Here is a 144,179-nt window from a genome sequence, read left to right on the forward strand (position 1 = left end):
GCTTGTTCCAGATGAAGGGACTAACGACAAGAAAAAGATGGTTTCCACGTGTTGAATTTTGATGGGAAGGAATGATGAAAATGGAGCGAGGAGATTAGCTGGGCTAAATAGTGTTTGACCAACCAAATCTATAAAGAAAAAGCATTCCCACGTAAATATAAAAATAGTGCTAAACATGTGAAAGATATTGTCGACAAAGGCATTGTATAAGGACCCATGTGGGGTGCTTGATAATATGCTATAAGTCTTGTTTCAAAGGAAGGAAATAAGGAAATGTTTTAGTACCCATTTCTTCTGGTCAGGTTTATGTATTAATTTACCAGAGGAACTCCATATAAGGTTTCATAGTCGCTCAAATGTCTCACATATAATTTCCCACCTCTTCTCCTTTGTTTCTTGTGAGACTATTTTTTTTGACCCAGAAACATGGAGTCCACAACTAATGTTCAATTGAACATCAATGAGAATGGTTGGGTTATTAAAATCAACGGAAGTTTTGATCGATGAGAATAAGAAGAAGTGAAGGAATGGTGAATCTGGTGCAGCTACCACAAGTTCCTCAACTACAAGGAAGAAACCTTGGTGTGGCTCGTGGTTCTCGATGTAGTCTTCCTTCTCAATTGTCTGATGTTTTATGTCAGACATGCCAACAAAAATTATGACACAAATGTCAAGAAGGTTGAATGAGTCCTAGATTCGAGTGGCACCAATACTACCCACAATTCCATTGTGAGAGATTTGATGATGCATGAAAACAATTTCCACTCTTTCTATTGCAAAAGATCTTGGAATTACAGTAGGGTTTTATATGTCGAGTAAAAAAGACTCGAAGAACCATGTATGAAGTGACTGACGAATGGTTTCCATGCATTGAATTATGATAAGACGGAATGATGAAAAGGGAGTGAGAAGATTGGCTGGGCTGAACAGTGTTTGCCCAACCAATTCCATAGAGAAAATGCTTTTCGACGTAAAAATGACACAAATCTAAGTTTTAAAATGTGAACATGTTTTTATGGCATAAGAATATTACTCTGTGAGCTCATGAGTGAACTACATATTATCACAATATATATATATATATATATACATATACATATACATATACATATTATTGGTTTTCTTATCAATGAAATTAGATAATATTATTAAAAATACAATTTAATTATTCCCTTATGGGGTGGATACATAAGTGAAAAATGGTTTCTGGGGAGGCTACCCATCACCCCATCAACTCTACATGGAATTAAAGAGGGCAGTAATGAGGCTTTCCAGCCTATGCACCAAGTGTGTGACTACAATTCTATCAAACACGTGGAATACCATATTACAAACGGTTCTCTTGCAGCTTTGATATAGTGGAGAGGGCTTATAATACACATCAATGAGAGTATTATATGTTACAAGATGAAACTGAAATCCCTCTTCCAAGTTACCTTCTCTGCGTAAAGAATGAATTATTATATTGAAAGTAAAAGCATTGTGAGGTGTTTGTCTCTTACCAATTTCAATATAGATTTCCCAACACAGAGTGATGCAACTCGACTTCAATAAACCATTTAGAATTCTATGGTAGGTAGAGATGTGAGTGTTGGGCATGGAATCCTCCCAAGCCATGTTTTGGAGCTTAAAGCCCAACTTTTGACTAAGTCCACTATAAAGACTCCACGATTTGTGGGCGCAGAGTGCGAAGCCGTAACAGAGTCATAGAGTTGTACGTCGTTGTTTTTGTAATGCAATGTACATTTGAAAGATATACCCATGGTCTGCGTACCATGGGATTGTATAAATAGAGCGACATTTTTTTGGACATTGAATTCCCCCAAGGCATGTTTTGGGGCTTAAAGCCCAATTTTTGACTAAGTCCATTGTAAAGACTCCGCGATTTGTGGGTGTGGAGCGTAAAGTTGTAACATAGTCAAAAGGTTGTCCACCCTTGTTTTTATAATGTAATGTAGGTTTGAAAGATCTACCCATCTACCCATGGTCTGCGGACTGTGGGATTGTATAAATAGAGTGAGGCTCTAAGTGTAGGAGATATCTAATAGAAGCATGATGGGTCTAAGAAATCGGTGAATCATTGATTCGAAGTGTAAGTCATGTCTTTGGGTTGTATAGTAGGAGAAGGCTCTGCAACTAAGTGTGCAAAGGCCTAGTAGTCTGCAGCTAAGTGTGCGGATCCCTGCAGCTGAGTGCACAGGGTAGGTCGACTCTGTAACCATTGGAAGAATTAATAAAAGAGATTTTTTACCATATTTCTATGTATCTTTCCCTGTTTTATGTATTATTGGGTATGAATTGCAAGTCTACTATTTATTTACTGTGTGAACTCATATGAATGTACTAAAAGAAGTAAATATCATATAAGGCATTTGTTTATGTCAAGATAACTAACTATGATAAGAGGATAAGTAAGATCTCAGGTGTGACTTAGGGAAATAGTACAGATCGCTGCTCCAACAGTGAAGAAACCCCACAACCCTTGGCTCGGGCTATGCGAAGGTGAATACATAATGGCATGAAGGCCAGGGAAATGCACGAAGTAACCTGTGTGAAGGGACTCACGGTTGGACCAAGTCCACCCCTCAGACATCTCAAGGGTGCAGAAACCTGGTTCCAGCACCCCCCCATACTACTTTGGGTGAGACCTCAGTCCGTGCTTCACAGATTGTTGCCGAAAGTTCTAGTAGTACAGGGATTTATTTGGCTAATTAACTCTAATCCTGGGTCAAGCCCCAAAAAGCCAACAAATGGTTTTATTGTCAGGACTAGGATCTGCATAGAGATGTCTGATGTCGTATCACTAGAATCCAAATAAGAAATAAATTGAATATTGTTTTTATAGGAAGATTCACAAGTTTGCAGAACATGAGAACAACAATCCATGACTATCAAAAGAAGAGTCGTTAGACTGCTACTTGTACACAAAGATCCAAGAAATTTTCTTCGCATCTTTCCCTACTGAGTTGTATGAGTGGATCGCGAAGCTAGCAGATAGCCAAGGAAGGTGCAAGCTCAATAGTCCTATTGTGTGGAGTCCAAAATTGGTGCGCAGATTGGAAGCATCGGAGGATAAGATCACATCTGTTGTTGATCACTGGCTCAATCGAAGGATAGTCGGATTCATTACTGAGTTTGCGGTAGATACTTCAGTCAGGTATAGCGAGGCAGAATGTTGTTTCCTTAAAGGACTGTGATGTAAGTAAGTTAAGTCTCTGAACACTTGGATTTAAATGCTACGATGTGAAAACTAGATTATGTGAATACTTTGATGTTTGGGGCTACACGAAGTGGGAGAATTTATAAAAATGAAGGTAGTGTAGAACTAGAAACTAGCCCCTTGATTTCACCTCTGCAAGGGAACAAGGAAGAGCTCGCGAAGGTCTCACCAAGAAGTGCGATCAATTTGATAAGGTGGAGGATTCCGTGCATACCACCCCCACCCACACCACTACTAGTTTTTCCATCTTCACCCCCATCTTTGCCCATACCACCTCGGACACCACTGCGAGTTAATGTGGCGAGCGCGATAAAGTTATCGATGTTCAAGGGAGTATGAAATGAAGATCTGGACCAGTTTTGGTTCGTGATAAAAGCTATATGGGAAGCATAGGGAGTTACAGATGACAACATAAATAAAGTGATGTTGGTCAATGCTCTGTAGGATCGTGCGTTGATCTGGTATATTAAGCATTCTAATGACAATCTAAATGCAGGGATCACAGACATCCAAACTGCATTGAATAGATAATTTAGTAGAACAAAGTCAGAGGCACAGTCGATCATTGGGTTCATGGAGATCACGATGCTACGAGGCAAGAATCCTTGCGAGTTGGATCAAATACTGAAGTGTATAATTCGTGAAGCTAATATGACTTTGATAGATGGACAACACCGTGGACAGTTTGTAGCATCGCTAACACCTCATTTAAGGAACACAGTGTCACAACAGAGGCTAACAACTTAGGCTAAGGCCTTGGAAGCCACGTTAAGGCTATATGAAACCCTGATACAGGATCCTAACCTGGGAGTTCAGTAGAACCATGCATAGTTGAAAAAATTGTGCCTTGAGATGGAGAGTCTGAAACAAGACGGGACAACTCGCCTAGAAGTGTGTCACAAGGTATGGTGTGTTAAATGTAAGGGTTAGGGTCATGACAAGGACCATTGCCCAGTGTTTGCGAATTACCTCACGGTAAGGGGACCAATTCCATTAAGATTAGAGGCATAAGTAGGACCTAGCACGGTGCCTACGTTGTGGTGCATGATTTGTCAAATAGAAGGAAAGCATGTTACGAACAATTTCCATTTATTGCAGAAGTACATAGAGAATTCGCAACAGTTGTTCTGTAATTTTTCTAGATCAGTGGGACATGATGAGCGCACCTGTAGAAGCTATGAACTAATGATTGATAGGACTCCCACATACAAAGTCTAGGCTGAAATGCGACGCCTTGACCAGAATGAAGGGATGGCATGAAACAGATTTCAGGGGCATAGACAAGGCTGAGGTGCAGGAGGACCTGGAAGAGGTCATGGAAAGTTGATATGTTATAATTGCGAAGGGCCAGGAAATTATGCCCATGATTGTACTAATCCAATGCTTCTGTCATGTCTATATTATACATTGCTTGATCATGAGAAGGAGGATTTCCCTACACTGATAGCGAGGTTGCACAAAAAGGGAGTGCTCCAACCTCCCCTGACTTAGAACTTGCAAATGATGAGGTCTAAGCTATGCAAGGAAGACCATAATGTGAACATTATGCTCCAAAGTGGAATTATGACAGTGGATGACAAAGGTAAGCAACCTGAAGATAGTACTTGGGTTTGTAAGGCTCTGACAAAAGAACCAGAGTTTGATTTGGAGCGTGCTAAGGAAACCTTCATGGAAGCTAGGAAGAGCTTCGCTGATGCCTCCACTTCAGGAAGCAAAGATAGACCAGAGTTGGAGATGGACCCCTCGATGCTCAAGATGTTCCTGGAAACATGCATGAAGCTGCTACGTGATAGCAAGGTTGTGAAGGGACTTTAGGAACTCATAAATAGATGCGCTGGGACCCTGCCAGGATGTAGGTTTTAACCCATACAGAAATTACCTTCATACGAACTCTAAAACATAGAAAATAAATAATGTGAGAGCATAACACATAAAACACATATAAATAGAAATTTTCTCCTGGATCCCAAAATTGGGACTACCAGATTGATTTTTCATTACATTCCTTTTAATGTTATAATACATATTTATACATGCTGAAACATCCAATGCCATGGACTGAAAACCATCGTGTCCAAAACCATGGACCGAAAACCATCGCATCGAAAACCATGGACCAAAAATCATCGTGTCCAAAACCATGTGCAAAAACATGCACAAAACCATAGGTAGGTCTACCCAACCTAACATAGGGTACAAAACCAAAATTTTCCAGGGTGTTGCCCTAGACCCCATAAAGTGGGTCACTTGTACCCCTCAAACCCCCTGTAACTCCCCTTGCTACGAAATCAACACAACGAAATGGGGGCTCTGCCCTGCCTCTAACCTTCTGGTTAACTATGTGGGCTAGTCATGGAAAGAATATAACACAACCCAACACAGGAGAACCACGCATAGTCCGAAAGGCTGGAAAGCACGCAACAAGGAGGGGAACAGAAATGAGGTTGGCTATGTAGATTGGGGAATATGAGATGGACCAAGTGATTCTGGATCTAGGATCGGACGTGAACGCGCTGCCAAAGTAGACATGGGAGTGCATGGGGAGGCCTATGTTGCAATGGTCTCCTATCCAACTGCGAATGGCGAACCATCAAAAGATCCTACCTATGGGAAAATCGTAGGGATTCACCGTAGATATTGAAGGGGCAAGTGCACTGGCAGATTTTGAACTGATAGAGATTGTTAATGATAGAAATCCCCACCCTGCGCTATTAGGAATAGATTGGGCCATTGACATGAACATGGTGATAAACCTAAAGAAGCGCAAGATGATTTTTGATCAAAATTCCCTGCACGGAGTTGTACATTTGGACCATGCAGAAGGATCACGCTACATGGAGCGAGTGTGTGACTATGAAAGTGATGATGGCTTGGATGACATCTACAAGATAACCATGCGACAGAAAGACTGGGTAAATTCCACTGCAGATGGATGGATCTCCTGGGAGTGTGAAAGCTCTTGTACATCGGATTTTGACGAGGAGATATAGTGATGGTAGAACCGGTTACACGAAGTAACCACATTGAACTATAACATGATGACAAGATCATTGCGCTGCGTATCGACAAAGGTAAGGGATCTGCCTACTTATGATGGGTTAAGTGAGGTTGATAATTTCTTGAAAATTATTGAAAGGGAGGTGTTAGAACAACAAGGTTCCGAGGCTTTGAAATGGGTACTGCGCATTATGCCCGTGAGGTGGTGGGGTGCGCACCAAGGAAGCTTTGAGGACTAGCATGAATGCAGGAGATTGATGTGCATACGGTTTGGGAAGCCTCAGATGCAATTAATAGACAAGTATGATGGACAAGATGATCCGCACGCGCACCTCGCCAAGTAGACAAAGGCCTATGGGGAAGAGCCACAACCTGAGTGGGTGTACCTATTCTACCATACCCTATGTGTTACACCCATGAACTAGTATATAGAGACTTAGCTCTGCCATGGGACGAGTGAATGGGAAATCTTGTGCGAAGGGTTGCTGTTAACATTCATGTTTGAGGATCGTTGGTGGGATACTGTTGATGACGCACTACAAGCAGTAAAATCAGCTATCTTTAAAATACCCTAGGAACCAATAGAATTGATTCAGCCTGAATGGGCGACTCAGCTGAGCTGCACGCTGGAGTGTTATAATGTAAAAACTAAAGAAGATGATGAGGATCCATGAAAAGTTAACATTCTAGAAACTGAAGGCCATCATGACGTTCAAGGACCACTGATCGAACACCCTGACATAACTGTGTCGGTAAAGACAAAGTAGGTAATCATTGGTACGGAATCCAAACCTAAGGATGCAAGGCTCAACGACTACTAGGATGATGCAATAGTGGATAAGGTTGCTGAGTTACTCTGTGAGTACCAGAACTTATTCCCGACCAGGATCACGGAATTAAACGGAATTGCTGGTGATTTAGGGATGATGAAGATCACATTAAAACCTGACGCAAAGCTAGTTAAGTAGAGGCCTTACTACTTGAATCTGAAATACAAGGGAAATGTCCATGTGGAACTAGACAAAATGATCATAGAAGGAATCATTGAGCCGGTGGAAGAATCCAATTGGGTAAGCCCTATGGTGGTGTAGGAAAAGAAGCAGAAGGGTGAGATAACAATATGCATGAATCTCAGAAATTTGAATGATGCATGTGTGCATGACCCATTCCCAACTTCGTTCATAGATGAAGTATTGGAAAATGTTGGTGAGAAAGAAGCATATTCTTTTCTGATGTGTTCTCAAGGTGCCGCCCAATCAAAATTGTGCCAGAAGATAGGAGCAAGACCACCTTCGTGACTAAGTGGGGCTATTTTGAATACACCGTTATGCCATTTGGGTTGAATAATGCGCCGACCATCTTTTCGCGCATAGTTGTTGTAGCTTTCAAGTAATATATCGACAAGTTCCTGGAGGTTTATCTGGATGATTAGACTGTATTTGGATTGGTTAAGCACCATGTAGCAAGCTTATGCTTGATGCTAGATACCTGTCGACGCCACCAAATCACGTTGAACCTCAAGAAGTGTATGTTCCTTGTTCCCTTTGGGAACCTGTTAGGACATGTGGTTTGCAAACAGGGACTGATGGTAGACCCCGTAAAGATTGTGGTCATTCTGAATTTGGAAGTGCCGCGAAGTGTCAAACAGCTATGCACTACCCTGGGACACACGAGGTATTACAGGAATTTCATAAAAAATTATTCCCAGATTACCACGCCGATGGAGAAGCTGCTGAAAAAGGATGTCATGTTCTACTTGAATGATGACTGCATGAAAAGCCTAGATGTCCTAAAAGAAAAATTGGCGTCTACGTCGATCCTGGTGATCCCGAAATGGGACAAGGAGTTTCATGTCCATGTTGACGCATCATGTATAGCACTGGGAGTAGTACTAACACAAAAGCGTAGAGAGGGCTTGGATCACCCTATCATGTTTTCAAGTCACACGTTGTCTAAAGAAGAAAAGAAATATTCCACAACTGAACATGAGGGATTGGCTATGTTAAACGCGGTCCAAAAATATCGGCACTATTTGCTAGGGGGACACTTCAAGATGTATACAGATCATTCCGCACTAAAATACTTGGCCAACAAGCCTATGGTGGGGGGGCGCATATGAAAATGGCTTCTATTGTTCCAAGAATATGATTTTGAGGTAGTTGTGAAGCCTGGAGACTTGAACGCGAGACCGGATCACTTGTCGCGCATTGAGACAAGAGAAGAACCTACTAGTCTGGAGGAAGTACCGCCTGATGCATAGATCTTTGATGTGCGCATAGCAAATGGACACTTTGAAGACATAATCCACTTTCTCACAACTGGAACTGCACCGAAAGAATACTCTATCCAGCAAAAGAAGGAATTGGTGGTATGCATGGTAGATTTTTCTGTCATTGTGGGGAACCTATATAAGATGGGCAACGATGAGATACTATGAAGGTATGTACTGAAATTTGGACGAAGTCAGATCCTCATGGACATAGATGGGGGCACTACAGGAGGACACTATGCAGGGCAAGCTACCGCGGAAAAGATTTTCCACGTAGGGTTGTGGTGGCCAACCCTTCATCAAGATTCAAAAGCACACTGGAAGGCCTATGATTTATGTCAAAGAAAAGGTAAACCATCACGGAGGGATGAGATGTCGTTGAATCCATAATGATGCTGCAACGCTTTGAAAAGTGGGTGATCAACTTTGTAGGACCTATCACACCTTAGGGAAAGACGAGCGTGAGATACATTATCACTGTGACAGAGTACCTGACTCATTAGGAAAAGGCGCAACTGGTAAAAGATTGCATGGCCACCACGGCTATGAAGTTTCTATTTGAACACGTATTAACATGATTTTGATATCTGAAGATCTTAATGAGTAATCGTAGTACACATTTACCGAATGAAACAATCAGTGCGCTAACAAAAGAGTTTTAGGTGTATCATCCAAAAAGCACACCGTATCACACCCAAGCCAATGGGACAGTAGAAGCATTTAACAAAATATTAGAAACTGCACTAACTAAAGTATACAACATGCAGCAAAGTGATTGGGACCTACAAGTACCTGCAGTATTATGGGCTTATAGGACAACCTACAAGGAGCTGATAGGACAAACACCTTTCCAGTTGGCCTATGGAGTGGAAGTCATAATGCTAATGGAATGTATTGTGCCTAGTCTGCGCATAGTAGCGCTCATAGGTATGACAGACCATGGAGCCTTGGAGGAGTAGCTCACGTGATTGGAGGAACTCGAGGAGGAACGGTTTTTGGCTGGATTCCATCAACAGGTACAAAAGAAGAACGTAAAGGCCTGGCATGATCAACATATTAAGTTGCGCATCTTCAAGGTAAACAATTTGGTGTTACTGTATGACAGTAAGTTTGAAAAATTCCTAGGAAACTTCAGAATTCATTGGCTCAGACCGTATGTTGTTAAGGAGGTCACAGGTGGAGGCGTGGTGTAGTTGGTAAAGTTAAATGGAGAACCTTTCCCAGGAAAAGTGAATGGCAATCGATTGAAGCCATACAGTGGTGGCCCAACAATCTGACTAGCTAAGAGGAGCATAGTATTCATTCTCTAAGTAGTTGGAAGAAGGTGTGGGACTACAAATAGATGAGGGGAAGTAGTTCGAACACCGCGGTCTCAGAACAATGTGTACAGGAGATTTAGCAGGTAGCCACTCAGTCCGTTGCCAACCTTGTAGCTATTTGAGTAGAGTTGGAGGGTCTCCATGCAAAGATGTCTGCACTGACAGAGTGACTCGAGGGCAAGTCACGATGTTTGTGTTAGGGGCTTGTTGGGTGTGGAATCCCTCCAAGGCATGTTTTGGGGATTAAAGCACAAGTTTTGACTAAGTCCATTGTAAAGACTCCGCAATTTGTGGGTGCGGAGCACAAAGCCATAACAGAGTCATAGGGTTGTCTACCCTTGTTTTTGTAATGTAATTTTGGTTTAAAAGATCTACCCATGGTCTGCGGACCATGGGATTGTATAAACAGAGTGAGGCTCTAAGTGTAGGTGATATCTAATAGAAGCAAGATGGGTCTAAGAAATTGGTGAAGCATTGAGTTGAAGTGTAAGTCGTGTCTTTGGGTCTTAGAGTAGGAGAAGGCTCTGCAGCTGAGTGTGCAGAGGCCTAGTAGTCCGCAACTGAGTGCATGGACCCCTGTAGCTGAGTGCGCAGGGCAGGTCAAGTCTCTAACCATTGGAAGAATTAATAAAAGAGAATTTTTACCATATTTCTGTGTATCTTTTCCTATTTTATGTATTATTGGGTATGAATTGCAATTCTACTATTTATTTACTATGCGGACTCATATTTAATTGTTAGAATAAATAAATATCATATAAGGCATCTGTTTATGCGAAGATAACTAACTATGATTAGAGGATAAGTAAGATCTCGGGTGTGACTTATGGAAATAGTACAGATCGGTGCTCCAGTAGTGCAGAAACCCCATAGCCCCTAGTTAGGGTTGCGCAAAGGTGAATACATTAGGGCACAAAGGCCAGGGAAGTGCGTGAAGTAACCTACATGAAGGTACTGACAGTTGGACCAAGTCCACCCTTTAGACATCTCAAGGGTGTAGAAAACTAGTTCCAACACCCCCCCCCATATGACTTCGGGTGAGACCTCAGTCCACTCTCCACTGACTGTTGTTGAAAGGGCCAGTAGTACTGGGATTTGTTTGGCTAATTAACTCCGAACCTAGGTGAGGCCCTAACAAGCCAACAGTGACGAACAAAATCAATAACTTCCATTAGCCTGAATATATGAGCAACATCCTGTGCCCTCTCACACTAGACATAAGCCTTGATGAGCATAGAAAACACCATAGGATTCTAATTGCACCAGTTTGAGGTCTCTAGAATTTGATCAAATACCTCATTGTAGGTCTCATGACCTGATATTGAGTGGCAATTTAGGGTCATTGCATCTAAAAACATTCTAGCAAAGATCAGAATATTGACCATGACGCACGAGACTTGTAAAACCATTGCTAGTTCTAATTGTGTCCTCGACAGAACCTATGCGATCGTCAATGGGGATAATGTGGAAGGCACTGAATCCTGCTGTAAGAGATCCCATCTACCCTACTTGATATCTTTGCAGATTTTATTAATGAAGTTATTGTTGTGGCAGGAAAAATGTCTTCTACCTAGCAGCTTCATTGTCTAGCAGGCTATAAAGAAATTTTGTACAAGGAATGCTTTTTCTAGTGTAAGTGATGAATTGAGCAGGGACCCAAAAGTGGCATAAGGTAATGTGGGACTGGATTTTGGGGGGTTTATATAACATCTGTTTTCATAACTAAAAATAGGTATCACTAGTGTAATTTATCTCAAGAATGTTATATGGAGGTGGCAGGAAAGAATTTGACCAGGTGTAACAATTGTGGAGGTCTTGGGGTTTTTTGAAAGAGTCCATGCATCGTCTCGGTCACTGCATTCTATGCCCTTCAAAAGCAACACATTTTGAAGGAAAATTTTATTTCGTGAGATAGTTTCAGGCAAGACATCAAGCAACTTGGATGAGTCCTAGATCCGGGTCACACTAGTGCTACTCACAATTCCATTATTCAAGATCTGATGATGCTTTAAAATCAATTGCCACTCCTTCTATTGAAAACACTTTTAAAATCAATTGCCACTCTTTTTGTTGCAAATGATTTTGAATTTGCAGTCAAGTTTTATATGTAGAGTAAACAGACTCGAAGAACCTTGTACAAAGTGATTGACGAATGGTTTCCACGTGTTAATTATGATAAGAGGGAACAAGTAAAAGCGAGCAAGGAGATTGGTTGGGTTGGACAGTGTTTGCCCAACCAATTCTATAGAGAAAATTCTGTAGGCATAATTATTATATATATAGCATTTAAAATAAAATATTAAATATGATAATAATATTTTAAAAAAATTATACATTTAATGTTTTAATAAAAATAAACACGCTATTAAGTTGTATATAATTTATTTAATATGTAAAATTTGTTGGAAATAATACTGAGAGGGGGGGTGAATCAGTATTATCAAGCAATTTACCAAATCTTCCTTATTTGATCTTTTGAATTATTCTTGCATATCAGTATCATAAAATAATGAGCATGAATAAAGAAAATAGACAGTCACACCAAAGAACACAAGATGTAAGGTGGAAACCCAATGCGGGAGAAAACCACCTGCTGCAATATGTCCCTATCTTCTTTCAAGAAATTCTTTTTACAATGATTTTGTACTGGTGCAGTCCTTTACCAGCACGCAGGCTGCAACCTGCAGAGAGCTACAACTCTCTCTCGTTTTCCAGTCTCTCCTGGAAGGGAGCTACAACCCCCTACTTCTTTTCATGAAGAATCAAATGATCAACAAGTATACAACAGATACAGTCCACTACAGATATCAGATCAGTAATTACAGAAATAACCCAGAACACCTTATGAACAGAAATATACAGTCAACAGATCATCTTAAGACAGGGACGCATATTTTCTTTCTGTGACCTCCGACTGGACGCAGTCTACCTTCCACTGTTCTGCGTGCCGACGCACTGTTCCTCTATGCTTTGCTGCGACCGGCGCACCCAGAAACACTATCGCGCCGCGTCTTTTGCTTCAGAGACGCACCCAATAACACAGTCGCGCCGCGTCCTTTGCCTCAGAGACGCACCTGAGCCTTTACTGTACTGCGTCCCGGCGCACTTTCCCTTCACTGAACCTGCGTCCCTTCAGATGTAAAAGATATGAGGACTTCAGAACCAACCCAAACACTCAGATCCACAGATCTGATCATGCGCCATAGAGATCACAGTCCATTAGAAGATTCGCCTTCATAGATCTGGACTAGATCTCACCAAAAGATATTCAACCAAGATGATACCTAATCCAAATGAACTCCTTTGCTTTATATAGGCAAGCTTCTCCCCAAAACATGGAACAAAACCACGAGCCGACACCATAGAAACACAAAAACCGTCGGCTAGATACCACACAAGAAACTCCCACGTGCTTTTCTCTGCCTTGAAATGTGTGCACTGGGCGGACGCACCTCCTGAACGGCTGGCCTGCGTCCCTGGACGCGGCCTCTGTATGGTATACCTGCGGGGACGCACTTGCTGAACATATGTCCTGCGTCCTTCTTGATTTATCACCTGAATGGGTTTGCCATCAAGGACAACACCTGAATCATAATGCCAACAAAATTTAAGTTTTAATCAATGTAATTAGTGGTTCTATGCAATGATATTTATGTGTGTCAAAGAGTATAAATTTTTTTATGCGGCCACTATTTTTCATGTATTGAGATAAATTACAAGACTCAACATTAAAATCATGTCAAGGTTTCTTCTGTTTCAACATAGACATAGAAATGTATGATAACATACCCCCTCCAAAAACTTTGACAATTATTATTTGTTTGAACTAAGCTTCCTCCTATTACAATGAGGCCAATTTCCCACATTTGACATTATGAAATGTTATGAACAATGAAGAAATTTCTATTGGGGCCTTTATCTTTACTAGTATTACCACATTTTACACACCACGAATAATTCTCAAGGCCTTTATCAATGGATGTGAAAAGGGCCTTAGACTAGGAATATGCGCATCATTACTATTCTTTCCATAATAAAAATTAGTATGGGGTAAGGAGAAAAAGGTGTTTTCTTTTAAAATGAAGCTTCTCATGCTCAAGGGCCATAAATTTGACATTGAACAACCACATAGATCTTCTTTAATGAATCTTTGGTCTTAAGTCAGTATATGGGCACCATAAGAGGTATTTATCACCACATATGGGAGTTAGTGTCTATGTTATGATTAGGAGAGGAAAGCAAGGGACTTGGTCACTAAATTAATCTTTCTCATGCTCAACTTCCATGAGTAAGACCTCTTGCTGGGAATATGGGCATTTAGTACGTTTTACATAATAAGAATAGGTCTCATGGCCTTTACTATGGCCAAGTAAGGAAATTTTATCAAAGGGACTTAAGTCCTAAATAATTAGTGGCCATTAAAAAAGCTTCAAACCACCACATTAATTATATTCTCTAAGGGATGTTCTTTGGCCTCTATGATGGATGTGTCTTCCATTAAAAGGCTTTATGCACCATGATTGGGTCTTGGACCCTCATCATTGGAAATTAACGAAATTAGGGGGTTTTTAAATCATATATGATGCTTACCAGTGTAGATTTGGTCAAAATAATAACATAAGGGGCTTAGGCCTTATTTGAATCTTTGATGATTAAGCTTTGTGAAGTAGCTCACAAAGAACCACACGCAACCTCTATAGGGGATATTAGGCCTCTATAGGGGATCTTTAGTGTGATTTGTATGTTTTACATAGTAAGAATTATGGGTCTTAGGCTTGTACCATAGCAAATGAATGGAAACAATGGCCTCAAGCCCAAAATGAAACTTCTTTAGCTTACATTACATCTAAAAGATCATATAGAATAATATAAATCATCTTTGAGGGATTTTAGGCCTGCATCTAGGATAAGGGCTCCATTATGAGGTTTTCCACATCATATATGGGAGCTAGGGCTTATATCTTGACCAAGGAATGAAAAAGGGCCTTAGGCCTAAAATAATTATTTCTAATGTTTAATGTCCATGAACAAAATATTATAATGGGAATATGAGCACAATTAGTATGTTTTGCATAATAAGAATGGGTTTTATGGCCTTTATGATGGATAGGGAAGGAAAATAAGATCCTTAGTCCCTAAACAAAATTTCTATAGTAGTTCAATGGATATCAATAAGGCCTCAAACCACCACACATATCTTGTCGAAGATATATCTAGCCTTCAAGTGTGTTATGGGTGTTATCTGAACTTTTTGCGTGCCATAGTTGGGTCTTGGGGCCTCTAAGTTTGGCCTCAATATCATTAGGAGATTTTTGCACCATGTATGGCACTTGGGGTCTTAACCATGGTAAAAGAAGAATCATACGATGGTTGGGTCATATTTGAAACTTCCCATGATCAATATTCTTGAACAAGTATTTAAGGATTATGTCTCTCTTTCTTGTCCATCCTTCCAAAGCGAGTATAAAACTATTATATATTGCAAAATTATACTCTAAATTGTATAAAATTTTTATAGTTTTAGCATTATAGATGGATTCATCAACCCCTTTAAGGGGGTTGTTGAATCCATCTACCTAAGTAATTTTAACATTGTAGACAGATTTAGAGACTATGTTAAAGGGGTCTCTAAATTTTAACACTATAGATGGAGTTAGAGACCCCTTTGTCTCTAAATTTAACACTACAGATTGATTCAAGGAAGGGGGTCTCTGAATCCATCTGTAGTGTTAAAATCTAGAGAAAAAAGGGTATTCATAATTTTATCATTGTAGATGGATTCAAAGACCCATTTGTTTGAAAATTTGACACTGCAGATGGATTCAAAGACCCCTGTAGTGAAATGTAACACTTCAGTATCAAAATTGAAATTTTCCATTTTTGGAGTGACATAATTAAAAATTACTAATATAAATGAGTAATTCATATACTTGTTGTACTTATTATTTGGTCATATTTTTATTCTTGGACTATAGTAGTAATTTACGTTAATCATTATTAATTTTATCACTCATTATCTAGTCATATATTTTCATCCTGAACTAAATTAGTCATTTAAGTTAGTCGATTTTAGTTTGGTCACTTAATATCTAGTCATATGTTTTATCACTATACTAAATTGGTCATTTAAGTTAGTCATTTTTAGTTTGATCACTTAAAATAGCTCAAATTTAGTAGTAATTCGCTTGAAATGATTCTGGTGACTAACCTTTTTAGTCACCTAGTCACCAATTTCATCATTTTATAGTAGTGGATGATGCATCATTGGTGATCTAAAGACAAGACAAAGAGAAAAGGAAAGGAGACAATTTTGAAATTTTGAAGTCTTTGTAGTCTTTGTGCACACAGCCAAAAAGTATCCTACAGAAACGTAGCAACTATTTTCTGCACCAACTTCAAGCTTGGATTTTTAACAAATTGGAAATTATTTTTTAAAAATGGAGGATTTTTGTGTTCAGAACATAACCAAAAACAATAACCTCTCTCAGGTTTTGAATATACGTTATGATTTGGGAGATATACCCAACATACAAGTTGCTATAGGAGAGTCACTGTGCTTTTGACTCTGTTTTTATCGTCATTTTCAAAAGATATTGATGACCAAATGGAGATGAAATTTGAAATCATGAAAGAGGTTTCTGTCACAAATGATATATATAACAAAAACCGCTCTCTGTTTCTGCATGGTTTTCATGGTTTGGGAAATATTAAATTATCTTTGGGGCTTATTTTCAAAAAATCAAATTCTGCATTTGTTTTCCTATTTTAGTCATGTTTTCTTGGCACCCTTTTCTAATATCTAGAAGGGAATTTTGAGAACCCCAAGGAGTTTGTTTTCACGCATGAGCCAGATAACAAAAAACTACTTCCATTTTTACACAGGTATTATGGTTAAAGAGATATCAGTTCGTCTTTCATCCCAATTGTTCACTATATTTATGGGTATAGTACATCCTATGATTTCCATCCATGTCCTTTTTAGAAAAAATCATCCTGGAAGGTCTCCAAATCATCTTGCAAAGAGTTTCTATGCTTCTGCTATACTTGCTGCGCTTCTGGTAAGTTTGTTGTGCTTCTATGAATTAAGTGGTTTTATTGCATGTAATGGTGAAAGTTCAATTAGGTTGATGTAAATGGTTGTATCATAATTTTATCTGATGTAAATGGGTTTGTTAGTGGTTACTATAGTAAATAATCTTGTAATTAATGTCTTGAGAGATAAGCTCAATCAATTAGCTAATTGGGGAAGGTTGTTTTTTATTCCCTTAGGGTTTGGTAGTAGTTAGAGAGGATCATGAAATCAGTTCTTATAGAGCAGGATTCGACCCCTTAGAGGGGAAATATTTTTTTCATCTATATGTATTCATAATCAATTCATTGAGAAGGGTTGGATACTTGAAGCTCATACATTCTGAATTAGTGTAGTTGATTTTGACAGAAATAATATAGGCAGTTGCAGCTATTTATATGGGATTCTTGTGATGTGATTAGTGACACTGTTTTCTTGAGCTTTCCTTATGCATTTGATGATTAAGTATTTCTAGCAGCCATCTATATTCTTCTTGTGTTAATCTACTAAGTTTTAAACAAAATACATTACCTCGTATGCTCTATTTTGTTTGACGTTGTCACATAAATGTTTTATCGTCTAAGCAAGTGAATTCATTATGCTCACTTAAATCCTTCTATATGATTTCCTCCTCGCCACACTATAATGAAAAAATCAATTTGTGTCACTAACTACACCTACCTTGCCTCATTTTATGACTACAACTGATCATTTGGAATAGATGGCCTAGTTCCTAAACCTTGTGCTTCTTATCCAACAAACCCTAATCAAAACCCTATTGATCTGATAACTATCCTAAAACCCTAATACTCTCCAGTCACTTTTATTGGATATGAGGTTGATTTTAGAGAGAGCCCTCTCTAATTTTGCAAGGCTAGCTTCCAAGTTAAAAGTTGGTATGTGATTACCTCCTTGGTTTCCTTTCTTAGCCTTGGGAAACTAAGGAGAACTAACACAAATATCACAAACCCTTTCCTACAACTCTGCCTAGCCTCCATAGTTGTGAGAAACCTCACTGATGTCAACTTCTTCTTTCCCTAGAAGATTCTCTTTTCCCCATTATCATCCAGGAACTCGATAGCCTTCTCATAAAAATCCACGATAGTCCTATGAAGATACAATCAATCAATACCAAAAATCCTACCATATGATCCCAGTGGTAGTACATTCAAATGTGGTGTTGTAGACATATCACTTAAATCAAATGCATGATCTCTTAGCAAATTATGAACTCTCTTCTTAGTACCTATAACCAACTGCACCAACCAAGACAATACATGCACTTCTTTTCTCTAACCACACTTATCCACTAGGTTAGGATTAACATAACTATAATTATATCTAGGGTCAATCAAAATATAAACAACTCAACCATAGACCCTACCATCGATCTAAATAATGGATGCTTGATGATCTTCCTTTTTATTTTTCACAACTGCATAAATCTGAGGAATGTTATGACCCACATCCCCAACTTTCTGCACCTCCTAATCACTATAGATATGAGTCATACCACCCTCGTACAATGGAAAAACCTTCTTACGATGATATTTTCTACATATCCAACACTACAATGGTCCCATATCATCACCTCTATTTTGCTTCTCTCCAATATGTTACCCATGTCCATTCTCCGCTGCATTGATCTTCTTGTAAGGAGAAACATTTTCTTTCTCATTTGCATCCTGAGGTCTTCCTAGCTTTGGTGGCCATTTCCATTTAACTTTCTCATTTCCATTCAAATCACACTTAGTCTAAGCTTTACGCTTTGACTTCTCATAACAATGCTTCAAATTCTGAATGGACTCCTCCAATGATCTAGGCTCATCGAACTCAATCTGGTCTCTATATTCTTCTAGCAACCCACTCTCTGAACATTAGCATTCTCATCCTTTAGGTAAGGTACATACCCCAACGGCTCTAGGAACTTGCTAGTATACTCATCATCTGTCATAGAACTCATCTACAGCTCATAAAACACCTTATCTTTGTCATGATAATATCTCTCAAATAAGCACTTCTTCTTGAAGAGTCTCTCAAACTGATTCTAAACCAACTCTTCTTCCCAAATTCCCTTGACATTATTCACATCTTCCCACCAAAATGTCTGCTTTCCCTTTGAGACTGAAGGTAGCTATATTGCTTTTATGTTCTCTAAATAGATATGCAATCTGAAGAATTTCTTCATCCAAAGCAACCATGCCTCTACATATTTTGACTTCTTCATCTCTCCATCAAATGTAGGAGGCTTGACTTTCTTGAACTCCTCTATAAATTACACACTCCTATAAGGATGATGACGATGATGACTATGTGTATGTCTCCTAGATAAGGAACTAGAATTATGTCCATACATACTAGTCCTCTTATTAGGTGTATCCAGTGATATGCCACCTCAGCTTGTGTCCCATCTATCCAACCTACATCTAAACCTAGACCTACTACCATAGGCTCCATTAGTCTTCTCTTCATGTTCTTGGTTGATCCTCAACTGTCCCTGTCTCTACAATTTTGAAAAGCTCTAAAGAATCATTTCATTGAATTCTATCTGCTTTTCCTTAGCCCTTTCAAGTCTTTCCCAGGCCTCAACCAACTTTTCATTGTCTTCTTTGCAACTTTTGTTCTATTCCTCCAAACTTCTCAATGTATCTGCTATACCAGGGGAATACTCATCTCCTTGCTGTAGGGAGAGTCATGCGAAATATAGTCTACCATTTTCCTTTTCATATTTGATTCTCTTCTTCATGCAAGTAGTCAATGTCAAATAAACCAAATAAATACCAAAATCAAAACCATACCTTATTGGCATTAATAGGAGGCTTATCTGATTTGCAAAATTAGTCCACATTAGCATGATACACATATAATCATAGTCATATTAATATAACCAAATTATACATGACCATACCAACTATATACCATGAACCCATTCATGACAACCATAACCTTGTCGACATCAGATTTTACCCATAGAGAGTGCAAACCGCTGTGATACCACCTTGTAATCACCTCCTCCCATGTTTACCCACTTTCACAAGTTTTCCCGAGCTAAACATGAACTAAGGGTAACTATGGTAAGACTAAACCTCCTAAATGAACTTAAGAAAATGGAATCGACAACTTAATACTTTACTAACCTTTCTCAGGTGCTACAGGACCTCAAGAGGCTATGAAACCCATCCATGTGTCAAACCCCTGAGTAATTTTCTCTTTCACTGAACTAAAGCCTCATTCACTCCCTTGGCAAGGTCTCCATGTGACTGTAGCCCTCGAGTTGCTCTCATAGGCATACTTCCCAACAACTATGAACTTTTCTAGTCAGTTTTATGCCAGCGAACCCAAATTTTGAGCCTTATTTTCAGGTCTATGACTTAGGCCTCTGTGAAAAGCTCAATGAAACTTCAACAAATGATGAATATCATAGAAACATATCTTCCAAAGCAAAACTTGAATAAGGAATTGACATAACCCCTCCCAACCAGGGCTCGAAATCCCTTAAACACATGATGAACATGCAACCTAGAGGTAATGAGTTCATATCTCAACATAGGTACCCAAAAACATATGTAAGGTTTAACAAGAAGGACTAATTCCCTCTTACAATAGTTGTCATAATAAGAATTATTTCATGCATTCATTAACCAATAATTTACAAGTAAGAACATCATAAGAGTCATAACTAAGATATGTGCTAAAACCATGCTTATAACCATAATATAACCAAATAGATAAGAATGACAGAACAACCGTTAAATCCACATAGTAACAAGCATAATTACTTATCAAGGACAACAAAAATTTACCTCTTATTAACCATATGCAAAATCCAACTAAGTCAGGGACTTCCACGTATCACCTGACCATAGATTGGGATGAACCAAATCTTTCTTTCAGCCAATCACTGTTATACCATATTCCAAGCATGAATGTGGGATATCATTGGATAAACCAATCCAGAGGTTAAACGCCCTCCACCCTCAACATATCGTGATCTCACCTAAACCGGCCCGGAGGTCACAAAACCAAACCGAGCTTGGATGCCTTAGAAATCCTTCACCATCCCTTGAGGAATTTTCCGGTCTCCACCAACACATTGAGGGCTTCTCGAGAAAACCATCTTTACCCCCAACCTTTGGTATTTTTCTTAGACCGCCTCACTTGGATCCAAAGCCTTCCAAGCGTCTAAAGCGCAACCAAGAATGAATACCATCACACCATGGATATCTATAAGTGGATAGGCAAGGCTAAAAACCACTTTCAAAATAGGTAAAACCCATGCCAACGACAAGAAATAGACCAAAAACACACATGCATATACCATGCATGTCAAAACCAGCTAGGAAATCATACATGCGACATGTAACCTACAATTATTCCCACTGAAGCTTCTTGATCCAACCTTTCCTTGCTTGATCCTTACTTTCCTTTACCTTCTGTATCCTTCCTTTTCTTTCCTTTCCTTCCTTTTATTTCTTTGCTTGCTTTCTTTTGCTGGTTCTGTTCTCCTCTCTCAAACCAATTCTAAAACTAATATGAAAAAAGGCTTTGAATTGATCCTCTAATGTATTTTTATTATTGATGCCTCTAATTTCTTCATTTTCCTCTACTTTCCCTTAATTTCCTCCTCACATACAATATGTGACCTTTCACCTTCCTTTTCTTCTAACTTCCTTTATTTTCATAAATAAATGCCAAAAATACCATTTTTCCTTTCAAATTCCATTTCCATTTCCTTTTCCAATTTCCCCTTAGCCATGATAAGCAACAAGTGATTCCCATTATGACGTTTTCTCCAACATTCAACTTGGAATATGTGTCCCATGCACTTGGTCTTCTTTTTCCTTTATTAACTTTATAACAAGAAATTTTAACCCATGTTTGTTACATGGTACCTGAATGTTGAGGGTATGACAATGGACATTAACCAAAAAATTCATCTCATTGGGAGAAGGAGGAGAAGGTGGCAAAGATTGGCAAGGAGAAGAAAGGAGCCTGCCTCTAGGAAAAAACAAAGAAACAATAATAGATTGAGTTACACTTTTCGAGATCAAGAGTTTGGTTGTGGTATCATACTCGGAAGTTGGGGATTTAGTGTTTTTGGGTCATCCTGTCTAAACTCCTCAAGTCATTTTCTTCTATTTGCAATGGTTAGTAGGAGTCTCATATGGTCTAAATCTAAGTGAGTTAATTTAGAGGTTGACCTAGTAATGCATTTTGGAGTATCCAGATTGGAGTCACTAATAGGTCTTAGATATTATATCATTTAATTAAAAAGAATGCAAAGGCATATGTTATGAGAGTACGTGGTTATACTAAGAATGTGTACAATCGTGAATAAGATCAGGGCCTCAAAATTTCTTGAGTTGCAGGGCGTTGGGGTTTGGTTATGCGTGCTCATATTCCTAGGCTAGGACCTCCTGGTTTCTATAGATTTCGCTAGAAGTATGGGATACCTATAGAGTCGGGTTATAAAGATTTTTTAGAATTTTGTGTTTATTAGCTAACCCAAAAATAATGTGATGTTTCAAAGGGTCTAAAATAGTCATGAAATAAAACTAAAAATTTCGCCCCTCACAACAACGCCAAATAATGTTGTTTCTTAAATTGTACCTAGACAAGAACTATTTAAGAAGATATCCATTGCGGATCTAATCTTTCTACTTTAAGTGAATAAACATTATCTCCCACACATCATGGGGGGTTTTCCCTGTATATACCTATATGAATTTTCAATCATTAAATTGATAAGGACTAGTTATTGATAGTAAGTAGAACATTGTGATAATAAATTGTCATAGACAGAAGGAATTCTAGTACATTAGAAAAAAACTTATCATCAACCAAATGACACTATTTATACATCCCAAATAAACATCAAACATAGAACAATACCTAAAGGGAGAGAATAAATATACAAAAACTGAAGAAAAGAAACAAATAGAATGAGTGTTTAAGATTCCATTGAATATTTCATCCATAAGGTAATTGTAGATAACGCTACAACAAGTGCAACTATTTCTACAATAACAAAGGAAGAATTAAGTGATGAACACCCATATCAATAATATCGATGTTTAAATAAAGGAATCACTAATGTACTACCACGAGCTATATTGACCAAGTCAAGATAATCTGATACAAATATTAAATCATAAAAATAGGAAATTAATGCAACTATAAGAAACAATAAACAACAAACATGGAACAATTAATGATTGGTCTGATAAACAAATGGGATGAAGTTTCAGAGTCTAGATAATGAAACCCCAACTTGTGAATTGTGAACAAAATTCCTTAAATACCTAACCTTTAATAATATAATATCAAAGAATAAGACAATTAGGTAAACTTGATGCTATATGAATCACGAATCAAGTCCACAATTCATAACACCATATTTTGCATAAATACACAATGCTACTAGAAAAGTAAGACATTCATTTAAAGTTTCATACAAGAGTCATTCAATCAAAATAATAGATCCGTGTAGCAAGTACATTTATATCATTCAATATCAAAATTCAATCCTTTTGTCAGCAAATCCATCAAAGTGAGAAAGAAATCCATTTATAAAAGTTACGATAATTATTGGAGATGTAACTGTCCTTTAAAATAAACAAACCTTTTAATTAAAATAACTAATCATAAGAAAGAGTTCATGGATTCTTTTTCATCTTCATGGACATATTGGTCACCTTGGCCTTTTTCGATGTGCTAATCAGTGATGGACTTTGAGCTCCTCAAATTTTGGGTTTAGGGAATTAATGAATATTAAAATGTGCTTTTGCCCATTCCCTGAGTTCATTGGTTACTGACTATATGGGTGTAATTACTTGCGTATTAGATGCAATGTGATCTAAAAAAATATTTTGGTTTAAATGCTTTTTAACTTTAGAAAGTTTTTCCTAGTCTACTCGTTGCAAGCTTGGTATCTTCTTGTATTTAGTCATTGTCACCATCAACTGAGATTTAAGATGATAGCAGGCTAGAGGGAGGGTTTTCCTTACTTTATCCAATATAGAAGATTTATTAAAATCCATGTATAAATCATTTATCACCAGCTGGGGAAAAATGGACTCTTTGTTGACTTTGGAAAGGCATCCAAGATCCTTTTGAGTGGCATTCAACTTATCTATAATCTCTTGATACGCTATTAACTAGTCATCATCCCCCCTAAAGGATAGAACCCCAAATATTCCTAAGTTGTTTTGTTCGACTCTAAATTTATCAATAACCTCCTTAGCCTTTTCAAACTCATCTTTCATCTGTAATATACACTTTTGTTTCTCCTTTATCATTAACAAAGAATACATGAAATCGTCTTGATTGGGAAATTTCATATCCATAAGTATCTCATCTTAAAGGGTGTTAGTAAAATCCATGATCTAGGCGACATATCTTAACCTTCCTTCAAGAACATGGGTGATATTTTTAGCATCTAAATTAGTGTTTTTCATCACTACCTTTTCCCATTCTGACAAAATCATGACATGCAAGTAGTATATTGAAATGTTTTGATTAATATTCCTCCACATTTCTTTTTTGGCTTGGATGGGAGCTTATATACTAGTTGAATTTTTCTTTGTAATATCTTGCAGATACATGATCTTGTATATGTTTGATAATTTCATCCTTGATTTTTGCCTATTAGACCCATCTTCTTTCAACTTGTTCTTTCTCAAGCCCTTCCTCACTCACCCTTTGTTCTAATTGAAAGGACTTAAGCTCGAAGAAATTTAGAACTTCTGCATTTGGAGTCTCTAGTGCAATTAGAGATTTAATTGTAGATGTTTTATACTCTTCAATTATATTAAGATATTTCTTTTCTTTAATGTCAAACTCCTTTCAAATTTTCATTTGATCTTCCGACCATTTAAATTCTCAATCCTTTGATTCAAGAGAACTCCACATTACGTTTAACTGGGGATTGATCTCTCCTCTTCATTCAAATATATCTAATCGAATGCTTGAATCATAGTATGGTATCTTTTCTATCATCTCAACACTCTTTATCTCGTTTTCATTTTCTTCCAACAATTTCCTAAAACAATTATTGTCTTTGCGCTATCTCGACTATTTGATTACTCTATCTCAATGTTCCTTAATCTTGTTAACTTTAGTATTCAAAGCAACCTGAGCGATGTATAAATGTTTAGAAATATTTTCGAGCATATCTTGCAATTTTTTGTTGTTGAGAGCTGAATCAAACAACCTTCTCACTAAAATCTCACCAATTTGTTTGTGCCAGTTTAACATGTTTGAATTAGCCAATTTACACATATTGATAGTTAAAGAGGATGCTTTAGAGCCTAACAAATTGTTATTCTCATCAATTTATGGCTCTACCATGGTGATATTTATGTTTTTGGTTTCAAAATTATTATATTAAATAAATATTGGCCCTATATTGGGGGCATATCATCCAATACAACCCTTTTTACCATTTGGTCTTATTTTGGAAACAACATAAACTCCTATCAAAAATTTTCTACAAATTTTTATTTAATGAAATTTTGCTTCAATAATCCTCTATTTTATCTCCTTGGTCAATTTCTCTACTACCTCCTCAAAGCCTTCAATATCAATGTCTTGGCATTTCCTTACCTTAACAATGTGCTCTGCTTCTTGTACCGATGATGAATCTAGTTTCCTTTTCATTACATTAATGCGTTATGTCACTAGAGGTGGGACAAATTCAGCACCAATAGCTTGAGTTGTTACAGGTACAATACCTTTATTTGTTCCTTCATTCCCACTTGCCTCTATTTCATCTTGTTGCGTGGTCACATGCATGATCATTTGTTTTTTTCTAGTGTGGAGTGGACACAGAATGTTAGCCATTTTTCAATCTCATTTTTTTTCATAAATGTGTGTAGATATTCCTACTTTCTTTCTTATACAAGAAATAATACCATTTGGGTCATATCCCCAATAGACACCAAACCAAGTGATAACATCTCTTTTTCAATAATGACAACTAAAATTTTATGTTTAGCAATGAGAGAAAGAATCACATATGGGAAATTAAGGAATGCGTTTTTCTTCTTTGAATCAAAATGAAATTGATTTACACTAATTCCATGCCTTAAAAAATCATAGAAAAATATTAAGGGAGTGATAAATTTGGGCAGTCAATAGGGTTCCTTATCAAAGCCATAAATCCTAATCACAGAGTAATTAGGGTAAAGGAACCAATGATATCCTCTTGGGTTAATCTTAAAATTATTCTTTGTTCTTTGAATATCCTATCTATAGCCTGCCTTATTAATTTGACTCTCAAGAAAAATGAGAAATGATCAATAAATTGAGTATATCCATATGGAATCTGACTAGGATATATAATATTCATCCATCGATAAGCTTCCAATTCCACTTAATTTTTGTCTTTAATGGTCTATAATATTTTTTTGGACATGAAAAAGGTGTGATAATTAAATAATATTATGTGTGCCAATTAAGTACAGTGTCAAGAGTATTTCCATGGACTTGTGGTACTAATATCCACAAATATAGCTTTTGATAGATATTTGGTAAAGCTAATGGCTACTTTTGTAGGATTGGCTATTATAAGACGAGTAGTTAAGAATATTCTCTTATCCATTTTAGAATCATCAACAAGGCCAAAGATCACAACAAGGAGGAAATTTAGGGTTTGAAGGAAAGGTTTTAATATGTTTCTAGACACATTAAACTCTAATTTTTAGTTTTGGATGGGGCTTTTAAACAAGTTTTGGAAGAATTGGAGTTTTTCCTCTACCCAGGTGTTGATAGTGTTGGACCCACCAACATTCAAGGTTCTCCCTGATATGTGGTCCCAATTATACCTCACATCATTTTGGATAGGAGACCCATTTGGAATATCACCTAGTTGCCAAATTCTTAAACATTTCCACTGTCAGCAAGAGAGAGAAGTGCAATTATGCCTTCGAAAAGAAGGAAGGTGTGCTTAGCGACTGTTGAGTTGTAGGCATGTCAAGGTTCTTTTACTGTGGATGGAAAGAGTAAATTGAGCCTCTAAGAGAGGTGTAATAGTATCACCATACTAGAGACACACAACTAAGAAGGATCCTTCTAACATCCAGCGGAATGGTCCACAAAACATCCGACAATCATAAGGTGAAAAACCCCTTTGCTCATACAATGAGGGTATATATATAACCAATGAGGAGGTGATGCTTCAACTTCCTTGTCACCCTTAAACTACCCTCATGATTGTTTTTCTTCCTATGAATCTTCATACTTTATACATGTCCTTTGGACTTCCACTTTATAGTACATTTTCTAAACACATATTACATAATCCACCATAATCATGTGGTATGTGAAAACCCATGACATGATACTTCTAACATGGGATTCTTGATGATGTGGCAATGTCAAGCCACTCTTTTTGTTGCTGGCTATGTGTTTTCTTGAGAATCCTCTTCTTTCCACCTCTACATGGATTAGTGGTGAGGAGTCTCCAATGAGGTCAAGTCTTGAGTTGTGGTCACAAATTTGTGTCCCTTTGCTTTATCTTAGTTGATAAATACACTTAATGAACTAAGAAGATGCATTTTCACAAGTTTCCCTTGTTTATCTCCTTCTTCATCATATTTCCATGGTATGATAATGTATCTGCATACACAATTCACTCATGATGAGACAAAGTTAGTCTGAAAACCCCTAGTCTTAGATAGTTCTTGTTCATCCATAGACTGAGCCAGAACTGGGTGACAGGTTGGGAGAGAGGCCCAGCAACTGCATAGTTGTGTAGCTCAGGTATTCAAGGGTGAATCTTTCACTTTGAGATTGCGTAATGCATAGTCCAGACTGGGATGAGGAAGAAAACTATGTAATATTGGAGTTTAGTGTGACAAGATGAGGGGATAGGCACTGGTTCAACCTATTGCGTAGTTCTGAGAGGTAGAGGAGGTTGGACCATTATAAAATTACATATCTCTAGTGCTCAAGGGTTGAGCTTGAGACTAGATATTTCATAATGTGTAGTTGAGGTTAGGATGGGGAGATGGATTGTGCAAATATGTTGGCCAAGGTATGAGCTAGAGCACTGGAACTACGCAGTGCAACAATCCTCGAAGGCACAAACTATGCATTGTGCAGTGCCGAGAGGAAATGGTCACAACTATAAGGTTGAGAGCATGCAATGCATAGTTTAGGAAGGTTGGATGAGGCTAAGTTTCTTGGTCAGGAAGTTTTTTTTCTTTGGAAATTGTCATTGCGGGATCAATGAGGTTGATGTGAACAATGATAATAATTTGAATGTGATCACAAACTTAGGATGCTTGGTGACACAACAACATAGATCATTTAGGACACATGAACAATGCATTTCCCTTAGCGTGGAAAGTTTACGACAACTTACGACAAGTGCACCACTTAATATACACTTTTCAATGACCATGACGACACTTGTTCAATAATATTTAAAACTTTGGAAATGAGTGCGACATATGTTTACATGGTTAGATAAAATAATTTACACAAATCTAACCCCTTGAAACCAACAAAATAAGCTTATACACATTTTGCAACAACAAACATGTGAAAAGACAACATTTTTTTATCTTGCAAAAGGGATGAAAACACTACAAGGAAACATGTGGAATAAGTTTCAATGTTTGTGATGACAATATAAAATACCAAGGGAGGCTTTGAAATTGAGCATAGGCCAAAGATTTGGAGGGTGTTGTAACTGTGAAAATATTTGGTGACACACTAGTAGAATTCTAGCTTCTCTACCTTGGTTAACTCTTTCATATGGTGTCTTAGTTCTTCAGGGAGTATTGATTCATCTTGTAAATTAATTTGGTATCCCCACTTACCCCATTAATAATCATGGTCCCCTTAATACCTTCCTGTTTGAACACAACATAATATTCATAATATCATAATATTTTGAATCGAAAAGGGTAGTGAAGTTCGTGAGAGTTAGATTTTCTGAGTATTATTTTCATATCTGGTGTTTCTCTATTGCCAGCACGCCTCTATAGTACCTCGATAATTCACTACAGGAAAATAAGTATTGCTCCACTACTAGCAATCCTGTTCAGTACCCAAATGGATTTGCCTACTTTACCTCTCTATGTACGAAGCCTTTCTCTTCTTTCGCCTTTATTTAGTTATTTTAAATAGGGCTTTGCATTGACACTTATTCATTTTATGGGCATCAGTGGGATTCCAGCTTATTGAGATCAGGAGAGGTTGTCCCTTTAGAGAAGAAACCTATAATTTAGGTTTCCTCACTTAAATTTTCCCCTTCTCCTCTTCCATTAATTGGATCAGTGTGAAAACACTGAACATAAAAGTTGAGTGTGGGCATAAGGTTTACTGAATACACACAAGTTCATGGTTTAACCAAAACTCTCCTCACGGGTGTATCGTATTATTTGTCAGAACTTCATTGACCGAAAGATGTAACCAACTCAAGGAAGATGAACCAAAGGTTAGCTAAATGTTGAAGTGTCAAAAAACTCTTTTCAATACATCCACACACAAAGAAGATCAAAAACATTTTTACCCACAACACTTATTTACATGACAAAAAGAAATCACAAAACCAAGAAAACAAGAAAATACTATGTACATAGCATAGGGCATAGCTCGAGATCATCATTGAAAATAATGTTTTTAAGTCTTGGCCATTAACAGGTGTTTGTTCGTTAATCTGTCATTATTATTACCACTCTTTAACACATATTTCATCTATTTCTACTCTTCTTTACCATGTCATTTATCGTGATTTATCATATAATTCCATCTTATAATGATTTATGCTCTTATGGATAAATATTATTTCTTCTCCTTTATTTTTTAATAAATTGATGATTATGCATGATTTTACTAATGATGGGGTATTAATAAATTGGTTGTAACATTACTCACAATTTTTAGCCTCCAAGATATTTTCAAGATTGAAGATTTCCTCATTAAATGTGCTAACTCAGAAATTCGCTAGAATAAGAAGCGATGATTTTGTATTGAATGTTTTGGGCAAATAGAGAAGAATTTGGAAAATTTGAAACATGGGTTTTGTCCAAAAGGGACCAAGTTAGTTTCTCAATGAGAAGTTTTCCTAATTTCGGCCCATATTAAGAGAAACAAAAGGTTCTCTGAAGACGTTTTTCTCAGATTCATTGTGTGGCTTTTTTCCAAATTATCCCAGTTGCAATGCCAAATTCGACCTATTCCTATTGAATGATTGATGGAAAGATATTTCATATATGATCTTGCTTATCAATTTGTTGAGAACAATCCAATTTTATAATAGAAATCATATTGTAATCATATCTGTTGTAACTTTTGTTTTCTCTTTGTGTATTTAATTAGAACAGAGATCAGAGAAGGGGATTTAGAAGGATGATTGATTATTCATCATGGAATAGATTATGAGAGATTAAGTCAGGGATTATTAGAGGTAGAATAGGATAGGATAGGAGGAAAGGGGGATTGCTACATTACCATTGTAATTCTCAAGGCTTTTGCTGTTGTAATGATTTCACAGTTTGATGATTAATAAGTAAAAGGGTTGTTGTTCATTCACCTTATCTGAAGTAGCCCAGTAGCATTCGCTGGTGGCTAAGGGCTTAGCCTTTGGTGGATTAAACTACTACTATGTATTATATCTTTATGATTTTTGCCGTGTGATGGTTTGATTTTATTTCTATTTATCGTAATCATATTACTTTACAGCTTGGTATTTCCAGACTGAATGAATTGATCTTTTTTATATACTGTACTTAAATTGTCTTGCTATTCATTTCCTTCTTAACAGAGATCACTACCTTTCACAAGCATATTGTTGTGCTGTTCATTTCATCTACAGAGCTTCGCTGTTCATTCCAGTAATTTAATAGTTTTCTATTCATTATAGCTATATAAGTTTGGCTATTCATTTCTAATACTTAGCACTGTTGTTCATTTACTTTTTGCAATTATTTAAGCTTGCCTTTCAGCATTCTTCTAGTTATCACAATTATATCATTTCGATTAAGTTGTAGTAGCACGATTGATTTAGTTCTTTGTAATTTCCAATTGGTTATTTAGCGTTATGTGTGAGGTCAACAACTGTAAAGAACACTGAATACTGTTGTCTAAGTTCTTAGATTGGGGATCTTATTTATGCTTGATTTAATTTATATCAATTAAACAAGGAATGAGTTATTGCTATTGTATCCTTGACTGATAATTGCTATTACTATGTCGAATAAATGGTTTAGTTTCAGAGCATTGAGTTTCCTTTAACTGCAAGCGAGTTTTATTTCAAGCATTCATTTACTTTTTCATTTTAAGCACTCCACAACAAAACATTACTCTTGAGTAAATAGCCACCTCAGACTGAGTACACTATTGAAATAAAAAATCATCCCTGGGTTGACACCTTTTATCGCTCAACATTTTGGCACCGATGCCAGGGAGAGTGTAGTCATTTCTAAGGAGTAGTGCACATCTGATGAGTGCCTGTTAGGAGAGAATTGGGTATTAAAAATGGAAGGTAAGAACCTATGTACGGAGCATGTAAAAGCTCTGCTCCCCCACCTGCTTTCCAACAGAATTGTTAAAGAACATAGGGTAGAAATAAATGTTTGAATTTCTATGTGAATGACTAAGAAAAAAATAGAAATTTTGAAAAGCAAATCTCATGATTTCACTCAAGTGGTGATGTAAGCACCACCCATTTCACTAACTGATTGACAGGAAAATTTGATGAAGGAGCCTCGAAGAAACACATGAAGAACATCTTCTATTATGGTAAGAAATGGCTCATATTTCTACTTTTGAATTCCCTATCAAAGATCTAGGAGGAGTGACACAAATGCACATAATTCCCCCATCTTCTCTACGAAATTTTCATGGTTTGAGAAATGAAGATCCAGATACATTCTTATTTGAGTTCGAAATACTTTGTAGAGGATATGATTATAGTACTAATGTTCAAAGGTTGAAAGTGTTTCCTCTTACTCTAAAAGGAACAACTCTCCGATGGTTCATGAGCCTAGGTGGGAACTACATCCAAACATGGGAGGACATGAAGAACATATTCTTGAAGAAGTACCAAGACTATTGCAAATCAAATGAAGATATTTTTGGTATGATACAAGGGGAAGATGAAACTTTGGAGGACTATGTAGAGCGATTTCAATATAACCTTCAAAAATCAAAACATAAGCATTCAGAAAAAGAGTTCTTAAAAACACTCCTTCTTAAAGGAATGAAAGATGAGTTTTTAGAACTCTTAAATCTGATAGGAAAAGGTGATGTTTTTCAATTTTCATATGATGATGTTTGTGAATTGTGCATAAGGTATTCAAGAGGAAGCTCTAAGGTTGGTAAGAATTCTAGAGAATTTTCTTCTTTCTTTTCCAAATCTGCTACAAGAACATGAGACATAAGAGCTGAAATCAATGTCTTATTTGAAAATTTTAAAGTTTACTTTATTAGCTCTCTAAGTTCAAAATTGGATTTTTTATAGGTTCAGAAAAATCAAGAAATTGAAGAAGTGTTTTTCCCTCATTGCCAAAAGGAGCATCTCATAGATACTCACTCTTCCTTATCTAGGATGGAAGTAGCATATCAAAGAGATGAGGAAGCTGCAACAAGGTCAAAACAATGGAAATCATGGCATATAGGTATGGTTTAAAACGCTTCCTCTCCATTCTCTTACATGCATAATCCATTATGGAATACTAATGTGTTAGGGCAGCCATGTCAATCCCAATATAATCACGACCAATCTTGTTTACAAGTTTGGCATGGTTCATCTTATGATTTCATGACTACTCTCCCTCATCCTGTAGCACAAACACATTCTCTATATTCTTCACCAGCTCTTCCAGAACATCGTGCTTGCCTATCAAAATCATCCACTCAACCCAATCAACTACATCATCAAAATGCTCCATTTCGTACACAATTTCCTGCTCAACTCATTCCACACCCTCACAATAATTAACCAGTACAAAATGTTTATAGTGTTGAACTGAAAAAATTACCCACCATTCCCACCCATTCCATCTCACATACACCATTTGAAAAAACTTACAATGAGATTCAGAATTTTTCAGATTCAAAAATTGTAAAAGTTATGGAAGAAAATGAGGTTTCTTCTAGTTTGCATCAACAAGTTGTTTTAAAAGCTCAAGAAATTCATGATATGATGGATATGGGAAATCAATAAAGTAAAGGATATATTTAAGATTGGTTTCACTCCATCACTTGTATGCATCGTCACTCCATACTTAAAAATTTTTGACACCATCTTTTGAAGGGAAGTTGGCTTCTCATACCCTAATATTCATTAACATGCATTTTTCAAATTTGGGTATGTGCATACTTGAAGCCTTATTTCGAAAATGAATCCACTGGAAGTACTCTTATACGTAATCATATTCATTTTTCAAGTAAAAGTAGGTTAGTGTAGAAAATAAAATAAATAAGGGAATAAATAAATACATTTTGTTTTAATGTAAAAATAGTTGTTTTTGTTGCAACACATTGTGGAAATCAACATCGGTGATAATTTTTTTTAATTCATTTGTGTATGTAGATAAAATATAATGGAAATAATATTTCTACAAATACTCATATTCATTTTTATTACCGATTTGAAAAAATGCTTAAATATCATATTTTTTGGCTTGTGGGCTTGATGGAATTTCTGAAACTACAGTCAGGACAATCATGTATTGAGGGGCCAAAATGGAATATTTTTAAAACTTATTTCTATATTAATTAGCATCTTTTTTTCTGGTTTCTAACCCAATTTGAATCACTCAATTTGGATTTGAAATGAAAAAGTTAGAACCAAAACATTGAAAAGATGTCTAGTAGGAAGCTCAGGAACACAGATGGGACAATCAGTTTTTGGAGCTAAATGACTATATTTTTAAAACCTGTTTCTATCATAAGTATCCATTTATGTCTACTTTAGAAACCAATTTTAATCATTTAATTTGGATTTGAAATGAAAAAGTTAGAACCAAAACATTGACGGGGTGTCTAACAGGCAGCTCAGGAAAAGAGTTGGAATAGTCAGTTTTTGGAGGCCTAAATGACCATATTCTAAAAACCTATTTCTATGGTAGATTCCCCTATGAATTTAGTTTACAAGGAAATTGGAATCACTCATTTTTGATATCGTATGAGAACGTTATGATCAAAATATTGACTGTCTATCGTAAATCAGTACTCTTAAAACTCTATCTTTCCAGTTGTTCCTTAGAGTATTTGACCTATCAATTCTTCTTGTATTCAAAAATTGTTTCTATTTGAGATAAATAAATGAATTTCATTTCATTTCCAATTTGAATCATTTGAATCCAACATCAAACAAAGAATCTATGCTTAAAATATCCACTGTTGTTCTAAGTAAAATTGACATATCATATCATTGAATTTTTAAAACCTATTTCTATTGGAGATATACCTTTTAATTAGCTCTCATCTGGATTTGGAATCACTCAATTTTGACAAAAAAGAAAGAAGTTGTGATTAAAACACTGCTGGTTAGTATGGTCAACCACTGCTCTCTCGCAGGTGACAAATAAATTTTACTTTGTTATTTATTCAATGGATTTGTTATACAAAGTAACTACTTGTTTTTTTCATAATTCTTGGATTAGGGGATCCCGATGACCTCTCTTTCTCCATGATTTAATTTTTTATTACAGGTAGACACTCGTTTTTTTGCAAGTCCTAGGAGAATAAAGAAGGTCAATTTATGGACGAGCAATTCATGAAAGAAATTTTAATGAAACAAGGGAATTTCATCCAACTCATTACCCAGCAGATTCATAATAGAAGAATTGATTTCCATTTGTCGATTCATGTCCTGTCACTGCTGCCAAAACATTTTTCAAAGAGATCATTTTTTTCACATAATCATAGTTGTTGTAACTTAATTTATTTATTTACATATTGTTTTTAAATAAAATGTTATTTCTTTTTTGATTTCTCTTATATTTTGTGTTTCAGGTGTTTCTTCCTGCAAATTGTAACCAATCTTCAGCATCAACGTAGTGAACAACTAATTCATTTTTTGCATGCCTGCATTTTATGATTGTGTATTTTTAATGTTCCTTTCCGAAGGAAGAATACTTCTGCATTTTTACCATTCCTTTTCTAAGAAACAACACTTCCCGATTTTTGTTGTTCTTTTCTGAAGGAACAACACTTATGTATTTTGTTGTTCCTTTTCGAAGGAAGAACACTTTTACACTTCTACATTTTTGTTGTTTCTTTCCGAAGGAACAACACTTCTACATTTTTGTTGTTCCTTTCCAAAGGAACTTCTGAAGGAACAACACTTCTACATTTTTGTTGTTCCTTTCCAAAAGAACAACACTTCTGCACTTCTGTTTTTTTGTTGTTCTTTTCCAAAGTAACAAAACTTCTACACTTTTGATGTTCCTTTCCGAAGGAACAACACTTCTGCACTTCTGCATTTTTGTTGTTCCTTTCCGAAGGAACAACACTTCTACATTTTTGTTGTTCCTTTCCAAAGGAACAACATTTTAACATTTTTGCTGTTTCTTCCAAAGGAACAATATTTTTGCATTTTTGTTGTTCCTTTCAAAGGAACAACACTTTCACATTTTTGTTGTTCCTATTTTCGCTTTTTTGTTGTTCCTCTTAAGGAACAAGACTTTTTTGTATGCATTTTTTGATTGTTCATTTTAAGGAACAACACTTTTTTCGGGTGTATTTTTTTGTTGTTCCCTACAGGGAGCAACAATTTTTCACATGCATTTTTTTCTGTTCCCTACAGGGAACAACACCTTTTCATGTGTATTTTTTCTTTTTGGTGTGCATTTCCTTTGCTGTTCCCTACAAGGAACAACACCTTTTCGAGTGTTTTTGTTGTTCCTTCAAAAGAACAACACATTGGGAGTATTTTTGAGAAAAACCCTTCCTTCTTCTTTTTGTATTATTACCAGTTCATCTCAATCACATTTTACTGGTTCCCTTTCACGGCATGAAGTACACTACTTTTATGAGGACAAGAATTATGGATTCTATTGAAGAAAATTAATATCATTCACGTTATGATCTTCAACAGGACAGATCCTTGATGATAAATTATTTTCAAAAGGGACACAATTATTTATATACTATACTGCATTGTTTTTTGTTGAACATGATATTGATTGATCATCTTAATACCATGATGGTTCCACCCTTCCTGGTTATAATCTTCTTTGTCTGTAATAAATGAGATTATGGCTATATTTTTTTTCTATTGACACGTTCAACTTCTTCCACCATCTCTGCACTTAAGGAGTACTGAGCCTCCCTCCTTTTGTCATAAAAATGTGTAATAACAATAAAATTTTGTTCACAGATGGAGGATATGGGGTCTCATTACGAGCTAGCCTACCATGTTCATAAGGCTATAAAAGAGTGACATTCCCATTATGGCCACCACACCAGGGTTATGATCCATTGGATAGCCAAATTATCCTTGGAACAAGAGGTCTCATCACGAGCCGACCTGATTACTTTTTCTACATCCCAGTGAATGGCGGTGTGGTTATCTGGTTACCAGGCCAGCACACTGATCTCTTCTGTAGAACAACATCGGAACTCCCTATTTATAAATTGAGGATCCTGGCTCATATGGGTTAAAAAGCAACCCTGCCGAGGCTATGGACACCTGGTGGCAGTAGAGGCTTTGCTTATGGTATTGAAGTTATATCTTATCGTCAATTATTACTATAATACCCTTTTCTTATTCTCTATTTTTATTGGAGAAGTTATTTCCTTAATTTTACCTATTTTGAACCTTTATGCATGATAAATTGTTTTCAAATCAATCGCATCATTTTTAGCTAGAATACTATTAGCAAAGCATCTTTTTGGCATATGGCTATCCTTTTTCTTTTTTTCATAACTATCTTTATACACTCTGCTCTCATTATAACCATACATCTTGTCGTCCTATCATTCATACGTGTAATCTGTTTCATTTACTGATGTATTGTTCATTCCCTTGCCTTGTCGTCAGCCTAACACCTTTCATAGGCTTTATGGTCATGGAATCCCATTTCCAATTGGAGGGGGGAATGTATGCATTATGGGATAGCATGCAATATGATTACTACACTTTGCCATAACTTGTTGATTAAGTATCAGTATTTCATGTAAACACAAATTTTCTGGTTGAAATTTTTGCATGCATTTTATCTGTTGCTATTCAAAACTAACACTGTGGATTCAAGAACATTGTATCCAAAATTGTGATTTGTTTATAGGAGAACAACAAGTATGGGCCGGGGGGGGAACTATATTCACAACATGACCACACTATTGCAACTAACAGATGAGGCTCGAGGAACACACGAATGCGAACCATTGTTCAGACATGATGTGCTTGCCTAGATTTCACCTTTTGCATCACTTTCCGCGTCAACTCTACCTACATCAGCTTCACGAAATGTTAGTCCATATATGTCATTCCACATTTTTCTTTTTGGAGGTAAAAGTTGAGGTAAAATAGCATAATTTTCTGATTTATTATGAATTTAGGAGAATTTCATGAAAATCCATTTTGAGCATTATTTATCATCCTTCATTCCACATCTTTACCACTTCCCATTTTTCAGCGGCATATCATCTTTCAGTTTGGGGGAGTGTCGCTTTCATTCATTTCTTTCTTATGAATATGTTATTAATATTCTTTATCATCCATTGCTATTCTTATTCATACTCAACACCTGCCTTATTCCATGTTGTTTTACACCAAGCATAGATTTCAACAGATTGTGGCAACCACCTCTATTGTTTTTCTAGCATTGCATGAGGGCATGCTAATTCTTTAGTTTGGGGGAGGCATTGCTACGCATGATGGATGTTTTCTATTTTCTTTCTAATTTAAGACATACAATTTCATTTTTACGCAGTGGAGAAATTGATTTCCATAATATTTTTAAAAACTATGAACTCAATTCTTGTGATTTCTGGAAAATATAGACGTATAATTAAAATGCACAAACCCAGATAATTTCAATTTAAATTAGTTCATAATATTTCGGAAATAATGCACTATCACCTTCAGCCATTTTTTATATCTCATGATCCGTGCATCAAAATGACTTGATTTTTGGATCATAGAAGCATTAATATATTATACATCTACTTGCAACATTTCAACAAAATCTGGTTTTTAGTTTTTGAGAAAATGGTTAATGAAGTTTGTTGTTACTTATATCATATTTTGTTGCAACTTCATATACACATAACTTGAACGTCAATGTAAAATTGTTATGCCTTCGTCAACATTGATAAAATTGAATATTCATTATTTGAGGAAGAATTAATTTGTTCTGTCTATTTCATGAGTTGGGATGAACAATTCTTTATTGCTTGGTTAACACCGAGTCTTTGGGTTGCATGAGGACATGCAATATATTCAGTTTGGGGGAATGTTGGGCCATTAATATGTCATTATTATTACCACTCTTTAATGCCTATTTCATCTATTTCTACTTTTCTTTACCATGTCATTTATCATGATTTATCATATAATTCCATCTTATAATGATTTATGCTCTTATGGATAAATATTATTTTTTCTCATTTATTTTTTAATAAATTGATTATTATGCATGATTTTACGAATGATGGGGTATTAATAAATTGGTTGTAACATTACTCACCATTTTTAGCCTCCAAGATATTTTCAAGATTGAAGATTTCATCATTAAATGTGCCAACTCAGAAATTCTCTAGAATAAGAAGTGACGATTTTGTATTGAACGTTTTGAGCAAATGGAGAAGAATTTGAAAAATCTGAAACATGGGTTTTGTCCAGAATGGACCAGACTAGTTTTGCAATTGGAAGTTTTCCCAAATTCATCCCGTACTAAGAGAAATAGAAGCTTATCTGAAGACGTTTTTCTCAAATTTGATGTGTGGCCGTTTTCCAAATTATCCCAGTTGCAATGCCAAATTTGACCTGTTCCTGTTGAATGATTGATAGAAAGATATTTCATATATGATCTTTCTTATCAATTTGTTGAGAACAATCAAATTTTGTAATAGAAATCATATTGTGATCATATCTGTTGTAACTTCTCTTTTCTTTCTGTGTATTTAAATTAGAACACAGATCAGAGAAGAGGATTCAGAAGGATGATTGATTATTCATGATGGAATAGATTATGAGAGATTAAGACAAGGATTATTAGGGGTAGGATAGGATAGGATAGGAGGAAAGGGGGATTGTTGCATTACCATTGTAGTTCTGAAGGCTTTTGCTGTTGTAATGATTTCACAGTTTGATGATTAATAAGTAAAAGGGTTGTTGTTCATTCGCCTTATCTGAAGTAACCTGGTAGCATTCGCTAGCAGCTAAGGGCCCAACCACTAGTGGATTAAGCTACTGCTCTGTATTATATCTTTACGATTTTTTCTATGTGATGGTTTGGTTTTATTTCTATTTATCGTAATCATATTAATTTACTACTTGGTATTTCCAGACTGAATGAATTGATTTGTTTTATATACTGTACCTAAATTGCATTGCTATTCATTTCCTTCTTAATAGAGATCACTGCCTTTCGCAAGCATATTGTTGTGCTATTAATTTCATCTACAAAGCTTCGTTGTTCATTCCAATAATTTAACAGTTTTGTATTCATTATAGCTATATAAGTTTGATTGTTCATTTCTAATACTTAGCAGTGTTGTTCATTTACTTTCTGCAATTATTTAAGCTTGTCTTTCAACATTCTTCTAGTTAGCACAATTATCTCATTTCGATTAAGTTGCAGTAGCACGATTGATTTATTTTTTTGCAATTTCCAATTGGTTATTTAGCGTTATGTGTGAGGTCAACAACTGTAAAGAACACTGACTACCTCTGTCTAAGTTCTCAGATTGGGGATCTTATATATGCTTGATTTAATTTATATCAGTTAAATAAGGAATGAGTTATTCCTACTGTATCCTTGACTAATAATTGTTGTTACTTTGTTGAATAAATGGTTTAGTTTCAGAGAATTGAGTTTCCTTTAACTGCAAGTGAGTTTTATTTCAAGCATTCATTTACTTTTGCATTTTAAGCACTCTACTACAAAACATTACTCTTGAGTAAATAGCTGCCTCAGACTGAGTACACTCTTGAAATAAAAAATCATCCCTGGGTTGACAATTAATGTGAAGATAATTAGGAGTTAAAAATATACCTTTTATCGCTCAACGACAGAGATGGATTTAATCTTCTTGTCTAGTGATTGTAGATGATATGTTTCTTGGCCAACCTTTTCATGAATGGTGAATGGTCCAATCCATAAGGATTGAAACTTGGTGTTTTTTCCTTCGTCCTTATGGCCTTTATCCCACTTTAAGACTAAGTCACCCACAATAAATTTATTCTTCCCTACATACTTCTTGTCGAACTACCTCTTGATATGAGTCTGGTGAAGGGAAAAAATTTCTTTTGATTTCAACCTTTCTTCCTGCAACTTATGAAGAGTGTCCTTCCTACACTGAACTAATAAACATGGCTCGCATTGCGATTCTTGTGAAAGTTGGAGGGCAAGAATGTAGATGTTAGGGGGGAGGGATGGATATGTTTCCATACACTAGGAAGTAAGGGGATGTGTTCAGAGAGTGTTTTGGTGTGACTTGGTCAACCCATAGAGAATTTACCAAAGCGGAGTGTCAATTCCCTTGTTCAAAGGAAATGGTATTTTTTATGATACAGGGTTATTATTTATGGATTCAACAAGATCGTTTCCCTGCGGATAGTAGTTAGTTAAATGTTTCAACACGATCCCATTTTCTAATGAAAAAGCATATAATTTTAACGATGAAAAATATGTTCCATTATCGAAAACATTTGAAGTCAGAATGTCGAACCTGGAAATGATATTATGCTTAAGGAAGCTAATGAATTCCTAATCATTGACTTCTTTAAGTGGAACTGCTTTTGTCCACCACGTAAATTAGTCTATAGCAGTGAGGATGTCATAGTGTGTCTTTGACGAATGTTGAAATATTTCACCAATGAAATCTAAATGCCACTATTGAAATGGTTCTTGCACTACGATAGGCTGCAATGGGGCGACTGACTTCTTGTTTTGGTTGGAACAATTTTGACAGTCCAACACTTGCGAGCATAGGCGTGAGCATATTTGAATAAAGTAGGCCAATATAAAATGTCTTGCATAACATTATGCATAGTTTTGTTACCCACAAAATTTTCCCTCGCTATTCCTTTGTGAAGATCATGGTGTACTTTTTATGAATCATGTGCTTCTAGGCACCTAAGTAACACTACATTATGGTGCTTTCTAAAAATCACCCCATGCACCAATTCATAATATATTGATTTAAGTCTAAGTGTCCTCTTCTACCATGTGGATAAGTGGGAGGGAACAATGTCATTCTCAAGGTATTGGTGCACCGTTGCATACTAAGAGTTTGTGATGGTAGTGGGGAAAACTCATTCAACATTATACATTTCAATCTCCTACTCCCATCTGGAAGGATATTCTTCTTTTTCATATACCACTTCTACTACTAGCCGACATAGACCATGGCCCTTGATTGTGTGAACTGGATTTAAATCTAAGTCGTACTCTTGTAAATCCATCATCCAATTTTCTTCTCTCTCATCCATATCTTGTTGAAAGAACAATGATCTGACTGTTGGATGCGGAACAAAGATGAAGTAATGATTTTTTAAGAGATAGGGTCAAACGTTCTTCACTACCTTATATATTGCATAAGTTTGTTTTTCAATGGTGGGGTAGTTGCATTTAGGTCCTTGAAGGCTAGCACTCATGAAAGATATTGGCTGATCATTGTTTTGATCATGCTTTTGTGTAAGCACAACGATGAGAGAAGTGTTAGAAGTGAAGGTGTAGATCAAAAAATATTTGTTAAAATCTGGGCTATATAAAGCAAGTGCTTCTACAATAGCTTTCTTAATATAGGAAAACATGTCATTTTCCTTTATGTCCCATTTGTAAATCACATCCTTCTTTACCATGTCCTATATTGGCTTCACAATCTAAGCGTAATGAGAGATGAACATATGGAGGAAGTTAATTTTCCCCAAGAAGGACTACATATCTTTCTTATTCACAAGGAAGGGAAACTGTGTAATTTTTTTAATCCTCTTTGGGTCTACCTTAATCCCACTTTTGGCAATGATATGACCAAGGAGGTTACCCTTGGAGACTATGTAAATACTCTTTTTTGGATTAAGGGATATCCCATATTTCTGACATTGTTCTAACATTTTCCTCAGGTGGCATATGTGGTCAGATATCATATTGTAAAATACCATGAAATCATCGAGACACACCACTATGATTTTTTCGATCAGTCCACAGAGTATGATGTCCTTGATGCATTGAAATGTCGCACTGGTATTGACCATCCCAAATGAAATTTTTCTAAATGTGAACATGCCCCACTTCATGCGAAACATAGTCTTTAGTCTGTTAAGCTCTGATACTAGAACCTCATTGTAATCGGAATACCCATCCAACAAAGAAAACATCTCTGGCCCCATTACTATTTGTTGTATCTATTCCATAGAAGGAACAAGGTAGTTCTCTTTATCTGAGGTGTGCTTCAAGTTGCAGAAATCAACACACAAGGGGATTGATCGAAACTTCTTTCTAACTGGGACCAAATTTGATATCCAGGTTGAATGTCAAACTTTGTATATGATCCGAGCATCCAGTAGTTTCATCAACTCCTTTTGAATCAGAGGCTCAAACGTGTGATTTAAATTCAATAACTTTTGCTAGAAAGGATTAGCCCCTTCTTTGATTCGAATCGCATTTTGGATTATTCATGTGTCATAAGTTTTAAGCTTATCTTATGTCCATGTGAATACATCTCAATACTACTTGAATAAGTGTATGAAAGCTTGCCACTATAACACCCTCCTCCCACATCTACCGAAGTAACCATGCCAACAGGGGTAAAAGTGCATCAAGATGCTACTATGATTGGATCCAACATCCTATGTGACGTTAAGGAAGTGTAATTGGAAAAAAAATAACACACATACATGCAACATCATCTCTAGGACCCTTAGGAACCAATCCAACACTTCAAAAACTTTCCCTTGTGTCCTACTAATGTTTTGACCAACTTAAGATTCCTTTGCTCTCATGTTATAGGCATGAGAACATCGAGAAGCCTAGATTCACTCTCATAGGCATGCCTGTCGGAATCTGGAATGGTAACTTAGAAGCAATAAATGAACATGGAAATAATGATGCAAAATAAATAAGTTAAACAATACCTTAATCAAACCCCTACTAGCCATGACAAGCATTTCGTCAAACATGTTGCAAGCATGTAATCTACAAGTGTAACAAATAGAATTAAACATAGGGATCTTGTACTTATTTGAGAATTGCTAAGAACCATTGTTCCCTAATGTCGTTTGCTTTCATTACAATCTATTAGACCATATATACATTATCCATTCATTTACAAGTAAAAACATGCTGAGAGCCATACATAGTTGTTGTCATAAAACACACATATAACCAGCTTAACAACAACAGAAATACTCATGAAATTGCAACCATATAGACCAAATATAATCCATCAAAATTCTCAAATACAAGGAGCAATAACCTTTCATTATTGATGTAAAAACCCAAAATCAGGACGAGACTTCCACGTTCCACCCAACCATAAAATGGTTGAGCCAAATATCTCTTCATCCATTCACCCCGTGTCATATTCCAAGCATGAATGTGGGACTCAAACAACAAGAACCAACCAGGACTTGCCAAGGCTAAACCACCTCATCCTTATCAATAGAAACCAATATTTACTGTAATTTGTGCAATATCACTAGGCCAACACAATGAATACCTCATAACAGGATTTACCATAATCTCCACCTGATCACTAGATCAAACAAGCATGGATGCGACCAAATTTCTCCACCTACACTGTAAGGAATTTTCCTGCCTCCTAGTCTGTCAGGGTTTATCACAATCAAAACCTATATCACTAGACCCTAAATTGAGACCCACCGTCCAAGATTTATCGCATATCCCAAACCCAGGATTATTATGCCCAAAAGAGAGAAAACAACCTCTTGTCTTTGCCATATATCATGTCATTCACCGACAAGGATTCCTAGGCCATCCGAGGCAATACAAAATCCAACTTTACTGCAACCCATAATCTGATTCAAGGGTTAATAGGCCATGTGTTCTATCATTTCGGAGATCCACCTCACATAGCTTCAAATCCATCTGAAATCTAGCTCAAATAAAACATGAGAACCCCATCACACCATGGATATCTAGAAATGGAAAGGTTAGGTTGAAAACACTGTTACAATTGGCAAAACCCATGCCACAACAACAAAACAACCACATGAAATACCATGCATGCCAAATATAGCAAGGAAAATAGACATCCAAATCGATACTTGTAATGAATCCTGATGTAGTTGCTTGATCCTACCATTCTCTCCTTGATCTTTGCTTCCTCTTTCTTAATTTCCTTTCTTGCACTAATGTCAAAAAGGCTCCAAGAAAACTCTAAGTGTCCAAGAGTGAGTGAGTGAGAGAGAGAGAATAATGAGAGAGCTCCATAACTAAACTGAAAAAAGGTTACCAATGGATCCTTAGAAGCCTTTTTTATGAACGAGGCCTCTATTTTCTTCTTTTTTTATTAGTTTCCTTCAATTTCCTCCTCACATGCAACCTATGACCTTTCATCTATTTTTTCTCCTAATTTCCATCATTTTCATAAATAAATGTGCCAAAAATGCCATTTTTCTTTTTCAAATCCTTAGCCATTTCCTTTCCTAATTTCCTTAGCCATAATAAATTGATCAACACCCACACTAGCATGTCTTGCCCAACATTAATCTTGGAGTGAGCGTCCCATCATCTATGGTTATTATTTTTGACTTTATTTACTTTTACTACATGGAATTTTCACTAGGGTTGTTACAAAACCCTCCCCCTTGGGGAACACCATCCTCAGTGTTAAACCACACCAATGCCTTAGTGAAAATTGAAAATCAAACATACTTCCCATAGAGCTTTATAACATAGCTCGATGTGGTATTTACAATGATCACCCTACTGAAAGGAAAACCATCATGATAAAACATGCCAAAAAGTTGACATGACACCCCTACTGCTTATTTGAGCTTTATAACATAGCTCATGGTGATATTTACATCCATATACATATGTGTATATAGAAATATCACCAAAACATTTACCAAAATATATACCAAGACATATACCATAAGGAAGGATACATAGCCCACATCTAATCCGCCATCTCCCATGTAGCTTCATCGAGCCCAAAGTGCTTCTACTTCACTTCAACTTGCTTGATTTCTTGGTTCTGCTACATAAGCACCTTTTTCTTCAATATACAACAAGGATTTGGTTGGAATTCTCCATATGGTTCCACTTGCAATATAGACCAGTCAATCACATGATCAATATCCTTAACATACTTCTTAAGCAATGAAACATGGAAAACATCATGGAATTTCCCTATTAGAGGCAGCGCAAGTTGATGGGATATTCGCCCAATCCTCTCAATAATTTTGAAGGGTCCATAAAAATGTGGTGCCGACTTGGCACTTGATCCAATATGTAAGGAGCTCTTCTTCATTTTGATGTGCAAGTACAAAAGTTCCCCAACTTGGAACTTCTTGAACAACTTGTTCTGATCTGCATAGCTCTTTTGCCTATCATGTGTTGCATTTGTGTTCTTCTTGATCACTTGCATTTCCTGTTCCATGTCTTCCAACATATCTGGTCCAATCATCACCCTATTAACTGGATCATTCCACCTAATAGGAGTATTGGAACTTTTCCCATATGATGCCTCAAAAGGACTCATCCTTAATGACTCTTGATAACCATTGTTGTACATGAACTCTACCAATGGAAGATACTCTTCATACTTCTATTTTTGGTGAATCACATACATCCTCAACATGTCCTCTAATATCCTATTGACCCTATTTGTCCGTCCATTTGTCTGCAGATGATAAGTTGTACTGAAGGCCAACTCTCTACCTAATCTTACAAACAACTCCTTCCGAAACTTGGAAGTGAAATTCGCATTCTTGTATGACACAATATTCTATGGAACACCATGCAATATAACCACATCTCGAATGAATACCTATGCTACATCACTAGCTGCTAATGTAGATTTCACTCGAATGAAGTGTCCAACCTTTGTCAACCTATCCACAACAACCATGATGGAATCATCTTGTCTCACTATCTTTGAAAACCTGTGATGAATTACATGGAAATGACCACCATTTCCACTCTGGAATCATGATCCATTGTAGCAGTCCACGTGGGTGTTTACGCTCTGCCTTCACATGCTGACAATCAAAATACCTAGTGGAAAAATCTGCTACATTCCTATTAATATTTGGTCAATAGTAAGATCTTTTCACTGTTTTGAGTGTATTCTGATAACTTGGGTGACTTGAATAATGTTTCACATGAAACTCTCTCAAGGCACCTTCTTGAGCTCACTACTATTTGGTACATATTTTCTATCTCTGAATCTGACCAATCCATCCGCTATAAGACAATAACCCACATGTGGTGCACCTGCACCTGTACTCATACTTGTAGCTATGCATGTACCTGTACTATCACTTGTACCTCTACCTACATTATCACCTGTACCTATGCCTATACCTTGTTGTAACCTATGCAAAATCTCCATATACCTGGTATCCTGCTAACCTACCTGTAAGATCCTATCATGTAGATATGTCCCATAGGAGCTCATAGCTGACAAGTGATTTACTTGTACCTGCCTGCTAAGAGCATATGCCACATTTTTCTCTTTACCTTTCATATACATTATCTCAAAATCAATCTCACTAATCATGGCCAACCATCTGGCCTTCCTAGCATTTAGATTCAACTGATCAAACAAATACCTCAACTCAATATGGTGACTCATTAGTACAAACCTCCTGCCAAGAAGATAATGCCTCCACATCTTCAATGCATGTATAATCACTACCAACTCAAGATCATGCATGGGATAGTTCTATTCATCCTCATTTAGTTTTCATGACTCATAGCATACCACCTGTTCATCCTGCATGATGACTCCACCAAGTCCTCTCTTGCAAGCATTTGTACATACTACAAACTCCTTGTCGAGATCTACAATATGTAGCATAGGTATATGTGTCAACAACCTCTTAAGCTGCTCAAATCTAATCTCACACTCCTCTTTTCATTCAAACTTATTACCATTCCTTTTCAATGACGTAATAGGATAAGTAGTCCATGAGAAGTTCTTGATGAACCTCCTATAATAGCCTTCCAAATCCATGAAATATCTCACCTTATCCACATTCTTAGGAGCTACCCATTCCATGATGGCTCTTATCATTTCTGGATCTACTGTAATTCCCTCCTTGGAGACAACTTGCCCCAAGTAGTGTACCTCGGTTTGAAATAAACTACACTTGTAGATCTTAGCATACAACCAATGCTCTCTCGAAAACCTCAACACTACTACCAAATGCTCGACATTCTCTTCCGCTTTCTTATGATATACCAATATATAATCAATGAGCACAAGAACAAACTTATCGAAATATGAACGCAACACACTATTCATCAAGCACATAAATGTAGTTGGAGCATTTGTTAAGCCAAATGGAAGAACAAAAAACTCATAATGCCCATACCTAGTCTTGAATGTAGTCATGAAGATATCCTATTCATTAATGCATACCTGATGGTATCTCGATATCAAGTCGACCTTGGAGAATATTGTTTCTCCCTTAAGATGATCGAACAAATCATGAATCCTCAGTTAATGGTACCTATTCTTGATAGTCATTTTTTTCAACTACCTGTAGTCAATGCACAATCTAAGATTACCATCTTTCTTCTTTAGAAATAATACCGGTGTGCTCCAAGTTTATACACTTGGCCTAATGTATGCCTTGTCCAACATTTCCTTCAAATGCAAATTTAAATCAACAAACTTAGGTGTGCTCATCCTATAAGGTGCTTTTGATGCCGGAGTTTCCCCTGGAACTAACTCAATAGAAAATTCTACCTCCCTATGTGGTGGAAACGCTGCAACTTACTCAGGAAATACACCCTAAAAATACTGCAAAACTAGGTACCTTCTCAACACATATTCATCCTCAACCTCCTTACCCTTCTCACTAGAAATGTGCACTGTAAATAACATACACCCTTTCCTACGGCCATGCTTTGCTTTCATAGTTTCCCCCATCCTAACTAATGTGGCTTTCTTCTTAAGTGCAAGACTCTTGGTTCTCCATTTTCATCAACACACTCAATGGCTTTGTCATAATAATCCACCTTGGTTGTATGAAGATACAACTAATCCATGCCCAACAATATATTATATGATCCAATGGTAATACATTCAAATGTGTTGTTGTAAGCATACCATTTAAATCAAATGCACAATATCTTACCCAATGATTAACTCACCTCTTTGTACCTATAACCAACTGCACTAACCAAGAATTTGCATGCAACTCTTTACTGAAACCACACTTATCCACCAAGTCAGTACTAACATAACTACAATTGCATCCAGGGTCAATCAAAATAGAATTTACTTGATCACAAAGCTTACTGTCCATCTCAATGATAGATGCCTAGCATTATGCCTACCTGTTTTCCACTGCTGCATAGATACAAGGAATATTCTTCCCTACATCTCCAACAGTTTGTGCCTCCTACACACTATATATATATGAGGCCTACCACCGTAATTCTATGGACAATATCTCTTAAGGTGCTCCTTACCACATGTCCAACACTCCAACTGACCAGTAGAAATGCCTCTATGTTGTTGCTGCAACTCATGTCCCTATCTAGCTGCATTAAACCTATTTTGTGGTGCAATATTTTCTTTCTCATCTTCATTTTGATGCCTTCTTCTCTTAGGCTGCCATTTACCTTTATTGAGGATTCTCAATGTTTCTAGAAAATCATAAGAGTTCCCCACACCATGCTGCTCATTTGATTCATAGGGAGAGTATTTGTAGTCTACCATCTTGCTAGCCATTTGATCTCTTTCCTGCAAGGCATACTATTTCAGCTAAACCAAATCACAATAAATCAATGTACTTTAGCATAGCATGGGGAGGATACCTTGTCTGCAAGATCAATAAGTCAGCATGATACATGTATAACATAAAAATAACAACATATCGACATACATAAATAAATGCATGAGCACATAAACATCATTCCAACTAGGGTTCATTCATCAATGCAAGGCCATCTCAACAATGCATGTTATGACCCCATGCATGAGAAAAACCATTATCCATTATACACATTGCCACATGCAACCATCAACATGCATAAGCAATTCCTAATCAACTACACATACACATAAACACAAGTAGTCAAGCATATGCGATCAATTCTTGTGACCAAACCTATGAGACTCATACATGTAATAAAACATATAAGAAGGTATTCAATCAATATATAATAACATGTAAGTGAAATATAAAAATATGTAAGCGACATATAATAATATGTAACCAATCATACACTCATGACGATGCAGTCTAGAAAATCAACATCAAATTCCACATGACAACATCACTACAACCATGATCAACATTATGCAAATGCGGCAAGCACATGGAATGCAAGTGTAAGAGACAGACATGAAACTGACATGCATGCATGACCAACACATAGCCCATCTAGTTCGAGGGGTGAACCATGCTCTGATACCACTCTGTAACACCCTCCTCCCAAATCTACCTAAGTAACCATACTAAATGGGCTAAACATGTGACGAGAAGCTACTATGATTGGATTCAACTTCCTATGTGACCATAAGGAAGTGGAATTGATAGAAACATAATACAAAAAAAATCAACATCAGCTTCAGAACCCTCAGGAACTAATCCAACACTTCAGATAGCTTTTCCTTAGGTCCTACTGAAGTTTTGACCAACTTAAGACTCAGTTTCTCTCATGCTATAAGCATGACAACATCGAGAAACGCAAAGTTGCTCTCATAGGCTTACCTATTAGCGTGTAGAGACTCATTTCTCTATTTCTATGTCAGTGTCCCAACAATTTGCGCCACTTTTTTATGCCCATAGCCCAGGTCACTACCCAAAATGAAATGATAGATTAGGAGAAGTAAAGGAATAGGGAAACGATGATGCAAAATCAATAAGTTAAATAAGATCTTAATTAGACCCCTACTAGCCATGACAAGAATTTCGTCAAACATGTCACAAGCATGTAATTTAAAGATGTAACCAACAAAATTAAACATAGGGATCTTGTACTTATATGAGAATGGGTAAGAACCATTGTTCCCTCATGTCATTTTCTTACATTACCATCTATTAGACCATATATACATTATCGATTCATTTACAAGTAAAAACATGTTGAGAGCCATACATAGATACTATCATAAAACACAGATATAAACAACATAATAACAATAGAAATACTCATGAAAGTACAATCATATAGACCACATATAATCCATCAAAATTCTCATAGATATACAAGGAGAAATAACCCTTCATTAATGATGCAAAAACCCAAACCCGGGATAGTACTTCCATGTTCCACCTGACCATAGAATGGCTAAGCCAAATCTCTCCTCAACCTTTCACCCCTGTGCCATATTCCAATCATGAATGTGGGACTCAAGTGAAAAGAACCAACGAGGGCATACCAAGGCTAAACCCCCTCATCCTCATTAGTAGAAATTAGGTTTTACCATAATCAGTCCCAAATCACTAGGCCAACAAAATGAACACATCATAGCATGATTTACCGTGATCTCCACCCGATCACTAAGCAAGACAAGCATGGATGCCACTGGATTTCTCCACCTACATTATGAGGAATGTTCCCCCCTACTAATCTCTCAAGCTTTACCGCAATCCAAGCCTGGATCACTAGGCCCTAAACTAAAACCCATTGTCTAGGCTTTACCGCATATCCCAAACTCGGGATTACTAGGCCCAACAGAGATCAAACCACCTCTTGGTTTTACCATATATCCTACCATTCACCAACAAGGATTCTTGGGCCATCCGATGCAACACAAAATCTGGCTTGACTACAACCTACAATTTGGTTTAGGGGTTACTAGGCCATGTGCTCTATCACTTAGATTCAATTCCATCTAGAAATCCAGCTCAACCAAAAGATGAGAATCTCATCATACCATGGCTATCTATAAATGACAAGGTTAGGCTTAAAACACTGTTACACCTGGAAAAACCCATGCCACAACAACAAAATAACCAAATGCAATACCATGCATGGAAAATCTAGCAAGGAAAATACACATACAAATTGATACCTACAATGAAACTTGTTGTACCTACCTGATCCTTCATTTCCATTGTTCATATTTTCTTCTTCTTACCTTCTTTTGCCTTTCTTGATCCAATGCCAAAAATGCTCCAAGAAAACTTTAAGTGTCCAAGACTGAGTGAGAGAGTGAGAGAGAATAATCAAAGAGCTCCAAAACTAAATTGAAAAAAGGTTACCAACTGATCCTCAGATGACTTTTTACAAATGAGGCCTCTATTTTCTTCATTTTCCATTATTTTCCTTCAATTTCCTCCTCAGATTCAACCTATGACCTTTCACCTCCTTTTTCTGCTAATATCCATTATTTTGATAAATAAATGTGCCAAAAATTCCATTTTTCCTTTCCAAATCCTTAGCCATTTCCTTTGCCAAATTCTTTAACCATAATAAACCGATGAACACCCACACTAGGATGTCTTGCTCAACATTCAACTTGGAATAAGTGTCCCATCATCCGTGGTTATTATTATTGCCTTTATTTACTTTTATTACATGGAATTTTCATGGGGGATGTTACAGCCACCCCTATGGTGTACAACAAGTACCTATATTACCAAACTTGGGACCCTATTCTATCCCAAGATTTATTTGCCCATGTGGCAATGTAGAACTGTTGGCTTTTTCATTGATTGCACCTAAGAAGTGGTTCTGCAAGTCATACTATTTTTTCATTGATTCCATTCCTTTCGCTATGGGGTTCTCTTCGCTGGCACAAGCTGCATGTTGCAACACTTTCTTGTCCTCGTCTTTGTCAATAGTTGCATCCTTGAATACATCAACGTTTTCCATGAAGTATAGTATTTTTTGGTCATCATTGGAAAGAAGTAAGTTATTGATATTGTCAGGGATGGATGGTTTATAAATAATTTCTGTAGAAAAATTGTCCCTTAGCGGTGATAACCTAGCAACTACTTTCTCCAATGCATTTGCAGTTGTGTTGCGTATTATAGGAACATAAACAATATTTAAATCTTCAAAATGCGAAATCAAACACCATACCTATTTTTGGTAAATTTATAGATGGCATCACACACAATGTATGGTATCACATACTTGTCGTACAATGATTTTTGAGTCACCTACTACTTTAAGGACTACAACATTAAGGTCAATGCCTATTTTCAAACCCAAGATAAGTTCCTCATATTCTACAGTGTTGTTTGTGCACTCAAATTCCAAGTAGTTGGAGATCAGACGTCTTCTCTGTCATGGGTCTACTAAAACAAAACCAGCTCCATAGCTCTCCTAGATCTTAGAACCATTAAAATACAATGTCCAAACATCAGACGTACAAAGACTATTTGCTACACTAGTATTACTACTACTAACTGTAAAAATGTCATTTTCGCAAGTTGAAATAGGAAGGAGTTCCAACTATGTGTCTGGTGTAACTAAGGATGGTTAAGATAGATAACACCCCAGATTAGTTTATAGGAATAAATTTCAAAAGATAAGGTCTGCAAAAACAACTATATCATTTTTTCCTTCGAAGGGAGTAACCATGTGTTTCATGTACTGCTCTAAGTTCACATAGATATGATTGTTTCTACCCTTGTACAGAAGCCATAAATGTGACCAGTCCCTAGAAAAATACCCATGTAAATTGCTGGACCAGTCTCTGCTCAAAAATACATCGTATGATTTTAGGATATCCATAAGCACTATAATTAAACATTGCTGAACTTGGTGGTCGAATGATAAGCAAATAAGGAGATTTTTGAGTTCACCAATTGCATGAAAAAATCATCTCCAGCTAAATGATCCATGCATCTATTTTGTCCCATTTCATATTGATTTTATTTGCAACAGATAAAGGAATCACATTTACAGATGCACTAGAATCAACTAAGAAATTTTCCACATTGTAGTTGAAAATTTCAAACATTAAGAGAAATAAGGGTAGAGTGTGTTTGCATTTAACATTAAATCATTAGGTACAGATTTGAGGGAACCAAATGACTGACCAGATCCGTTCTTTGAACAAGAACCATTACCTGAGGTGGATTGTTTAAGTGCACGAACAAGCATTTCCCGTTCGCTGGCGATCTTCACAAGTTTGAAGAGTCAAATATTCACACAAAATTTATTAATCTCTTCAACTATGCTAAAATCCAATGTTGGAGTGATTTGTAGCTGCATGTTATTTTTTCTATGCTAATTTCAACATTAGATTTCTAAACAAATGCTGGTCAATTGCTTCATGTGCATAGGTTCCCTTAGGGTGTTTGTGAACGCAAACAAGTAAATTTGATCAAGTTTTATGTTAACTTCATGAACATATTAAGATGAAAAAGAAGTGTTGAACATCATAAAGCAAATGAATACCAAACCATAAAGAAAAACAATTAACATAGTGTTTTGATAAAGGAGTTCACCCCTCCTGGGCTACATCTCCTTGGTCCAGCTTCCATGGCTCAGGCCTCTTTATTTGCTCAGAATGGAAAAAATACAGTTTACAATGCTCTATAGCTCCTGAAATCTATTTTAATGGACTCATAGCATGCAAAAACCCCTAAGATGACTCTTCAAGCTCTGCAAATGGACTACAACTATTTTGGGCTTGAACTCCTCTCTTGGTGGCCCTGGGCTTCCTTAAAATTCAACGTGAAAAAATCACATACAAAAGTGACTCTCTATGTATAAAACATGTTAAATTGAGTTCTGAGTGTTTAAATTAGCTAAGAACACCTTTTGTTGAGCTCAATTTGGTTGAACAATGTTCCAGTTATGACTCAAACAATTTTTCCCTAGAAATCCTCCTCCAAAATTGGAGGAACTCCAGTTAAGGTCACTAAATCCGGAGTTGGCACAAAATTTGTTGGATATTGCCAAACTAATCTTGAGTTTAATTAATGATAAGTGGGGTGAATTAACGTTAATAGAACAGTTAGCGCATAATCCACGCAATCAAGGTTAACCATTAACCCCGACAGTCTTGGTGGAGTGGTCACATGACATGGCTTTCTGACAGTTAACGAAAATGGTTCTAAAACCGTTAGCTGAAAGTTTCTACAGAGGGATCACATGCCAAACATTAAATTTCATGGTTTGTGGTTTTTTGGAGTTGGAGGTTGTGGTAACTAGAATCTCCGTGCTTGTTGGCATGTTCACATGGAGGGTTGGCCCTCCTAACTGCCCATAATAAAATAAATTAAACTTTAAATATGTATTAAATCCATTGAATGTTAAGAACTAATAGGTATCGGAGATGGTTAGGGTGTTGGTGTTGTAGAGGGGAGGTCGCGGGGTCAAACCACGACACCTCCATAAAATTTTTAGCACAACATCATAGGGGTATGTGGCAGCCTTAGGGGTTGCCATGTGTTGCCTTCCCATTGTTCCAACTCATCACAATTGGGCACATCCATCCCATCATCCAGATCAGCAATTTAGGGCTCATCAAACCCTAATTTCAGTTGCTACATGCCCTAAACAAGTCACCCCTTCGAATGCCTCCTTCCCAGACTATTTCATGACTTGAAGACATCCAGAAATAGCCTCTATAGGGACTAGCGTAGGTAGGTCCGTGTAAGTGTGCGTTGTAGAGAAGTTAATTCCATGCCAGGGTGCTCTGCAGAGAACTTAGGCTTGCCGTCACCTACCCTGGGCAAGGTTGAGTGAAATTCACATAGGGTTTAGGGAGTATTCTTATCTTTTGGAGTCATCTAGAAGGTTCACTCACTTATCAACTCCTTTGAGCTCAAAAGTGTATGAGGAAAGAATTAAGGTGCATCTTATCGCTTCATCCCTTCTTGCATGGAACTAATTCTAAGTATGGAAGGCCATTCAATGCCACCATTTATGACAAAACCTCTTCATCTTCCTATCAATTGACCACTCATCTAAGTGATCAGCGATTGGATTGTGTTGAATTGTAAGGAGATAATTTCGCTATGAGATTTGGCTTTGAAGAAAGTATTGTAATGCTACAAGTTTGTCCTACTTTTGATGTGATGTTGATGGGATCCAAGCTAGAGGAATGTATTTGAATCAGACACCAATGGTTGTAATTCCTTCTTCTATTCAATAAAGTGTTTGAGCCTTTCTCCCATATGTTTGTATTGTTTTATAATGGTATTATGTGTGAATGTATCTAATTCCTTTCACTTATATTCAATAGATATTTTGCTTTGATCGATTCTTTGTTTTCTGTTGCGTTTATAGGTACTTCTCAAGCATATTAAGTACGGGAAGGAGTGACGGGATCGATACAAAGGAGACGAGAGGAAATCGGAACTACAAGTACGTCTTCTCATCTTCTCATCTTATCTATTGCTTGTAGGAAAAGAGTAAAACACTTTAAACTGTTGCTCTAGATATGGATACTTATCTAGGGAATTACTATTTATCCATAGATACCAAATTCTCCAAAACAAATTGGTGATTCAACTAGGGAAGATCCTATTTCCTAGTATCTTATCCACCTCCTAAGACATCCTTACAGAACTTATTTGTGTTGATAGGTTGTAATTCAACTCTTTGCATTGAAAAATTGGTCAAAATTATGTCAAATTGCCTCTTGAAATGGCTAGGTGTCATGAGCGCAAGTTGGTGAGGGACACAGTGCACTGCAGAGCACCCCTGGCTTAGGGACAATGCTGTGAAGCACATTGTCTCCCATTTAGGGCTGCGTTGATCCTCCTAGGGTCAGTTTCCCACCTTTGGAATGTGTTTTTTCCAACTTTTCTCTATTTGTTTGTTTGTTGATTGATCAATGGATGTTATGTCTCAGAGAACTAGTTTCTATCTCCTTGTATACCCCTACATTGATTTGATTTATTAATGTTTCTTTAATGTTTTCTTTGTCATTATCAATCCATAATCAAAATTAGAATATAGTTGATTAATCTTCATTCGAAAGAAAGTGTCGTAAAGTCTTCTTTTCCTTCGAATCAGAACTTTTGTAAAAGTCTTCATTCTTGTGAAAGATTTATTGATTGTATGTGCATATTTCCTTTTGTTCTTCACATTAAGGAAATTGAAAAGAAATGCATGCATGTTGCATTGAAAAATTTTGTGTGTGCTCATAGGAATAGTGTAGGGAAATTGCATTAGATTGTGCTCTTTGATCGTTAAATTGAATGGAAAGAATGCTTATCATGATAGTTTCATTCCTAGGAATTTCAGAATACATCACGTGGTGAACTTGAAAGGAAAATTCTTAAGAAAGATCAACTTAAAATTAACATCAATTTACCTAATGGAGCATTGTCATTAATGAAAACAATTAGTGGTTCTAGGCTATAGATGTGTTCCGGCGTTGTAAAAAAATTCAGTTGTCGCTAACTTGTTTGCAATACATCCCAAGTGTGATACCTCATTCCACGTATGTGAGTATATCATAGCTCATCCATGTACCTTCTAGTATATAGGGTGGTGTTACAATACATAAAGTATATGGGAATCCTCTCACTGTGCGGTTTTGCATTAGACAACACTTATACGGACTGGGCCTCCATGTACATTTGGGTATATATGGGAGGACAACACTAGGTTTCTATCCATCCTTAGGTAACTGAGTCAGTTTCCTTGTACACTCTGATACACTGAACACAGCATTCAGGGAGATTCCCTGCCCATACTTCTCGGTTTGCCAAGAGGTATTCTGCAGTTCACAGTTGCTTGGTAAACCTTTTCCCTAGCTTACCTGTTTTTGTTTATTTCTTTTTTTATAATAAAATTAATCAACAATCATGGAAGAAACTCAACCCTTACCCCATCATTCACAGAGAACAACGAGTAAACTGCCTTTGCTGCTCGAAGCTACACCTATTTGGTCAAAGTAGTCTCGCTTAACAGAGTCAAGTATTCTTGAATCATCTATTCCCGTAAGTAGTGAGACTCTAGTTACTCCAACCATTTCTGGTACATCTATTTCCAAAGAAGAAGTTGTTGTGGGGAAAAGTGTCTATTCAGTTTGACCCTATCCCACTAAGGTGTGACAGTGCCTTAGCAACAAACAGAGAAAACTACTTTTGTATTCTTCTTTATGAACTATAAACGAAGAGGAATAGGATGAACCAACCTGTGTCTTGCGCTAGTCCTTTGATCCAATCTCTCTCCTCTTTGACAGCTTCCAGCTACTTGCTCCCTTACTTGCCCAGCTTCACCAAGTTCCTGTAAGATCACAGAAGAAGAAAACTACACAAAGACATGGATTTATATTCATAAATAGCTTAGGATCAGATTTAAGCTAAACATACAAATGTAACAAGCATCAATGATACACAAGCATGTAGGAGAAACTCAAATAGTTTTATTGATATAACAAGAAGATCCAGGAGGAGTTACAACCGATGATTCCTGATCCAGCATCAACCTCCCAGCAAAGGAATCCCTTCTTCACCTCCAACAAAGCATAAATCACCCAATACTCAAATATCAATCTCAAAACCAACAGCAATTCTCTGCAATGTACAAAATTCCAGCCTCTGCATCTCTGGGATGAGGGATCCATATATAGATGTATGCAAAGAGGATGAGTCAGCTTGTCATCTGACTAGTGGCTTCTCTCTGTCAGTTCTTGCTTCCACTTGGAGACTGAGAGCCTCTTACTCATCCTTGGTCGAACTCAGTGAGGCAAGTGTCATAGGGGAAGATTCTGGAAGCTTCCATTGTCTTTCCACCTCGCGGAATGGCACTGCCATTTGTCATTTCCCGCTCAACGCACCATGGTAGTGCATTTAGGTGCGTTGCAACGCACCTAGCTGCTGTACTTGGGTGCTATGCAACGCAGGTAGCTAGTGGAGCAGCTGAAATGATCCTGATTTGACTGATTCTGAGCAATTTCTGGTGGAGAACTTCTGGGAGAAGCTGTAATTTGTTGACCTTGTTCCTCTAGGGGTCGGAACAACACTTTTAGGGACTTAGGATCCCTTGGTTTATGGACATTTCATGCTTAGAGCTGTAAGGCACAAAAATCTCTATAACAGTTTCCCCCTAAAGTATGAGCCCGTTTATCGGGTGAAATGCTTTATTAGGAGGATCCGAAGTTCTTTCAATGCTGGGAGGAGACCTGTAATAAGATACAATACAATACATTATCTTCATACTATTTTTCATGATCTAGCTGAGGCAGGCATTCCCATGCTCAGCTTTATAAATTCATTTTCATGTACATAGGACAGACAATCGTCTGATCGTAGACTGATGATTCTGATAGAGCCATCATCCTTTTGGTAGGATGATCATTTGTGCTGCAATGCTGTACATTTCAATGTCTTTATTTTTCCTGAATATATATCGCAGCCTGGATGGATGAAACTAGATCCGAGGTCTTCAATCTCGTCCGATCTTCACTCGAAGTACAAGTCGATCCATGTGAGAAATGTTCTGAAGTCGAACATGGAAAGACATCGCTTGATTACCAGTCAATGATGTAAACTGTTAACAAGCGCGAGAGGAATCACCGATAATGATGATGACCCTCAAGGTACTGCAGTACAATTCACGTGGTGTGAATAAAGGACTTGGCGTCGAACACCACGCAAAATCTTTCGGTCGAAGGTCATTGATGTATACCTGTCGTCGGAAGTGAGAAACTCGCCATTGAGGCATGTAAGCTTCAAAGTACTGAAGGGGGTGTTCCTAGATCATCTTCTTGGATAGTGAGATGATGTCGACAAGAAGCAATCCGTCAAAGGAGGGCCTTAATGAATCCCACATCAATGACACGGAACGGAGCAAATGATTTTGATGGAGGTGAAAACGATCTGATGATACATGGTTCAGGATGGCGGTCATGAAAGAATGAAGTATAATGTATGGTAGTGGATGGGACACAGGTGACTTCTCTAGATGACTTCTCTTGAACATATCAGCGACACTTATGTGATGGATTGGTAGCATTTACCCCAAATGTGGATGGTATGGCGTGACCATGGTAATGTGACCGGTGAATGAAAGAACCCAACCCGACTCAGGCACGGAGTGGAAGTGTCATGTTCAAGAGCGACTTGCTACCAATAAAGGTTCTTTGAGTTTTTCCCAATTTTTCCCCAGTCATTGCTGACCAGTACCTCTTTATTTTTTTCAAGCTTGAGGAGGATAACATATGCTTGTTCTATAATTTGCCCTTCGGGCAAACCCATCGCTATGTTTTAACGAGCCTAGCGATAGTGAAACTCGTTCTCGTCTAAAGACAAGTTTGTCACTATTAATCTTTTTAACGAGTTTAACGACAAAGATAACTCGGTCCTTTTCATTTTTAGAGAGTCTGAAAAGGTACGTAAAGGTAACTCCTAAATTCCTTTTTCGTCATCTAATCCCTTAAGTCCAAAAAAGTATAAAACAGTACAGAAGGGATGAATTTTCGATAGTTTTAACGAGCCGAACAAAACAAGCGCTCGATCTTTTTGTGCAATAATCCCTCAGGTCCAAAAAAGATTAAAATCTAGAGGAGGGATAGCACTTCTTGTCCCTTTAACGAGCTGGAAGGCCAAGGACTCGGTAATATTTTCATATTTTACGAGTCAGATGAAAAGAGCTTAAAGAAGACTCGTCTTTTGAGGAACGAGTGATAAAATGGGTAGCAGATGATTCCAGGTAAGGTTTGGAATTTTCCAATCACGGCAGTGTCACAAGGATGGCTAGTGAAATCACTCCTCGTAGCCGTTCCTCAAAATGGGTAAACAATCAAATGGAGGTGAATGATCGGCCAATGGGAAAGTGGAGGGGATGGTGCAAACACGACCAAGGCTTTAATGGCTGATAAGATACATTCACGGTGGTTATTTACCGGGGAATAGTTCATTTTTTAACGAGCTTAAACGCGGGTTGAAACACTTGCTCATGTCTTATGTTTATTTTTTAACGAGCTTGAACTATGTGCTAAAACTGCTCGATGCGGGTTTATTTTTTAACGAGCTTGAACCCTGTAGTAACACTGCACGTGATAAGTTTGCATGCCCCCAACATAATAATGCAAATCGAGGTGCATGCCCCCCAAGCTTCATTGCATTCAACTCAGTGGTTGGAATGAAGGTTTACCTTTGAGATTTGGAAAGGGGATTTGTTTCATTTTTTAATGAGGTTGACACAGTAAAAGAACCATCCTCAAGACTCCTTGTTTCATTTTTTAACGAGGTTGACACGAGATAAGAACCGTCCTTGGAATCCAAATCCATTAGATATAGAAGGTTTCATATTCCACTGAGGCCACTTCTGCCAGATTACTCGGAGGCGGTAGGGCAAAAGTACCCATTAAGGCAGGGTCTTTTAGGAGACCTACTCCGATATTTTGGAGCGAATGATTACTTCCATGGATCATGGGAATGCTTCCAGTAACTTGAGAACCATTAGGGAGGAAGTTTTGTTGGTTGACGATTGTAATCCCTCCTTGAAAGGGAAATGCAATCTTTCTAAAATAGGTCGATACAACAGCTGCCATGGCATATATCCATGGTCTTCCTAGTAGGATGTTGTAATCAAGATTCCCATCGATGACTTCAACATCTATTTCTACTGTTTTCCCTCCTAGTTCAACTTTCAAGTTATTTAGGATACCATATGGGGTATATGTCCATCCATCAAATGCTTTTAATGTCGTCGAATATCGCGACAAGGTTGGAGATCCTAAAGTTTTCCAGCAACTCATCGACATAATGCATGTAGATGCCCCCTCATCAATAATTGTCCGATGAACAGTTTTGTTGAGGGCTTTCACTTGAACAAGGAAAGCTAGTTGAGATGGTAACTGAGGATCGTATCCTTTATGATCGAAGGATACAAGATTGGAATTCTTTGGGTCAATCCCACCAATGGCTGATAATAACGCCTGCGTTTGGGATGGGCAATTTTGTAGTACTTCAAGAGTCGACATAGCGGATGGCGATTGGGCCAAATCCTCCACTATGTTATAATGTTGTGCCGCTCTAGCACGAGGATTAAATGTCGACTTGTGTACTACTCCCTTTGGCGGTTTTATTGTCAATTCAGGAATGGTGGGTGTTACAACTTCTGCCGAAGTTGTTGTCGAACTACTTGGTTGATCTTTATCCTTGTTGTTCGACAGCTGCGGATTCCCGTAATCTTTGTTCCTTGTCGAAATCAAAGCATCATTCTGCTATTTTGAAATCAACAACATCAACACTTGAGATGGGGAAGCATTTCCACTTTCAACCAGATTCGTTCCTGGATTTGGAAACGGATCAGTTAACACTGCTGAGGTTTTCGAACTTTTAAAGAATTTCTTAAGCTCAGCTTTGTATGGACACTCTCTCGTCCAATGATCCTCATCACATATATGACACCCTGCAGGGGGTTTCCTATTTCCAGGAGAGTTTGAAGAAGATTTTTCCGGAGATGACTCATCCTGTTTCTTCTTCTTCCCTTTGCCTTTCTTCTTGCTTCCTGGTTGTTTGGTTTCTTTGCCCTTATCTGTCGATACGACATTTACTTCCGAAGCAAGAAGTTCGTCTTTTGCATTTTGATCTGAAATCTTACGGGCCTTCTTGGACGTAGCCTTTGTCGATTTCGCATCTGTTGTGCCAATCACACCATCGACGGCATGAGAGTCATTGTTTGATTTAGGAGGAGGAGGAATTGAGAATTCCGGTCTAGGGGCGTCAGGTATTTTGTCGTAGAGCGTGCCAGACTGAGTATAGATCAAGTCCAGATATTGTGCACGAGCTATAACTTGCTCTTCTGTTATGACTCCCCCCTTTTCCACATCTTCCGTGATGGAAAGTAGTAATGACTTGATAAACCATTTAGCTAATAGCTGATCGGGGACGTACGTTTTTACCATCCTACGACGACGTCGCCACTCATGTATATGATCAGATATGTGAGTGGCCGTTGTCTGTTTGAAGTTGGTAAGGAGTTCTGTTCCCGTTTCATACCTTATTGGTAATTGAAAATGGGTTAAAAAGGTTGTGGCTAAGAAACTGAAGTTGTCGAACGAAGCTCTAGGCAATTCAATGTACCCTTTTGCCGCTGGACCCGTTAACATCCTCTAAAAGAGGCGAAGTCTTATCGAATCATCATTTAGGGTGTTTGATGAAAACCATAGATGAAATTTCATCACGTGATTCGATGGATATTCACCCGGATTTCCATTAAATTTAGGAATATCTGATGGAAGTTTATGTGGAATCGCTGGCCACCAAGGGGTGTAAGCAATTGGATCGTTTCTTAACCGGTTTAAATCAGGTAACTCTAAAGTTGCCACGAATGGTAACTGTTGATTCAGGTTAGGTGAAGCATAGCTAGGATAAGATGGGATTGCCTGAGCAGTTGGTCTTTGCATACCAGCATAATGCATTTGATGCTAGTATGACTGATAAGGTTGGTGGACATGACCATTGTAAAATGGTTGATTTTGACCGTTTTGAATGTACGGTTGTCCACTATTCACAAAGATTTGTTGCTCAGAACCTTGGTATACTTGTTGGAATTGTGGTTGTTGGTATTGCACCAGCCATGGTTGTGAAGCCATGTGCTGTTGCGCTATACTAACCGTTGGACCAAGGTGTGGGGTAATTGTACCCGTCTGGACCTGTGTCGCCCCACTAGTTGGCAATTGTGGTTGAGTCGCAGGGTCAAGGGGCTGTTGCATCACAACCTGAGAAATATGAGGTTGGCATACAACAGGCAGCATTTGAACTTGTGGCACCGTCACAATAGCTGGTGTAATCGGGATGTTCGACATAGGTACACATTGTTGCATCGAATACACAACTCTTGGTTGTTGAGGTAGCATAGGTACCCAACCACTTGAGGTAATTCCAGTGTAACCTGAATATTGTTGTGAACTCCCGTATGGATATCCTCCCGGAGGGGGTAATGAAAGGGCATACTGCCCCCCATACGGTGGTAATCCGGAACTCAAGGGGATTGTCTGCCCTTGGGGACTGGACTGCCCAAATTGACCTCCAAATGGATCAATCTGTTGAGACTCAACATAAGAGTTTCCGGATATTATTCCGGAGGAACAAACAAGAACGGACCATACTCTCGTAATAGCCCCTGAGTGGGCTCCTTCTAGCGGCTGAGAGCTAGTCGGGACAGATGGTATGCTAGCGAACATCGTCGGAGTGATGGCAGGGAGTTCTGCTGTCGCTGTGTCAGGTGCCACAGTCGTAGATGTTGACGGTTGTTCAGACATTTGTAATCTATCCAAAAGATTACCTAGCGATTCTACAAGAGCTTCCGCTGGTGGTAGACTAACTTCTGATGAAGAAGGATATAGAGTGATCCCGACTCCAACGTGCGTTGGAGTACTTGTTTGAGGATCTTCTATAATTTCTTCAATGGCAATCAGACCAGGTGGAAGGGGAAGACCGTCAGGTCCGTAAAATATTTTTGGTGCCGAAGAAGGTGTGGAATCGACAGCGACAGATGTTTGAAGAGCAAGACTCTCCGAACCGGTTATAGATGGAACTGGTTTGGTAACACAAGTGTCTACTCTCAGACTAGGATCAGTATCACTGTCCTTCTGTGGCTGTTGAACTTCTTCTGTAGAGGCAGGGATCCCAGAAATGTTTGGAGTAACTGGAATCTCTGATGTCGTTGGAACACTTGTTCTAACTTTAATAGGAGATTTGGAACGGGTTAAACGAGTTCACTTTGTCCATACTGGTTTCAATTCTGGAGACAAAGACGGTTGACTCGTAAGCCTCCGCGAACGACGGGGTTTCAATTGACTTTCTTCCACGATTGCGGATTACTCGATCAACTAAAATAAAAAGGGGAAGTATGTTTCCAAATTAAATGAATTTTAGACGCTTTAGACACAACTTGTTTTTTCAATTTTAAAGAGTCGAGAAAAAACAAAAGATGACTCTAGTCTCCTTCGATTTTTAATGAGCCTGAAGTGACAAGTGCTCAGATGGACCTTTTCCGTTAAGGAGTCTGAAAAGGAACAAAAGGGACTACTCTAGCGATCTAGGTAGAGGGAGTGCCAAACCAATCACAAAACTGGAGAATACGTTTTACGGTACGACAGTCAGTCTTCCCGAATGCTGTGTTCGGTGCATTGCGATCAGTAGGGCGGCCGACACGGCTTCCTATGGATAAAAGGTTTTAAGCCTATAGGGGTCTCCCAATATATACTCGACGGTACGTGGGAGCACAAGTCCGTACTGGCACTTATCGTCTCACAGTGGAGGAATCACCCAACCATCAGTGAGGACAATAGTTACTAGGCTTTACGATGCCGGAATACGTCTCTAGCCTAGACCTCTATGTTGTGCGTTAAGTTCCAAAGCGTTGTTAGATTCATTCAATTTATTTTAAGTTGATCTTTCTTATGAAGTTTGCCTTTTGGGTTCACCACGAGATGTAGATGTAATTCCTAAATGCAATCTAAAGATGATAAGCAAATCTTTTATCTCTTTTCAGCAATGAAAATCCTAGCTACAAGGGGAAAAGAAAGACACAATCTTTTCTCAAAGAGCAAAGAGCACGCTGTAGATGCACTTTTCCTAAATCAAGCCATACAAACTATCAATATGCAAATGCACATGTGCATGTATTTGTTTTTCACTTTCTTAATATTGATGCCTAAAAAGAAACTTGATGTACAAGTCTGAATTTGCTTTCAAGTGAAAAACACAACAAGCTTCTTTTCGAAATCAAAAGGTAGAGATGATTACGACACTTTAAGATTTTGAAATAAATACTCGTTTCGACACTAGAAAGTCACAAATGCAAACCAAAGGCAAAAGTAAAAGCAATAGTCGACTATCAACAGCAAATAAACTTTCTCCTAAGACCAAAATCAACAGTTACGATAGATCTAAATCAAAGGACGACAGTGTGACTATTCTACTTTTGCAATGGAAAACTGTAAATGATGCCACAAACACACAAAAACACCTACAGTCTTTTTGTACAAAGGAGGCAGAATTAAGGCAAAGAAAAGGAGTTTTCAGACAGGTACACACACTGATCACAGGCTGCAAAAATCAGAGACAAAACTGGAAAAAATGAAGCAAAGAACCTCAGCTGCACAGGGCAAGGCTGATCAGCGCACCTGTTACACAGAGAAACTGAATTGCAGCGCAGGTAGCCCTCTCGGGACCTGCGTTGAAATGCAGAACCTCTTCACAGAGCCTGCGCTGGGGCAGAAATGAGAATTCTATCCGGGTTCTGGGTCACGGTTTGCAGTTTAATCTATGGTTTTTGGCTGAGTAAAAGCAATCAGTAATGTACAATCAGAGGGATGATTTAAAGGAGGTCTAAGAGCTATCACAAAGGGCAATCAGATCATTTTTGAATCAGCTATTCAAATCATAAACAGATCCAGTGAATGGTTTGAAGTAGCAGGTGTCTACTTTGCATTTGTAAATGGCAAATGCAGTTTGATTGCTACTTCTAAGTTTATGAAACAAACAACAAGAGAAACACAAACAAACTAATTAGACACGTTCCCCAGTGGAGTCGCCATTTTGTTGTGGGGAAAAGTGTCTATTCAGAACGACCCTATCCCACTAAGGTGTGACAGTGTCTTAGCAACAAACAGAGAAAGCTACTTTTGTATTCTTCTTTATGAACTATAAATGAAGAGGAATAGGATGAACCAACCTGTGTCTTGCGCTAGTCCTTTGATCCAATCTCTCTCCTCTTTGACAGCTTCCAGCTACTTGCTCCCTTACTTGCCCAGCTTCACCAAGTTCCTGTAAGATCACAGAAGAAGAAAACTACACAAAGACATGGATTTATATTCATAAATAGCTTAGGATCAGATTTAAGCTAAACATACAAATGTAACAAGCATCAATGATACACAAGAATGTAGGAGAAACTCAAATAGTTTTATTGATATAACAAGAAGATCCAGGAGGAGTTACAAATGATGATTCCTGATCCAGCATCAACCTCCCAGTAAAGGAATCCCCTCTTCACCCCCAACAAAGCATAAATCACCCAATACTCTGATATCAATCTCAAAACCAAAAACAATTCTCTGCAATGTACAAAATTCCAGCCTCTGCATCTTTGGGATGAGGGATCCATATATAGATGTATGCAAAGAGGATGAGTCAGCTTGTCATCTAACTAGTGGCTTCTCTCTGTCAATTCTTGCTTCCACTTGGAGACTGAGAGCCTCTTACTCATCCTTGGTCGAACTCAGTGAGGCAAGTGTCATAGGGGAAGATTCTGGAAGCTTCCATTGTCTTTCCACCTCGCGGAATGGCACTGCCATTTGTCATTTCCCGCTCAACACACCCTGGTAGTGCATTTAGGTGCGTTGCAACGCACCTAGCTGGTGTACTTGGGTGCTATGCAATGCAGGTAGCTAGTGGAGCAGCTGAAATGATCCTGATTTGACTGATTCTGAGCAATTTCTGGTGGAGAACTTCTGGGAGAAGCTGTAATTTGTTGACCTTGTTCCTCTAGGGGTCGGAACAACACTTTTAGGGACTTAGGATCCCTTGGTTTATGGACATTTCATGCTTAGAGCTGTAAGGCACAAAAATGTCTATAACAGAAGTTTCACAATTACTTGATGACATTAGCACTGATCCTAGTGAAACAGTAACCGAACTTGTTCAACAACAACTTGGTCCTCAACTTGAAGTTTCTCAACGAGAAATTAGTTCTAAACATGACTCAATTCAACCAGAAGTTAATCTAGAACCTATCACAGTTCAAACAGAAGTTACATATGAACCTGAAGTTGTTCAGGAACCTCTTTATGAAACTATTGTTCTTTTACCCGAACATCTGGACTTCAAACTTGAACATTCAGAAGTTGTTACTTTACCAGAAGACGATCAACCAGTTACCCCTCATACATTAATAACTACTGAAACTTCCACTTTATCAACACCAGAAATATTTTACAGACCAGACAGTTAATTTCTTCAACCTTGTTTAGTTGCTTTTGAGGAAGAATTGGAAGAAGATTCTACACCTATAACCCCATTCCACTTTGGAGGTGGGCTTTATCTTTATCCTCATACTCCTCATTTTACTACTCCGTTTGATCCTACTTATTTTCAAGTACTCGTCGATTCTTTAGGACAACTTTTGGGTAAGATAACTATGGCTGAACAATCATGAACATTCCACATTGTATCATCTGATGCAGCTACAGTAGAACCTTCTATTGCAACCTCTTTGATGTTTTCTACCACACCTGAGTTGCACCTATATGGTGAATCGTCCATCCTGGTTGGTTACCAATCTTTATCTGGAACCCACTTAGGGGTTGCTTCTACACCATGGTCATCACCCATGTCTTCAACTGGAATTCTACCTGGTTCTTCTTTAATAGGAACTCAATAGTTTGATCTTGCATATCAATATCAAGCTGGGAAATTTGGTCAATAAAGACATATGTATCTGTTAAATACTGGATTGCCACTATATGGAGAGAAATATGCTTATTCACCTTATCCTTCATATGGTAATGTCCCACAGTATTCGAGTCAACCTGGAATTCAAGTTTGTTAATGGAATCCAACAATGCCAGTTCAACCAAGGCTTGCGTATCCAACAAAACCAATGCAAACTGTGTTAGCTATTCCTACTACACTTGTTGTTACTATTGTACCACAATGACAAGTTTAAACTGTTGTATCTCAACTGATAAAAACTGGTCCTTCTACCTCGCAACCACAAGTTTTAGGTCAAGAAGCTCAAGTTTCTCAAGTTGTTGTACAACAACCACTTGTTTCCGGGGTTCAACAACAACCTCAGGTTAGTATACCCTTATCTGGACTAACCGAAGCTTACATTGGTATAGCTTATTCACAACCTAGTCAACCTTTTATTGCTAGGCAACAACAACCATTAAATCAACAACAGTTGTACCAACAACAACAATAGTTGATTCAAAAATCGTGGAAACAAAAATTTCAACAACCTCAATTCCAACAATTCCAACACCAATTTGGACTTTTCCAACAGACTCAACATGGGTTCGGATAGTATCAAGATTACCAAGTTCCTAGTCAACAAGGCTTCGCAGGTTATGGACAACTGCAAATTCAACCTGGTTATCAACAACCACCTTATGCTCAATTTGTTCAGCAACAACCTTATCAAGAATACCAAATGTAGATGCCCTATGTTGGTATGAAAAGACCTATTACTCAGGACATTCCATGATATCCTGGGTATGCTCAACCTGACTTGAATCAACAGTTGTGATTTGTAGCAACTTTGGAATTACCAGATTTAAATCGGCTCACTAATGATCCAATCTTATATGCACCTTAGTGGCAAGTGATTCTGCATAAGTTACCTTCTAACATTTTGAAATTCAATGGAAATCCTAGAGAAGACCCATCAAATCATGTCATGACCTTTCATTTATGGTGTTCATCAAACTCCTTAAATGCTGATTCGGTTAGACTCCATCTTTTCCAAAGAAAAATTACTAGTTCGACTGTTAAATGGTACATTGAGTTACCAAGAGCTTCTTTCGACAACTTTATGACTTTAGCCACCACATTTTTAACCCACTTCTAGTTACCTATTAGATATGAGACTGGAACGAAACTCCTAACCAACTTTAAATAGACTAAATGCTACCCATATATCAGATCATATTCATGAGTGGTGTCATCGTCAAATGGTTAAGACATATGTTCATGATCAGTTTTCGCCTAAGTGGTTCATAAAATCCTTGTTGCCATAAATCACCAAGGATGTGGAAAAAGGTGGAGTTGTCACAGAAGAACAAGTAATTGCTTGTGCCCAATACTTGGATTTGATTTACACACAATCTGGCATGCACCCTGACCAACTTTCACTATTCCTCCTCCTCCACAATCAAGTAAGGAATCTCATGTCAGTGATGGTGTGATCAGTTCTTCGAGGATGAAAATGGCAGGAAGACCATCTAGTCAAACTCTTGTTATTACTAATCAAACTGCTAATGCATCAGAAAATAGTCTTGCTTCCGAAGTTAATGTCGTGTCATCTGACAAAGGCAAAAATGAAACGAAGCTAGGAGGCAAGAGAAAGGGTAAAAACAAGAAGAAAAAAGATAATTCCCCTCAAGAGAAATCATCTGAGTCCTCTACTTCAGCAAGGAAACCTCATTATCCATGTCTAATCTGTAATGACGAGCATTTTACAAGAGATTGTCCAAACCGCTCATAAGTCTCTAAACTTTTAAAGAGTTCTAACACATATGCAGTGTTGACTGATTCGTTTCCTAACCCAGAGACACATTTGGTCACATTAGACCATGTTTCCACATCCCAAGTACTCATGTTATCTATCACAAAGCCACAAAATGAAGTTTTGGTGTCAACGAGAAACAAAGATTACGGAAATCCACTATCATCTTCGAATAACCAAGTCACTAATCAACCTAATCCTTCAACTTCAACTTCATCTGAAAATATTCCACCACCTATTGCACCAGAATTGACAATAAAACCACCAAAGGGATTTGTGCATAAATCGACATTTAATCCTCGAGCTTGAGCATCTCAGAATTATAACATAGTGGAAGATCTTGCTCAGTCACCTTCTGTTATGTCGACACTCAAGGTGTTACTAAATTGTCCCTCCCAGAAGCAGGCTTTATTGTTAGCAATTGGCAGAATAGACCCTATGGATTCCAATCTTGTGGTTTCTAGCCATGTGGGATATACACCATAGTTACCAACGCACTTGGCTTTCCTAATTCAAGTAAAAGCTCTCAATAAAAATGTTCATCGAACTATTATTGATGAGGGGGAATCTACTTGCATTATGTCAATGAGTTGCTAGAAAACACCTGGTTCACTGCCATTGTCACGATCATCAACTATGTTAAAAGGTTTTGACAGATGAACATATACTCCTTGTGGGATTTTGAGTAACCTGCAAATCGAATTTCGGGGCGAAATAGTTACTGTTGAAGTTGAGGTAGTTGACAGAACTCTCGATTACAACATTTTACTAGGAAGGGCATGGGTATATGCTATGGTTGTTGTGGTTTCCATGTACTTTCATACTATTGCATTCCCTCATCAGGGTGGAATCATAGTGATCGATCATCTTTCCTTCTTTGCCAATAGTTCACAAGATACAGGAATCATTCTGTTGGTACACGGACCCCCGCTGTCACTTCAAAGTGTTGGAGTAGGTCTCTTTAAAGATACTTCCCTAATGGGCACATTTACACTACCGTCACCATCTGATTTGGTAGAAGTGGCAAGAGTAGAGACTTGCAACATGATTTTCTCCACCTCATCTGATTTAAGTAGGGTTACCAAAAATTTTGAAGTTGATAGTAATATTCAGGTAATTCTGCTAAGCCCCATTGAACTAGCATAGAAATCAATTTTGTGGGCTTGTGTGGCAAACCTAAATCCGCATTCATCAATTGTATGGGTAGACCGTTCGTTAGAATATGGTACTTCTTTGGATCCTTTCTTATGTATACATTCTACAGATGAAGGAATCGTCCAATCAATGATGATAGGAGAAGAACCTTTGGAAGATTGTCATCATCGTTCCCATCTTCAAGATGACATCGAAGATTATTCAAATGAACTAAACCACCCTTTAGTTGTTGATTTCCTTTCGAATTCAGTTTTCTTAGACACAATAGAATCTGAGCAAAACCTGTCAAATATTGAAGAAACGATTTCTATTGATATTTCGACCAAGCCTAATATTGTAGAGAAAATTCATGTCAGTAAATCTGGTTCCCCATCAGAACTCGATAGTTACCATACTCTCTTTTGTGAATTTAGAGATATGTTTGCATGGTTTTACAAGGAGATGCCAAGCATTGACTCTAGTATTTGAACACGAAATCAAAATGTACCCAGATGTCAAGCTAGTTCAACAATGACTTCGACCTATTCATCCAAATAAGGCCACTGCAATTAAAGTAGAGGTTGAAAAACCTTTGCACACCAGTTTCATTTACCCTACACCTATTACTGACTGGGTTTCCAACATTGTTCCTATTATAAAAAAACAAGGGACAATTCGAGTGTGCATTGATTATAGGGATGTAAATCAGGCATGTCCAAAGGACAATTATCCTACTCCTTTTAGCGACTAGACTATTGACAAATGTGTCGTATGCGAAATATTTTCATTTATGCATCGCTTTTCCGAATACAATCAAATCGATATCCGCCCACAGGACCAATTTAAAACAACTTTTATTTGTCATTAGGGCACATTCGCATATAGGAAACTCCCATTCGATTTGAAGAATGCAGGGGCGACATTTCAGAGGGCAAGGAGTTATGCCTTCCATGACATCAAGCACATTGTTTAACCTTACCTTAATGATTTAATTGCTCAATCAGGAAAGTGGATTGGTCACCCACAACATTTGAGAGCAATATTTTTACGGCGTTGACACTACAAGATATGACTCAATCCACACAAATGTGTGTTTTGTGTTGGTTCTTGTTGATTGCTTGTATTTGTAGTGTCGAGAGAGGGGATTTGACTTGATCCATTAAAGGTTCATGAAATTATTTATTTTCCTCCTCCTTCAAATCTTTTACAGTTACAGAGACTCCAAACGAAGGCAATATTTCTAAGGAGGTTCATTCCTAATTACGTTGAGATGGCTAATGGTTTTACACATCTTTTGGAAAAAGAGATACCCTTCCATTTGGATCAGGTTGCGCAAACTTCCTTTGATGCTCTTAAAGATACCTTGATTATAGCTTCATTAATGTATTCTCCAAATTATCAAAATGACTATTACCTGTATCTCGCTGCTGTAGATACAAACATTGGTGTGGTTTTAGTCCAGGAAGAAAATCGGATTGAACATCCGATTTATTATTTGAGCTGAAATCTCAACGATACAGAAATTAAGTACTCTTATGTCGAAAAACTAACTTTGGTAGCTGTGTAAGCTGTTCAAAGACTTTGCCATTACATCCAACTCCGGAAAAAAACAGTCATTTCATATTGCAACCCTATGACATACATTTTGTCATGTCAATTGCTGGGGGGAAATACTCAAAATGGATAGTCATTTTGTAGGAGTTTGATATGGAATTCATCAAGTCCAGATCAAAGAAATCTCTTGTTTTCACAAAGTTACTTTGCGACCTTCCCTCAACCTCCATTGATTCAACATCTGAGCCATTGATTTTGGATGAGTCCCTGTTTCTGATATCATCATCTGATGCGTGGTACAGAGATATACTGATCTATCTCTAGACCCAAACTTTCCAGCCTGATACCTCTCGCTCGCAACAATGACATATTCAATACCAAACCAAAGATTATCTGATCACTAGTGCCACTCTTTATCGTCGTGGTATCGATATGATTTTATAGAGGTGCCTCACGCATGAGGAAGCCGAGAAAGCATTGAATGATTGCCATTCAGGTGCCTATGGTGGACACTTATCTGGATATGCAACCACACAGAGAATTCTCCGTGTTAGTTACTTATGGCCAACTATATTTAAATATTGTATTATTTCCATCAAAAACTATCACGCATGCCAAATATATGACCGAAAAACTAGATTACCACCTACACCATTGCATCTAGTCGTTGTTGTTGGCCCATTCACCAAATGGGGTATTGACTTTATGACATGTAACCCCACCTCGGCCGGGGGGCATGGGTATATTATAGTCGCCATTGACTATTTTACTAAATGGGCCGAGGCGATGCCAAAATTGAACACTATTGGTGAAATGACTGCTATTTTCTTTTTGAAGCATGTTGTTGCCCAGTTTGGTGTACCACAAGCCATAGTTATAGATCATGGGTCGCACTTCTGCAATCACATGATGGCTAAGTTCACTGATAAGTTATGATTTTCACATGATAGTTCTACCCCTTATTACCCACAAGTGAATGGACAAGTTGAGGCCATCAACAAAGTCCTAAAGAGGATGCTGCAAAGAATGATAGGGGTTCATAAGTGAAACTGGCACTTAATCCTGTACTCTATCTTGTGGGAATATCAAACCTGAGTGAGAAATGTAACTGGATTCACACCCTTTCAGTTGGTGTATTTTTTGAAAGCAATCTTACTGATACAATATGAAATTTCATCTCTCAAACTCACGATTGACCTATTACCCAACACTTCTGACGAAGAAGCACGTTTCGTGGAATTAATCCATCTGGATGAAACCTGTTATGATGCTGCATTGGCTAACGAAGCGCATAAGAAATGAATGAAGGAACAATATGATATAAATGTCAAGCCTCATATCTTCTCAAAAGGAGACATGGTCTTGATTTATAATCAGGAAGCTGATAAACATGAAGCAGGGAAATTTGAACCAATGTGGATGGGTCCTTATATTGTCAACGGTGTTCTAGCAAAAGGTGCCTATGAGTTAGTAGATTATGATGGGATTCCATTGTCACAGCTCCAAAACGGGTTGTACCTCAAACATTACTATGCTTAATTGAGTATAGTAAAACTCAATATTGTATATATATGCTTTCATTGCATGTGTGTGTGTATCATTTAGAGTTTTTATTTGGTTAGCAATCCACTTTGCATTGGTTGCAGATGTTGGATTCTTCGAAACCTTTTGCTAGTTACGCAAATGGTGCTAGTCATAGTACATAGAACTTGTGTTCTGAGGCATGGGCTATTTTCACTCCAAGTGGCGAGTTAGTGAGTTTCAAGGGATTTTTATTGGTCGATCGACAAAAAACATCGCTAAGTATAGCACATTGATTGAACTACTCTTTGATTCCATTTCACTTGGCATTAGCCAATCATTGTTAGGCTGGATTCGCAACACATTGTACTACAACTAACGAACATTTATATTGTCTGAAATCCAACAATTTTTCATATGTTCCTTAGAGTTCGTATTTTGGAAAGACATTTTGAACGCATTCAATATCAACATATTTGCAAAAATATGAACACATTAATTGATTCTCTAGCAAATTATGTGTTAAATAGACATTTGCAACACATGTAAAAGTAATATTTTCAATTCACATCATCAGTTGAATAGGATTGCATATAACCATAGAAAACTATGAAAGTAAAATAGATAGGTGTTTAAGCTTTTACAAAATTTCTGTCCAAGACACGTTTGTTCATCTTACGCAAAAAACTCAAAATGCATGCAAAACATCCTAAGTAGATCTAGTGGTGCTCATGGTAACAGGTCACAACCTGTGCTATCATGCGCAAAAGCCTCACCCAGTGGCTAGGAACACCAATAGTGTGGCACTGCAGCCTCATAGGTAACTCCTTGATCAGGACATCCATAATACCAAGGGTTAATCCCTCTATGCGATCCTCCAACTCTAATAAAGTCTTGGCCAAATCTAAGTCCTGGAGAACTGCTCTCCCAATGTTTCTCCGTGATGGACCACCTGCAACCTATTGGTGCCCCACAGGTCAAACAATACCAACATCTAGATGCATAAGAATGATTTTAGTTTAGTCTTGGAAACATTAAAAAACAAAAAAACATGTAGAAACTTGAAAAATCAAAAAACACTTTTGGTCAAACAATTTACCCATAGCACCCCATTGTGCTCCAACTGGTAGAATCAAATCTGGAACTCCACAAAAATCCATCCTTGAGTATGGATTCTCCTCGATGACAAGATGTTGTAGCTCGAGCCAAATGAAGAATGCAGTGGAAAAAATGGTTGTTGACTCACCCGCATGTGAAGCCATCAATTCGACCCACCTCTAGATACGTGGATCTCTAGGACCAACTACACCTAGCGATACATGTTGTGGTTGCATAAATGGGATTCTTTCTAAGGTAAAATCAATTAATATCGAGCCATATAAGAAATTCATCATCTTCCCACTTTTTACCTTGGTCATTTGTTCTTTCAGTGAAGAAAGCACAACCTCACACTAGTTGAAAATTTTTGGCTCTAGACACTCGAGTGCATACAGCATATAAGATCTCTTTTCCAGATGTAGTGTCACACTGCCAGGAAATTTTGCGATTGTCAAGAGGATCGTTCTTAAAGGAAAATCACCTACATCTCTGATTTTTATTTTCCCATCCTTGCTGCGTTGTGCACCTGGCCAAAAAAACTATCTAATATAATCTCTCAGCGATTCACCTCCACAGGAAAATCTAGAAAGTGGGATGGGGGCACCTCGCCTTGACAGTATAGTAAGAAAGTAAATATCATCAATGGTAATAGGGACCATCTTGTCCCTAATGGAAAAAATCTGATCTGTCAGATCCCATGCATGAACAAGGAACTGTAATAGTTCTATCTGTTGCCTCATTCCGGACAACTTGAAGTATTTGAGTAACCTGTAGTTTTTGAGGGCCTCAACTGTACCCAAATTGTTTAGGGAAACCATGTCTTCTTCTTCGTACTCTCTTTCTCACTGTGTAATTGAAATTCTGATTTGATGAAAGCCTGAAACATAATCATAAGCTTAGTTAGGAGCCTTTCCATGCAAAAAATAGGACAAATTTTGGAGAAAACAACTAAATCAAACTTGGGAAACTCTCCCAGCGCAGCTGAGGCACATAGACAGTGCATTGCAGAGCATGCAGGCTTCCATCTAGGTTCTCTTCAGTGGATTTTTCAATGTGAAAGCCTGTGCTGATCATAGAGTGAAAAATTGAAACCCTAAGGGCCTCAAAGAACACTAAAACTTGCATAAAATGACAAAAGAATGTCCTGGAAAGAAAGAAGAGAGGTTTAGCTCCTACCTAGTTTGGATGGCTTGAGAAATGGTTCATAGAATCTCTCGCAATCAGCTGATGAAGTTCAAGGTAAAAAAATAGCTCTGAGAAAACAATTGAATGGTAAGTTCCAAATGGTAAAAACTTGTTTTATGTTTATTTCACATTCATTAATCAATTAAACATTAGTATTTACCTATTTTTGCCTATGAAATAGGTATTTTTTAATCCATTTGGTGGTGTTTTGAGCAGGTTTTGCAACTGACTTAGAGAATTTGACGTGCTTGATTGTAAATTGTACCTTTAACCACAGAGCACACTTTTATCTCTTTTTTGAGCTCTATTAAAAACAAAAAAGAAACCCCCTCGGAGTCCTCTTTAAGCTCTTTTTAGATTCTCTAAACATGAAAATATTAGCAAGCACTTGTCCTGTCCAGCTCGTTAACAGATTGGAAATGATATCTCTCTTGTATTATTTTACGTTTTTTCGGGCTTGAGAGATTAATTTACGAAAAAGAACTTGTGGAGTTTTCTTTTTTTCCCTTTTCAAACTCTCTAAAAATTACAAGGACTGAGTTATCTATGTCGTTAAACTCGTTAAAACATCAAATAGCAGCAAACTTGTCCATTTACACAAGAATGTGTTTCACCTTTGCTAGACTCGTTAAAACATCACATAGCGATGGATTCACCTGAAGGGTGGAATTATACAACAAGCATATGTTATCCTCCTCAAGCTTGATAAAGATAAATAGGTACTGGTCATCAATCACTGGGGAAAATTGGAAAAAGGGGAAACCACTTTATGGTAGTAGGGCGCTCTTGAACATGACACTTTCACTCCATCAACATGATTATCTGGGTTGGGTTATTAGCTTGATGGTTATCACACCATTGGTCTATCATACCATTTATAACTTTGTTTTGGGTCAATGCTACCAATTCATTTTGGTGTCACTCACATGTTCAAGAGAAGTCATTAAGTCAAAATTCGTCCTTTGCAATACCATAAACCTTCATTTTCATGACCGCCATTCCTGAACCTTGTGTCGTCAGTCAAATTCCATCTTAAAAATCACTACACTCGTTTCATGTTGTGGATGTGGGATACATCAAGGCCCTCCTGCGATGAGTCGCTTCTTCTCAACATCAGCACATTATCCAAGAAGTTGACTTAGAAACACCCTTCCAGTACCTTGAGGCTTGCATGCATCAATGACAAGTTTCTCACTTCCAGTGATAGGTTGACATCAATGGCCTTGGACCGAAAGACTTTGTATGGTGTTGGACATCAAATCATCCTTTCACACCATGCAAAATGTACTGCAGTACCTTGACGATCATTATCATTATTGGTGATTTCTCTCGCATCTGTTAGGAACTTACATCATTGGTTGGTAATCAGATGGTGTCTTCCCATGTTCAACTTCAGATCACATATTCACATGGTTAGACTTGTACTTGAGAAAATGATTAAACAAGATAGAAGACCCCGAATCTAGTTTCATCCATCTGGCTAAGATTTTAGGAGTACTAAATCATATGTACAATGGCTTTACATTGATGGTCATTCTGATCATGTGTCTATATCTGTAGACAACTATTTATGTACATGCAATGAAAGTTTATATGTTAAGCATGGGTATGCCTTCCCTTATCAATTCATGTAAAATCAAATATCATGATATATGTATTGTAATTGATGTAGGTCACCTTCCACTTTGATACCTCAACATCACATCGTAAATCATTTCATTCAACATTGGCATTTTTTCGACTTCATACTTTAGGGGGCAACTGTTACAGATCCATTTGGGCACATCAATCCCATAATATAGATCAGTGATTTAGGCCTCATCAAACCCTAATTTCAGTTGCTACATGCTGTAAACAAGTCACCCCTTTGAATTCCTCCTTCTCAAATAGTTTCATGACTTGAAGACATCCAGAAATAGCCTCTACAAGGACCAGCATGGGTAGGCCCATGTCAGGGTGCGCTACAGAGTAGTTAAGTCCATGCTAAGGTGCTCTAGAGAGAACTTAGGCTTCCTTTCACCTGTGCTAGGCAAGATTGAGTGAAATTCACATAGGGTTTGGGGAATATTCTTATCTTTTGGAGTCATCTAGAAGGTTCCCTCACTTATCAACTCCTATGAGCTAGAAAATGGATGAGGAATGAGTTAAGGTGCATGCTATCCCCTCATCCCTTCCTCCATGAAACTAATTCTAAGTATGGAAGGCCATTCAATGCCACCATTTATGACAAAACCTCTGTCATCTTCTTATAAATTGACCACTTATCTAAGTGATCAAGGGCTGGATTATGTTGAATTGTAAGGAGATAATATTGCTATGAGATTTGGCTTTCAAGCAAGTATTGTAATTCTACAAGCTTGTCATGCTTTTGATGTGATGTGGATGGGATCCAAGCTGGAGGAATGGCTTTGAATCAGACACCAATGGTTGTAATTCTTTCTTCTATTCAATAAAGTGTTTGAACCTTTCTCACATATGTTTGTATTGTTTTATAATGCTTATATGTGTAAATTGTATCTAATACCTTTCACTTATATTCAATAGATCTTTTTCTTTGATCGATTCTTTTTTTTTTTTTTGTGTTTATAAGTACTTTTCAAGCATATTAAGTATGGGAAGGAGTGATGAGATCGATACAAAGGAGACAAGAGGAAACCATAACTACAAGTAGGTCTTCTCATCTTCTCATCTTATCTATTGCTTATAGGAAAAGACTAAAACACTTTAAACTGTTGTTCTAGATATGGCTACTTATCTAGGGAATTAGTATTTATCCGTAGATACCAAATTCTCCAAAGCACACGTGTCGCCTTCCCATTGGTCCAACTCATTACAATTGCCCAATGTTGCACTACCACTTCACGAGATATGACGCGTCCACCTGTATAGGAATATTTAAAGGAATATTCTAGGTAATATTCCAAGGAATATTCTCCTTGTTGATTAGACTATACCGATGCCCAGTCAGCATCCCAGTTAGCCTTTTCCAATATTTTGCGTGTTTGGTGAAATGGTCAGCGAGCTCTAACATCCTAATACAAACTCCATTTTGAGTGAAACAAGTTTCATTGGGATCATATCGCTAAGACATACGCAATCATTTAGGTTTTGAACAATTCTGCACACTTTTATTTTTGAGCAAATTTTTGCCCCTAATCTAGATTCCAATCACTCCTTCCCACTGATGGGATTTTGGACCTAGAAAAGTTATTATATGATGAAATATGAATAATCTTCTCTTTCCCAAGTTCTATCAACTGATTCTACTTGAAGAAATCTCCATGAAGACCACTTGGGTACACTGACATGCCTTTCATTGCAAATGGCTATGTCCCTGAACCACTGTTCTCCTTTTTCTACTGACCTAATCCAACACTTGTTGCACACTTTCTGGCTACAAAATACCTTTGATGTACCACATCAATCCCTCGGTGCTTAGAAAACTGATACAATCTGATAGCCTTCCCACTGAGAATCTTGGCGTCAACACACACAATGGTCTACAATGGCTGCAAATTCTTAGCATCGCGTCCACTTTCACTTCTTGTCTATATCATCCTCCAGCTCAACATGATTCTCATGTCATTATTTGAGAATGAAGGCTAAGCATGAGCATCTTTCTTAAGAATGGACCTTCCAAAAGCATGTGACATCTTGTCACAAATACAACCATTAAATGGAAAAACACATTATGCAAGAAATGCAAATCGATGACCCCTTCTTTTGCTCCTTCAAAGAAAAAATTATTACATCATGTAACATCACCATGTACTCTTGCATATTGGTATACAAACCATCGACTAACATAAGTCGAAAAAATGTTATCGACTAAAAATAAGTTGACTAAACATACTTCTTCAAGCAACTGACTTGACTTGAGATCCAAACAGAAGAATGTACAACAACTTGACAATTCTTTGCATAAACAACAATAATTTCACTTCTCATGAAACAATCTGTCAACATGTCCCTTTCATCTTTGGAGATAAAAGCGACTATTCCAAGTCGATATGACATACATGTAACAGCAATTGACACAAGCCGACACTCATGCATGTATCCAAATACAGTGAAACTAGCAAAAATTCCACTATTCATACACACACAAACTCTCATGTATGTGTACAATTCTTCAACTCTCCCTCATGTACAAACACAAGTACAATAAGCCCAAAAACATGTATGGGTACCTAAGAGCTGAATTGACAAATTTTCTTCAAATGAAGTGAGTAACATACTCCGCTTTCACTTGCCTTCTTGGCGAAAATATGAAACATCAAAAATGCATTCAAAAGAAATGCATTCATATACAAAATTGTAACCACAAATTTCTTTCTTTTCTGCATTTAAGCAAATAAAAAAGAAATCCACTTTCAACATCTTGCATCATACAAATTGCAGCATACTTTCAACAGAAAAGTAATGCATTCATAAGGCAAAGAAATGCATTTTTAAGGCAAATAATTGCATCTATCAATAAAAGAAATGCAAGACTTATTTGGATAAGAAATCAAACCAACTCTTACCAAACCACTTCCATGATGATTCTTTTAGCTGCACATCATCTTGTGAATCATCTTGACCCAAATCAATTATGGGCTCTCCTTTTCCATTCTTGCAAAATTCTCTCTCCACCATCTTCAAATGTCATGGATGACTTGTTGGATACAAAGTCCAACATTTATCTATGAGATGACCTTTCTTATGGTAATGAGTGCAAAGCAATTGCATCTTCTTTGCAACATGGTTTCCATTATCCAATGGACCTCTTGTTTTTTGTCTCTTTTTCTTTGAAAGTTTCATGTATGTGGCTATTTTCTTCCAACACCTCGAAACAATATGGTTATTCAAACCACAAAATGAATGTGTAAATTCTCTCCATTTCTTATGTGAATATTTACTATGTTTATCATAATCAAAAGAAACTTTATTAAAGGTAGATTTATACCTTGCACGTTCACCTTTGTTGCCTTCTTCAGGAGGTGAATTTGATGATGTAGTGGCTCTTTTCAAAATACCAACAATGGTTTCAAGGAACTGAGATCTTTTAGCATCCCTGTGTTTGCCCTTTCCACTAGTTGCATGCTTATGAGCATCTTCTTGCAAAGTGGGTATAAAATTTTTGCATTCCTCATGAACACAAACTTCACAAGTGAGGGTATGAACATGTAATGAAATACCCTCTTGGAACACCTTCATGTGCCTCCTTGGCTCTGGAGCATTCTCCATCATATTGTCCATAACCAAGACCCAAATACCTAGGCTTGTCCTCAGTAACAATTGGCTCAACTATGCCTTGTGCATGTGTGCCTAACCCTTTACCTTCATAGCCCATCTTCATTTATAATTTTTACCTATTCCTCTAGTGTGTCTTTCAAAAGCACCAAAACATTCATTTTGAGAGGAAACTGAATATAAACTTGAATTGAATACCTCATGTTCATGCACATACGTTGCTAGGGTTTCCTTGGCATCATGGAGTAAAATCTCCATCTGATGCATCTTTTCAAGAAGCTCTTGATTCTACTCTTTCATGGACATCAACCCGTCTTGAAATATAGTGTTCTCATTCATATATTCAATCATCTCTTGCACCATATCTCTCATGATGAAAAACTATTGCAACATCTCTTCATCAAAGAATCTTTCTAAGCAAGAGAGATTAGAAACATAACTTATTGAAGATGCCATCACACTTGTAATGCATCAATAAGCTTCACAAATATACAACCATATAGACCCTACTTGCACAAAATTCAAGAAATCAAGCAAATAAACCTTTGCTCTAATACCTACTTGATCTATAAATGAATGTTAGTTTTGTTGTGCTAATTTCAACTTCATATTTCTAAAGAAATGCTTGTCAATTGCTTCATGTGCATAGGGCCCCTTATGGTGTTTGTGAACATAAATAGGTAAATGTTATCAATTTGTATGTTAATTTCATGAACATATTAAGATGAAAAATAAGTGTACAACAAAAGCAGCTAAATGAATAGCAAGCCATCAATAAAAACACTTAACATAGTGTTTTGATAAAGGATTTCACCCCTCTTGGGCTACATCACCTTGGTCCAGCTTCCATGGCTTGGACCTGTGTATTTTCTCAAAATGGAAAAAGGTATAGTTTATAATGCTCTACATCTCTTAAACTATGCTTGAATGGACTCATAGCATGCAAAAACCCCTAGGATGCCTCTTCAAGCTTTGCAAATGGACTACAATTGTTTTGGGCTTAACCTCCTCTCCTGGTGGTCCTTAGCTTCCTTAAACTTAAACGTGGAAATATCACATGCAAAAGTGTCTCTCTGCCTCTAAAACATCTCCCATTGAGTTCAGAATGTAGAAATTATCTAAGACCACCTTTTCCTGAGCTCAATTTGGTGGAAAAATGCTCTAGCTATGACTCAAACAATTGTTGCCTAGAAATCCTCCTCCAAAACTAGATGAACTCTAGTTAAGGCCACCAAATATGGGGTTTGTGCAAAATTTGTCAGATACCACTAAACTAATATTAAGTGTAACTAATGATAATTGGTTTTAATTAATGATATTGGGATAGTTAGCGCATAATCCACACGATCAAGCTTAACCGTTAACCCTGACAGTCTTGGTGGAGTGGTCACATGCCATGACTTTCCAACGGTTAACAAAAACGGTTCTGAAACTACTAGTTAATGGTTTATGTGGAGGGATCACATGCCAAAAATTAGATTTCGTGGTTTGTGGTTTTTTGGAGCTCGATGTTGTGGTAACCATAACTACCATGTTTGTTGGCATGTTCACATGGAGACTTGGCCTACGTGCTAGCCCTCCTAACTGCCCACCGTAAATACATTAAAATTTAAATATGTATTAACTCCGTTGAATGTTAAGAACTAATGGGTAGCAGAGACTATTAGGGCACTGGTGTTTTGGATGGGAGGTCACAGGTTCGAACCCCAATGCCTCCATAAAAATTTTAACACACCATCTTAGGGGCATGTGGTGGCCTCCGAGCTTGCCACGTGTCACCTTCCCATTGGTCTAACTCATCACGATTGCACAATGCTATGCTGCCACTTTGTTAGGTCCCTATACTTCTAGTGTAACCCCTTATTATTATTAGTACAACCCCGTTATTATATTGTTGTGCCCATTTGGTCCCCATATTGTTATTATTGTGCCCCATAGAAGCCGACTATTGTTATTATTGTGCCCTTACATTATTATTGTTATGTCGGCTCTGATTATACTATGACCCCTTAGACTCCTATATATAGAAAGGAGGCCTTGTCATTTGTATCATCTAAGAATTGTTCATTTGTTTAATGTAAAAGAGGTTTTCCCCTCAAAGAGGCTTATTTCTAAGGCGTTGATCTATCTTTTCTATCCTTTTTTGAGTTGATTTCATAACATTTGCTATCAGAGTGTAGATTTTAAGGTTTTGCTACTCCGAACAGGTCATCTTGGCATTTTTGCTATAACATTTTCATTACGAAGTTTCATAATATAAACAAAAAACCCATTTGAGAAGAAATCAGTCTAAACCTCAGATCCAAATTTGACATCTTGTGTCGCTATAGTTTTGGAGATATGATCTAAGGATGTTAGGGTTTTTGCAAGCTCCAGAATTTCATCGCAAACTAGTCATTGTGGAAGTTTCGCTATAATATTTGTTCTATGAAGGTTCAGACTCTAAAAATAAAACATATTTTAAGTTAAATCTTGTTGAATATCAGGTCCCAATTTAACATCTTGTCTCACTCTATGTTCGGAGATATAATATGAGACATTTAGGGTTTCTGCAGGCTCCCAAATTACATCCTAAACAGGTGACCTTTGGAAAATCGTCATAACCTTCTCTCTGAGCATCAAATTGAAATTTCATAAGAGGTTGTAGAAAGAGGACAGACTGTAGTTTTCTGTGTATCTCATTTAGGTCTTAAGGTTGAAACAGTGTCACATGGAACTTTGTACAAGTTAGCTCTACTAAACTAGCCTATAATTGGGTCATCGTGGGAGATTTGACATAACTCTTCCTTACATAATCCAATCTTGATCATACTTTTGAGGTTAGAAAGTAGACTTAGAGGGCTACTACACAACGAAATTTCAAAACTTGAAGATATGAATTTACAAAGTTACAATCGTTTCAAGATCGAGCTCCTAAAATCAAGAAAAAGAGAGATGAGGAAGTTTGATGGCAAGGATCTGGTAAATTGGATACTATATATGGAGAGATATTTTGATCTACATGGCATACCACTATTACAAAAGGTACGTATTGCATCTAATTATGTAGAACCAGATTAATTTTTATGGTATAAAGGGATTTGTTCTCGTAAACCACTTGTTACGTGGTCAATTCTCATGGAGGAAATGATAGCACATTATGAGGATACAAAGAGCAACACCTTCTTTAGCCTATTGATAAATCTCAAACATAAGAGTTCAATTGTAGTGAACATTGAGGACTTTCAAAAATTGAATATAAGGGAAAATGATATTCCAGAGAAGCAGAGGATTGATATCTCCATAGGGACTTTAAAGGATACATTCAACATTAGGTTCATCATTGGGAACCTGATTCATTGGAGAGGGCAAGAAAAGTGCAAAGAAAAATTATGGCAACAAGGAAGTCTATCCCTCACAACTATAAAGATGGAAGTATTGTTTCTCCTATCCTTCCACAACCTACAAGGTTGACACTACAACAATTGGAAGAAAAAAGAGAAAAAAGGCTTTGCTACAATTGTGATAAAAAATACACTAAAGGTAATAAGTGTGCTAAGAAGAAATTATTTTACATAGATTATGAAGAGGAGGAAGAAAATGATTAAGAAACATCAAAAGAGGAGAATATACACCAGGAACCAACCCCAGAGAAAGAAGAAATGAATCCGGCCATATCTTGTAAAGCATTGGCAAGAATTACCACTGTTGGAACTCTCAAGATAGAAGGACACATCAAGAAGAAAAAGCTTCAAGAAGTGAAAGATCATATTGAGAAAGAAGAAATGAATCTGACCATATCCTGTAATGCATTGGCTAGAATTACCACTCCTCAAACTATCAAGATAGAAGGACATATAAAGAAGAAAATTGTTCAAGAAGTGAAAGATCACATTGAGCATCAAGAAATGAATCCAACCATATCTTGTAATGCATTCGAAGAAATTACCACTCCTCAAACTCTCAAGATAGAAGGAAATATCAAGAAGAAAAATATTCAAGCAGTGAAAGATGACATCGATCATTAACAACAAGTTCTCCAACTTTTAAAGGATAACGCCACTTTGGTGCAGAATCGAATGAAACAGTAGGCTGATCAACATCACAGTGAAAGAAGTTTTGATGTAGGCAATAGGGTATTTTTACAGCTACATCTCAAGCAAGAAATTTATAAGAAGGAAATGTTGGCAATATTACATGCCCTTAAGAAATGGTGACTTTTCCTAATGGGAAGACACTTCAAGGTCAAAATGGATCATGATAGTCTTAAATACTTTTTAGAACAAATATTATCTTTAGAAGAACAAAAAAAATGGGTCACAAATATGTTGGGTTATGACTTTGAAATCATCTACAAAAAAGGGAAGAAAAATGTTGTTGCGGATGCACTCTCAAGAAAGGATGAGGATGTGGAAGCATTGTTTTATGCTATTTCTATTATCCAACCATAGTGGATACACGAAGCAAGGGATGAATGGAAAAAGTAAAAAGAAGTGTGGCACTCATTCAAAAGTTGCAGAAGATCCCAATTCAAACGATCTTGCCAGAAATTTATGAGGAAGAAAAAATCATATTGGAACCTGGAGCATTCACGAAAACAAAAACCTGACAACTATGAAATCAATCAATTTTAAAGTATCTCATCAAGTGGAAGAACTTACCTGTTGAAGATTCCACATGGGAGGATAAGAATTTTGTATAGAAGCATCAAGAATTAGTCAAGTGTTGAGGACAACACTTTTTGAAGGAGAGGGACATGCTAGGTCACTATACTACTAGCGTCACCCCTTATTGTTATTAGTACAACCCCCTCATTATATCTTTGTTCCCATTTGGTCTGCATATTGTTATTATTGTGCCCCATAGAATCCCACTATTGTTATTATTGTGCCCTTACATTATTATTGTTGTGTCAGCTCTAATTATATTATGACCCCTTAGAGTCCTATATATAGAAAGGAGGCCTTGTCACTTGTATCATCTAAGAATTTCTCATTTGTATCATCTAAGGAGGTTTTCCCCTCGAAGAGGATTATTTCTAAGGCATTCATCTATCTTTTCTATCTTTTTGTGAGCTGGTTTCAAAACACACTTGGTGCAATATGGCTCATTCAAATATATAGGAATATTCTAAGGAATATTCAACATAATATTCTAAGGAATATTCTCCTTGTTAACTGGGCTATACGGATGCCCAATCAACATCCCAGTGAACCTTTGCCAAAATTTTGCATGTTTAGTAAAATGGTCAATCGGATCTAAATTCCTCATACAAACTCCATTTTGAGCGAAACATGTTGCATTAGGATCATATCACTGAGATGGACATGATATTTTAGGTTTTGTGTGATTCCAAACACTTTGATTTTGAGAAAATGTTTGTTCCTAATATAGATTTTGATGAGTGAGATGTTACCGAAGTCCCCAGAGGAGTGACTTGATCTACCACTTCCAGAATGGTAGACTTTAGTTTCCTATTTGTAGAAGCATTTTTTGTTGTAGTTGTATTCCCAGAAATGTTCTAAGCATTTTGAGATGATTCAATGGGTGGTGTAAGCTTTCTAAACAAATGCTCTTTCAACTTCTGCCTCACCAACTCTAGATCAGATACTAGCCCTTGGAGACTTAAATTGTATCAACTGTTTCGCTATTGGATTGTGGCCTCACTTAGAGGTTGATGTTCGACACTACTTTTCTCAACTATGAAAACACAACTATGTGTACTTAGTACATGTTTGATATTAGTAGTTTCTTCAACTGCAACATCCTCTTCCTTCTCTTCCACTAGCTCAACTTGTTGATCTGTAAGTACTACATCCATAAATGTGTAGCAAGAGCATTAATGTTGTGGTTCCATTGTGAGAATACTTTTTTCTAAATGGTATTCTTCATGAAACCTGTAATATTGATCCATACCCGTACTCTCAACATTCAGCACAACATTCGAGCTCTGTACAGACTTAGCCGATGGATTACTGTTGCTATCATCGTTGGAAACCCTTCTCAGCATTTTGAACCTCAGAGGCTTGCTACTCAAGTTGGTATCACTTGACATTTATTTCAATTCTTCCAACTCGTTGGACAAAGACTTGATGGTGTGATTCAACCTCTCAAGATCGACAACCTCTTTCTCCTTCACCTTTCTCATGGAGGCCAGAGACATTTTGCTTATGTCTTTCGATTCTTTAGCTAGTTCATCATCTACAATGACCCCAATTCCTATAGAATCAGAAGCTCATACAATGTACTAAAGCATAGGATAGGAATATACTTCTACTTTCAACCAAAAGAATCCAATAGATGGATGAAAACAATATGAACAGGGAGACAAATCAATGGCACATAACACAACAAGTTTTTGTGGGGAAAGCCACTGCTCAAAACCCCACCTATCTATATTGCATTAAATCAGAAATATGAGTGAAGATACAAAGCTTGTTCTCACAAGAACAATTTCGCACAAGTATGCTCAACTTGCTACCTCACAATCCCACTATTAGCCAACACTTAGCCAATTGCCACTGCCTTCTAAGCTCATATTTCCTTGTGCAATTCCTAGTATGAATAGCCCATATTTAAACGGAATTAATGCTTCCAAAACTGCACAATACAAACATAGGTCCTTCCCTTATTACATGCATGATATTTACAACTCAGTAAATCATACAACTGATAATACACAGTCCCTTCACTCTAGTCTCAACTAGGTCTTTCTCTGAACTGACATGCATGAGTTTCTCATGAGGGAATCTTTAGTTAACTGGAGTAACACTTGTGGATGCACCAGTCCACCAACTGACAGCTAGTCATCTATTAGTTCCACAAACAATTATAACTAATTTAAGTGACCATAAATGAGTAAAATGAGTTACCTAATTACAACACAAATAAACTCATCCAAGGACCCTCAAACTTAGGGAGAACATATACATGACTACAAAAAGAATTCCGACTTGAAATTCCTAAGCTAATTCAGTTAATTAAACTTAATTAACTATTCACAAGTTGCTATGAGAATAGAATTTTATTTTAATTCATGGTTTAATTCAAGGAGAAATTAAACTCGAATTTCTTGTTTCCATTTCTCAACACTCCCTCTCAACAAGAAAGGGATTATCTACTACCTCGATCCTGTCACTATGAAACTTGCATTTACATCTTCACAATTCCTTTGTCAAAATGTCTTCATCTTGCTCCTCCATGGGAATGTACTATAACAGCATGATCCACCTCAATACACAATCTATTAGATGATGATATGGGATATCAATGTGCTTTGACCTATCATGAAAAACTAGATTTTCAGAGAGTTTGATACAACTCTGATTATTGTAGTAAATCATTGTCAGATTCATCTACTAACCAAATAGACCAACTAGGATCTTCCTCGTCTAGATGACCTCACATTTTTCCTAACTCATAGCCGTGTACTTTGCCTCTGCTGAACTGAGTGCAACCTATCTCTGTTCCCTATTCTACCAAGAAACTGCCGCTTACCCAATACTGAAAAATCCCCCCTGATGTGATTTTTCAGTCGGATGGACTCCCTTCCCAATCTACATTGGTGAATCCTTGAAGCTTCACTCCCATTGTCCATCTATACCACAGTCCATACTAAGAAGTTCCCATGAGGTACCTCAATACATGCTTTATTGCCTTCCAATACATCTTGGTTAGCCTAACTATCGCTTGACTAAGTTGGTTAACTGCATAGCATAAATTTGATTGTGCATTCACAAAGTATATGACTGAATCCACAAACTTGTTGTAAACAGTAGCTTCCACTAACTCTCTAGATGTAGCATCCTCCTTCCTCTAGTTACCAGCTAGAGGAGTCTCCATAGGCTTGCAACTCTCCATGTGGAACCTTTTGAGTATCTCGTTGGCATAATTGCCTTGAGAAACAAATAGCTCCCCATCACCTTGCCATATTTCCATGCCCAGAAAGTAATGCATGAGCCCCAAGCCATTCATATCAAATTCTCTTGTAAGGTCCTCCTTGCAAGATTTGATCAACTAATCATTGCCTATCAATATGAAATCATCAACATAAAGTAAAATGATCAACAATTTTCCTTCCGCCACTACGTAGTACAGGTCTGCATCTGCTTCATTCTTCGTGAAGCCCAACCCAGTGAAGTAGTTGTTTATCCTAGTGTATTGAGAACGAGGTGCTTTCTTCAGAAGATACAATGCCCTCTTGAGTCGACACACATGCGACTCACGGTCGAAGGTTCCAAACTCTTCAGGGTACTCTATTTACACCTTTTCCTCAATCGTGCCATTAAGGAAGGTTGTCTTTACATCCATCTAATGTATCCTCCACCACATTTGCATTGATTGTGCCAATATAGATCTGATCAATGAGTACCTTGCAATAGGAGCAAAGGTTTCATCATAGTCAATCCCCTCCACCCGTGAAAATCCATGAAAACAAATCCAACCTTATGCTTCTCCAAACTACCATCTGCAACTTTCTTTACCTTGTGAAGCTAATCGGAGGTCACCATAGACTTATCCTCTAGTCTCAAGAACACATCCCAAACACTATTACGGAGTATGGAGTCATACTCTACCATGACATCGACCCAAACCTGTTGTTGCACTGCTTCCTCAAAGGAAGATGGCTCTATCACAACACATCCACTCATAAGAGCCATGTATCCATTATACCTATCAGGGGACCTCCTCTATCCTCATTGTGATGTGGCTGCTCTCACATTATCTCTAGCATCTGACAACAATCTATTTGCGTCTCTAGTGTACTTTCTCCCATCTCTGGAAGACTCTACGTGATTAGATGTCTTCACTCTTGGATCCTCTACATGTGGCTGCTCCACATCAATATGAGGCTCCTAAAGCTTAGGATATAAAATCTCCTCAAATGCATGTAGCTCAAGCTCCCTCTCTAGGGAAACTTGCATGGCCTTCTCCTCATTGAATCTGACATCCCTACGAACCACTGTCATCTTGTTGGTTGCAAAATACACCCAGTAGTTGTGAGGTGTATTAATGTACCCCACAAATATCCCCATCTCTGATGTCGTCTCAAGCTTCTTCCATGCATATTTAGTCACATGGCAATATACCAATAGCCCAAAATTCCTAAAGTGATCAACATCTGGCCTCTTTCCGGAATAAGGCTCCTCTAATGTCTTCATCCAAAGTATCTGATGCGAGCTACATTTCAGAACATAAACCATTGTGTTGCATTCCTCAACCCATAAGTGTACTAGGATACCCTGATCATTCAACATCGCTCTTATTGCCCCTACTATGCTTCTTTTCTTCCTCTTGACCACCCCATTTTGCTAAGGGTTATCGAGTGTTTTCAACTCCCATTTAATCCCTTCCGCTGCACAAATGTTATTAAACTCACTTGAGACATAATCACCACCGTTATTACTTTGTAGAGCTTTAAACTTCTTGCCCGACTCTTTCTGCACCAATACTTTAAAGTCAAAAAACTTTGTGAAGGGTTGATCCTTCTTCTACATAAAAATTATCCATTATTTTCAAGAAAATTCATCAACAAATATAACATAATACCTAAGTTTTTCCATGGATGTTGTCGAGAATGAGATTCACACATCTGAATGGTCTCACTCTAGAATAGCCTCTATTCGACTATCTCTTTCGTGAAAGAAGACTTGGTGTATTTACCCAAAGTACCCTCCTTGCATGTATCAACTTGCTCTAGTGTACCTTTCGGAAAACTAGTGGAGTTCCGCTGCATGATCTTCGAAGCCCCACGATGCAAGTGACCTAATCACCTATGCTAAAACTCACCAATGTCTCAACTATGGACCATATTTACTTTCATTCTAAAATAAACACAATGCTCTACCTCAAGTATATCGAGATTATTCACTCGAACACATATCTTCTTTACTTTACCCATGGCTATGTGTCGAAGGAACGCCTTTCCTTTCGAGAAGATCACATCATAGCCTCTATCATTAATCATGGAAATGGATACCAAGTTCTTCTTCAGGCCAGACACATACATAGCATTATTCAAGGTGAATGGAGACTCATGATCCCTCTGAAAAGTAACAATGCCCAATACATTAGCATTATACCTCCCATCGTCACCCATCTTGATACGCATTTGGAGACCTTTCTCCTCCATGTCACTGAATAACTCCTTGTAGCCAGTCATGAAGAATGAAGCTCCACTATCTAAGCACCTATTGTAGGGAAAACCCAATACCCCCCATTATTCGACTCAATTACTTCAAATAATGGAGAGTGTTTCCACTAATGTTTGGGAAAACCCTTTTACGATTTTCATTTAAGTTAATTGTCTTACAATTTTGCCAATTTTTTTATTTTCATCGAATTTTTATTTTGATTGGTTCATTGAATTCAATTTTTCACTAGCTTTTCATCGATACTTGTTTCACCTCATTTGGTTAAATCATTTGTAAATATCACTCCTTTGAAGTTTGATCATATTTGTCGTCTCGGTTAATAAATGTCAAAAATGTATATTATTTCAATTTTTGCAATTAAAATAGTCATTCATTGTAAATATTAACTCTTAGTTAAAATTTAACTATTTTTTTCCCTTTTCACTCATAGTCCTACAAAATTACCCAGCCAAACTATAAAATAATTGAAAAACATGTTTCAAGATCTCAATAATTTATTCCAATTTATTACTTTAAAACAAATTGTCAAACCCGAAATCTCAAAATTGCAAATTAGGTATACTTTAATTTGTAGAATATTTAATTCCACATCGCCAAATTTCACATCACACCCTCCCTATTGAAATCTCTGATTTAGAATTTCCGATTTAAAAAAATCATCAATATTCCGATATTGCATATCAACATATCAACATTTTAGTTGTGCACATATTTTTTGCAATATAAAAAACTCCAAAGTTCTGATTTGTAATTATGCAATAAAAAAAAAAAAATATATAAACATTTTGTTCACTACTTATAAATCCCAAGTTTACATCACACCCACCTCATTCTCCACTCACATCCTTATTCCTCCTCCTCACCATACCCTTACCTCACCCTCACCTCATCTTCCTTACCCCTCCATTAACACTCCTCCCCTTCATTCAATACTCCTGATGTGATTTTGATTTTGGTTTGTCATATATTGGAATATTATGGTATTAAAATATCATATATATTATAGTTTTATTATAATTAATTTATATTATAATTATAATTATAATGCTCTATTATTATTATGATTTTATTATAATTTAAATTATAATATTAATATAATATAATAATATTTTAATGAATAATTAAATTTTGTTTTTAATTAATTTAGTTTTGTTAATATTAACAACATAATTATAATTAAATCAACGTTAATTAATAGATAATTGTAATTTAATTTAGTATTAGAATGTAATTTAAAATTTTCATTTTTAGCCTAGGCAACAAAATTTCTAGAATTCTGACAGTTTTGACTCATATGTTGAGTTTTACTTGGTAAAATGAGGCCCAATATAGCTTGATGGATACCTAAAATCATGGAGATTATTTCTAAAATGGTTGAATGACCATATTTGATAATTTAATGGGTCTAAAATTCAATAGAAAATCAAACTATGATTTTTTTAAACAAAATCAATTTTCAGAGTTTTATTTTTTGCTTTCTCATTTGCCCACAAGCTCTACTGAGTGAAGATCCATTCACCTATGTTCTCCTTGACTAATTAGATACTCACAGAAATCAATAGAAAGCTCATATTTCCTTTTCATTCAATTATTTAATTAAGTTTTAATTGGATACGTTTTAAATTTCAGATTTGGTATTTTGATTTTATTTTTGCATTTTAATTTATTTTTTATTTGTTTTTGTAGGAAAATAATTGAAGAGATCAGAAGAAGAAGATATCAATCAATGATAATGCTCCAACAACAGAAGAATAATATTTTGGAGCCAATGAAAATTGATTGAGTAGAACTACTCCTCAACAAATTTCTAATTGAGAATTCTTTTTGTAAATATTATAGATAATATATTGTAGAATGTATTAGGGGATTCTCTTCTCTGCAATTCTAGAATTATTAAAAGAAATATTATAATAAGGATTTAGAGGAGATAAAATATCAAAACTGGGGATTATTGAGGGTTTTTCTTTTGCATCCTTAATTATGTATGGAGAGAAGATATTCCACTAATGCAGCTCTAGGTTTATCAACAAAAGTTCAAGCATTGTAAACGGTTGTTGGAGATCAGATCTAGAAAAATGGTTTCAATAAATCAGTATTTATAATACTATTGTTTTAAATATTGGTTTAATTTTATGATGACAGAAATGTGTCATTTCATTCGTAATGGTGCACTATTATCAATGTGAGTAATTTGATTCAATAATATGTTATCAATTATCTTTGCTCTTGTGGGTTGAATTCTGATTTATGAGTAACTATTTTCTCATAAATATATATTTTAATACTGATTTAACAAACAATAATATTCTCTCAACTATTTCCTTATATTATTGTTTAAATATTTTAATTACTGATGTAACAATAAATATCATTTTGTGAACTATTTCCTAAATGATGCTCATTAATTATTTCTATTAATAAATAGTTGAAGGGAATGTGTTTTGATATTCATACTATTAGTTAATTGAGCTACTTCTTTAGCTTGATATTCTTTATAAGTCAGACATATTTAAATCTCAATCTTTTAAATATCTTGCTCTCGGTTGGGTTAGATCTACATCTTCTTAATCGAGGTAGGCTTAGGATTTATTTCCTTTTGCTTGTATTTTAGGATAATTTTTCATTTTTATATAATTCTATATTTCTATAAGTCCTCTTTCCAAAGAGGTAAAATTTATTTGTGGCTTGGGTGAGCCCCAGACGAACTTCAGGATCACTTTCGTGCTTGATTGGCAAGAGGGTTGATCTAATGTCTCTTCTCTATTGGTAGATGAAAGTCACAGTTTAAGCCATTAGAGATAGAGGAAAGGTAACTGGACCTAGTTTAACCTATTGGAACCACCATTCCAAATAGAAAAGGAGCTGCATTAAGGTTTGTGCCGTGTGGTCTCCCTCATAGTGTTGTAGGAATAGAGTGTCAAGCCTTCAACATTTTTGCAGTAAAAGGAGGGCTTGAAAGTTGTTGTCTATTGGAGTCTTTGTACTCTAACATTTTATTTCTATTAGAATGGCTCCTCTTAAACTTTAAATTTGGAGTTGTATTTATGGATATGCATCTACCAATACTCCACTAGAAGTGGTAAGACTTTTGTCTTAGGTAAAGTTTAACGATAAGATGAATACTTCTGCATCTAATCATGCTTTACAATTCATTAAAAAAAATTCAAATCCTCATTTTCATGATATTGATGAGGCCATTTTATGCAGGATTTTTACTTGTACATTCTTGACAAAAGTCAGAAGCTGGTGTTAATCACTTCCAGTTGCCTCAATTCACATCTGGGATCAATTTTCAATATTTCTTTGTAAATTCAATGGCTATGTCTACGAACGAGTATGTGACGATTTTGAAGATTTATAAAGGTTCAAAAATGAATATTTGATTGATTTTTCCATTCAATTTCGTTTAAATTGCTTGAGATTTAAAATTAAAGTTAAAGCTTCGAAAGATGAATTATTAGATTCATTTGAATATATTTGCTCTCTTCCACTCATTTATAATTTATGTGCAATTATTAAAAGCTTTGATCAATACTCTTCAAATTCTGTTAACATAATTGATAATTCCAACATAGAGGTGCATACCAATTATGATGAAGTGGCATCAACCATGCATGATAAATTCTTAAATTTAGTATGGACATGTTATGGTATTAATTTTAATCATGTTAATGAACCAATATCGCAAAGCTTGGAAGGTTTTAGTAATCAACAACAAGAAGATACTAGTAGCAATCTTGGAGAAAAGGTTGCCTTGAAATAAGAAAATTATTGTGCAGTAAATTCAAAAAATCAGAGTGCAAACTAGAAAGTACAAGCATCAATTAAAGTTTCCAATAATATGCAATCTGCTTTACAAATTTCTGAATTTGATCATGTTGATCAAAAGGCAAATTCAGGGCATCCAAACCACATTCTTCAAGAAAACATTAATTGTAATGCCCCACTTAAATCTTATCCTACAAATTTTATTAATGTTCACATTATCTGAAAATATTGAGAAATATTGGTCTAATATAAAATTCACGATTTCTATTATTCAAATTCCCAACTTACCTTCTCAAATTGAATCTTAGGTAGGATATGGTCTACTTCCATTATTTCAAATAAAATATATATTCATTTCACATTCGCCAATGTACCCTCATATTTACTAGGGAGAAAACATGGTCCTCTCCAACTAATTTTCAATATATATATTCATCTCACATTCCACAATCTACCCTCACATTTATTATGGAGAAGACATGGTCCTCTCCATTTAATTACATCTCACATTCCCCAATGTACCCTCACATTTACTTGGGAAAAGACATAGTCTTCTCCCATTAATTATCAATATATATATATATATATATATATATATATATATATATATATATATATATATATATATATATATATATATATACCTCACATTCCCAAATGTACTTTCAGATTTACTTGGGAGAAGACATGGTCCTCTCCCATTAATTTCCCAATTTTATATGCATGTCACATTTCCAAATGTACTCCTAGCTTTACTTGGGAGAAGAGAAGTCAATTGTAAGGATGGATGAGAAGTTAATGACATTAATGAGAGGTGGTTGAGATGGAGAAGAGAGGGAGGGTATAAAAAGGGAAGGGGGAGGGAGAAAAAGGGATGTTGGTTCTTGCTTATGATTGTGTGCTTGATTGTGATTTTAGGATTTGCTGTGATTTTTGGAGACATTAGGAACCTGCAGAGGTTTCTTGGGTTGTTGAGAGGAGGGAAATATTGTTCATCTTAGTCTAGATCATTCATCTTGGACACACACACTACATCAGGTTGGACTTGGGCTCAGAGGGCTAGGGAACCTGTCGAGGTTTCTTGGGCTAGGAATTATTTTCTAGTTGGTTGGGAGGTAAATCCAGTTGGATTAGTCAAGAGGAGCATTCAGTAGGAGCAGTAGCTCAAAGGCATCTCCATCAGCCACTGGTACAGGTATTCCCCTATAGATTACTCATATAAATTTATTAAAATGAAATGTTCACTATAAGTTATAAGGATTGGAACGTAAATGGTGAAATTTTCATTGTTTAAAATTCTTGTAAGAAAGTAAGTTATTGCCTCTTATTGCATTTAAATTCTAGAGAAATAGTTCTGTTAGAAGACCCTAGGATAGGGTTCTTACACATGTTATCAGAGCTTTGGCTCAAAATTTGGACCCAAAGCCCACTAAACCCCAAATACTGATAGAAGGGCTTGAACCTCTGACCTTGTGGCTGTTATCTTTTTATACTTTTGTGGGAGATTAACTGCAATATCGTAGGGGCTCTTCACCAATTTTTCCTGCTTCAATATTTGAAAACTAAAATGTTATGATCATAACCTCTCCAAGCTCCATCTCGGTCTTCACATAACATGCCCTCCACAACATACCTAAATGGTTCTTCTGGTGACAAGACCATCTCAGCTTTGCGTTAAAAAATAAATAAAAATTAACTCTTGCAGTGCGAAGAATTTACCATTCCATTCAGGCATAGAAGCCATGCACAAAATTTTATCATTTATTAGCATATATCCTTAATAACTTGGTATCTGGGATCTGTTTAGCGTTAAAAGGAATATAATTTCTTGACATTCAATCCCCCTCAGCATCGAGAGGAATATAATTTCTTAAGATTCGAACCTCTTATTGTCCACTGTATCTGAAAATGTCCACTCTATCTGAAGATGTGTCTATGTGTTTACGTTTACATGGTCGGTTTGTAAGTAATAAGCATCTCCCTTCACCTGGGTTTCAAAGGATCTTGTTCCTTAGAGAGGTGTTGCACTTGAAATAAATTAGAGGTGGAATCTTGATTTAAAAAAATATTGCTGTGTTGTAAACAAATTAGAGGCACTATGCCATTGGGAGGCCATCATTGATGTCATAGTAAAGCTTCAACCCTGTTAAATTTATGGGATCAACATTATTTATTTTGGTAAAGGCTAGGTGTGATAAGGAAATAACCCTAGAAAATACACGTGACAAGCACTCCCAGAAAGTTGTTATGTGTTTGGTTTCATAGTAGTTATTTGATTTGATTTAACTGTTGTGTAATAGTTTACACAGTTACACAAAGGGTGCTAAACACTTTCTTAGGCTGGAAATTTATAAATAAACTAGCCTCATCCTCCACCTTTTAAATAAGGGTGAAGATGCTAGTACAGTACTAGTGCTAAGGACAATTGCCGTGAGCCCTAAGATGCTCAAGCCTCATGTAAGGTTCCTGGGCCGCATTAGCCACATCTAGCAGACCCCACAGGAGGAGGAGCACTCACCCATGATTTAAACCTAGGTCAGCTTCACAACAACTATTCCAAGTTGCCGATAGATTGTGATCAATTAGACTTAAAAACCAATTATAATCAATAAATAATATGTTCTTGAAGTGAAGTTACATTTATGCTATGGAATACGACACCGTAATGTGGACTTGTTTGCTTGAAATTGAATTAAATCATGACTGTAATTATCGCCTGATTTTCCAACCAAGGTGAACAAGGCCTTATGCACAATAGATGGTCCCTTATTTAAGTTCAATAACTTGCTTTTTTGTTGGTTGTTAAATTGTAACCAAACATTCACGCTTTAATATACCTCTATTACCCCCTTTACAATTGATTTTATTCATGCCCTTACAGGTCAAGCCAGTTATCCTTAATCTCATTAATGGAGTTACTTTCCTTGAGTCCAAATCAGCATCAACCAAAGCCTTTTGAATATGTTTCTCTAGGGATGCCTGCTTAGCTGCCTCTCATTTAGATTGATAAGTTGCAAAAACAGAAAATTGTGTGGAAGTCATATCTGCCATTATTAATTCAGGCTCAACAACATTTTCAAGAACACTATAAAGTTTTTTTCTTCATCCTTATCCTTGATCGAACCCAGTGGTAACTTTTCATTTTCTACCTTCAAAATGATATCCTCCACAATATGTGTGTGCCTTTGATTGTAGAGATGCGCTGATTAATTCTTCATTCAGGGTACCAACCCAAAAGCTTCAATCGGGAACATTGATGAGCTTCACATTTAAAAAGTTCGCCATGACTGTACCCTATCATGGTCAACAATAACGGCAGACTCTTTCACTAGTTATGGTGGGATATAGAATGACTTATACATGCGTGGATTCTCAATGAAGTCTAGTTTAATTTGTGACATCCTTTTTCCCATTAGGTAGATGTGTACAATTTCCATCTTGCTGTTTCATCAGAGAAGATGGCAGCTCCAAGCCAGCAGCTTCAATATCCTTAACGCCTCTTTTTTCATCAAAATAGGATAAGAACATGAATCACCTTTAAGCTTGAATTCATCCATCATGGACCACTGTTTCTTAAGGAACCAAGTCATTGGATCCATCTCTTGATGTTTAGGAACCTGTTGAAGGAATTGGTGTCAAACACTCTGTTCTGGTTGGGTCCCTTGCCTTGATCATGACCAATCTCCTCCTGAGGTTGACATATCTTCCTCTTAGCGTTTCTCTCTCGAGTTTTGTGACTATCTTTTATTTTATCTCTTGACAGGTGTTTTTTCCTAGGCCAACCCATGCTCTTGGCTACTTTGTCTTCTGTGGTATGTTTAAGGAGACTACATTTGCAATCCTATTTTTATTAATTACAAACTTGCATAAAATGCTTCTCTTAATACTCAAAGGAAGAGTTAATTCAGATATATTATAGGATGTATAAGGTTGAGTTTTGACAAACTTGTTATGTTTTTCTTAGTGCCTTAACACCTAACAACATAAATATGAAGATCAGAGACTTTTACAAAAATAAAAAAAATAAACACATCCACTCAACAATAAAAAAAACAATATCTATGTTCTAACACAAAACCTAAAAGGCATCAACACAAATCAAAATCAATAGCTTCAAACATCTGATATTAGAAAAAAAAATTGTACCTTAGCTATTAAATTTTAAATTATTTATCAGTCTCTACCATCCCCTGATTAAACAGAATATGAATTCCCTATAGCAGATAAAATCTAGGTAATTTATATGTAGTGTGACACTAATATCCAGAGAGTTGAAGATAAGTTCATCTAAGGACCACTTGATAGTTCAATATGCAAGCTAGGATAGAATCAAAATACATTAGTATTAGGCTATTTGCTTTTCACATTTGAAAAATAAATGTCCGGAAAGGAATACTTACGAGTGCTTTGTATATTTCAAACCTCCAAAATTGTCATTTGAACTCAAGTGCAACATAGAACATCCATAACAATGTTGATCACCATTGGGAGAAGCTTTAAGTAGCCTGACAAGTATTTTACGTTGACATATTTTTTCGTTAAATTCGACATATATGTATTATTTTAAGACTTGGTAATATTTCTAATCAAGAATCTTAGCAAACAACTGCATCCTGTAAATACAAAAGTTCACATTAAGTTATAAGGGAAATCAAATATCTGGAAATTCCACTTAGCCAGGGGCTTTGTGAAGATATATGCAACCTATTGCAATGCACCAACTCTTCACCTTCAATGAGGACAAATTTTTCAATATTTTTTTTTTTTGGTGGGATAAGATGGTACCATTCATATTAAATCGAGTTAAAGCCTGTACAGACATACAACGGCCTCAACCCACCCCGAAGGGAAACCGGGTCTGTTGGCCATCTTAAGTTTTTAATTGCCATCCAAAAACAAAATTTACTGAGTCTACTTATCCATGCTAAATAAACTATCCATTCAAAGAGATTATCACTATTTGCTATCTGCATTATGAAAAAGTAACAAAAGAGAGCATGCTCTTCAGCTTCCTAACTAGGGAGATAATAAACATATCTTAAGAAATCAGTCTGCCATTGCATCTGGCTGGTTCTTCTCCTCCTTTGCTTCAGAAGTAAGCTTCTTTATCTGTTGTTGTATCTCATCAAGCTTTCCATCCTGAATCATAAGGGTTATCTAAAGATTATTCATCTCTTTCTTTAGATTTGGAATGCCTTGGGCCAATTCTGCAGTCTCCATAGCCACCTGTTCCATTGCTTTTGCTAACAACTGCTTCATTACCCAATACACATGGAGAGCCTGTTTGTACAAGGACATACGTCCTCTGGTGTTTCCCGGGTTTGGTAGAAAATACTCCCAGTCTTCCATTTCAGATTCTGACTGCTCCTGGGTCGCCTCCTCCTCCAATTACTGTATTATCCTCCTGATATATGCATGTGTATCCTTACTGTATGCCCTCTCCGCATACTGAACCTGGCGCTTCATCGTCCTCCTGCCATGTTTGCTTCCTACCAGTTGGGGCTGGCTCCATTCCTGATTTCCCGCTTGACGTCGTCCTCCTCTTCCTTGGTGACCCCTTCCTCATACTGCAACGTCTGCATTACCTTCCCTTACCCTGCTTCCCTATCCAGTTGTGCTTGAGGGTGATCCCATACAATCATCCTCTTCTCTGCCTCTGGTTTTCTTATCTCTGATGTTAATGTTTGCTGGTCATATATCCTCTAGAGTTCTCCCTTTCCCCCTTCTGCTTCTCCTGGTCTGCGGTTGACTGTCTCGTTCTGAGTCATACATCTCCTCCATGTTTGCCTAAGTCTGTTCCTTTTCTTTCCAGTGTTCCGACTTAATTCCTTCAGTCCCCGAAGGTCCTCCTCCCCTGCTCTCAACCATTACAGTCTTCCTCATTCCTCCCTCTGTGCTCTTGCGTTGAGCTTTCCTTAATCCAAGAAGGTGACCCCACTGCTGCTCGCTCTCTGCGTTACCTCCTACTCTGATTGCCACCTTTTCACCCTTGTCTCCGCTCACCTCGAGGGCGTTTGCTGCATACTTTCCTTTATGCCTCCACCCATATCCACTTCCTCTTGCTTGACGCTCTCTCTTGTGCTGTTGCACCGTCTTCCTCTGTCACCTGCACTCGCCATAATAACCCACTCCTCCTTGGCTTGCCCTTGTGTGAGCTGGCCCTTGTCCCATCACTGTAATGCCGTCACCTCCACCGCCTCTGTCCTTCAGATTTTCCTCCCTACTACTATTTGTAATGATGCCCAGTCTACCTAACGTTCTGTCCACCTACCGTGATCTCTTAATGCAAGGTGGCTCATAATTTCCACCCCTTGTTCTTTTATTACTTGCCTGTCTCTCCGGGTTTGTCACCCCGATCGGGGGAAACTTTTTCAATATTATTAAACCAGCTGAGTTGACATAAAATTCTCATGAAGCATGAGATAATATGGGTTGTGTGGGTAATATTTCAACCAAAAAACATTGGGATTCTATGCCATTATGTAAATAATCGATAATAATAATAGGATTCTTATTTTGTTCAGGAAATCTTTCAAGCACTTGGCATAACTTGAATTGATCTATTGCTTGGGTTATCTTTTGAATATCTAGAATGTGGTAGAAAATGTTAGGAATAATGCTAATAATTCTTAGATATCATGCAAATTTTGAACAAATCAAAATGGTAAGGATGTGAAGGAGCTAAGGTCCCAAAGAGTCTTCACAAGGACCTCCTTCAAATAACCCATTACCTTCACCAGAATTGACTCTCATCCTGCGTTCCCTAGAAGCAATTTATGAGACCTTGAGAGGGTGCCAAACAAATGAAATGGAAGGGGAACACCCTCCATCAGGGTTAGGGAATCCCGAGGGATCTGGAGACTATGATAGATAACCTCTAGTTGAGGACATTACTAGGGAGCTCTAGAAGATTAAATTCCCAAAGTTTGCAGGAAGTCGTGCCAACGAGCGTGCAGAAGCCTGGTTAGAAGGAACGAGAAGGTGTTTTTCACTAAGGGATTACAATTCCAATTTCAAAGAAAAAATAACAATATTCCAACTCAGAGATAGTGCTTTGAATTGGTGGGGTAACTTGGAGCATCAACTGCACCTCACTCCAGACGCAGTTACTTGGGAATTAGTTGAGGAGAGGTTCAAGAAGAAGTACCTGCCATTGTAATATGAAGAATAGCAGGTATGAGCCTTCCATGCCCTGATACAGGGAGGTCATATTGTAGAAGAATATGAAATTCGATTTATGGAATTGGTCAAGTATGTCTCCTACATGGATATTGACCAACGCCAAGCAGATCATTTTATGTATGGATTGAGACCTAAGATTACGGAAATGGTGTAGATGTCGAAACCATCCTTAGTTGAAGAAGCTATAGAATAGGCTCGTTATGTCAAAGAACACTTAGACTTAAAGGGTGAAGGTAGGGCCATCTTTTCATGTCAAATAGGGTTCACAGGGAAGGTCCGTCATATCTTCCAAAGGGGAGGAAGTTTGAGGCTACCATCATATGGAAACAAGATTATACTTAGAACACCGACAGTAGGAATTTCAATGGTCTCTAGTGCAGCTTCACCCATAGCTTCAAGAGCACATACAAATCAAAGGCATACATGAGGAGCAGCAAGTGGGTTAGGGGTTCCAAGGGAAGAAACTCTTTCCAAAAAACTCCACAAAATTTGGTTCAAGGTCCACCATGCATCACTTGATGGGGATGTGGACGACCTCATTACCAGTAGGACTGCCCTGAGTTTCAAACCGGTAACAACAGATGAGAGGTAAAAGAACCAATAGGGAGAGCAGGTAGCCACCACCGAATCTATGCAGCAGTTGACAATCAGCAAGTTGAACACCAGTCTGCTGTGGTAGAAACCTCAGGTATGATAAACAAAGTAAAATTTAAAATTTTGTTTCATTCTGGTGCTTCAGATAGTTTCATTTCACCAGTTGCATTAGAAAAATGTGGGTTGGTAGCCTATGAGCACGATGACTTTAAACAAGTTGAGATGGCTTCAGGGATAAAACAAGTAGTAGGGCCTAATGTTGACAAATGACAGGTAAACCTCAGGGTGTGTATGACTAAGTTGAAGGCATACGTCACAGCATTGGGGACGTATGATTTAATTATTGGAATGGACTGGCTAGAAGATCATCGAGCTTTGGTAGACTGTTTCAAGAAGAAGGTGATCTGTTTAGATGATGAAGGTAGGCCAATTGAGATTTTTGGAATCAAGAGGGGAGTGTCCCTACGATAGATATCCATGATGAAGGTAAAGTCTTGTCTCAGACAAGGTTGCAAACTATCTTTGGTCGAGACTGTAAGTGACCAGAAAGGACCTTCCCTAGATCAACATCCAGTTTTGCCAGAATTCAAGAATGTTTTTCAAAAGGAACTACCTGGATTACCTCCTGTAAGAGAGATTAATTTCACAATCGACATAAAACCAGGTGCGGAACCCATATTTAAGACACCCTATAGGATGACAAATCCAGAACTTTGTGAGTTGGAGATGTAGTTAAAGAAGCTCTTAGAGTTGGGATTTATCAGACCTGGTATTTCACCTTGGGGTGCATCAGTGATTTTTGTCAAGAAGAAGGATGGTTCCTTGCGACTATGCATAGATTATAGAGACTTAAATAGAGCCACAATAAAGAATAGGTAGCCTATACCTCGAATAGATGACTTATTTGATCAAATGAAGGGAGTAGCAGTCTTCTTAAAGATCGATCTATGATCTGGGTACCACCAATTGAGGATAGAGGAGGAGGACATCTCAAAAACTTCATTTCGTACTTGGTTTGGACACTATGAGTTCGTAGTTGTTCCATTTGGTTTAACCAATTCACCAGAAGTATTCATGAGCCTCATGAATGGGGTGCTTAGGAAGTATTTGGACCAATTCATGCAAGTCTTCGTTGACGACATTATTATATATTCCAAGAATGAAAAGGAGCATGAAAAGCACCTAAGGGTGGTATTGACTTGTTTAAGGGAAAATCAATTGTATGGGAAATTGTAAAAATGTTCCTTCTTTCAGAAGAAAGTCCATTACCTTGGGTACATCATTTTAGGAGAAGGGATTTCAATTGATCTGGAAAAGGTGAAGGCCATAATGGATTTTCCAATACCAAAAAATGCCCATGAGGTTTGTAGTTTTATGGGGCTAGCTAGGTATTATCACAGGTTTGTGGAAGGGTTTTCAAGGATTGCAAAACCCATCACCACATTATAGTGAAAGGGGGTTAGGTATGAATGGGAAAATGAATGTGACACTGCATTCATAGAGACGAAGAGGTTACTAACTAGTGCACTGATCCTTCAAGTACCAGACATGAGAAAAGACTTCATTGTCTGGACCGGTGCTTCGATGTAAGGATTGGGTGTGGTATTAATGCAAGAAGGTGGAGTAATAGCTTACGCTTCTAGAAAATTGAAGAAAGCATGAAGGGTTATATGCTGACCACGACTTAGAATTGGCAAAAATGATGTTAGCCTTGGAGCTATGGAGACACTACCTTATGGGAGAATATTTGAGTTAAGAACGGATCATCAAAGCTTGAAGCATCTCTTCACTCAAAGGGATTTGACTACTAGACAAAGGTGGTGGTGCGAATTCATGAGTGAGTATGATTTTGAAATCTCATACATCAAGGGAAAGGAGAAGGTAGTGGCAGATGCACTAAGCAGGAGGCCGCGAACCTTCTCCCTAGTAGCCTTAAAGGTAAATTTAAGGGAGAGGATATTGGAGAGACTCTTTGAAGATAGTTGATATCTAAAAGTCATCCCAGCCATCTAGAATGGGAAACAGATAGAACCAAAGTTTGATGGATATGTCCTTTAACTAGATGGGCTATTTAGATTCCAAGGGAGAATGTACGTACCTAAGGAAGGGCGTATAAGAGAAACCATCCTCGGAGAGTCTCATAGAGCACTCTATTGTGGACATTCTGGGGTAAAGAAGATGTACACAGACACAAGGAAACTCTTCTTTTTGGTAGGAATGAAGCATGACATAGTCCAGTTTGTTGCCAAATGCCTTGAATGTCAGCGAGTGAAGGCTGATCATCGCCATCTAGCAGGACTCCTACAACCAGTGACATCCATACATCTAAATGGGAAGTAATTTCCATGGATTTTGTGGTGGGTTTTCCACTCAATTCATAGAGGCACAATGTTATATTGGTTATAGTTGATAAGTTGACCGAAAGTGCCCAATTCATCTTAGCAAGGGACACTTATGATGTTATGGATGTGGCGCGAGTGTTTGTCAATGAAGTTATTCGACTACATGGATTTCCCACAAAGATCATTTCTGATAGAGACTCCCGATTTACCTCTAGGTTTTGGACAAGTTTGCAATTAGCACTAGGGACTCAATTGAACCTGAGCACTACATATCATCTAGAAACAGATGGGCAGACTAAAAGAGTAAATCAGGCTCTGGAGGACATGCTTGGGATGTACGTCATGGATAATCAGACTCAGTGGGAAAGGTACTTACCATTGGTGGAGTTTGCCTATAAAAACAATTATCACAGTTCAATCGGGATGCCTCCTTAGCAAGCTCTATATGGTAGGCCTTGCAGGATGCCATTGAGTTGGGAAAAACTGGAGGACTAAGTGATAGTTGGCATTGAATTAGTTCAAGAAATGGAGGAATAGGTAAAGCAGGTTTGACAAAGGTTAAAGGAAGCACAGGATAGACAGAAGAGTTATGTTGATTCACATAGGATTGATCGCAGTTATGAACTAGGGGACCAAACTTTTATTCGTATCCGGCCCAACAAAAGCACCATTCAGTTTGGGAAGGAGACGAAATTGTCACCTCGGTTCGTAGGACCTTTTAGGATCAAAGAGAAGATTGGATTAGTTGCCTATCATCTTGTACTGCCACCCCATTTACATAAAACTCATGATGTTTTTCATGTATTTATTTTACGACATTATGTTTTTGATGAATCTCACAAACTAGATTGGTGAGAATTGCAGGTCTCGGACATGGGAACCATAATGGTAGAACCATTACACATATTGGATGGTAGGGTTCGATAGCTCAGATGTCACACAGTGGACCAAGTTAAGGTCTAGTGGGACAAGTATAGCCCAGGATCTACTACATGGGAGGATGCAGAGACTATGCGTTGTGACTACCCCTCCCTTTTTGAGCATGTGCGATACCCATTTTGACTAGACATCTATCTATGTTAAGGTTCTATATTGCAGTTCCATGCTATTTATTTATGAACATTATGTAATATCAATGCATTTGGTTTGACACATAAAACTGCTTATATGAATCAACTGATAGATTTGAAATTGATCATAGAAATGGTTGATGTATGGCCTACATGTATGACTCACTTAATGATGGATTCTCTAGTGCGTAACTTATCAAAATTACTTTGGTTCATATATAGCTCAAGTGGATATGATTTATTTAAATGAATGACTTAGTGAATTATGATTTACTTCTAGTGAGAATTCCCAGATTTACACATGGATACTAGACTTAATAATGTGATGATTATATGTCTTGTTGTTATATAAATGCATGAATGAGAGCTAATCCGTAGGGGGAAAAGAACTATATGATAGCTGAGATCTACTCTTCCATTGAGGGAAGGTCGAGACATCTCATGAGGAAGCTATAATGTACATTATTCTACTACATTTGGTATCTACTTGATATGCACTCTTATGACACGAGTAAAATGAAAATGATAGGTGGCAAGAAGATGTGACTAGATTATTCAATGACAAGTCCAATCAACTCTGTAGTGTGGTCTATATTAGGGTGTTGACCCTAGTTCTGAAGGAGGGGTGGAGGCATTTCTCACTGTGTATCCTCCAAAACCTAGAATCATGGGAGGGCAGTGGTGGACACGCTCCCCTAGATGTGTGTTGATGATTGCTAGTTTCCTGCTGGGGAAGTTAGGTCGATATAGTTGACGCTTCCACCATGTCAGTTTTATCAGTGGTTAGTATGGCCATTACCACTGATAAAGCAACAGAGGATGGATAGGGTGGGAATGGAAGTAGGTAAGGATGGATAGGGGGATATAAATTAGTTGGAGACTCTTGATGGGAAGTAATGTCATTGTCTGACTTATCAAATTTTATTGCTATAACTCTCTCTGATTTGCTATGATTTCGAACTCCTTGTATCTTTTCATTCTAACTTCGAGATGAAGTTTTTTGAAGGAGGGGTGTATGTAATGCCCCACATAAATCTTATCCTGCAAATTTTATTAATGTTTACATTATCTGAAAATATTGAGAAATATTGGTCTAATATAAAATTCATGATTTCTGTTATTCAAATTCCCAACTTAGGTAGGATATGGTCTCCTTCAATTATTTCAAATAATATATATATTCATCTCACATTCCCCAATGTACACTCACATTTACTTGGGATAAGACATAGTCCTCTCCATATACACACACACACACACACACACACACACACACACACACATATATATATATATATATATATATATATATATATATATATCTCACATTCCCAAATGTACTTCCATATTTACTTAGGAGAAGACATGGTCCTCTCCCAATAATTTCCCAATTTATATTCATGTCACATTTACAAATGTACTCCCAAATTTACTTTGGAGAAGAGAAGTCAACTATAAGGATGGATGAGAAGTTAATGACATTAATGAGAGGTGGTCGAGATGGAGAAGAGAGGGAGGTATAAAAAGGGAAGGGGGAAGGGAGAAAATGGGATGTTGGGTCTTGCTTATGATTTTGGGGTTGGTTGTGATTTTAGGATTTGTTGTGATTTTTGTAGACCTTAGGAACCTGTGGAGGTTTCTTGGGTTGTTGAGAGGAGGGAAATATTGTTCAACTTGGTTTGGATCATTCATATTAGACACACACACTACATCTGGTTGGACTTGGGCTCGGAGGCCTAGGGAAGCTGTGGAGGTTTCCTGGGCTAGGAATTATTTCCTAGTTGGTTTGGAGGTAAATCCAGTTGGGTTAGTCAAGAGGAGTGTTCAACAGGAGTAGCAACTAAAAGGCATCTCCACCAGCCACCGATACAGGTATTCCTCTATAGATTACTCATGTAAATTTATTAAAATGAAATGTTCACTATAAGTTACAAGGATTGGAACATAAATGGTAAAATTTTCATTGTTTAAAAGTCTTGTAAGAAAGTAAGTTATTGCTTCTTATTTCATTTAAATTCTAAAGAAATAGCTCTATTAGAAGACCCTAGGATAGGGCTCTTACATTAATAGAGAAATGAATAGTCATAAGTATGAAATTTGAAATGAAGAAAATATACTTGAATATGCAAACAAAGAATATTTCAAATTCATTTCCTATAATTCACATTTCTCCCTTTATCATGATATTTTTGTTGATAGCAATTTACCCTCTATTCACTTTAAAGTTATTTCAAAAAGTAGAGAGGCTGATCTAAATTAATTTCCAATTACTTTTTATCAAGATAGAGAATCAATAATTGATTATTCTTCTGCCATTAATGAACATGTGCTCCATATTTCTTCTTGTTTTGATACATCAGATGACATCGAAGGGAATTCTAATGAATGTTGCAAGGTCATTTATGTTAGTTAGTTTGAAATTGAGGATATTGATTTGTCTTCTTCTCAATTAAATCCTCATAACCAAATTTGAATCACATGTGAAAATGAAGAAGACTTTAACTCATCCATGGGGCTTTGGATTGATGGTGAATGGGTGCACTGTTAAAGCACTCCTTGTGATAGGTCACTGGTTCAAATCCCCCATGGGTGCTTACCTACCTAAAGAAAAATAAATTGGAAGACTTTAACTCGAAAATTGTTTCAAATAGTTCTCATTTTCAAACAATTAATCATACTCATGATTTCAACATTCAAGAAACCATTCCAATCTATGATTTATACGATGATCAAGCTCTCATTCCTATTCCTATTCATAATTCTCCTTCTAATTCAAAGGTTGCTATTGATAACTATTTGAGTTCCATTATTCTAGCCAATTCCTGTGAAAGGGAAATTTTCTTAAACCAGTCCCAATTTTGTTGCGACAATAATTGTAACACTAGTGTAAACTATGATTCAATTTTGTTATTATTCCTTCATTTATTTTGTTTACCTTCAAATTTCTTTTATGTTTTCAGTTTTTTGTTTTTAGATACTTTGTGCTGCCATATTGAGTAATTCAATATTGAACGTGCAATTTAAGCATTTCATGAATGGGAAAATAAATATTGAAATTATAAGCATGAACATCAAGAGTTATTTCTCTTCCAATTTCAACTGATGTTCATTTCTTATCAATTATTTCTTTCTTCTCAAAATCAGTGCCAATAAGAGAGTGTATTTTTACAATATGACCAACAATCTAATTCAATTAATAATCTTCAATTAAATCTGTCAAACTTCCATCCCTGTTTCATTGATCCATTTGGAAAATATTTGGAGAATTTTCCCACATGGAGGATTGTTAATAATTTAACACTTGCACATAACACTAAGGAATTTATGTACACCGTTGCATCTAAAAACTCATTTCCACAATCTAGCCTATTATCTTCCCTTTTTAGCCTCTCCCAATCAATAATGGAAATCCACCCATATTTCTATGATCCAATTGAAATTCAGTTGGAAAGGAAAATCCAAGAGAAGGTGATTGTAAATAAGTTACTTTTTGTAAATATGTTAGCAATAAATGTACATCCTTCTTTCATATTTAATTTTCTTAGTTTAATTATATTTGTATTCTTGTTACTAATGTTTGACATCTACATACATGCAGAAAATAAAATGCTTGCATGGTTATATTGAAAGTATGACTATACCTAGTCATGTTTCCTTCATTTAAGTTAGAAATACAAATAGATTAATTTAGATCATATTTCTTTTATGTTCACTCTTATTTCATTATTTCATATTTTTAGTAAGCAAGTAATGAATCCAACTTCTTTTGGGTGTCCCCTTTCATTTTTGGAAAAGTGGCTTAGAACATTTTAGAAGCTCTTGTAAATTCAGATCATACATATTTGTGAAGGCCTTAATTGTCTTGTTATGCAAAAATTCGTCACATTGATCATACATGAAGAAATTCCAATGATTTTCTACAACTTCACAATTTTTTGTTTTCAAGAATTTCTAAAAAGGAGCTCGTTTTCACCACTCTTGTCTTCTGATGTAAATTTGAGGCGGATGAAATTTGAAATTTCATTATTTAGCTTTTTTAGAGTAAATAAGTAGGTGATGTTGAACATATGAAAATTTTGAGAACAATTAGAGAACTTGAAGATTCATGAGGTGAAGTTACAATCAAAATTCTTCCAGGTATGTGTTTATAGGTTCATCATCATCTATTGTTAATTTTACCTTTTTTCAAAGGTTATTTCTTATTTTTGTTTTGTTTCTTTTGTAGGTATTCATTGACTCGATGGTGGAGACCTGAGACAAGCAAGCATCCAACCCTTTTGAAATCTGCAACATGTTCAAAGAACTATTATTTGTTGTTCATTAGAACTTGACTAGTGCTTAATTTTGTTTTCGTTCATTAAAACCCCAAGAGGCCTTCAAAACAATATCACAAGATTTGTATGAGAGCATTCTAATATCATAATTCTCATCATTCAAAATGTCCGATAAAATTATTCCCCGATTCAATATTTCCAATAATTGAAAAAAGGGGCCTTTTTTGTTGTTTAGAAAATGAAATTAAACCAGACACTTCATTTTTAATTAAATACTTTATGAATTTTTTGGCCCTACAAAATGCCACATCATATATCGCAGTTCACATATCATAGGTTCTCAAATGAACATACTCCAAATATCTCTGATATCCCAAATCACCATGTTTTGATAGATGAATTTTCCAATATTGCAATATCCATAAAACCCCTAGACCTGATACAACATTTAAACTCAATTTTAAAAAGATATCGCATCCATTCATAAATCACAATTTTGGTTGGGATGTATGTTTAAAAGTTTGACTTGAATCCAATATGAAACTAAAATACATATAACAAAACTATCAGGTCCTTTGTTCATTGCACATCAACATATCAACGATACAACATCCCGTACTCAAATATTTCGATCGTCAATCTCTTATAAAACCCAAAGTCAGTCCCACCAATGAGCCATATCATCTATCGCATTGCCGCTATCACAAGAATAGTATCGTCATTTCCTTTTTTTAATAGCTCTGGTTTCAGATATGACTATTGTCTGATACCACAATTGCTCCATCGTAGTTTCCCATTGTGTATTCTCATATCGTAACTTTGCTATCACAACGGTTATATCACATCGTGAAACTCAAATGATGCCTTGTCTTAAGATCCTCTTCTGCGATAAACTCTAATATGCCTCTCTGCCATTTTATTTTAACTATTATATAACACTCAAGCACATATTGGCAAAGGTGAATCTCATACCTTGAAAATTATGCATGGCAAAAAAACTTGTGACTTGACACATCTGATGAGGTGTTGTCCTGTATAAAATACTTTAAGGCACTCTTGGGAAGGAACTATGGTAAGAATGAAATTCATAAAAAAATTGGAACACGGTTAAATCATTTTAAATTTCTCTTATATTTGAGTTTTGATATATCACTCTATATTTAATATATGAAAATTGAAGAATTCTCCATCTACACATCTATTATTACACTGTCTTGGATTTGGACTTGATTCTGAGACAAATTATGAAAATCATGGAGTCAATATGAAACTTATAATATTATGAGAACAATCCTCACTACTATTCATAAAGCAACATCATTTCATTCTCATTTCTATGGATTTCCTTTATATTCAGATTCCTTAGACATAAAGCATTGCATTCTTCTAGTTCACTACTTGCTTTAAATTAAATTTAATAAATAATGATTTTGGGTCAATAAAAATTCTTAATGCTTTTAATTCTAATTAAAGGAAGAAGTGATCTTTTGTTGGAGAAAATGATACATCTTAGGTAATATTAGAGGAAATTCTCCAATGATAATTTTTATGTGCCTGGTTTCATTTATTTTCATTTGTTTACTTTTGGTCTCAATTTTGTGTTTAGTTTTTGCTCATCTTGAATTCTGTTTTTACAGGTCTTCATCAACCCTTCGCACCTCTACCAGATCAATTTTGAAGTTCATTCTATTTTGTTAAGTTTTCTTTGAAATTCTTGAAAGAAGTAGTAATGATCCTCATCAAATCAGTTAAACTGGGGAGTTTCTGAACCTTTAGTCTATTCCTTTAAGCATTACTTTTATTAGAAAATGGTTGACACTTTTTGCAGGACATTGCTTCGGGAATTTTATTTTTTTGCAGCAGACAGAAACTCATCTTTTAGCATATTATCTATCATCGTTGCTATTTACCTTCTACATTTTGAGAGCCTCATTTCTTATAACTCTGCAAGATAAAATAAAAATAAAAATAAAGAAAATAAAAATAAAAATTATCTCAACATAGGAAGGAATGCACATATGCTTATTTTTCTTTTATCTCCTTTGCTGAGAAATTTGTATAAGTAGTCTTGTTTGAGTTTATCTTTTAAATTTGGATTTTTATTTCACCGTTTGCCTTCTTCATTCTTATTTTTCCTTGCTGATTTCTTTTCTTACTTTAGTTTATGAATTATTTTCCTTTTTCTTTCATTTTTGTTTTGATTTTGGTGGCTCTACCATGATTTATGTGAAAGGACTTTTCCTCGCCAAAAATGGTTGGTGTCCATATGAAAATCTTTTAACTCTATCTATTTCAATGAATTTAATTTATCATTAAAGGCATATCCTTATGGAACCATAAAGACCATCTTGCTTTAAATATTTTTTATGGAGGAATACACATCCTTTCTAAGGGATTGAGTTTATCTTTTCAAGGAATGAATTGATTTGGATTTAATAAAATGAAGTTCTTCCCCCCTTCCACATAAAAGCCTCAGATTGATAGTTGTAGGGAACGAATTTGGAGTCAACATTATGAAAGTATTATGTCCATTAAACATAAATTTATATTACCATCCCACCTATTTCACTAAAATATATCATAAACTAAAAGATTTCAATTGCGCCTATTAAAAGGGTGATTAACAGAGGAAGCATGGTAAATATTTCTAAACTCGTCGAGGATATGGACGCTCACTGGCAGTGGGACTATGCTTGTATGTCATAAAAGACAACTTTTCCAAAGCACTATTTAGGCTCGCTGGCAGCAAAGCGATGTGAGAGACCAATCATAAAATAGATATATGCCTTATCAAAAAACTCCTATCTATACCTTCTTCTATTTTTCATATAAGGTAGCTTTAAAAATATTTTTTCCCAAATTTGGAATCATGACATTTATTAGAATCTTCTTTGAGTACTTATATTTACAAACTCATATTGCTTAATATATTTATGTGGAACCCATGGAAATGTTTTACTATTACACGTTTCCTGATTTCCATTATTTGTAACCTTTGGGTAAATTAAAGTTCATTATCTTTAACTAGAGATAATTGGTTCTTCCTAGTGTGGCATCAGTGTTGCAGGGAAAACCCAACACCCCCCATTATTTGACTCAATTACTTCAAATAATGGAAAATCTTTTCACTATTGTTTGGAAAAACCCTTTTATGATTTTCATTTAAGTTAATTGTCTTACAATCTTGCCAATTTTATTTTTTCTTAGAACTTATATTTTGATTATTTCATTGAATTCAACTTTTTGTTAGCTTTACATCGATACTTATTTTGCCTCATTTGGTCAACTGGTTTGTAAATAACACTCCTTTGAAGTTTGATCATTTTTGTCACCTCAGTTAATAAATGTTAAAAATGTATATTATTTCATTTTTTTGCAATTAAAATAGTCATTCATTGTAAACATTAATTCTTAGTTAATTTTTATTATTTTTTTTCATTTTTTACTAATGGTCCTAGAAAATGACCTAGCCAAATTATAGAACAATTGAAAAGTGTGTTTCGGGATCTGTGTAATTTACTCTAATTTATTACATTAAACAAATTGCAAAATCCGAAATCTCAAAATTGGAAAGTGGTTGTAGTTCAATTTGTAGAATATTTATTTCCATGTGACCCCACTTCATATCACACCCTCCATTCCAAAATATTCGATCTAGAATTTCTGATTTAAAAAAAAAATCATTGATATTCCGATATTGCATATTGATGTCTCATCATTTTGGTTGTGCACATATTTTTTGCGATATAAAAAAACTCCAAAGTTCTGATTTGTGATTATGGGATACGGTAAAAAAATTTAATATGAATTTTTTGTTCACTCCTTATAACTCTTGGGCCTATGTCATGCACACCTCATTCTCCACTCACCTCCTTATTCCTCCTCCTCAACATACCCTTACCTCACCCTCATGTCATCCTCCTTATGCTTCCATTAGCACTCCTCTCATTCATTCAATACTTCTCAAGTGATTTTGGTTTGTAATATATTGGAATATTATGGTATTAAAATATTATATATATTGTATTTTTATTTAAATAATTTATATGATAATTATAATATTGTATTTTGATTTTAATATAATTTAAATTATAATATTAATATAATATAATAATATTTTAATTAATAATTAAATTTTATTTTTTAATTAATTTAATTCAGTTAATATTAATAACATAATTATAATTAAATCAATATTAATTAATAGATAATTGTAATTTAATTTAGCATTAGAATTTATTTTTAAAATCCATTTTTAGCATAGGTAATAGAATTTCCAGAATTCTGACAATTTTGACTCATTAACTTTGGAGGCTCATAAATTGAGTTTTACTTGGTCAAATGAGTCACACGATAGCTCGTTGGATATATACAATCATGGAAATTATTTTTGAAGTGGTTACAAAACCAGATTTGATCATTTAATGGGTCTAAAATTAAGTACAAGATCAAGCACATAATTTTTTAAACAAAATCAATTTTCTGAATATTATTTTATTCCTTCTCATTTGTGCACAAACGCTACTGAGTGCAGATACATTAACCTATGTTCTCCTTCACCAATTATATCCTTGGAGGTATCAATAGAAACTTTATATTTCATTTTCATTTAATTATTGAATTACGTTTTAATTGAATATGTTTTAAATTCCAGATTTTGCATTTTTATTTTAGTTTTGATTTGTTTTTGCAAGAAAAAAGTTGAATAGATGAGAAGAAGAAGATCTCAATCAATGAGAATTCTCCAGAAATAGAAGAATAATATTTTGGGACCAATGAAAATTGATTGAGTAGAAATACTATTCAACAACTTTCTGATTGAGAATTCTTTTTGTAAATATTATAAATAATAGGTTATAGAATGTATTAGGGGATTATCTTCTCCACAATTCTGAAATCTTAAAATCACTATTGTAAGGAGATTTTAGAGTTGTAGGTGAGAGGAGAGAAAATCTCAGATATGGGGATTATTGAGAATTTTTCTTTTGCATTTTAAAATATGAATGGAGAACAGAGCTTGCAATCTTGCAGCTCTAGTTGTAAGAGCAAAAGTTCAAGCATTGTAAAGGGTTGTTCGTGATCATATACAAGGAAATGGTTTCAATAAATTGTTATTTATAATACTATTGTTTTAAATAGTGGTTTGATTTTATGATGACATAAATGTGTCATTTTATTCACAATTGTGCACTATTATCAACATGAGTAATTTTTCTCAATGATATGCTATTATTTATCACTGCTCTTGTGGGTTGAATTCTCATTTCTAAGTAACTATTTGCTCAAAAATATATCTTTTAATAATGATTTAAGAAACAATAATATTTTGTGAACTATTTCATTATATTATTGTTTAATCATTCGAATTATTGATGTAACAATCAATATCATTTTGTGAACTACTTCCTGGATGATGTTGATTAATTATATCTGTTAATAAATCTATGAATAGAATATGTTTTGGTATTCATAATGTCATTTAATTGAACTTATTCTTTAGCTTGATATTCATTATAAGACTGAAATATTTAAATCTCAATCATTCAAATATCTTGCTCTCGATTGGGTTAGATCTGCATCTTCCTAATTGGAATAGGATTATGATTTATTTCCTTTTGCTTGTATTTTAGGACAATTTTTCATTTAGATTTAATTTTATATTTCTAGAAGTCCTCTTCCCAAAGAGGAAAACTTTAGTTTTGTCTTGGCTGAGCCCCAGATCAGCTTAAGGATCACTTTCTTTTTTGATCAACAAGAGGGTTGATTTGATGTCTCTTCCCTATTGGTAGATAAAAGTCACACTTTAAGCAATTAGAGATAGAAAAAAGGTAACTGGAACTCATTTAACTAGTTGGAACCATCATTTGAAATGGTAAAGGAGTTTCATTAAGGTTTGGACCAGGTGGTCTCCCTCATGGTGTTGTAGGCATAGAATTTTGAGCCTTCAATAACACCATACACTTCCCATAATTGGTGACACCATGCATGGAATGAGGGAAAATTTCAATTCAAATTGAGAGGCCAAAGCCTCACCCATTAGTCATCCTAAGGACTTCTTCTTGGACTTCTTGAGTGGACAATTTGTAGAAAAATGGCTCAGCTCATGACAATAAAAGCATTTCATTTTTGTCATGTATTTCTTCTTTCCTACATGGCTAGAATCCAATTTGGAATGGGAAGCTTTCCATTTTCTCTTCTTCCCCTTAATTTCTAAGGTATGGTTATCTTCATCATCAATATTTGATGAAGAGCCATCCCTAGTGTTCTTCTTGATCTCCTCCTACATCAAATCCGACCACAGTTGTTCCCAATCTAACAGCTTCTCCCGATTATTGACTGTGATGATAACTATGCCAACTCTTTGGGATTCCTAGAAGAGAAAAACTCACCATATCATCCTCGACAATTATTATTCCAACACTTCTAAGTTTATCATGACATTGAGTTAACTTGGTCAAGTATTTTGGAATAGTTTCGCCTTTCTACATTTTGATTTTTCGCAGTTTGTCCTTCAGTGCCAATTTCCTTAGTTTGTTCTGATACAAGTCCATCAATGATTTCCACATAGCCTATGGAGTTTCCTTTCCATGGAGACTTAATACAATGTGGTCTCAAATTCCCTTAAAGATTATCCACCTTGCATTCACCACACACTTCTTCCACTAGTAGAAAATGATGAAATTAGTGACTAGGTGACTAAAAAAGTTTGTGAACACAATTATTTCAATTGATTTACTACTAAATTTGAGTAATTTTAAGTGATAAAACTAAAAATTACTAACTTAAATGACTAATTTAGTCTAGCAATAAAATATACGACTAGATAATAAGTGACCAAACTAAAATTGACTAAATAACTAATTGAGTTTGAGACTGAAATATATGATTGGATAATAAGTGATAAAATTAATAACTATTAAATTAAGTGACTACTTTAATCCAAGAATAAAAATATTACCAAATAACAAGTACAATAAGTATATGAATTACTCATTTACATTAATAATTTTTAATTATGTCACTCCGGAAATAGGAAATTGAAATTTTGATATTGAAGTGTTACATTTCACTACATGGGTCTCTGAATCCATTTGCATTATTAAAAAATTAGAGATAAAGGGGTATCTGAATCCATCTACAATGTTAAAATTATGAATACCCTTTTGTCTCTAAATTTTAGCACTGCAGATGGATTGAGAGACCCACTTCTTCGAATCCATCCGCAATGTTAAATTTAGAGATGAATGGGTCTTTGAGTCCATCTACAGTGTTAAAATTTAGAGACCCCTTTAAGAGGGTCTCTAAATCCATCTGCAATGTTAAGTACATAAAAATGACTCAAAATTACTAAAATTTTCTAGTCATAACAACATCTGATATAAAAATGACTCAAAATGCACATACATTATCTTGAATCCCTTCCAATAAAAACTATTATCCATTGCATTGTGAATAAAAGGTGATATGAGATTACTTGTGCTATGAAATGTTTGATTCAAATTATATTTACTTATAAAATTTCATGAATCTTAATGAAGAGAATTTTCATAAATCCTTTGGAGTTAAGATGTTGTGCATTACCTTCATTTTGAACATATTCTTGAATATTAACCTGGTTGAAATCTCCTTGAAACATAACATATGATAAAAAATAAATGCTAGTAAAGAAATAAAATTGTATAAAAGTTTTTATTTCTTCTATGCTATTGTTTCCTATGATACTACCTTACAACGTTTACTTTGAAACATGTTGTGCAATTGCTAGTTTTACATATTTGATGAATAGAGTGTTTAGAGTTTATATTATAGACTAATTTGTTTCTTCCTTCTTGGGTGATATATTTATACACTCCAAGACAAAATAGGAGCATGAATGACATTTGAGGATGGTGCTATAGGTGTTGCAAGAGCAATAATTGTATGCCAAGTTGAGGAAGTGCACATTCTATCAAAGGAAAATCCATGATTTAGTTCACAATGTCTTAGAGGGGGGCATAGCGATGGACCCATGGAAGATGAATTAATCCATTAAAGGTTGGCCATCATCAAAGAATATTTCAAAGTTGACACTATTTATGGGTTTACCTAGTTACTACATGATACTTATTGAAGGCTTTTATAATATTGTACATTCAATTATTTGGTTGCAACAGAAATCAGTATAGGATGAATGCACTACAAATTGTGAAGATAATTTTCAATAGCTGAAATATTTATTAACCAATGCACCTATTCTAAAGAATGAAAATACAATTGAGGATATTTTGGTGTACATAAATGCATGTAAAAAAGGACTTCGTGTACCCCTTATGAAATATAGGCATGTCATATGAATTGAAGAAAATCAAAGAACATTAACGAAATTATGCTACCCATGACTTGGAGCTTACAACTATTATCCATGCATTGAAAATGTGAAGACATTATCATACGGATGAAATTTTGAGTTGAAAATAGACCATAGTAGTTTGAAATACTGACATAGACAAATTAGATGGTTGGAATGCCCTAGTGAATTTAACTTTGAAATCTTCAAAATTAAGGGAAAAGAGAATAAAGAGTTTAATGCACTAAACACTAAGACGGTGCATGTAATGCATGATGCTATAGCTATTAACATATACAACATAGACATAGAAAGAATAATTTTGGAAGATTACAATAAAACTAACACTATTTACAAATTAAACAATGTTTACAACAAGGTAATTCGCACCAAAAATTTGAAGACTACATGCTAGAAGAGGATGGAAACATCTTGCAAAGGAACACAAGTTAATGTTCCTAATTCTAAAGAATTGAGAAATTTAGTGAGAAGAGAAATGTACGATGCACCATCTGTTGAACACTAAGGTACCAAAAAAATATTGTATCTATAAGAATCTAGTATTTTGACCTAGTATGAAAATACATGTGGTTGATTACATAGCCAAATACATGTAATGTTAGAAGGTAAAGGCTAAATATAGACATCCAACATGATTTCGATATCCATTGTCCATTCCTAAATGCAAATGACAAATTGTTACCATAAATTTCATCACCAAGCTACCAAGGATAACAAGGTGAGATGCTTCCATCATGTTATTGATGGACAAGCTTACAAAAGGCACACATATTATTTCAATTAAGTTGATTGATAAAGAATCCAATATTGTGGAAATTTATATAAAAAGGAAATTGTGAAGTTATATTTTGAGTTGGGATAACCTAGAAAGCAATGTGATCATTGGGCTATATATTATAAAAGAGATGTAAGAAGATATGTTAAATATAACTAAAAATATAAAGGATACATTTTTGCAAACAAAGGGAAAATGCATATATAATCTATATTGGTTGGGCATGTGTTTTTAACATGAAGGCTAAAAAGAGCTAACTAAAATTGGGAAGCTACTGAGAATTGGTAGCACAATATTGTGGGCCATTTGAAATCCTAGATCGGATAAGCTTGTTTATATACATTTGTACATTGCTTGAATCCATGAATATCCATAAAAGTGTTTCATGTATCTTCATTGAAAACGTACTTGCATAATCTTAACCTTGTGATTGATTAGACTATGGTCTAGGTGGAGAAAAAAGGGGACTTTTGGGTGGAGCCAAAATGCATCTTAGACTCAAAATTCAAAGTGCTCCTATACAAATCCATTATCTTGGTAAAGGTCTAGTGGACCTACTGCAATCCTGAAGATACCACATGGGAGCATGAAGAGGCTCTGTGGGAGGACTACACATAATGTTTTACATAGTTTGAGGAAATATGAATGTACATTTGTGCATAAATGACTAAATACTCCATTTTTAATAGCTAGGATTACAAAATTCCATAGCTTAGATATTTAATGTCCAACCAATGGTTGAGCCCTCAAAGGTAAGTGGGATGACCTAAAGGATTGTGATGGATATAAGGGAGTACTCTTCCTTAGATTATGTAGGTTGAGTGGAGTGAGAGTTGGGCATTTGGATTTTCTATAGGAGTTACTAAATTGTCAAATTATATAGTGCTAAGATGTAATTTTTTTTATGTATATACATGTAAACCTATATGGTGATGTGCACCAAATACAGTGTAAAAATGTAGGGGGAGAAGAATGTAACACCCTGGTTTTGATCACTAGATTATAAATGTATATTTTTAAAGATGATGAATGTGCAACTGCCAAGATATATAATATATAAAAATGTAGCCAAATATAACTAGATTTTTTGTATTTCAATGGTTCCATTATGTAATGTGACCAATGTGTGAAACTCAAAATAGTGAGGTGGAGTCATCAAAAAAAAATATCCATGTTAAGGGTTGGTGTGGTCTAGGCCTAGTGTGATCCTCAACTAATTTTTATGGCTTAAATGCCCTAGGTTATGGTTTCTTAGATCACATGCTATTCCCAGAAGTCAGGGACACAATATCAAAAAAAACATTATATGTAAAATAATAATATAAAATACATCACTAGTTATAAAATGGACAAGAAAATATTCAGGGAGGACCTATCATTCCATAAAGGAGGGGGATAAAAATGGATCCAAGGGTAGATTACACATGCCTAAAATCCCATGTTATTAGAATAAATTAACTGTCATTAACATATAATCCCCATTTGACTTATTAAAACCAATCATTGAATGCATTTTTGAGGTTGGTAGAAGAGTCATATCAATTAGTTATTGAAGCATGGGCTAATTACACTCATGAGGGAAGTGGTTTTATTGAATGCATGTAAGAGGTGGGTGAGAGAGTCATCCCACGTAGATGTGAGAACATGTGATGAATAAAATTATCTTTTGAATCATCCAAGTCCAAACATCCATAAGAAAAGGAATTTGAGTTGAGGAGATAGATAACTTTCAAAAAGAAAGAGGACAAAAAAACTAGAGTTTTGGTGCTACAAGAGGAGAAAATGCAATTTGTGTTAAAAACCAATATCTAGCGTTGATATTTATGATAAGAGCTAGCTTTTCATGTTTGTGAGGGGTTCTCATTTAGAAATCACTCAAGTGCTTGTGTAAAGGTTGTTGTAAGTGCTCCACTAGTAGCTAGATTTCGTAAATCCCATAACTAAGAGATTCCTTACCAATATATGTTAGTGACCTAGAGGGGATGGAGGTTTTCTAAGGGAATATGATACATATAAATAAATATCATCCTTATATTTTGAAAAATGATGGGAAAGAGAGTTGGTTAGTAGGAATTATTGTAGGCGTCGTATCACTCTTAATTTACTAGGTATTAGTCTCTTAGTGTTGACTATAGACATACATATGATCATGCTAACATCTGTGGAATCATAGCCCTAGATTAGGGTTGTCATATTGTAGAGAGAATTAGTCCAAAAATAACTATGGTTGGATGGAATATTTGACATTTGTAGGTAGTTTTGTAAAACATTTATAAGGATAAATATTCCAATCCCTCTGTTATTTAATATGTAAATGTTATTCTTGAATGTTATGTTAAATTTATGTTATGTATGCTTAAATGTTGTTGTGCATGATTAATTCATCTACATTATTGAATTTTAAAATCATGGACAATCACATGAGCCAATATGTCAAACAACATATATTCATTTCTTTCAAAATGGTATTAGAGTTGGATTTATGGTAACATGCCTTAGACTAGGGGTCTAGATATGTCACTCATCATCTTATTGGTATTTTATCAAGACCTAGCAAATTTTCAAGTAGAAGAATAAGTGTGATGAGGTTTAATGATATTTATCTCAAACATCCATGAAGAAATGCAAACAAAATACCCAGAGAATAGAGAAAGTAAAGCATAAATGAATCCCAAAGAAAAATTATTGGTTCTTATTCATCTCGCAATGGATATTTTTATATTTTTACAAATAGATCATGAACTCAAGAGTCAATCCTTAAATTTGGCATGCATACAAATTAAAATCTAGAAGAAACAACGAAATATGCAACTAACTAACAAACTAGCATTTAAGATCTAGAAAGGGATCCTTCATGGCAGGTGAAATAATAGAGATGATGATCCTTGGCGATCATGGCCTAATGTGTCACATTAGGTCCTCCCAGCTTAGATGCATATTTTCCCACTTTATTCTCAATTTAGTGATGGAGCTATGTATGTGAAAGTGCTACTAGATAGGTTATCACTAACCTTGCGAGTTCTACTAAAAATGATATGATGAGCAAGGATACAATGATGTGCATGAGCATATTAATCAAACCCTACTCAATGGGAAGATGAAAAAAACTATGCTATGAAAAAAAAATTAAAAATATGTTGTTGTTGTTGTTGTAAGCTACCAAACACTACTAACATCATAGTGTGCCAATTGGAAAATTCTAATATATAAAATGAAATGAATATCTTATCCAAGAAGAAAAAAATCATTGTGTCAAGTATCTCACTCTTACATCTGAAATATTTAAACTCTTAGAAGCTTTTTACCTCAAAATTGATCAACATGCATACTTATGTGACATTTCACAATGAAGAAAAGTTATTATTTTCCACGCAATTTTAAAAAAAAATACAAATCTCAAGAAGAAAACAAATGCCGAAAATATTGAAATAAATTTAAAATAGATTGCTCAAAATTGAGCTCCTTAAAATATATCTATCGATCCAATAATTTAACACATATTTCTCAAAATTGGGTGTGTTGCTAAACATATTTTACCATGATCTAATTCCCACCAAATAAATAAATACCAAAACAATAGTCAGGGACATCAATATCAATCTCAAATCATCCCTAGGAATATCTAGAAATAGGTACAGATCACTGGATATATCTTTAGGATATCTAGATCAATTCATGTTCTTCAAATTGATTGAACACTAATGCCTTAACTGTTCTACGTTTTCACACATATTTGTACTACATTTTCACATGAAATGTGACAGTCATTCACAGGCAATTATGGTTTCAGGGTTCAATTTTGATACATTGAGGGATCGGTGGATGGACGAGGATCTCTTCAATGTCTCACCCCAAAAGACATCGATTTCATCAGCGCCTATTTTCATCAACAAATAGTGAAAGAAATATGAGCAGAAGAGCTGAGAGAAGTGGCCAACATTATAACCCTAAATTATGGGCTACTTATTTCTCATCACTTTCGCTTCTCAATGTCTTGATAGGAGAGAAGATTCAATCATCTTGTTGTGGCTACAATCAAAGTTTCAATAATTTTCTTTCGAATAAATGACCATCATTTCATATGGTTATTACATTCTGTATAACTTCAAATAAAAATGGATTCTACATTTGCAAATCTCAAGAAGTCTATTTTCACAAAGGTTGACCAACTGACCCCTGTGTCATCTAGCCACAATCTAGTTGTGAAAGTGTTTAGTACATAAATTGTTCTTGGAAAAGGTCGACCTAATGCTCTGATCCTTTATATGCATATTGCAGAGTTTCTGGTAGGAGATGAAGCCAGTCTTCACAAAGTTTTACCGATTGACATCTAGGTCATCTGGGCAAAATCGAGTTGTGAAAGTGCTGAGCGCACAACTTGTTCTTGAAAAAAGGTTGACTTGATGCTCTGATCCATCAAATGCCTATTACAGAGTGCCTCATAGGAGATCTCAGGAAGCTTTCTTTCAGAAAGCTTGACCAACTAACACCTAGGTCATCTAGGCACAATTTGGTTGTGAAAGTATTGAGCACGCCACTTGTTCTTGGAAAAGGCTGACCTAATGCTTTGATCCATTAGATTCGTATTACAGAGTGCCTGGTAGGAGATCTAAGGAATCCTGTTTTCATAAAGGTTGACAAATTGACACTTGGATCATCTGGGAACAATTTGGTTATGAAGGTGTTGAGCGAACCACTTGTTCATGAAAAAGGCTGGCTTGATGCTATGATCCATCAGATGCGTATTGCAGAGTGCTTGGTAGGAGATGAAACTGGGACGATTCTCTTCATTGCGAGGAATGATCAAGTTGATATCATGAAGCAAGGAACTATAATTATGTTGTGTAATGTAAAGATTGATATGTTTAGGGGTTTAATGAGACTTGTTATTAACAAGCAGGGTAGGATTGAGGCAACCGAGCCTACATATTTGATTTTGAAGGAAGACAATAATCTTTCACTTGTTAAGTATGAGTTGCTTGATGTGCCTAAATATTAAACTTTTTGCACTGAGACAGGAGCTATCCTGGCCTTACATGTATGTACTAACGCCTCAAAGTGATATTAGGTGGTATTTTTTAATGCAAGACTCATTTGAAACATAATTAATTTTGACTAATTAATTTGCTACAATCAATTACCCATGGCGATTTACTGACATTCCATATATTAGTATCATTAATTAATAATTGGAGGTGCGAGTATCCATTTCAATAACACAAATCTAATTTGCAGGTGTCAGGATCGATTTCCATGACACAGATCTACTATGTCACTGATTCCTTCTACTCAACTGCTTTTTTCATGCCCTTAGACAAACCAATTTTCATAACATCCATACATTAGTGCCTTTGTTAAGTTCATAAACTTCGAAGAATTTTTTTTTGGCATTTACGTTGATTTGATTCCTTTGTAGTAGCACAAATTTGGGTGTAATTAATTTTTAGAAATAAAAATGGATTTTTATGCCCATCATTATGTGGTACCTTTATATTGATATTAATGAAACTTTATAAATCTTTTCTCTTGCCTTCTAACGCCTCGGGTTTCTTTTCCTTTTAGATATTCAAATTATTATTTTTTTTGAATAAAAAATATTTATATTTGATATTTCTTCGAATGAAATCAGAATATACATTGTTCAATCCTATATGGATTCAGATCTCTATTGTTCTCTACATTGTCTACCCCAATCAAAAGACTAAATCCACAATTTTAAGTCTTCTTGTAGTGTCTTATAGACAATTATTCCATCAAAACACATCAAAAAGACATCTTACTTGTCCTCTAAATTTAGAACTCACATTTTTTACAATGGATCTGAAAAACCTTTACAAAAAACTGCCATATCGTACCGAAAGAACAATTAAATAAAATTTTATTTTTGTAGCTGAAATGAGGGTTCCTCATTTGAATTAAAGTTAAGTTAAGAAACCCTCCTGCAAGAGAGAAGCTTCTCCGTACAACTTATCTACCTGTGTCTTCAATTCACCGTATACATGTGAAAATGAAGTAATTTCAAAAGAGGCTTATATCTCTCAGACAATCTTCATAATTGGGACCAGACTGAAATTACTAATGTTCCATCTCCATAGAACTAAATTTTTTGCACTCCTCTTTCCTCTGCAATTTTCAACGAAAGCCAAGCGGTACAAAATTCAAGTTGATTCTTTGAACCTTGCCCAACAACATACTTTAGCTTAAGGTAGTTCATAGAGTCAAAACAACCCTTTCTCCACATATACTATGGTTTCCTTTACTTGCTCAGTCGAAGAATCCTCAAGGCCTTTCATGCTTAATACATGGAAATAATAAGATTCTACAAGAAATATATTTGAGAAATACTTCATTATCATCTCAAGGCATTCTAACCTTGTGTGCTACCTATATAGATGTGATAACCAAATCTTGAAAAATCATCTGATTTCTGGTCACCAAAATCCCATAAGAAAATAGACATGTGAGAGCCTTATATGCTGCTATTGTCTTCTAATATAACCAATCAAAAAGCCAATCAACCAAAGTCATCTTTTCCCATTTATATTTTCCCATTGTGGCTTGAGTAACCTCCTTCAAGACTACTCTAGAATAATAATAAGTCATAGCTATGATCCATAAATTTCTCACTACTCTTGTAAAATATAGATTTGTATGTCCCTACATAGTTTCTCTTCTATTCATTATCTAAGGTGAATAGTTTATTGGCTAGGGATAACCACAAGAAAATGATGTAGATTAGACCTAGTGAAGAAATCTTGGAGCAGAAGACTTTAAAAGAAAGAGCCAAAAGAATAAAAATCCTATTCAACCCAGCCACACTAGAATAGGTGCAAAAATTATATACGGGCAAGATTTTCCATAAAATATAGGAATTACCTAATCTATTGGAAGGAAGAGGACAACATAATGAAAGGAGAAATGCATTAGCAATAAATCCAATGATAAAAAATATAGAAGAGGACATTGACATGTATGACACAAGGTCCACTAGAGAAAGGGGGAGATGTGGGGAAAGGGGAGGTATTTTCTCAACCATGAGTCTTTGGGTGAGAATGATTTGGTCCAATCTTCTTCTCGTTGAAATATGCAAGGAGGCTACTTGTGCTTGGGGATCACTGATTCGCATTGGATCCATAAAAGACTGTCAAAGAACCATGATTATATCAGGTTGGGACAAATATCTAAAGAGATTCAGAAACTACGATCAAAACCACCCTGAACCAGTGGCAATGGCAGCCAGCATGGAACGACGAGGACCTCGGTCAAACCGAGGCCCATGGAGTCTGCGCAGGAGGTCAAAGTAGCCCGTGGGAGCCCCGGATCAGGAAAAGGAGGTGGATTTTGATGCACAATTAGTACTAATTGCACATCGCTGCGCAAATAGGGCCAAAATGGAGGAGCCTCAAGCACTCAGTCGCATCGGGAATTGGAGGACCGCGGGTAGAAAAGTGAAAAGCGCTAACGTATAAAGGTGGGACCCACACCCTAGAAAACCAGCGGTATTGATTGCGGTGCCCACAAACGGTAAGGGGTTTTGGAGAAATTGGAGCGATCCCATACATCGATCAATGCGTGGCAAGCGGAGGTGAGAGAAAACTGCCATTGATCACGTATTATTAGTCAAGAAAGTCAACCGCGCAGGATGTGCATATGACGTTGGATTAAGCCCGATGGAGGAAGCGAAATCGACGAAGGAATACATCGCGTTTTAGAAGGATTTGGAATTCGTTTGACCGCCAAGGTGGAGGAAGACTTCATCCATGACGTAACTAAAGAAACGAACCAATGAAGCAGGCTGGCACCATTTAGAGGAGGACAAGTGGCCACTCCCTGAGCATCCATGATGACGCCGAACAGGGAACTCCAAGCGTAGCTGTAGAAGGAAAATCGACAGAGGCGGAAGAGGAATCGAACAAGAATTGGAATGAATGGCTAAAAACCATGAACAAAGACAGAATACACAAGTGAGAAAAAGTGAGTCAGAGCGAACCCAGAGAGGAGGACTGAACACTAAGAGATGGAAACGAGAGAAGAAGGCAGTAAAGAAAAAGCATAAAGAGATAGAGGGCCGAGCTGACCAGTGGCAGCATCGAGCACTAGAGAGCTTGAGAGATTCAAGCCATCCCATAGAGGAATCTGTCCAAATTAAGCACCACATTTGGCTCTTTCCACTTTAGACCAAAAGTTCACAGAGCTGGTAGGAAGAGCAAGAGTCTGTGTACTCCAGTGGCTTGGGGAATCCAAGAACCACCCTACCAAGAAAAACCTCCTTTCAAGAGAACTCATATTGAGTCCCTGTATTGTAATTCTCTGCTTAAAGGCACAATAAAACAAGGCCACCACTGAAATGTGGACCGGAGATGTAGCCTTGGACAATAGGGTGAACTCCTTATTAAAATTCTTGTGTCTTTGCATTTGCTTACTGTATCTCTCTACTGTCTTTCCATTTTAATGTCTGTTTATTGGCAATCTGATCGATCCGTTGCTTAAATAACACAGAACACACACCAGCACATGAGTCTACAATACCTTTGTTTAATAAATCTTCAACTAATGTCACTCATAGGGTGATTATCAGATCAAGTGGTATCAGAGCTCTAGGCTGTAAGGTTGGACAAGCTTGTGTTGGTTTAGCTGTGAATGCTCACTAGACCAAAGCTCAAATTATGAGAAGGAGAGTTGGTCAAAACTAATCCGGAAATTGGGAGAGTCTATCCTCGGAAGACAATGTCAGAGGAAGGTTCTATGGGGCCAGAGCCTCAATTCATAGAGAGTTTCCTAGCTATAAAGTCTATGGTAGAAAAAAAGTTTAGGGACTTTATAAAGCATAAGGATGAAGATTCATCAGGTTCTAAACAAGATAAAAAGAGGATGAGTCTCATTCCCATGACCACTCAAAAGGAAGAGGTAAAGAGGAAAGCTTTTTCACACCTCCTAATAACCCTGTGCATAATAAGAAAGCATCTTTGATTAAGCTAGATGTTAAATTTGATTTGTCTATATATGATGGAGAGCTAAATGCTGAAAAGTTGGACAATTGTATTAGACAAATTGATGTGTATTGCAGAGTGCAGAACATCAACTATGACAAGTGTAAGATTCAGTTGGCAAGCCTACGCTTAGGAGGCACTGCCTTAGTTTGGTGGGAAGGTAGAACCCAAGATGATAACAAGAAACATGGTAAGACCATATCTGTCTGGAGTGAATTTGTTGCTGCAATCAAGAAGCAGTTCTATCCATTGGCCTACATGAAACAAGCCATGATGAGTTGGCAAACCCTTCGGTAGTTGAAAGGGAAAAGTGTGCAAGGGTATACTCGAGAATTTAGAAAGAGAGCATTGATGTGGGGTATCTCATTAGACTCACCAGAGACTCTTTTGAAGTACATTGGTGGTATACATAGCTACATGAGGCATACAATCCTCATGTTTAATCCCACTAGTATGGGTGAGGTATCTATACAAGCTACTCATCTAGAAGCTAGAGGAAAGAATGGAAATCCAGAAGTTGGGGGACCATCCCAACACACTGCAAGCAAGAGCAAGGAGAAAGGAAAGAAGAAGTGGAAAGCAAGGAAGGCTAACACTGCACAGAAGAGAAAAGCTTCATGCACTCACTGTAAAAAGGAAGGGCATGATGATGAGCACTATTGGATTTTGCATCCAGAGCTGAGACCTAAGAAGTCTGAGGGCAAGAAGAAGAAGACTTCTGTAGCTATTTAGAAAGATTTGGGGTGAGACTCAGGAGATGAAACAATCATTGCAGCCATAGGTATAAAAGGTAAGAATTCTGAAGCATCTACTAGTAATTCTGCTCAAACTATTGTTGATGAGGAACATGAGAGAAAAAGACATGAGCTTTTTCATATTCAAGTTATTTCCAAACCTCAAAAGATTGATACTTTGTTTGATAGTGGCTCACAAGTAAATTTGATTTCTGAAGCAATTGTAAAGAAATTTGGATTAGCATCTACACCTCACAAGAAACCATACCCATTAGGATGGTTGAATGATAAAGCACAACTACAAGTGACAAGACAGTGCAAACTCAAGTTTTATTTTGGGTCAGCATTTGTAGATGAGGTTGAGTTAGAAATAATTCCATTGGATATATGTGGAATTGTTTTAGGAAGTCCTTACTTGTATGATAGGAAGGCTATCTTCTATAGAGCTGAGAACAAGTATCTACTTGTTAAAGATGGAATCGAATACTTTGTAAGAGCTCACAAGATCAAGAATAATTATATTCTCATAAATTCTGGGTACAAGAAAAGAATGATAAATTCATGCAAACAATTCTTACTAATGGTTGTAAAGGAAAAGAAACCTGATAAAACCAATGTATTTGAGGGCTGTAATGCTCAGCAGCGAGGTGATATAGAAAACATTGTTTCAGAGTATGATGTCCCGTTTCAGGAACTTAAAGGTCTACCACCCAAAAAGGAAATAGTACATGATATTATTTTGCAGCAAGATGTTCCATTTCCTAACATTGGTATGTACAGGTTGTCTACTTTAGAGAATGCTGAAATCAAGAAGCAGGTGTAGGAGTTTCTTGAGAAGGGATTCATCTAGCCTAACACATCACCATGTGGGTCACCAATCGTTTTGGTGAGAAAGAAAGATGACTCGTGGATAATACGCATTGACTACCGAGCGTTGAATAAGATAACAATAAAAAATCATTATCCCCTTCCACGCATAGATGATCTTTTAGATCAATTGAAGAAAGTTGTTTATTTCACCAAGCTGGATTTTCACAATGGATACCATCAGGTCAGAGTTGTAGAGCAAGATGCATGGAAGACTGCTTTCAAAATGAAGTAGGGATTGTATGAGTGGCTGATTATGCCTTTTGGATTGACCAATGCTCCTGATACTTTCGTGAGATTAATGAATGATGTACTCAGACCTTTTCTTGATGATTTTGTTATTGTGTATCTGGATGACATTCTGATTTTTAGTAAAATGTGGGAAGAACACTTAAAGGATGTTAAGCAGACATTAGACATTTTGAAAAGAGAAAAACTTTATGTTAAACTCTCAAAATGTGAATTTGGAAAAACATATCTAAATTATTTGGGTCATATAGTAGGGGGTGGTGAATTGAAAATAGATCCCTCTAAAGTGGCAGTCATTGTAAACTGGCCTAAACCTAAGTTTGCTACAGAAGTGAGAATCTTCTTAGGAGTAGCACAATATTGGAGGAAGTTCATTTTTAATTTTTCCTCAATTGCAGCTCCCTTGCATGCTTTGACAGGATTCAAAATGGTGTTTCAGTCGGGAGGAAAACATCAGAAAGCCTTCGACACCTTGAAAGAGAAGATTAGTAGATCACCTGTATTAGCACTGCCTGATATACAAAGACTGTTTGAAATCCAAACAGATGCTAGTAACTATGCCATGGGAGTAGTGTTGACACAGCATGGTAAGCCCATATGTTATCATTCTGAGACTTTTAATCCTGCAGTAGTTAACTATCCTACATATGATAAAGAATTGTATGCATTAGTTCAGAGTGTGAAAAAGTGGAAACATTACTTAATGGGCAAAGAGACAATAATACATACTGATTATCAACCACTTCAATATCTACACTCCCAAACTAAGTTGCAGTAATCAAGGCGTTACAGATGGTTGGGTTTTATACAACAATTTCATCTAGTCATCAGATATAAAAGGGCATACACAACAAAGTTGTAGACATGTTATCTAGACCCATTATAAATGCATCTACTATACTTAAGCATAATTATGTACTACATGAAAGTTACATTGAACAATATGCTCAAGATATAGACTTTAAAGATGTATATGCAACTTTGAGTCAAGGAAAAAAGGTAGAAGAATTGGACTATCATGTGAAGGACCGAATCTTATATCATTGTGGGAAACTCTGCATTCCACAAACCGAGAGAGTAAAGATAATTACAAAGGCACACACTTCTCTGATATCAGGTCACTTTGGGGTAAGTAAAATAGTTGCACAGCTACAAAGATTTTGTTATTGGCTGAAAATGAATGAGACAGTTTCTAGATATGTAAGAGGGTGTACTATGTGTGCTAAAAGCAAGCCCAAAAATAGAAAACTAGGCTTGTACACTCCTTTACCAGTTCCTTCTCACCATTGGGAAAGTGTTTCCATGGATTTTGTTAGAGGACTGCCTAAATCTAGGAAGGGTCATGATTATCTATAGGTGGTTGTGGATAGGTTCAACAAAATGTGTATCTTGATACCTTGTAATAAACAGATTACGGCTGAAGAAACTACAAAATTATTCTTTGAACATGTATGGGTTCATTTTGGATTACCCACTTCTATTGTATCTGATCGAGACACTTGATTTGTGGGGAAGTTTTGGTCAAGTTTGTGGGAACTGATGGACACCAAACTGAAGAAAAGCACAGCTTTTCATCCACAAACTGATGGCTAGACAGAAGTAGTTAACAAGACGGTGATCCAGTTACTCAAGGGATATTGCAGCAAACATCCTAAGCTTTGGGATGAACATTTGTGTTATGTGCAGCATGCTTACAACAGAGAAAAACACTCTTCTACACACATATATCCTTTTGAGACCTGTTTTGGTTTCACACCAAGGTCTCCTTTGGATTTTGTCTTTGGTAAAGATACCTGGTTGATGGACATAGTGATATGGGCAAGGAAACTAGGTTCATTGAACAGATCCAAGAGATCCACCAGGTAGTATAGGAACAACTGAAAAAGAGCCAAGAAAAATACAAGGTTAGGCATGACAAGCATCAGATGGAGCATAGTTTTCAAGTTGGAGACCAGGTCTGGCTATATATCAGCGAGGACAGAATGCAAGGTGAAGGTAAAAAGCTAAAGCCTATCAGGTATGGACCTTTTAGGTTACTTGAGAAGATTGGTGAAAATGATTTTCACCTTGATCTACCAGCTTACATGCACATCTACTCAGTTGTAAATGCAGATTGCTTGAGATTGTTTGAACCTTCAATGATTGAGGATCTTGAAGAGCAAAGTCAATTGCCTTCTATTGATGATCTGCTACCGAAATATCTTAATGAAATACAGGAAGACACAGTCTTGGATAGGAAGGTGAGGACAACGTGCAAAGGAGATGTTGAGTACCTCGAAATTGGACTCAAAGGTTCAAAGCCGAGCAGTGCAAAGTGGATTGATATTGGACAACTGAGACAACAGTATCCTCACTTAGTCGATGCTTGAAAGAAAACCAACTTTTGGTGGTCCAAAATATTTTTCAGTGGGAAGGCCATGATTTGAATTGGATCCATAAAAGACTATCAAAGAACCATGACTGTATCATGTCGGGACAAATCTCTAAAGAATTTAGAAACCATGATCAAAAACACCCTGAACCAGTGGCAATGGCAGCTAGTGTGGAACAATGAGGACCTTGGTCAAAGCGCGCTGACCCAGGTCCATGGAGACTGCGCACGAGGTCAAAGTAGCCCTTGGGAGCCCCAGATCAGGAAAAGGAGGTGGATTTTGATACGCGATCGAACAGGGCCAAAATGGAGGAGCCTCAAGCACTCGGTCATGTCGGGAACGAAAGGACCACGGGTGGAAAATCGAAAAGAACTAACGTACAAAGGTGGGACCCGCGCCATTGAAAACTAATGGTATTGATCAGGGTTCCCACAAATAGTAAGCGGTTCTGGAGAAATTGGAGTGATCCCATACATCGATCGACGGGTGGCATGCAGAGGTGAGAGAAAACCATTGTTGATCGCGCGTTATCGGTCGAGCAAGTCAATCGCGTGGGATGTGCATATGACATTGGATCTGGGGGACCCAGATCAGATGGCTGAGATCAAACCCAATGGAGGAAGAAGAATCGACAAAGGAATACACCGCATTTTAGAAGGATTTGGAATCCATTTGACTGCCACGGTGGAGGAAGGCTTCATCCATGACGTAACTGAAGAAACGAACCAATGAAGCAGGTTGGCACCATTTAGAGGAGGACAATTCACCACTCCCTAAGCTTCCATGATGACGCTGAATAGGGGACTCTAAGCATAACTATAGAAGGCAAATCGATAGAGGCAAAAGAGGAACCAAACAGGAATGGGAATGAATGGCTAAAAACCATGAACAGAGACAGAATACACAAGTGAAAAAAAGCTAGTCAGAGCGAACCCAGAGGGGAGGACTGAACAATAAGAGATAGAAACTAGAAAAGAAGGCAGTAAAGCAAAAGAAAAAAGAGACAGAGGGCTGAGCTGACCAGTGGCAGCATCGAGAACCAGAGAGCTTGAGAGATTCAAGCCATCCCATAGAGGAATCTGTCCGGATTGAGCACCACATTTGGCTCTTTCCACTGTAGACCAAAAGGTCACAGAGCTGATAGGAAGAAGAAGAGTTTGTGTACTCCAATGGCTTGGGGAATCCAAGAACCACCCTGCCAAGAAAAACCTGCTTTTAGGAGAACTCATATTGAGTCGCTGTATTGTAATTCTCTGCTTAAAAGCACAATAAAACAAGGCCACCACTGAAAGCTAGACCAGAGATGTATCCCTGGAGAATAGGGTGAACTCCTTATTAAAATTCTTGTGTCTTTGTGTTTGCTTGTTGTATCTCTGTGCTATCTTTCCATTTTAATGTCTGTGTATTGGCAATCTGATCGATCTGTTGCTTAAATAACCCAGAACACACACCAGCACATGAGTCTATAATACATTTGTTTAATAAATCTTCAACTGATGTCACTCATAGGGTGATTATCATATCAATCATTGAGATTATTGTGGATTCTTTGTGTTGATCACATTGGTTCTTGTTAAAGCCGTGAAACTCTTAAACATTAAATTTAAGAACCATTAATGTTTAAGTAAAATTATATGGTGAATATGTCACCAATGCAATACAATATCAATATTTATGTTAGAGGTTAAGTGGTTAAACTACCTAAGTAGGGGTGCTATAAATAAGTTACATATGATGAATGGTGTGTGTGATGGAGATGTAAGGATGAAACTTTACCATCAAATATTTGATATCCTTTGTCTATCATTGTCTTAAGTCTATGTCTATGCCTTGACCATATGGTGATGATTTCAAGTGAAGATTATTCCGTTGAGAATTTTTGTTTTGTTTAGATCACTATTTTTTTGATGATCGTGAGATTTTCTCTGACCTCTAGAAAATCCCTCTCAGTTCAAGTACTAATTGTATCTCTAAACTTCCATGATGGATTAGTGTACTGCTATGTTTGTTGTCATTAATTATTTTCCTCAGCAAATAGATACATTTATGTAATAAATATCCAAATTACAAATGTTTTTGCATGTTTATATAGATACATGATGGATTTGGCTAAAATGATAAAGAATCTTGGCACAATAATGAAGGAGATTTACACTGATCATTTATCTCATTAATGGAAGGGAACTTGCTGTAATAAAATGTTGAAAAACTAAAATTTGTCTTTCTTATCTTCTTGATGGTGAATACTATATAGGATATACAAATATAGTTCATCGTCCAACTAGTTTTTTGGCATAGTTTCCATTTGTGTTAGATATGAAGTGCCTTTCCCTATTTATTACTTGATCCAAAACCAAACTTGTATGCATTTTTTTCCTTCAAAAATGGCCTCAATTCATTATTGCATCTCTTCATTGGTTGCTTCTACTTATCCTAGTTGAGGTAATCCATCTCAAGAATTGTAAAATCTCTCTAGTGACAACATTTTAAGCCAAGGGTTGAATTCCTTGTGCATTATGCAGGTCCATGTAAGAGATATGAAATTTAGATCTTTGGACATATGTTGGTTTGTTTGACAATTTACCATATCGTTAATGTTTTGGGAATTTTATGTACAATTTTTTCCTTGCACTCATAAGGTTCCATGTGCAATTTTGAATTTTCAGTTTTTTAGTGAAAGCTTTAGAAATTTTGATGTATCTGATAAATTTTAAATTCAACTGGAAAGACAACACTTAAGTTATAGCCTATAAGCACAACTTGAACTGAAAAATGTTAGCAACATCGAGTTCAAATGGGCATGCCATACACATAATGTAGGGGTTTCTTATCAACTACTGAATGACCACACATTTTTGATTTGTCAATGGCTTACCATAATATCCACGTAGAAATAGAGGAATTTTTTAATTAACTAAAAAAAAAATTATTAACTTCAAACATGCTTATTTGACTGAAATATCCTCTTACCAGTAAGAAATTCTAGGGTCTAAGGAGGAATCGTTTTAGAACAAGTGACCTTAATTATCTACTAGTAGTTTGGGATTTTAGAAAGTTATGTGGTTTACAAATTATTTGAGATGATTTAAGAGGATCCGTCAACGAAAAAAGATAATTCTGGATTTAAAACCACTGTGAAATTCTTGTGATTCTTGTTTTGTTGAAGTAGATCCTCATCAAGAGTGTGATTTTTTGTTTTTTTCAAAAAGAGTGTAATTGAAATCTCACATTTTAGAACTTAACTGAAAACATAGAAGCAATTTCAAATAAAGTATTACACATTTTTTTTATCGGTGGACTTTTGTGTCTAGAAGGTATTGTCTTCAATTGTGAGAGTTCACATTCCACATAACCATTTCAAGAAGATGACATCTTTGATGTCTCATTTTGGTACACATTTGTGATTTGTTAATGGCTTACCATAATCTCCACGTAGAAATAGAGGACTTTTTTAATTAACTAAAAACAAATTTTATTAACTTCAAACATGCTTATTTGACTAAAATGTCCTCTTACCAGCAACAAATTCTAGGACCTGAGGAGGAATCGTTTTAGAATGAGTGACCTCAGTTATCTACTAGTAGTTTGGGATTTCAGAAAGGTATTTGGTTTACAAATTATTTGAGACGATTTAAGAGGATCCATGAAAGAAAAAAGAGAATTTTGGTTTAAAACTACTGCCAAATTTTTGTGATGCTTGTTTTCTTGAAGTAGACCCTGATCAAGAGTCTGATTTTTTGTTTTTCTCAAAGAGAGTGTAAATAAATATCACATTTGAGAACTTAACAGAAAACATAAAAGAATTTTCAAATAAAATATTACACATTTTTTATCAATGGAATTTTGTGTCTAGAATGTATTATCTCCAGTTTTGAGAGTTCACATTCCACATGGCCATTTCAAGAAGATGACTGATATCATTTATGTTTCATTTGGGTACACATTTGTGATTTATTAATGGCTTACCATAATCTCCACGTAGAAATAGAGGAATTTTTTTATTAACTAAAAAAATAAATTGTTAACTTCAAACATGCTTATTTGACTGAAATATCCTTTTACCGGCAACAAATTCTAGGGCCTCAAGAGGAATCGTTTCAGAACGAGTGACCTCAATTCTCTACTAGTAGTTTGGGATTTTAGAAAGGTATGTGGTTTATTAGAGATTTTTTGGATTTTAGAGAGGTATGTGGTTTACAAATTATTTGAGATGATTTAAGAGGATCCATGAAGGAAAAAAGATAATTTTGAATTTAAAACTACTACCAAATTTTTGTGATGCTTGTTTTGTTGAAGTAGATCTTGATCAAGAGTGTTATTTTTTGTTTTTTCAAAGAGTGTAATTTAGTGTAATTAAAATCTCATATTTGAGAGCTTAACAGAAAACATAGAAGCATTTTCAAAAAAATATTACACATTTTTTATCAATGGACTTTTGTGTCTAGAAGGTATTGTATTCAGTTGTGAGAGTTCACATTCCACATAACCATTTAAAGAGGATGACCGATATCTTTGATGTTTCATTTGGGTTATTATTTCTTTTAAGTTTAATCTTGAAGGTTTGTAGGGTTCCATTTCTAAGGAAGTGGATTTCAAATTCCATGAAATCTTTGACAATGATTTGTGGAAAATGGCATTGTTCACATATTTTGAGAATAAACAAAAAGAAGAATAAGAAAATAATATCAGCAGTGATGAAAATAGGTTCAGAAAAATTTGACAATCATGAATTGGAACAATTGTTATGGGACTTGTAGTTCAATACTACTGTAATGCACTAGCAAATACTTCTGCAACATTTGGAAATGAAGTGTTGACTTCATGTGTTGTGAATATTGGTGCTAAAGTTGCATATGTTTTGTGTATTGAGGATGGAGACGCTATGCCAACAATAGGTGTGACTCTCCCATCTGGTGGGGAAGATATATCAAGGCATCTTTGTGATCGAAATTCTCTGATGATGACCCTCAAGCAGGTTTGGTGTTATTTCTTATGTTGTTGGTGAAATAATCAATGACCCACATTGTCACATGCTGAAAAAATATAGTGTGTTGTATTTGATAAAACAAGTACCCTCAGAAAAGGAAAACCCCTTGTTACTAGTGCTAAAGTTCCATCATATATGCAAGTAGGCGAATTTATCAAAAGAGTTGCTCCTTGGTGTAATATTTAACAATAGAATCTTAACATTACCCATGCAATTATAACCTTATTGCAATCTTCTAAATTTATATTCCCATTCTAAAACTAGAGGTATTACTAAATTCCCACCAACCATAGCCATGAATCCACATTCAATGTCAATATCATTGAAGCCCCAAAAATACGTGATATTTTTTCAAGAATTCAATGCCAGATTTAGTCCTAACCATTTACACAAATAATCCAATAATCATCACATTTCCTAGAGAATTGAGTTAGGCTTCACTCTATAATATCAGTGGTTTTCAAGTAGATGTTGGATATAAATGATTCCCAAGGTAGAAAAAACTGCACCACTCTTCCACATGCAATAAAGGTTCAGATCTAAAATGATTTATTATTTTCACTATGGTTCAAACAAGATTTCATTAGATTTATATGGTGACCTCCACTTCAAACACATTCAACAAAATCGATTCAAACAGACTTGACCAATGAGCATCCATTGACAAGGGTAATGGTAGACTACATATATCACTTTCATTTCTTTTTCCAGCCACCTACAACTACGTATTTGAAGGGGCTTGGGACCAAGAATATTGCTTGATTAACTTCCAAAAAATTTGAAGCTCTTGTCGGAAAAGATGTAAGATGTTTAACTGGGATAGATATTTTGGTTGGTGACCAGAAGATAATGTTTGAGCGTGGAGTGTCTACACCTTCATTTATAGAGGAATATTTGAAGGATATGGAATAACATTCCAGAATAGGAATTTTGGTGGCTTTGATAAAAGAATAGTGGAAATGTTGGCCATTTATAATCCATTTAAAATGGAGATAGTTGTTGTCATAGAAGGTCTAAAGAAAAGTGGCACACACCCAATCATGGCTACCAATCATGGCTACAAGAGATAACAAGACAACAACTCAAGTTATTCTGCAAGAGTTGGGTACTTAAGATGTCAACGCTAAGGGCATTCCTGCTAGGTAAGCTGAAACAATTAGTTCTCTTTAGAAGGATGGAGTTTATGATATACAATGGGAATCCATATACAAATCTTGGGAACTTGATTGGGTAAACAAGAAGAACTTTGCATTCTCAGTTTCTTAGATGAAAACTTTCAAAAACTTAAAAGTAATCCACCATTGAAATGAAACAAAATAACCCACATCAATATCATCTGCTGAATATGTAAAGCTGACAAGTTTGTAGTAGTATGAAGTGTTGTCAAGTAAATGAAATCAAACGGCTTCTACCTAAATCTCACATTCACAATACTTATAAAATATATGGGTTATGGTGGATGTTGAAAAACACATCATTGTTTTAGCACCAAATAAAGCCATTTAACAAGAAATCGAGATCATCCAAATAGACATCTTAAATTGGTTTGAGCTTTAGATCAACGAAATGTAGGTCCCCTACCCGTGCAATACACCTTACCTTAGTAGAACTAGGTGCCCTAGAACATTGATTTTTTGTCATCATAGGAGAGCCAAAACTAACCACTGGTTGTGTTGTTTCTATCATCATTACTTCTAAGTTAACCAGAAAATATTTGCAACCCAATTATCTATCTTCACATGATGATCATAGACCTGCTATAGAATATTGATATAATCCTTCCCTTTCCCAAGGGGAACTTTAGGCTTCCAGTTCCAAATAGGGCATCAACCCAATATTCCTCTTATCAATTTCAGTAGCAAACTCCCTCTTTCATTGGGGAGTCAAACACATAAGGAAGAAGATTCCCAGGTTCATCCATCATAACCTTGATATGGAGGTTGGAATTAGTTTTACCGATCCTTGATAGGTATGCATCAAATGTGCTAGTTTGAAGGTCCCATTAAATCAATAGTGGAGAAGTTTTCAAGAAGATATCCATGGACATACAATCCATAATGCCAAATCTCAACAATGCTCATAGAAATTAATCAACACCATTATTTATGAGATAAAATGGTCTTTAATTCTTTATTATTTCTTATTCTACATGCTCCCTCTGAGACTAATCTCTCTCTGTTATGATTTGAAATCTTCTCATGCTTTCCATGTAATCCATATACTTTTGAAGAGGACTTCTTTTGTTGCAACTCAAGACATTGATCTTAATATTGAATTTATTTTCTCTGTATATATCTCCATTAACATCTTTATTTTGAAGGTTGTGCTACAATTTTGGAAAAGAGTTAATCTGAAGATTACATTCTTAGATTCTTTGGCATTGTTTCATGTACCTCCTATAGGCATATAGATATAGTTGAATAACCACTATTCCTCCTATCCACAGACTCAAGGGATAAGTGACAACCTTTTTATAAACATATGTTATGGATTTTGACTCGCACATTCTTTCATTTTCATGGAGAAATTTCCATCATCAAATGTTCAGTTTTGTGGCATAACATTCATCCAATATATATGCTAAATTGCATTTTCCAAATAATGTTCATAACTTCTGACCACACTTGTAGAGATGTTTAAAAGTTTTGGTGAATCTAAAATTAAAACAATACTTTATAAATGGATTTTCTTTCTATTTTCCGCGGATCTTATCATTCTTGTCCATTGTATCTATAGGTTTTGAAGAAACAATTCTTAATCCATCTACTTCTATGGATGATACATATTATATATATGTTTTACTGCCTAGGAATCACTATAAACTCCACAATCCTTTCTTTCGACGATTTGATCCATCCCACTCTTTCTCTGCATCCTTACAACTACACAATTACATGAACAATTAGAGGAGCATGACATTGATGAAGTTCCAAAGTGTTATTCAAGTATCCATGCCCCAATGTAAGATATTCAGGCATATTGATGGTAAGTAGTGTGGTGTAGCATCCCTACTCTTCTCTATGCAGATGGATGATATTCCTTTAATAGAGTTGAAGGAAACAAATTGTTGTGAGCTCCCTAAACTTTATTGCTTATCCCTTCAATAGAATATTTATTGCCTAACTACTAACAAAATTGTCCTATAAGCCAGTGTTCTCACATGAAGAATATACATTTTGTATGGATGTCTTCAGACTAACTGTGTAGAAATTTATAGGTCATATTTAGCCCTTTTGTTCGTCTTAAACTTAGTTTTCTCATCTGTTTTCATCTTTAGCAAGTGACTGAAAGTGAAGAAAGTATTATTTGTATATGTTCAATCTTACTATCTTTGCATATAAACAAGTAAATAAATTCCTCATTTTATCATCCCATTTACCTCTTCTAGGCATAGTTGAATTAGTTTATTCTACTAAATAAATTCATGTGAACTAGTTTCCAAGCATGAATTTCTCTTGTTGTTTCTCCTTAAAAAATTTGAAAATAAAACAAGTGAATATTTCTTTCACATGTCACCTCTTCTCAAACTCATTGTATATTCTTTATATGAGTTTCTTCTCTCGAGGCTAATTTCTCTACTGCCAATTACAATCAGTGTGCGACCTAAGACAACCAAGTCGAACAAGATTTAGATACAACTTATGAAGAACATAAAACAATATCTCACCCAATTGAGTTAAATATATTGCACATTATAGCTAATTTTAAGAGTAGTGGTAACTTGTATGCAAAGACACCCTCACTAACTTTAATCAATGGAGAGATTTTAAATTTAAATAATAGTTGTAATATTTCTTGAATAAAGCTAATAACTTTTAGAGTAGTCATTTAAGGAACAATCCATAGATAAGGCTCTAGAATCTTGCAGGCGAGTAAAAGAAAAATAATTTACTCAATGAAAATTGTGAGAGAGAAATATGAAGCCCAAACTCAACTTGGACTTTGTACGCGTACAACCTAGAACAAATGTATAAAGTCAAGTTGCAATTGAGAGCCTTCATAGATTATGCTCTATCCTTGTATAGCTAATCTGAATGAGAAACATTTCTTTGGTCTCCCCACTATGCAAAAGTTGGATGCTATCATCAAAGGGTTGCTAATTCTCCTGAATATTTTTCAGGTTTCAGCGAGTCTGTAACAGAAAAGGTTTGTACACCCATGAATATTCTTAATATCGAGAATATGGGAATATTCATGATAGGACAATTAATATTTACATATAAGTAATATTTATATGTAAGAATGTTGAATGTACAAGTCATATCATTGTTCTAAATGAGTGTTGAAATTTGATTGCAAGTTGAATTTCTGATATTGGTAATTACTTGTGAGAGAATTATTATTCTCTTAGCATTCTTTATTCTTCATCAAAAAATTATACTTTAGCAATTTTAATTGTCAGAGAGTATTAATTCCTATGGTTTGTAGCAAATATGAATGAGTGTTAGGATCCAAAGATATTGGGGTTGTCTTGGTTTTTAAATGGATATTTTTTAGGACGTAAATAAATATGAAAAAAGAAATTAAAGCAGGTACATTTGGTTAGATACATTGGAAGGTTGTGTAAATGACATAATTTTAGAAACAATTCCAAAATTCCATTTGTTTTCCATAGTTGGTATTTTTGGTGGGTATGTGGAGATAACATGTGAAAAGGATACTATGGGGTACATCTAGTTAAGAATGGACCAATAGTGGACATGATAATATCGTGGATTTATATATTTCTTTTAACACCAAATTTACATCATGGTAAACATATGAATATCACATTAAGTATGACCTAAATATTATTCAAAGAAGCTCACATTCAGCCTAAGTACATGGTAGAGTAATTTCTGAGGTGAAAATTTTTATTAGAGGCATTGTTTGTTTGTTTTGGTTAGAAAAGGGTTTTCTCTTTATTTTATGTGACTTTCAATTTATCATTTGTAGCATGTTAAGAACAGGGAAAGAATAATGTGTGACATTTATTTTGCAGAAGTTGATGTTGAATGAAAGGATATAGAGTTTACCCAAGATACAAGCTTATCTGGTAAAGGCAGAGGAACATCTTAAAAATCTGCCTAAGAATACACCATATACAATGTTTGAACACATGTAATATGTGGTTTTTTCTTTTACATATATTCTATTTTTCCTACTTCATTAAGGTCGATTTCTCTATTGTCCTACATGATTGATACCCTCTCATGACAATAACACTTTAAATATGAATTCATATATTATTGAAACAAATAAGATTCAAAGTTTATAGATATAAAAGATATAAAAAAATGGTAATGCCTTCATTTGATTGTTACTTGACTCTGATGTGGGCATGTTATAGGAAATGAGATTGAAAAAAGGATGGAGAGACAATGTAGAGCATGTTTTGGATATCATTCATGTGTTGTTGGAGATCCTTCAGGCACATGCACCATCAACTTTGGAAATGCTTGTAATAAGGAGTCCTATGAATTTTAATGTTGTGATTCCTTCACCTCATGGTTATTTTGGGAAAAATATGTTTTAGGAATGGTAGACAAGACATCGGTGGATAGGTAAAAAAATATTTTATAATTGCAATGTCCATTCCATGATGTCCCGTATTTATTGTTTCGTTGTACTTTGAACGTCTCCTTTGATTTTGTTTTATTTTTGACCATGAAATTGAAAATACTTGGTATCATGTCCATTTATATATCCAAAGCTTGAAGATGAGATTAGTATTACATGATATTAATTGAAATTTTTTTAGCTATTTTGTGTTAAAAAAATTTCACGACTATTAGAAAAGTTCATTTTCATGTCCTTATTTGAGCACATGTTGTCTATATACTTGACCAAGTTCATGCATTAGACAATGAAATGTCTTTTGAATAAAGGGACAAGGATTAGACATCATGCTCGAGATTATTTGTTTTCACAAGTTATCTACAGTCTGAGCTTTTTAGCATGTAAATTAGTTGTCTTGATTGTGCATAAGCTTTCTCTGAAGGTTGAATACTAGTTTACTAAGTTGTCCTATTCTATGCTAACATTTTAATTTCTTTGTTTATATAGGTCATTTAACCATGTAATGTCCACTATCAGACCCAAGTGAACAAAACTTGTTCGAGTTTCTTTCTGTTATGGGGAAAAATGGTGTTAACATTGCTGATGTTGAGGTATATGTCATATAAATATTTTATAGTATACTTTATCTTATATTCTAATATTCATTGTATTTCATGTCTTATACACTACATTGTATCTTCTTTCGTTTTCAACAGAGGAACTCAATATTGATGGTAAGAAGCAAGAATTGAATAAAGAGGATAGCAATAACACTATAGCAACAAATGAAAAAAGAGAAATAAGAGAACTAGTCTAGCCATACCCTTAGGGCCAATATCTCCCATAAGACACACAGATAGAGATTTATGGTCAAGTCTTCAAAGTTGGTGAATTCACTTGCAACGTAT

The sequence above is a fragment of the Pinus tabuliformis genome, chromosome 3_2, assembly GCF_031772625.1.
Source record: "Pinus tabuliformis cultivar Carrire ecotype Pingquan chromosome 3_2, CPIR1, whole genome shotgun sequence".
Lineage (NCBI taxonomy): Eukaryota > Viridiplantae > Streptophyta > Pinopsida > Pinales > Pinaceae > Pinus > Pinus tabuliformis.